Source organism: Cervus elaphus, chromosome X (assembly GCF_910594005.1).
Source record: "Cervus elaphus chromosome X, mCerEla1.1, whole genome shotgun sequence".
Taxonomy (NCBI): Eukaryota; Metazoa; Chordata; class Mammalia; order Artiodactyla; family Cervidae; genus Cervus; species Cervus elaphus.
In genome coordinates this window covers 124744836-124889014 of record NC_057848.1, presented here as the reverse complement: position 1 = coordinate 124889014, position 144179 = coordinate 124744836, and the positions used below count along the sequence as shown (strand labels likewise).

Sequence of the window (144179 nt, the reverse complement as noted above, 5' to 3'; positions counted from 1 at the left end):
TTGTCTTCCCCATCTTTCCCTGAGATAAGGAAAGGGCCATGCCAGATCCCAAGGGAGAAACTGAGTTCACATGAACTTACCTGTTCAGAAGTCCCTTCCGGGTACCCAAGAAGTTGATGATTTTTGTTTTCCTGGAACACAGCAGCTCTGGTTATATCATTGAAAACAGATCTTCCCAGCTTAGTATGATCCTTATTTTCTCATTGAGAGACTGTTGTGGTGACCGGTTTGGCTCTTGTCAGAAGGCTCTACAGGGAAAACAGATCAAGTCCTTTCTTTACATGTCATGAAAGGCAAGACACACATCTAAACCTTGACACCATTTCAAAGTAGCACTGGGATGCTCTTACAGGCATGGGAGCACTGTTCATTTTTGTCAAGAGTGGGTCCTGGAGGCCAAAGAATGGAACGTGGAACACCTAAGCAAAAGACACCAGTGCTAACGTGAAGGTACTCGCATCTGTAAGCAGGGACCTCTGCATCCAACTGCTTCCCCAGATGGGGAGTGGGGCCACACTGCCTGGCTGTCCCTAATGCTGTTCTTACTTCAGTACCCAGACTTCTGACCTGAATTTGAACCCAGCTCATGTTTAGAACTCCTACTTGAGCTACTCCACACTTTTGCAGCTGTCCTCTTCGATGCCTGTTTTGCCTTTGCTTAGGATTTTCTCTGTCAATCTAATTCTTTCTGCCCACTGCATTGCAGTGGATTTCCTATTATTTCTCAAGCATAGGCCAGGTCCTTCTTTCTCACTTTTCAGTATAATTTTGAACCGATGATAAATCTCTATTCTGGCATGATCTAGCAAAAGGCTAGAGCCTCTTCTTAGGCCACCATGTAGAAGGGAGACAGGAAATATCTGAAAACTTTTGCTTGAGTGGAGATGTTGCACTTTCATATCGCTGGTATGACTGATGAGTGTCAGAGGGAGGACCCAATCAACACACTGGATGGTAAGAACTATAGAGAGTACTGAAATACCTGACTACATATATACCCAAGGGCAAGGAGAAGGGACTCAGTGAAAACAGACTGAGAGGGAGTGACCAAAGAAGCAGGAGAAAACCAAAGAGCTTGGCCTTGCTGTGGAAGTGAAAAAGGTCATCTGTGGACTTCCCAGGTCCACAGATCATTTGGTTCAATTTCTTGAAGCTGCTGAGATAAGCCTATATGCCACCTAGGCCTCCCGTCTATAAAGTAAAATAAGCTACTTTTCTTTTAGATGATTTTTAGGGTTGCATTATTTCAATAAATATTTATTGAAATATTTGCTACACTTAGCTACATCAGCCTGCTGTAGGTAGGAAAGCTTCAGGGCATTCATCAATTGCAGGCCCAACCTGCATTGTCCAAGATATATTATGAAGGGGGAAATGTGGGTGTTACTCTGGTGCAGTAAGGTTCTGGACAATGTGGGGATAAAAGACACAACAAACCTCTGGACCTACAGAAAACTGAGCCGAGAGCTTTGCTCTAGCCACTCGTTTCTGACACATTGTTTGCAACAAACAAATTGATGACATAGCAACAGCTACACTGCTCCGTGTGTGTACCTCATGTTATCATCACTCACAAGACAGTAAACATGTTCTGAGCACCTGCTGGGTACCAGGCTCCAGGACCTGTGCTTTGGCAGACTTTTTGCACACAGGAAAGTTTGATGCAGGAAAACGGTTCTCAAAGAGCTGACAGTGTGGTGGGCAGGGAGCCAGACTGAAGACAATGGTGAAACAAGCGTGAGAAGAGCTGTGGCCCGTGAGAGCCAGCAGGTGCTGGGAACACAGACGAGACAACCCCAGAACCCAGGTGGTGAGGAATGGCTTCTCCTGGGGGTGGGATAATAGATAATATTATTATTCCCATTTGCACATGAGGTGATGGAGGATCAGAGAGGATTAACAAGCAACTGAAGAGGTGGAACCCTTTTTCAACCTACATCTGTTAAAATGCAAAGTCCCTTACACTGTGAATTTTATCAGTCTCCCCAGGATGATATAGTCATCTGTTTTTCTTGACATTCACTGCCTGTACTTCTTTCTTATCCCACTTTACCTCTTACATTCTTAAAACCTGGTAAGTATAATGAAGACAACCTTTGGTTGTGATACTGAGCAGGATTCTGCAGGGCCTCTCCAGGGCCAGACCCCAGTCGTCCCCGCCCCCCACCCACACCCCGTTTGTCCACTGCTTCTGGTTTGTAGAAAAGCTTTAGCCTCCTAGGCCTTCCCTAGGTTCCAAAGAGCCAGTTTAATCAGAGAAGTGAAAAAAATGCAGAAGCAAAGGAAACCAGTCAAGGAAGACTAAATAATAATGGTTTAGCCATGAAATAAAGTCGAAGATCATTAGTTCCTCTTTTAGAACTATAGAGCATACCCTGAACTATATTCTTGGGTTGTTTTGCAGAAACTAAAATCCCCACCAGGTGGAGGAAGCTGACTGCATGCTGACCACCAGCATGTAGACCCCAGGCCAGTTGGAGCCACAAAACTGATAACTGAGATTCCTGAAATACCACCCTGTTACCTCACCACCAACCAATCAGAAGAATGTCTATGAGCTGACCTCATGCACCTTACAGTCTTCACTGCTACTGTCACCTTTAAAAACCCTTCCCTGAAAGCCAGCAGGGAGTTAGGATCTTTGGAGCATTAGTTGCTCATTCTCCTTGCTTGACATCCTGCTAATAAACACTATATTTTCCTTCACCACAACCTGGTGTCAGAGCAGACTGGAGTTCAGCCCCATAACAGTTCTACAAGGCCTTTATTCTTTTCTAGAGTGAGTTGTCACATCTTGGCACAATCTAAAACTGAATACTAAACTTAAATTTGTATTCTATCCACAGAAAGGGTTAATGACAAATGGATCACTGTTGGCAAAGGGTTAGCCGGCCTGTTACGCTGAATATCAAACACAGCTTTAAAACTCTATCTGCATGTGCAATTATCACCTGGGAAACCACTGCTCCTCTTTGAAGCTATTCACAACATCGCACAATAGTGGATTTTATCAAATGCTGGGAGTCCCCATGCAAGAGATTATATGTCTTTGATTTTTCCACATTCAAGTGCACCAGTCATTGAGCATTGCTCAATGTGCTGCTCATTACCATATAGCAATTCTTTCTTTAAAAAATTTTTATTTATCTATTTTATTATTTTTGGCTGTATCGGTTCTTAGCCGTGGCACGTGGGCTCTCTTGTTGAGGTGCACAGGCTCAGTAATTGTGGCATGTAGGCTTAGTTGCCCCGGGGCATGTGGATCTTAGTTCCCTGACCAGGGATCAAACCCGAGTCCCCTGCATTGGAAGGTGAATTTTTAGCCAGCGGACCACCAGAGAAGTCCTGAGCAATCCTTTCTTATTTTTTCTTTCTCTGTCACTGATTAACTGTGGGCGACTGATCCAAGCAAAGCCATGAAGACTTATTTCAACATAGTAGCCCTATGATCACATATCTAATAATGGTGTAACTCTAATGCCCACGATCTGCTCCACTCCAGCAAACTGGTTATCCAAGGAGTCATTTGCTCTAGATATTCTTGACAAACTCATTTAAATAAGTATAAATGAATGCAATAAACATTATAAAAAATAATATCTAATGATTTTTGCATATTCCAGAGAGGTTTATCAATTACTTCAAAATGGGAGGTGTAAGTTTCTGTGAGCTGATCTCAATCTTTCCATCACTGCCCAACCAATGTACCACAAACTTCATGGACTCAAATGACACTAAGTCCAGGTGGGGTTGGCTGGTCTTTTGCTTGAGTCTTTTGGTCTTGCAAGACCAAAATCAAGATGTCTGCTGGGCTGTGCTCCTTACTGGAGGCTCTGAGGAAGGTTCATTCAGACTGTTGGCAGATATCAGTTCCTTGCAGCTACAGGAGTGAGGTCCCTGTTTCCCTGCTGGCTGTGAGCTGAGGGCTGAGCTTTGCTCCTAGAGCCTGCCCACATTTCTTCTCATGCTTTCCAATTGGATTTCTCCAGCAATAACCAGTCTAGTTCCTCTCTCACACTTTGAATCTATCCGCCTTCCCTTTCTGCCACATCTCTCTGACCAACTCTTCTGGCTTTCCTCTTTGGCTTTTAAGGGATCATGTGATTGCATTGGGCCCACTCAGATAACCCAGAATAACCTCCTTATTTTAAGGCCAACTGAATTGTAGCTGCAAAGTCCCTTCACGGCAGTACCTAGCTATGTGCTCAACTGAATAACCAAGGGACAGAAGTCTTGGGAACGCATCTTTAGAATTCTGCCTACCACACATATATTATCTACTCACTTAAATTATTTTTATCTTTTGTGAAGGAAGGTGGTGAACTGTGTGGGTACCTCAGCTGGTAAAGAATCTTACTGCAATGCAGGAGACCCCAGTTCGATTCCTGGGTCAGGAAGATCCCCTGGAGAAGGGCATGGCAACCCACTCCAGTATTCTTGCCTGGAGAATCCCCATGGACAGAGGAGTCAGGCAGGCTGCAGTCCATGGAGTTGCAAAGTGTTGGACATGACTGAGTGACTAAGCATGCCAAGGAATGGGTCTCTGACACTGATTCAAAACCCAATTAGCTCCTGAGTGCCGTAAAAAGTCTGAAGATCCTATTTCTCCAACCAGTAAAAGACAGACTATTCCACACACTGTGTTTTAAATGAAAAGTCTTAGATTGGAGACAGGGAATCTGAGGAATACAATTGTTCACTTAGAAAACCCATGGTTAATGATAAAGATTACATTCATACATGGTGTTGCAGAAACACTGGCTCTCACCAGACCTATTTTTAGGAGATCCTCTCTCTCTCTCTCTCTCTCTCTCTCTCTCTCTCTGGATCACCTTCACGGCGTCTCAGTGCCAAGCAGTGCCTCAGATCTTCTGGTCACGAAATGAAGTGCTGCCCTTGGAGAAGATAGGGGTTAGATCACCCAGAGCAGAAGTCCTCCTGAGATTTTAGAGACAGCATCCACCAGGAGCCATCCCTCAGGTAGTGGTGATTAGATGTGGCAAGTGAGTCTCAGGACAAAAAGCAGGGCTCTCTCAAAGAGTCAAACTTTCTATATAGAGGTGAGAGAAATTAGATAAACAGGGTCCTAAATTCCCTCCCTTCAGTCTGGGGTGACTGGAGGAGGAAGGGCTAAGGGCTTAATGGTGATCAGCTTCTCCATGTGGCAAGCCGGTTAAGTCTTTCTTTCTTCCTTTCTCCCCCCTCCCTCCCACACCCCTTTTCATGTGAAATAAACCACTAATCCCTGTTTGAGACCCCCTGAAACCAACACCCCCCCCCAACCCCCACCCCTCACTGGACAGCGGTAGCACTGGTGGGGCCCTCCCCCAGGTTTTGATTGTTTACTGGGACAAGTGACCCCTGGTGACAAAATAAAGGTTTCCAAGGCACTGGAGGTGATGTTAGCAGTGAAGTAATAGAGAAACAGGTCATAAACTCCATCCCTCTGGTGGCAGGGGTGGAACTGGAGGGGAGAGTAGGGTGGGTCCTGGCAGGTGACGGGTAGAGAGACTGAAGGGAGGGCATTATTTCTTTTAGTGTACACATCAAAGAATAAATTTTGTATTCATTTATATCTCTTTCTGATAGGAACACATTCGCATGTTAAAATCCTGTCAGTGGGATAACTAACAGTTGAACAGCCATTTAAAGTTTACAAAATGGAGCATTATGTTATACTCACTGGTCACAGCAGACCTAAGTGATTACTGAAAATTAGTATGTTATCCTCAGATTGTGAAACTGAGGCACAGAGGGCTTGAGTACACTACACAAAGTAACAGAGGTACTAAGTGTTGGAGCCTAGATTCAGGATCATTCTATATCTTAACCACTATGCTGTGCTGCCATTCACTGATGACTCCCATGTCCATATCTTCAGCTCAGTCTCTCCTTGGTGACAGTCCTGAGTATCTATCCAGTGGCCTCATATGCATCTTTATCTGACACCTGACACTCACCTGAATTTATCGTCTCCCACCACTGGCAAATGTGTGTCTTCTCTGATGTGTGAAAGATGTGTCTCTGTGAAAGACACCGCCATCTATACAGCTGCTCAAGCCATCTCAGTCTTCTCTACTGTTCTCACACCCTAACACATCCAATCAATCACAGGTCCTGCGGATACAACTTTACCCCACTCTACTCCTTCTCTTCACCTGCCTAACGTGTACTGACCTTAGGTGAGTTTTCCTGGCTAAACTCTCTCAGAGCCCTCTCAGTGGCCCTGTGATAAACCTCTTCTCAGGTTGTGTCATTGCTTGTTTCCTTTTCTTTTTAAAAAATTAATTATGAAAAAAATTGAAGTGGCATTGGTTTATAATATTCTACAGTTTAACGTGTATAACAGTATATTTCTACTTTTGTGTATATACACTAGAGTGTGCTCACCCGAAATGTAGTTTCCATCCATCGCCATACAGTTGAACCTTTCTGCCCTCCTCCCACCCCACCCCTTCCCCTCTGGTAACCACTACTCTGCTCTTGGCATCTATATGTTTGTCTTTGCTTAGTTTGGTTTGGCTACTTATTCTGTTTTCTTGTCAGGGATTTGTTTTTGTGTGTTACACATGTGAGTGTAATCATACAGTATTTGTCTTTCTCTGTCTGACTTATTTCATTATGCATAGTACCCTCAAGGTCCATCTGCATCGTTGCAAATGATGGATCTACCTATCTGGTATCTATATTCTTTACCCACTCACCTATCAATGGGCACTTGGGTTGTTTCTGTATTGTGGCTATTGTAAATAATGCTGTGATGTACCTAAGGTTGCATGTATCAGTTCCAACTCATGTTTTTGTATTTTGTATAAATACACAGAGGTAGAATAGCTGGATCATATGGTAGTTCTAGTCTTAAATTTTTGAGGAATCTCCATACTGTTTTCCATAGTGGCTGCACCAATTTACACTCCCACCAACATTGTGGGAAGGTTTCCTTTTCTCCACATCCCCACCAACACCTTCTATTTCTTGCCTTTTTGATAGTGAGTGCTTGTTTCCTTGACATAGTCTCCAACAGTCTATGAGCTCCATGAGGGCAGGATCTCTGAATCCCAAGAGACCAGTATAGGATCTGGCACCCTGTTTGGAATAAATTGAATCACAGGTGAAGATCAAGATGTTGGGATGGGGATAGTGGGCAGATATGAAAACAAATATCAGTTTCCTAATCCTCCAATGAAGGCTATATCTGCATGAAGAGGCAATGGGGAAGGTTATGAAACTTACACTGAATGGAATGTGATGGAAGCTCTTTATACATTTCCCAACTGGACTGGTGTATTATTTAGTTTCAGAATAAGCTCAGTGGAAGCACACTCTGAAAGAGCAGGTTGTTTCTGGGAGAGGAGTCTCAGCTCTTAATAGGAAATACGTGGGAAGAATCTGCTCTGTATTTTTTACTGTAAGTTGTTATTTTTGAAACTGTATCCTGGAATTGCACAATGAAGATAAAAGAGCAGCAATATGGAAATAGCTTGGTCCCTTTACAATGTCAGAGGGATGGTGACTTAAATAGTCTTTTAAAAATTATATTCTCAGGATTTATTTACTTTATAACTGGATGTTTGTACCTTTTGACCACCTTCACCCATTTCACCACTACCCCGGAGGAACACCCACCTCCCTGCCTCCCGGTGACTAACGACCTGTTCTCTGTGTCTAATGAGCTTACTTTTGTTTTGTTTTACATCCTATATATCAGTGAGATCACAGGGCATTGGTCTTTCTCTGTCTGACTTATTTCACTTTCCCATAATGCCCTCAAGGAGGTCTATCCATGTCATTGAAAACGGCAGGGTTTCCATTTTGTATGACTGAATAATGTTCCATTGCTCATGTACATGCACTCGCATCTGTGTGTGTGTGTGTGTGTGTGTGTGTATAAATAGAACTCTTTCTTTATCCATTCACCCATGGATGGACACTTAGATTGATTCCATGACTTGGCTATTGTTAGTAAGACTACAATGAACATGAGAGTGCAGATAACTTTTTGAGTTAGTGTCTTCATTTCCTTCAGCTAAATACCCAGTGTAGAATTGCTTGATCATATGGTAGTTCTATTATTAGTTTTTTTTTTCTTTTTTCCCAGCAATCTCTATCTGTCTTCGCAGTGGCTGCAGAAATTTACATTCCCAGCAACAGTGCATGAGGGATTCCTATTCCCCACATCCTCGTCAACACTTTTTATTTCTTATCTTTGTTTGAGGTGATCTCTCATCATGGCTTTGATTTGCATTTCCCTGATGATTATGAGAGGGTAACAGGTGGGAAGGTCAGGGGTCTCCAAACGGAGGAAATAGGCTGCAAGTGTCAGACATTTTTTCTCTCTCTCTTAAGCAGCAGGAGGAAACAAATTACAAGTGCTAGATTTTCCCCCCCTCTCTATACAAATGTAAAAAGAGGTGTTTTTTTTTTTTTTTTTTTTAATTCTGTGTTGCTATGATGACCCCTGGCTCCACCTGAACTTAACTTTTCTCAAGCCTTGAGCTAACCAATGAGTTTTTCTTATGGAAATGTTTGTCTTAAGCTATGTTAATGAACTATGTATTTACCCTAGACCCTTGTCTTCAAGTCAAAGCATTATGTTTTGCTCATGCAAATGTTCTCTTAAGCTATGCTAATGAGACTGTATTTGCTTGGAAACCCGCCTTTCTTCAAAATCCATCTCAATCATTTTATGGCCCGGGACAACTCACCTTGTGCCAATGTTATCTCAAAATGCATGTTGTGGGTGAGGGGCCTGGTGCCAGTCTCTTGAGTTTTGAGACATTTCCTTTCTCTAATTAGCAGCCCACTAGTAGCTATATAACATCTGGCTAAAGACTAGCAGGAGGGCACTGTTTCTGCTCCCCTTCTGATGTCTATGTCAGAAGCCTGCTCTATCTCGTTTATACTTTAGTAACACTTTATTAAACAAAAGCTCTGGGTGATCAAGCCTTGTCACTGGCCTCTCTTCCAGAGGCCAAGAATCCTCGCATCTTTCATGGCTTAGCAACAATCTTCCATCTTGGGGGGGTCACCCTGGATTCTTCAGGACCAGATAAGGATGCTTGGAGCTCTAGTACTTTGTTCCCCTAGCAAACACCTTTTCTGCTGTACTTTACTAACTCTACATTGTGCTTGTGTGTGTGATTGATTGAAAGACACACACATGTGCGAAGCAAGAGCTATGTCCTTATTTGTGGTTCCAAAGTGGCCTCATATGACTTAGGGCAGAAAACCCTGTCACGGGATTATACCAACCTGCCTATGCCAAGAGACACCCACCTCCCTGCGAGGGTAGTGGCCAGAAATGGGCAAAGCATGTGGACCAAACTCTCCTTTCACAGTCAAACTTTCTGGTCTCTTTGACCATTCCATGACTCCCTGGGAATTAGAACTACTAACCTAATCTGTCGGATCATAGACTTTCAAGGGACTTGTTATCTATACTGTTACTGTGTACTGTTACTTAGGTCCCAAACTTAGATTGGTAGTCAGGAAGCACCTAGCCTCGCTAGGAGTTGAAAGTTCGGAAGCTAGATGGAGCTCTAGCTCCAAGAGCATCTCTCAGGTTAAAGGTTACTCAGATAGGAAGTATGGCAGGCTTCTTCCTGTGGTAACACTAGCTCTTAGTGGACCAGAGGAGGCTCTCCAGTGGCCTTTGTCCCAACTCTTTAGATAGTCTTTCTGTGGAATCTGTGGGAATGAACTGGAAGGACTGGCCCTAATAACTCGAGGACAAAACCACTTTTTTCCTCGCTGGCCAGCCCTTCACCATATCTCTTGCTGTCGCTTATACTGGTGTGGTGATGCTTGGAAGGAGCATCTTGGTTTTATGTTCATACCTGTCTTATTGTGGTCAGGAATATACTCGGGCTTGTGCACAGGCACTCAGGAGACGAATGTTTCCCCAGCAGTCTTAGCTTGGGAGGTTTTCTGGAAGGTTAGTCTGACTGCACCCCAGGTGGCATCAGAGGCAGGCAAGGTTTTAACGGTGAGGAACTGGACATTAGTCTGGGATGCCATCAGGTCTACCCCTGGTGCACCTCCACCCAGCCTCAGTGGTAGAGCCGGGAGGGATGAGTACGGTGCCTGTGTTGGCAAGCAACAGACTAATTCCAACCAGAGAAGGAAAGCTTTGGTGCAAAGTCTGTCTACACCCCCATCTAGAGCAGGGAGGGATGCCTCCAGTAGAAAGATGGTGCCAGTCGCTTTGTTTCTCTCTTACAGATGGGAGCTGACAATTCCAGCCTCACTCCTTTGAACTCTATCCTGAAAAACTGAGATTGATTTGATCCCCAGAGCTTAAAGGAGACACACCTGATCTTCCTATGTGATACTGCATGGCCACGGTGTCCATTGGAGGGCGGTGAATGGTGGCTGGTTGGAGGGTCTCTTAATTATAATACTGTTTTACAATTAGACCGGTTCTGCAGTAAACAAGGGAAATGGGTAGAAGTAGTATATGTGTTGCCCTTTTGCTCTCTGCGAGACGTGCCAGAATTCTGTCCTAAGGGTACAGATTTGGGTATGAAACCTTCAGCTCCCTCCTGTCCTCCTACTTTGCCCCCGTACCCGGGGCTCCAAACTGAGCAAGCTGAAAGTCAGGGACCCCACCCCCCAGGAAGAGTTAGCTTGGTCTCAGTAAAAACCCAAACTGAGATTCAAACTTCCCAAGTAGAGGCCCAAACAACCCCTGTCTCAGTACAACCTCAGACTACTCTAGTTTCAATACAAACTCAGACCGTCAAAATAAGAGAAGCTCAGACAGCAAAAACTAAGGGTGAAATACAGGATGAGATGGAGTACAGGAGACAAAGAGATAAAGAAAAGCAGGTTTTTCCAATCCATCCCTGGGATCATATGTGCCGAGCAGTCAGAGAGGAACAGCTGCACAACCTGTTGCCTCTTCATGAAGCACCCACTGGGAGAAATAATCAATCTATGAGAGTTAATAAGCCCTTTTCTTATCAGGAAATGTAAAGAATCAAGGAGGATCTGGGAGACTATTTAGAGGACCCAGAAAAAATATATTAGAACTTTTAAGGGTGTTACTCTGCTTTATGACCTTACTTGGAAGGATGTGATGTATATCCTGGGACAAACGCTAACTCCTGACTCAAAAACTCGAGTTTTGGGGAAAGCGGTTGCCTATGAAGATGAATCGCTTGCTATTGAATCAGTAGGGAGAGGGAGGACGAGATAGCTGCCCTCCCCACTGTGAATCAGGCAGTCCCAACTATGGAACCAGATTGGAACACGGCTAAAGGAAGATGGGATCAGAGTCATTTTGTCAGATGTGTTCTTGAAGGACTCAGGCAAGCGTGTGCTAAGACTTTAAACTATGTCAAATTGGCAAACATAGAACAGGAAGAGACGGAAGGTCCTGGTAAATTCTTAGATAGAATGAAAGAAGCCCTTTGCAGATTCACCGAGATTGATCCCAAAAGTGAAGAGGGAAGAGTGATCTTAAAAGATAGATTTCTCGCTCGTTTGGCTCCAGATAGCCACCGTAAGCTATTCAAACAGGTGTATGGACCAAATCAGTCTTTCAATAATCTGTTGCGACTGGCTCAGACAGTCTATTATAGTAGGGAATATGAGGAAAAGAAAGAAAGGCAGAGAAAGACAAAGGAACTGGCCGAAGCCCTTGTAATGGCTGTCAGAACTGTTCTTAAACAGCCTGAGAAAAATACCCAGAGGGACCCAGGTGAAAAGGGATGGGCTTGCTATTACTGTGGAAAGGAGGGACACCTCAAGCGGGATTGCCCGCAGGCATCTAAGCCGCCCCCAGCTCCATGCCCGGTCTGCAAGGGACCACACTGGACGAAAGACTGCCCCCAGAGGCATAGGTTTCAGGGGTCGGACTCTCAAGACAATCAGGACCGAAGGTGCCTGGGGGTCCCCACACAAGCTCCCGTCCTAATTCCACCTGAGGCACCCTGGGTATTAATAATTGTGGGGGGCCAACCCATCGATTTCCTTTTAAACACTGGGGCAACTTGCTCTGTGCTTACTGAAGCCCCTGGCCCACTTTCTCCCTGATCTGCTTCCGTAAAGGGACTCTCTGGATGAGCCAAACGGTATTATTTCAGTCGTCCTCTAAGCTGCAACTGGGACTCTGTGCTATTTTCACACGAGTTTCTGATTGTGCCAAAGTCTCCCTCACCCCTTTTGGGGAGGGGTATACTGAACAAGGTCCATGCCTCCGTTTTCATGAATATGGAGCCCTCCTTTTCTCTGCCTTTATTTGAACAAAATGTAAATCCTAGAGTGTGGGCTGATGGAAAATCTGTGGGTCGAGCACAAAATGCTATTCCTATAGTTGTCAATCTCAAAGACCCACATTTATTTCCACATGAAAAGCAGTATCCATTGAAACCTGAGGTTAAGGAAGGGTTAAAACCCATCACTGAGAATTTAAGGGAGCAGGGGCTATTAATTCCCTGTAACAGTCCATGAAACACACCTATTTTCAGTATAAAGAAATCAAATGATAAATAGAGGCTAGTTCAAGATGTATGAATAATAAATGAGGCTGTAGCTGCTTTACACCCTGTGGTGCCTAATCCTTATACTCTATTGTCTGAAATTCCTGAACGAGACAAATATTTCTCAGTAATTGAGTTAAAAGATGCCTTCTATTCTGTGCCTTTGGCAGAGGAAAGTCAATTTCTACTTGCCTTTGAAGACCCTACTCATCCAGCTTCTCAGTTAACCTGGACAGTTTTGCCCCAGGGATTTTGTGACAGCCCCCACCTGTTTGGGCAAAGTTTGTCACAGGATCTACAAAACTTTAATAGCTCCAAGGCAGTGGTGCTACAATACGTAGATGATATTCTGTTCTGTGCTGAGACAGAGGAAGCTTGCTCACAAGCCTCAGAAGATTTCTCAAACCTTCTGGCAGGCCGCAGTTATAAGGCATCAAGGGGAAAGGCTCACCTTTGTCAACAATCTGTTAGATATCTGGGCCTAATCATATCAGAAGGGACTAGGGCCATAGGCCCCGAGAGAATTAAACCTATACTAAATTATCCCCTATCTATGACTTTAAGACAATTGAGAGGATTTTTAGGAATCACAGGCTACTGCTGCATTTGGATTCTGGGTTATGTGGAACTTGCCTGGCCTTTATATAAACTTATAACTGAAACTCAACAAACCCAAACCGACAAACCGGTTTGGTCTCCAGATACTCAAAAGTCTTTTAAGGCTCTTCAGACTGCTCTCCTACACATTCCCGCTTTGAGCTTGCCCACAGGATCAGAATTTAATTTGTTTGTCACTGAAACAAAAGGTATGGCCTTGGGAGTTTTGACACAACCCCGAGGGCCTCACCAGCAACCTATAGCTTATCTGAGCAGAGAATTAGATGTAGTCTCACGTGGGCGGCCACACTGTCTAAGAGTAATTGCGGCAACTGCTTTATTAACACCTGAAGCCCTCAAAATAATCAATGGGAGAAACCTTACTGTACTGACTTCTCATGATGTGAGTGGAATCTTAAACTCTAAGGTCAATGCTTGGGTGACAGACAGTAGGTGTTTTAAATGCCAGTCATTGTTTTTAGAAGGACCAATAACTAAGCTTGAAGTTTGTGGAAATTTAAATCCTGCCACTTCCCTTCCTGAGAAGGAAAATGAAACACCTGATCACGATTGTTCCCAGTTTCTAACTCTAAACTATGGAGCTCTGGAAGATCTGATGGATGCCCCATTAGACAATCCTGACATGGAAATATTTACAGATGGCAGTTCTTTTGTTCGGGATGGGAAGCGTAAAGCAGGTAATGCCGTGGTGACGGCTGAACAGGTTTTAGAAGTGAAATCTCTCCCCCAGGGAATTAGTGCTCAGCTAGTGGAGCTTGTGGCTCTGACCTGAGCTCTAAAGTTTAGCAAAGGGCAGCGAGTAAATATCTACACTGATTCTAAGTATGCTTCTTTGAGTTTACATGCTCATGCTGCAATATGGAAATAAAGACAGTTTAAAATGGCAACAGGAGAACCTATTAAGCATTTCAGAGAGATCGAGAGACTTTTAACTGCTATATATTGTCCTAAAGAAGTAGCTGTTATGCATTGCAAAGGGCACAGTGGGGATGGGAGTAAAGCAGCCGGAGGTAATCAGCTGGCTGACTGTCAAGCCAGAGAGGTGGCACTTTTCGAAACCCCTTCACTGCAGACGCCTTTGATCTGGACAGGTCCTGTGGAACAGGGAAAACCACAATATACTGAGGAAAAATTAGAAAGATATGAGAAAAGAGGAGCAAAGGTTACCGATAAAGGATGGTTACAGTCCGAGGATGGACAATTAATAATTCCTGAAAATGCTCAATGGAAAATTCTTAAAGGTTTACACCAGTGTTTCCATTTAGGTGTTGAGAGTACTTACCAGATGGCTTCTCGTTTCTTTGAAGGTAAAAATGTAATGAAAACTTTAAAGAACATTATCAAAAGATGTGAGGTTTATCAGAAAACTGACCCGAAGATTGAAAAGCTAGCAAAATCTGGGTTACAATGAAGTGGAAAATATCCTGGAGAGGACTGGGAAATTGATTTTACTCATATGCCAAAAACTAATGGATATTATTGCTTACATGTTTGGGTGGATTCTTTTACTGGATGAATTGAGGCTTTTACCTGTCATAGTGAACAGGCTAAGGAGGTTATAAGAATTTTAATCCATGAAGTTATTCCCAGGTTTGGGCTGCCATGGAGCCTTCAGAGTGACAATGGCTCCACCTTTAAAGCTGCTGTAGGGAGGGAGGAGCCAAGATGGCGGAGGAATAGGACGGGGAGACCACTTTCTCCCCTACAAATTCATCGAAAGAACATCTGAACGCTGAGCAAACTTCACAAAGCAACTTCTGACCGCTAGCAGAAGACATCAGGTGCCCAGAAAAGCAGTCCATCATCTTCAAAAGGAGGAAGGACAAAATATAAAAGATAAAAAGAGAGACAAAAGAGCTAGGGACAGAGACCCGTCCCAGGAAGGGAGTCATAATAGAGGAAGTTTCCAAACACCAGGAAACCCTCTCACGGGCAGGTCTGGGGGAAGTTTTCGAATCTCAGAGGGCAACCTAACTGGGAGGAAAAATAAATAAAACCCACAGATTACATGCCTAAAAGCAACTCCCAGCAGAAAAGTACCCCAGACGCCCGCATCCGCCACCAGCAAGTGGGGGCAGAACGGAGAGGAGCGGGCAGCATTGCTTAGGGTAAGGACCGGGCCCGAATGCCCTGAGGGCAATCAGAGGGAGCTAACGTGAGATAGCAACTTAAACTGTGTGATAGCAAGAGAGAGAGAGAAAATTAACCGGCCTGAACACACTGCTGGCCGTTCGCAGAACAAAGGGACAGAGCAATTCCAGAAAAGAGCTAGCTGGCTGCGGACTGGCCCATCCCCGCCGGAGGCAGGAGGCAGGGGGGAGGGGAAAGGGGCAAACTCGGCCCCAGAGATGGCACCCCCTACCAAACTGCAAACAGGCCTCCAGTTTCTAACCAAAGACTTCCTGAGATTCTGGATGGTTGACATCCGCCGGGAGGGTCGCGGCTAGAGGCCAGCTCCCAAGAATAGACACAAGGCGCACGCACCCGACTGGCGCCGCATGGAAACTGAGGCCAGGACCGCGGAGGGGAGAAGGTGCACCACACCCGGGAAGAGTGCGCCCATCAAGCTCCTGGCTGCCTGAGTTGCTCGGGCCAGGGAAGGCACAAAACGCAGGCCCAACCGAGTCCGCGCTCTTGTGGAATACCCGAAAACTGGAATCACACGCAACACAGGGCCCACTCCATATAGAGCAGCCGGGAGCCTGAGCAGTGTAGATGGGGAGAGCACACACCCGTGAGTGGGGGCAAACCCAGTGTGGCCAGAACACTGTGAGTGCTACCCACACAGGCCAGCGATATCTGTTTGCAGCACCCCTCCCTCCCCGCAGCGCGACTGAACAAGTGAACCTAAACAAGAGACTACCTCCGCCCGCCTGTGTCAGGGAGGAAATTAGACACTGAAGAGACCAGCAAACAAAAGCCAAATAAACAAAGGGAACCGATTCAGAAGGGACCGGTGCAACAGATGAAAATCCCTGTAGATAACACCGACTACACCGGAAGGGGCCTATAGACATCGAGAAGTGTAAGCTGGAACGAGGAGCTATCTGAAATTGAACTGAACCCACACTGACCGCAACAGCTCCAGAGAAATTCCTAGATATATATTTTTTAAATTCTTTTCTTTTTTCATTTTTTCTCTTTTATTTTCTTTTAAAATTCCCTATTACTCCCCCATTACTCAACTTTCATTTTCATTTTCATATATTTTTACTATTTTTTTTTAACTAGGAAAAAAAAAATTTTTTCTTGTTTTATTTTTTTCTCTTATTTTCTTTTAAAGTCCTCTATTACTCCTTAATTTTCATTTTCATTTCACTACAACCTTGCAAAAAAAAGGAGAAGCCATATTTTTAAGCCAAACTTCATATATATTTCTAAAATTTTTTGTGTTTTTGTTTTTGTTTTTAATATTGTATTTTTAAGAGTCTAACCTCTACTCTAGATTTTTAATCTTTGTTTTTCAGTATTTGATATCAATTTTGGACATTTAAGAATCCAATATTCAGTATCCATTTTCACTCAGGAGTGTGTTGATTACTCTCTCCCACTTTTGACTCTCCGTTTTCTACATCAGAACACATCTATTTCCTCCCTTCCCCTTCTCTTCCCAATCCAATTCTGTGAATCTCTGTGGGTGTCTGGGCTCCGGAGAACACTTTGGGAACAGAGAACTGTGTAGATCTGTCTCTCTCCTCTTGAGTCCCCCTATTTCTCCTCTTGCTCATCTCGATCTCCCTCCTCCCTCTCCTCTTCTTCATGTAACTCTGTGAACTTCTCTGGGTGTCCCTCACGGTGGAGAATCTTTTCACCATTAACCTAGAAGTTTTATTATCAGTGCTGTATTGTTGGAGAGGTCTTGAGACTCCTGGAAGAATAAAACTGAAATCCAGAGGCAGGAGACTTAAGCCCAAAACCCGAGAACACCAGAAAACTCCTGACTACATGGAACATTAAGTAATAAGAGACCATCCAAAAGCCTCCATACCTACACTGAAACAAACCACCACCCAAGAGCCAATAAGTTCCAGAGCAAGACATATCACGCAAATTCTCCAGCAACGCAGGAACATAGCCCTGAGCATAAACATACAGGCTGCCCAAAGTCACACCTGACACATAGACCCATCTCAAAACTCATTACTGGGCACTCCATTGAACTCCAGAGAGATGAAATCCAGTTCCACGTACCAGAACACCAATGCAAGCTTCCCTTGTCAGGAAACCTTGACAAGCCAATCGTCCAACCCCACCCACTGGGAGAAACCTCCACATTAAAAAGGAACCACAGACCGCCAGAATACAGAAAGCCCACTCCAGACACAGCAATCTGAGCAAGATGACAAGGCAGAGAAATACCCAACAGGTAAAGGAACACGAAAAATGCCCACCAAATCAAACAAAAGAGGAGGAGATAGGGAATCTACCTGGAAAAGAATTTAGAATAATGATAATAAAAATGATCCAAAATCTTGAAAACAAAATGGAGTTACAGATAAATAGCCTGGAGGCAAAGATTGAGAAGATGCAAGAAATGTTTAACAAGGACCTAGAAGAAACAAAAAAGAGTCAATTAAAAAGGAATAATGCAATAAATGAGATCAAAAACACTCTGGAGGGAACCCACAGTAGAATAACAGAGACAGAAGATAGGATAAGTGAGGTAGAAGATAAAATGTTGGAAATAAATGAAGCAGAGAGGAAAAAAGAAAAAAGAATCAAAAGAAATGAGGCAAACGCTAATGAGTATGAAAGAGGTAATTAACAGTAACACAATAATAGTGGGAGATTTTAATACCCCACTCACAGCTATGGATAGATCAACTAAACAGAAAATTAACAAAGAAACACAAACATTGAATAACACAATGGACCATCTAGACCTAACTGATATCTATAGGACATTTTACCCCAAAACAATCAACTTCACCTTTTTCTCAAGTGCACACGGAACCTTCTCCAGAATAGATCACATCCTGGGCCATAAATCTAGCCTTGGCAAATTCAAAAAAATTGAAATCATTCCAGTCATCTTTTCTGACCACAGTGCAGTAAGATTAGATCTCAATTGCAGGAAAAAAATTATTAAAAATTCCAACTTATGGAGGCTAAATAACATGCTTCTGAATAACCAACAAATCATAGAAGAAATGAAAAAAGAAGACAAAATATGCATAGAAATGAATGAAAATGAAAACACAACAACCCAAAACCTATGGGACACTGTAAAAGCAGTGCTAAGGGGAAGGTTCATGGCATTAGAGGCTTACCTCAAGAAACAAGAAAAAAGTCAAATAAATAACCTAACTCTACACCTAAAGCAACTAGAGAAGGAAGAAATGAAGAACCCCAGGGTTAGTAGAAGGAAAGAAATCTTAAAAATTAGGGCAGAAATAAATGCAAAGAGACTAAAGAGACCATAGCAAAAATCAACAAAGCTAAAAGCTGGTTTTTTGAAAAAATAAACAAAATTGACAAACCATTAGCAAGACTCATTAAGAAACAAAGGGAGAAGAACCAAATTAATAAAATTAGAAATGAAAATGGAGAGATCATGACAGACAACACTGAAATACAAAGGACCATAAGAGACTACTACCAGCAGCTCTATGCCAATAAAATGGACAACTTGGAAGAAATGGACAAGTTCTTAGAAAAGTATAACTTTCCAAAACTGAACCAGGAAGAAATAGAAGATCTTAACAGACCCATCACAAGCAAGGAAATCGAAACTGTAATAAAAAATCTTCCAGCAAACAAAAGCCCAGGACCAGATGGCTTCACAGCTGAATTCTACCAAAAATGTAGAGAAGAGCTAACACCTATCTTACTCAAACCCTTCCAGAAAATTGCAGAAGAAGGTAAACTTCCAAACTCATTCTATGAGGCCACCATCACCCTAATTCCAAAACCAGACAAAGATGCCACAAAAAAAGAAAACTACAGGCCAATATCACTGATGAACATAGATGCAAAAATCCTTAACAAAATTCTAGCAAACAGAATCCAACAACATATTAAAAAGATCATACATCATGACCAAGTGGGCTTTATCCCAGGAATGCAAGGATTCTTTAATATCCACAAATCAATCAATGTAATACACCACATTAACAAATTGAAAGATAAAAACTATATGATTATCTCAATAGATGCAGATAAAGCCTTTGACAAAATTCAATATCCTTTTATGATTAAAACTCTCCAGAAAGCAAGAATAGAAGGAACAGACCTCAACATAATAAAAGCTATATATGACAAACCCACAGCAAGCATTACCCTCAATGGTGAAAAATTGAAAGCATTTCCCCTGAAATCAGGAAGAAGACAAGGGTGCCCACTCTCACCACTACTATTCAACATAGTTTTGGAAGTGTTGGCCACAGCAATCAGAGCAGAAAAAGAAGTAAAAGGAATCCAGATAGGAAAAGAAGAAGTGAAACTCTGTTTGCAGGTGACATGATCCTCTACATAGAAAACCCTAAAGACTCTACCAGAAAATTACTAGAGCTAATCAATGAATATAGTAAAGTTGCAGGATATAAAATTAACACACAGAAATCCCCTGCATTCCTATACACTCACAGTGAGAAAACAGAAAGAGAAATTAAGGAAACAATACCATTCACCATTGCAACAAAAGGAATAAAATACTTGGGAGTATATCTACCTAAAGAAACAAAAGACCTATACGTAGAAAACTATAAAACACTGGTGAAAGAAATCAAAGAGGACACAAACAGATGGAGAAACATACCGTGTTCATGGATTGGAAGAATCAATATTGTTAAAATGGCTATACTACCCAAAGCAATCTATAGAGTCAATGCAATCCCTATCAAGCTACCAACGGTATTTTTCACAGAACTAGAGCAAATAATTTCACAATTTGTATGGAAATACAAAAAACCTCGAATAGCCAAAGTAATCTTGAGAAAGAAGAATGGAACTGGAGGAATCAACCTGCCTGACTTCAGGCTCTACTACAAAGCCACAGTCTTCAAGACAGTATGGTGCTGGCACAAAGACAGAAATATAGATCAGTGGAACAGAATAGAAAGCTCAGAGATAAATCCACGAACCTATGGACACCTTATCTTCGACAAAGGAGGCAAGAATATACAATGGAAAAAAGACAACCTCTTTAACAAGTGGTGCTGGGAAAACTGGTCAACCACTTGTAAAAGAATGAAACTAGAACACTTTCTAACACCATACACAAAAATAAGCTCAAAATGGATTAAAGATCTAAATGTAAGACCAGAAACTATAAAACTCCTAGAGGAGAACATAGGCAAAACACTCTCTGACGTAAATCACAGCAGGATCCTCTATGACCCACCTCCCAGAATATTGGAAATACAAGCAAAAATAAACAAATGGGACCTAATGAAACTTAAAAGCTTTTGCACTACAAAGGAAAGTATAAGCAAGGTGAAAAGACAGCCCTCAGATTGGGAGAAAATAATAGCAAGTGAAGCAACAAAGGATTAATCTCAAAAATATACAAGCAACTCCTCCAGCTCAATTCCAGAAAAATTAACGACCCAATCAAAAAATGGGCCAAAGATCTAAACAGACATTTCTCCAAAGAAGAGGTACAGATGGCTAGCAAACACATGAAAAGGTGCTCAACATCACTCATTATCAGAGAAATGCAAATCAAAACCACAATGAGGTACCATTACACGCCAGTCAGGATGGCTGCTATCCAAAAGTCTACAAGCAATAAATGCTGGAGAGGCTGTGGAGAAAAGGGAACCCTCTTACACTGTTGGTGGGAATGCAAACTAGTACAGCCGCTATGGAGAACAGTGTGAAGATTCCTTTAAAAACTGGAAATAGAACTGCCATATGACCCAGTAATCCCATTTCTGGGCATACACAGTGAGGAAACCAGATCTGAAAGAGACACGTGCACCCCAGTATTCATTGCAGCACTGTTTACAATTTGCAGGACATGGAAGCAACCTAGATGCCCATCAGCAGACGAATGGATAAGGACATTGTGGTACATATACACCATGGAATATTACTCAGCCATTAAAAAGATTTCATTTGAATCAGTTCTAATGAGATGGATGAACCTGGAGCCCATTATACAGAGTGAAGTAAGCCAGAAAGATAAAGAACATTACAGCATACTAACACACATATATGGGATTTAGAAAGATGGTAATGATAACCCTATATGCAAAACAGAAAAAGAGACACAGATGTACAGAACAGACTTTTGGACTCTGTGGGAGAAGGCGAGGGTGGGATGTTTCGAGAGAACAGCATCGAAACATGTATATTATCAAGGGTGAAACAGATCACCAGCCCAGGTTGGATGCATGAGATAAGTGCTGGGGCCTGGTGCACTGGGAAGACCCAGAGGGAGCGGGTAGTGAGGGAAGTGGGAGGGGGGATCGGGATGGGGAATACATGTAAAACCATGGCTGATTCATGTCAATGTATGACAAAACCCTCTACAATATTGTAAAGTAATTAACCTCCAACTAATAAAAATAAATGAAAAAAAAAAAAAGGAAGCTGTGGTACATATACACCATGGAATATTACTCAGCCATTAAAAAGAATTCATTTGAATCAGTTCTAATGAGATGGATGAAACCGGAGCCCATTATACAGAGTGAAGTAAGCCAGAAAGATAAAGACCAATACAGTATACTAACGCATATGTATGGAATTTAGAAAGATGGTAACGATAACCCTATACGCAAAACAGAAAAAAAAGACACAGATGTACAGAACAGAATTTTGAACTCTGTGGGAGAAGTCGAGGGTGAGATGTTTCGAGAGAACAGCATCGAAACCTGTATATTATCAAGGGTGAAACAGATCACCAGCCCAGGCTGGATGCATGATACAAGTGCTCGGGCCTGGTGCACTGGGAAGACCCAGAGGGATCGGGTGGAGAGGGAGGTGGGAGGGGGGATCGGCCTGGGGAATACATGTAAGTCCATGGCTGATTCATGTTAATGTATGACCAAAACCACTGCAATATTGTAAAGTAATTAGCCTCCAACTAATAAAAATAAATGGAAAAAATAAAAAAATAATAAAGCTGCTGTAACTCAGGGAGTGTCAAAATCTCTAGGAATAAAATATCACTTACACTGTTCCTGGAGACCGCAATCCTCAGGAAACGTTGAAAAAGCTAATGATGTTATTAAGAGACATCTACGCAAATTAACTCAAGAGGCGCAAGACAATTGGGTTGAAGTTCTCCCCATAGCTTTAATGAGGGCTCGAACTGCTCCTGAAAAGGAGGACCTGTCCCCCTTTGAATATATTTATGGAAGGCCTTTCTTACACACAGACATTGTTATAGACACTGAAGCCTTGGAATTAACTAGTTACACAACTCAGCTCTTGGCTTTTCAATAGGCATTAACAGAGCTCTGGCAGGTGACTCCTGACCCAGCCTCTGAGTCAAGCAAGCCTCTATTTGAGCCAGGAACTGAGGTCCTGAGAAAAACATTTGGATCTGGGGGCCAATCCCTCGAACCCCTCTGGAAGGTCCTTACCAGGTTATTCTCTCTTCTCCCACAGCTGTCAAAGTGCCAGGAACTGATTTCTGGGTGCATCACGCTCAAGTTAACAGGTAGCACCCTGACCAGAACTAAGTGATGTCATTTTATGTCTTTACTTTCTTTGCTCTGACTTTGTACTTTTTAGATGGGCCTGATAATCTATATGAACCTGCTTCTGTTGACTCCAAAAATCTTGATCCTCAAGACAATGCCTTCCTCTCCTGGGCTCACTCCTACGCTGCATTCCATGATCAGTCTAACCGCTGGGTCTGTGGTGCCCTCCTCTCTTCATCGGTGGAAGGCTTCCCGTGGTGGGCATCCCCACTTCAAAGAAAGGAGTTTCTCCAAGTCTGTGAATACCTTCGACAACAACAATCATATGCACTGCCTCTTCTTAATCTGATGACATCTAACAATCCTAAAATGGACTGGTGCAACACTTTGTACTTTAACTAAGGACATAACATTACTTTTAATTTTGATTATACATTGTCTTGGCTTAATGACTATTTTGCTATACATAAGTAGGTAAATGGGTCTAGATCTGGTGGCTTTTTACCTGACGTTTATCAAATATGGGATGAAGTTATATGGCTAACTCCTGAAAAGGAACACCTAATATCTAGCACCCCCACATGCTGAGAACAAATAGAGCCATCCCCAGAAGTTAGCCAACAACGTAATTATAATGACTGGAAACAATTGGGATTTTTGCCTCAGGAAATATGCAATGTAATCATTCCCATGTTTGCCAATCCCGGTTCAGGTCCTCCCTTTGCCTGGCCGTGCACTGATTGGGACTGGATATCTCAGTCACACTGGCTTGCTCCAAACGGGACCTAGTGTATATGCGGCTCTTACCTATGGGCATGGCTTCCCCCTGGCTGGGTAGGGAGATGCACCCTAGGTCTAGCTTTTGCTCACAGCTTCATATTTTCAGAGCTTCCAGAGAAGCCTGCTAATTTACCACACCTTAGAACTCGCTGGGCAAGGTCTGTATTTCACTGGTATGATTATTTGGCTGCAGTATTTGTTCCCTCTCTGGGAACTACAGATGTTATGCTACGAGTGGATTCTCTGACTAACTTTACTAAACTTTACAAGATTCTCAAAAAGCTATTTCAGCCCTTAACACTGAACAAATCCAAATTATAAAGGTGGTTTTACAAAGCAGATTGGCTTTAGATATTCCGACAGCTGCACAAGGAGGGTCAAGTGCTGTACATATATCCCTGATATGAGCACTAATGTTGCTCACTTTACTAAACATGTGAACAAGATGATTCAGGCTATGGATACTCCTGAAGCCTCAATTGCCTCACTTTGGGAGATGTTAACTAGTTCCCCATGGTGGAAAACTATCCTAATTGCAATAATTCTGATTGTTCTGTTTCTGCTGTTTGTTCCCTGCATCTGTAACTGTGTAGCTGGATTTGTTTCCAGTTGCATGAGGCTTTTAAGTTACAAATGGTTGCTCATACTCCTGAAACTGCAGCAGCTTCCTCCAACTACTACTTGGGGCCCCTGGATCAGAGACCCTCAATATGAGGGTTAGGAAAATATGTTGCCTCACCAGTTTAGGAATGACGTACTTTATCAGCTCGAAGCAGTTACAGAACGAGAACAACGCCCCTTTCCCTAGGCAACATAATTGCCCTAAAAGAAAAGGGGTGGGGGAGATGAGAGGGTAACAGACTGGAAGCCCATGAGTATCCAAACTAAGGAAATAGGCTGCAAGTGTCAGACATTTTTTATCTCTCTCTTAAGTGGCAGGAGGAAACAAACTACAAGTGTTAGATATTTTTTTCCCCTTCTCTATACGAATTTAAAAAAGAAGTTTCTTTTAAAATTCTGCATTGCCACAATGACACCTGGTTCTACCTGAACTTAACTTTTCTCAAACCTTGAGCTAACCAATGCGTTTTTCTTATGGAAATGTTTGTCTTAAGCTATGCTAATGAACTATGTATTTACCCTAGACTCTGTCTTCAAGATGGTTCGCCTAAGACTCAGAAGGAGCCTGAGACTCAGAACCGACTTGACAAACGAGTATGCTTTACTCATGCAAATGTTCTCTTAAGCTATGTTCATGAGACTGCATTTGCTTGGAAACCTACCTTTCTTCAAGATCCATGTCAGTCATTTTATGGCCCGGGACAACTCACCTTGTGCCAATGTTATCTCAAAATGCATGTTGTGGGTGAGGGGCCTGGTGCCAGTCTCTGAGTTTTGAGATATTTCCTTTCTCTAACTAGCAGTCTGCTAGTAGCTATACAACATCCAGCTAAAGACTAGCAGGGGGGCACTCTTTCTTCCCCCTCATGGTGTCTATGCCAGAAGCTTGCTCTATCTCTTTTATACTTTAATAAAACTGTATTACACAAAAGCTCTGAGTGATCAAGCCTCGTCATTGGCCCCAGAATGAATTCTTCTCCTCTGTAGGCCAAGAATCCCGACGTCCTTCAGGGCTGAGCAACAACCTTACAATTAGTGATGGCGAGTACCTTTTAATATACCTGTTGGCCATATGTATGTCTTCTGTGGAAAAATATCTATTCATATCCTCTGTTGAATTTTAAGTCAAATTTTCTGCTTTGCTCTGGAGTTTTATGTGTTCTTTATTTATTTTGACTATCGACTCCTTATCAGACACAGGATTTGTAAACATTTTCTCCCATTCTGTAGGCTGCCTTTTCATTTTGTTGATGGTTTCCTTTGCTGAGCATTAAGAAGTCTTAGAGTCACCCTTGTTTTCCTTGTTCAATCTCTAAGTTGTGTCTGATTCTTTGTGACCCCACGGACTGTATCCCGCCAGACTCCTCTGTCCATGGGATTTCCCAAGCAAGAATACTGGACTGGGTTGCCATTCCTTCTCCAGGGGATCTTTCTGACCCAGGGACCGAACCTGTGTCTCCTAAATTGCAGGCAGATTCTTTACCACTGAGCCACCAAGGAAGCCCAGGATGACCCTACCCACGTACTTTTTGTTGTATGAGATAATAGTTTGCCATCATGAGTTAAGGGAAGCCTGGTGTGCTGCAGACCATGGGGTCACAAAGACTCAGACACGACTGAGTGACTGAACTGAAATGATCATGAGTTAAACCAGTTTAGTCACAATGTTCTGTCATGACAAAGGAAAGTGGCCCAAATGAGAATTCTTCCTATGCCAGTGGGCTTGTTTCCTGTTCATTCTGAGCTACCAAGAAGGCAGGAATCAGCTACCTACTGGTTTCTGCAGTCCTTCTGAGAGACTAGGAAGAGGCCTCACTCATCCCATTGGCACCCTCAGAAAGTTCCACGAACCCATTGAGGGAATGAGTTTCTCCAATATCTACCAACTGGTGGAATGCCATTGTTAGCACAATCTGCCGTAGATGGACCTGTGAGGGCAGCTGTCATTCACAGACAGTCTACCATTTAAAGTTCTCTTGGCAGAGCACGCCTAAGAATGATAGGATATGTAGAAACAAAAAAGAAAGAAAATTATGTAAACAGCACCAATCCTGCTCCTACACCTAATGCCCTCACCCCGAGCCAAAGCTAAAACAGTGGTTCTGGCATCTTTCCCTTCCACCTTGATGTGTGGCTTACCCAGGCACAATGTGAATGCCTCCTCATTAGCCATGACTGGGCTATGTGGGTCTCTGTGTTTCCCACCCCATGGGGCACAGGAGGAGTAGATTAAGTCTCAGGGCCTCACCCACACAAGATTGATGGACCACCAGCTGCAACAGTTCTGGGCTACAACGAGGACTGGCCTCCCACGACTCATCTTTCATATAAAACCCATGTCTTCTCCAGTCAAGGAAAAATGGAGGAGGGGTGATATGGATCTATAATTGATATCATGCCCCAGGCAGATGAGGTGAAGTTAAAATTGCTTTTGAATAAAAAACTGTTGTGTAATGATAACAATACCTAGAATACATCGGGCACTTAAATAAATCATGCTACTTCTTACCACTAATACTACAACTACTATGGCTTCTGATGTTTGCCGCTGCTGCTGCTGTTGCTATTGGTACTACTATTGCTACTACTATTACAAATATTGTTGAAACGTTATAACAGTAATAACAATAATAATAATAGTTCTCATTTATTGGCTACTACTTAAGTACCAGATGGAGTGTCAGAGGTTGTGCCTCCACTTACCTCATATAATGCAAAACAACTCATCCCATCATTCACAGTCAACAGATCAGGAAACAGAGGCACACAGAGTTACAGTAACTTGGTGGCTCAGATGGTAAAGAATCCGCCTGCAACGCAGGAGACCTGGGATCTATCCCTGGGTTGGGAAGATCCCCTGGAGGAGGGCATGGCAACCCACTCCAGTATTCTTGCTTGGAGAGTCCCCATGGAGAGAGCAGCCTGGCAGGCCGCCGTCCATGGGGTCGCAAAAAGGTGAACACGACTGGGCAAATAAGCATGCACACACGCCCAAGTTCACACAACTAGTAAGTGCTAGAGGTCAGATTCTAATTCAGATCTGCTTCATTCCCAAGCCAGTGTTCTTAACTTTTGTGCCCTAAGGTCTTACTTCCTAGAATGTTAAACTGTGTTAGAAGATTCTAGTGCTTGATCCTGGGGACCTGAACAACGAACGGCGCTTTCTGACTCATTATTATATGCACGGCCTAAAACCTAAACAGTGGGATTGCCTGGGTTTCATTTCTCTTGTAGACAATGCAGAAGAGACATTGTATACACATGTTAAAATCTGATCCTCCTTTTTAAAAATTTCTAATCGGAAATAATTGCTTTACAATGTTGTGTTGGTTTCTGCCATCCATTGTGAATCAGCCGTACATGTACATATGTCCCCTTCCGAGAGTACCTCGCTCCCACTCCCTTCCCCACCTCCCCCCACCACATCCTCTCACCCCTCTAGGTTGTCACAGAGCACTGGGTTGAGCTCCCTGTGTTATACAGCAGCTTCCCACTAGCTCTGTGCTTTAAGCATGGTAATGTATATGTTTCAATACTACTCTCTCAATTCGTCCCACCCTCTCCTTCCCGTGTTGCATCTACAAGTTTTTTCTCTATGTCTGCGTCGGAAAATAGGTTCATCAGTACCATTTTTCTAGACTCCACATATATGCATTAATAATAATAATAATAATAATAATATTTGTTTTTCTCTTTCTGACTCACCACACTGCTCACTATAGCCCCTGTTTAACAGGATCTAGGTTCATCCACCTCACTAGAACTGACTCAGATTCATTCCTTTTAATAGCTGAATAATATTCCAATGTATATATGTACCACAACTTCCACATCCTAGCTATTGTAAATAGTGCTGTAATGAGCACTGGGGTATATGTGCCTTTTTGAATTACGGTTTTTTCAAGGTACATGCCCAGTAGTGGGATTGCTGGGTGATATGTTAGTTTTATTCCTAGATTTTTAGGCAATCTCCATTCTGTTCTCCAGAGTGACTGTATCAATTTACATTCCCACCAACTGTGCAAGAGGGTTCCCTTTTTTCCACATCCTCTCCAGCATTTATTGTTTGCCCATTTTTAATGATGGCCAGTCTGACCAGTGTGAGGTAAGACCTCATGGTATTGATAGTTTTGATTTGCATTTCTCTAATAATGAGTGCTATTAAGCTTTTTTATTTTTTATTTTTATTTTTTTGGCTTCCATGTGTTTATTGGCCTTCTGTAGGTCTTCATTGGAGAAATGTCTGTTTATGTCCTCTGCCCATTTTTTCATTGGATTATTTGTTTTTCTGATACTGAGCTGCATGAGTCGCTTGTATATTCTTGAGATTAATCCTTTGTCAGTTGCTTCATTTGCAATTATTTTCTCCCATTCTGTAGGTTGTCTTTTCATCTTTTTATGGTTTCTTTTGCTGTGCAAAAGCTTTTAAGTTTAATTAGGTCCTATTTGTATATTTTTGGTTTTATTTCCATTAGTCTAGGAGGTGGGTCATAGAGGATCTTGCTGTGATTTATATCAAAGGGTTTGACACAACTGCCTGTTTTCCTCTAAGAGTTGTGTACTTTCTGGCCTTACATTTGGGTCTTTAATCCAGTTTGAGTTTATTTTTGTGTATGGTGTTAGGGAGTGTTCTAATTTCATTCTTTCACACATAGCTGTCCAGGTTTCTCAGCACCAGTTATTGAAGTGACTGTCTTTTCTTCATTGTATATTCTTGCCTCCTTTGTCAAAGATAAGGTGTCCAAAGGTGTGTGGATTTATCTCTGGGCTTTCCATCTTGTTCCATTAGACTATATTTATGTCTTTGTGTCACTACCCTACTGTATTGATGACTGTAGCTTTCTAGTATAGTCTGAAGTCAGGAAGGTTGATTCCTCCAGCTCCACTTTTCTTTCTGAAGATTGCTTTTGCACTTCACAGTCTTTTGTGTTTCCATACAAATTGTGAAATTTTTTGTTCCAGTTCTGTGAAAAATAATGTCACCGGTAATTTGATAGGGATCACATTGAATCTGTAGACTGTTTTGGGTAGTATAGTCATTTTCACAATATTGATTCTTCCAGTCCAAAAACATGATATGTCTCTTCATCTGTTTGTGTTGTCTTTGATTTCTTTCATGAGTGTCTTAGAGTTTTCTGTATACTGACCTTTTGTCTCCTTGGGTAGGTTTATTCCTAGGTATGTATTTTTGTTGCAATGGTGAATGGGATTGATTCCTTAATTTCCCTTTCTGATTTTTCCTTACTATTAATAGGAATGCAAGGGATTTCTGAGTATTGATTTTGTATCTATCCTAGGACGTTACTAAACACACCCATTAGCTCTAGTAGTTTTCTGCTGGCATCTTTAGGGTTTTCTAAGTAGAGTATCATGTCATCTTCAGCGAGATGTTTTGCATCTTCTTTTCCAATCTGGATTCTTTTTATTTCTTTTTCTTCTCTGACTGCCATGACTAGGACTTGCAAAACTATGTTGAATGATAGTGGTGAGAGTGGGCACCCTTGTCTTGTTCCTGATCTTAGAAAAAAATGCTTTAAATTTTTTACCATTGAGAATCATGTTTGTTGTGACTTTCACATATATGGCCTTTATTATGTTGAGGTAGGTTTCCTACACCTATTTTTGGAAGAGTTTTTTTTTTTTTTAATCATAAATGGGTGCTGAATATTGTCAAAAGCTTTTTCTGCATTTATCGAGATCATTATATGATTTTTATCTTTCAGTTTCTTACTACGGTGTATCACAGTAATCAGTTTGCATACATTGAAGAATGCTTGGAACCCTGGGATGAACTCAACTTGATCATGGCATATAATCTTTTTAATGTCTTGTTGGATTCTACTTGCTAGAATTATGTTGAGGAGCTTTGCATCCATGTTCTTTGGTGATATTAGCCTATAATTTTCTCTTTTGTGATGTTTTTGTCTGGTTTTGGTAGCATGGTGATGATGGTCGCACAGGATGAGTTTGAAAGTGTTCCTTTCTCTGCAATTTTTGGAAGAGTTTGATGAGGATATGCATTAGCTCGTCTCTAAATGTTTGATAGAATTCACCTATGGAGCCATGTGCCCCTGGGATTTTGTCTTTGGGGAGATTTTTGATCACAGTTCCAATTTCAGTGCTTGTGATTGGTCCGTTCATAATTTCTATTTCTTTCTGGTTCGATTGCTGTGTTTTTGTTTTCATTTGTTTCCAGGTTTTTTTTTTTTTAATTGCTTCTTTGAGTTCCTCAGTTATTCAATGATTATATAGTAGCATATTGTTTAGCCTCCAAGTATTTGTGACTTCTTCAGTTTTCTTTTTAATGTAATTGATTTCTATTTTTATAGTGTTGTGATTGGAAAAAATGCTTCATATAATTTCAACTTCCTTAAATTTAATGAGACATGTTTTGTGGCCTAGCATGTGATCTATCTTGGAGCACGACACATGAATGCTTGAAAGGAAAGTGTATTCTGCTGATTTTGCATGAAGGGCTCTCTATCATGTATCTATCTATATCTATTGATGTACCATTCATATGGTTTAATGTGCCAAGTAGAATGATATTTCCTCATTGATTTTCTGTCAGCATGATCATTGATATAAATGGGATGCTTAAGTTTTTGACTGTTACTATGTGTCATTGTGAATTTTTCTGTTTATGTTTGTTAGTATTTATTTCATGATTTTTTTTCATAAATTTGCTCCTATATTGGGTGTATATATATTTACAATTGCTTCATTTCTTAGATTGATCCCTTAATCATTATGAAACGTCTTTCTGTGTCTTTTACTACAGTCTTTGTTTTAAACTCTCTTCTGGATTTGTCCACTTCATTTGAACTGACTCAAATGCATTCCTTTCTATGGATGAGGAATATTCTCTTGTGTCTGATATGACTCTTTATGATGCCATGGGCCACAGCCCACCAGGCTCCTCTGTCCATGACATTCTCCGTGCAATAATACTTGGGGCTTCATTTGTGGCTTTACCACTTCCCTGGTGGCTGAGATGGTAAAGAATCTGCCTGTTATGTGGGAGACCAACGTTCAGTCTCTGATTTGAGAAGATCCCCTGGAGAATGGAATAGGTACCCACTCCATTATTCTTACCTGGAAAATTTGCGGGCCAGAGGAGCCTGGACTGCTACAGTGCATGGGGTCACAAAGAGACAGACACGACTGAGCCACTAACACTGACACAGTATTCCGTTTTGTATATGCACTACACCTTCTTTATCCATCTGCCAAAGGACCTCCAGACATAGATTAACAGACATATGGGCACAGTGGAGGATGGTGAGGGAGGGACATTTGAAAGAGTAACATTGAAACATATGCATTACCATATGTAAAATAGATAGTCGGTGGAAATTTTCTGTATGACACAGCGTGCTCAAACCAGGTGCTCCCTGACAACTTAGAAGGGTGGGATGGGGTGGGAGGTGGAAGGAAGACTCAAGAGGGAGGGAACACATGTATACCCTCCAACATGAAGCTGATTCGTGTTGATGTATGGCAGAAGCTAATGCAATATTGTATAGCAATTAACCTCCAACTGAAAATTGATAAAAGTCTCCTCTGACTGATATATGTGTTGTAATCTCAGCTTTCTTTTGATTTTCATTCGCATGGAATACTTTTTTCTCATCCTCTCACTTTCAGTCTGTGTATGTTTTTAAGTCTGAAGTGAATCTCTTGTAGGCTGCATATATGTGGTGCTTGCATTTGTATCCAATCATCTGCTCTATGTTTTCTGATTGGAACATTTAGTCAATTTATAATTAAAGTAATTATTCCATGTATGTAATTATTGCCATATGTATCATTTCAGAGCTGACAGAGGCCTCAGACACAGTGGACAAAATGCTCCCATCCCCTTCATAGAAATCACATACTAGTACAATAGAATCATGAAGACTATGGAAGTAAGACGAGGCCACCTAAGATCTTAAGAGATCTTAGAAACCTTCTCTGAGGAGGTGACACTCAAACCAGGTCCTGAATGATGAGTAGGAGTTAAGTTAAGGCTGGGGATTGAAGATGTTCTGACAAGGATGTGCAAAGGCATACAGGCATAAATTTAGTGCATTTGTATTCAAGTTCAGAAGTGAGGCACATAGGGTGGTGGCAGAAGAAGCTGAAGAGGGAGGCAAGGGCTGGAAGGAGCTAGAACATCAAGCCAGCTTGAGTTTACCCTGTGGGGCTGTTTCTCAAGTGCAGTCCTAAGACTATCATTCAGAATGCTTGTTTAGTACACAGATTCCAAAGTCCTGTTCACAACCTGCCAAGGTGAGAAGCCATGGGATGTGTACATAGGTTAGTCCTGAGAAACCACAGCTGTGGGAGTAGAATGAGGGCCATTGGTGATGACTGGATCATGCTGGGGCTTCCCCTGCCCCAGCCCCTAAATGCTAGATTTCCTCAAGTCCGGTTCTTTGCTTTCAGTCTCCTTCTACCTAGGAGTTCTTGCCCCACTCCTTGGACTCAGATACTATTCAAACACTAATGAGAGCCTTTTGCTCCTAAGGTCAGCCCAGATGCCTCACCATTGGACTCCTTTAATATTTGGATGTTTCAAAAGATTCTGAGCACATAGTCTCCCTTGATGAGCCCTCAGGCATGTCCTTCCTCCTAATGGGTTGAGTGACTTCAGCATCATATTCACCACTATGCAGCCTAGAAAGTCACAGATAAGCCTGGACAAATATCCACTTGAGCCTGGACAACTCTCAATTCGTCTTCCACCCCCATGTCATGGATTCTACCTTATTGGCTCAGTCTCCTTCTTACATTCCTTCTTATGTGGCCAATTCCCCAGTTCAAGCCTTGCCTTATCATACTTGTACAGCTAATTCCACTAGTCTCCTCATAGGCATTCTTAGGTCCAGCTTCTCAGCCTCCAAGCCAGCCTCTGCAGCTGTGGCATGAGGAAATGTTCTAAAACAAAATTTCAGGTACAGCATAAAACTAACATTGTTTGCAAACCACAAAAACTACTTCTGGATAATCAAAGCAAAAAATAAATGTATTGAAAGGCTATGGGAATGAGAGACTCACAGAATTAAAGTCTAGGTCATTGGCACACATCAGTTCCAACCATTTTCAGTTATCAAGTTACTTAAATCAAGACTCAAATGTCAAGGAAGAGTATGTACTCATCCTTGCATAGGTCATTGGCACACACATTGGCCAGAGGACAGCAAGCATTTCAAATGACTTCCCCACTAAGATTGCTGTATTCAAAAAGGGAGGGTATCGATATTAGGCAAATGAAACCCATGGATGCCCACTATAGTATAGGCATACCTCATTTTATTGTGCTTCACAGATAATGCATTTTTTTACAAAGTGAAAGTTTGTGGCAACCCTGTATCAAGCAAGTCTATCAAAACCATTTTTCTCAACAGCATTTGCTCACTTCATGTCTCTGTGTCACATTTTGGCAATTCTGCCAATATTTCAAGACCTCTACTAGCAAAATAATCCCCCCCAAACAAACAAACAAACAAAAACTACAGTTCACTAAAGCCTCTAATGATGGTTAGCATTTTTTTAAATAAAGTGTTTTAAAATTAAGGTACATACATTTTTAGACATAATGCTTTCGCCCATTTAGTAGTCCACTGTATACTATAAACATAACTTTTATATTCACTGAGAAAATTAAAAAAAAATGTGATTCACTTTAGCAATATTCACTTTACTGAGGTAAGCCAATACCAAACCTGAAATATCTTCCAGATATGCCTTGAAGATACTGACTTGACTGCCTGATATCTATGTACACTCATCTTCCTACATAATCATTTTAAAATATATACTTTTTTGATGCGTGAAACAGTGCACTCAAAGCTTGTGCACTGGGACAACCCAGAGGGATGAAATAGGGAGGGAGGTGTGAGGGGGGTTCAGGACAGGGGGACCCATGTACACTCATGGCTGATTCATGTCAATGTATGGCAAGGCCACCACAATATTGTAAAGTAATTAGCCTGCAATTATAATAAATTAATTAATTTTAAAAAGATAGATTTATATATATATATATATATATATATATATATATATATATATATATATATATATACATTTTCAGTAATACCTTAAATTATCATGACACAATTGCCAAATAGCCAAACCAAACTGAAACCAGAAAAGCACTTTTATTATCCTTAAAAGGAATACACCCCCAAGTATCATCTGTTATGTACTCTATTAATCCAGTGCATCCAGATGATGCTTTTTCCTCTTCTAGTGCTATGCCAGGCCACTTTATTATTCTACAACCTATACACTTAAGCAACAAAATTAGTCACCATTAACACAGCCCATGTTACACTAGGGTGTGAAAGGGCTTGAGAGTAGAAATAAATGGAGTGAATTAATAAAATTTACAGTAAAGAACATAAATACAAGTAATAGTTTCTGTTACAGTTAATATTTCTGTGTAACAAACCATCCCAATATATAATGAGTTAAAAAATAACATTTATTTAACTACCAAATATGATATGTGAGCAGGGCACTTTAGGTATACCTCACTTCTGCTCCTCTTGGATTCAACAAGGGTTACTGAAAACCTGGAGGCTGGAATCATCTGAGGTCTCAATCACTCAAATGTCTGCCAGCAGTTGCTGGCTGCCAGATGAGATCTGTGGGAGGGCCGTTAGTTGGCACACCCGTATGTCCTTTCTGTGTGGCTTGGGCTTCCTCATAACATGGTACCTTGTTCAGAAAATGAGGATTCCATGAGAAAGCGAGAACTAGGAAGAAACTACCTGTTTTATGACATAGTCACATAGCATCAGCCTGTTGGTATTCTCTTTGTTGGAGCAGTCACAAGATAACTCAAGTTCAAAAGAAGAGGAAATAAATTCCATCTGTTGATAAAGGAGTAGCAAAGTGACCACTTTTAAGAACTGCAATGTGCCACAATTACCCTTTTATTCAACATCAACTTCGTGGAAGTTCTTTCATTGGTACAATGACCCACACCCTCATTCCTGATGGTCTCAGACATTGGTGGCCCCATCTGGATGATGGTTCTTCCACTGTGAATCATTGTAACACAACAGCCTCTGGGCTCTGTACACAGTCTTCCTCGCCCCAATGTCAGGCAGCAATTCTTTTGCCTCTGGTAAGCAGGGTCAAATAGCTGGCCACTGTCTTCATACTCTCTTTGCCTATTTCCTCAGTGGTAATGGAGATACACTCTCCATCCTAAAGGAGATAAGTCCTGGGTGTTCACTGGAAGGACTGATGTTGAAGCTGAAACTCCAATACTTTGGCCACCTGATGCAAAGAGCTGACTCATTTGAAAAGACCCTGATGCTGGGAAAGATTGAGGGCATGAGAAGAGGACGACAGAGGATGAGATGGTTGGATGGCATCACCGACCCAATGGACATGGGTTTGGGTGGCCTATGGGAGTTGGTGATGGACAGGGAGGCCTGGCATGCTTCAGTTCATGGAATCACAAACAGTCGGACATGAACTGAGTGACTGAACTGAACTGAACTGAATGGATAGGTGGTGATCTCAGCCTGCACTGCAGCACAACCATTACTGTGACCACTGGTGGAAACATTAATCCTTAGGGATTTGCTTTCTACTTCCAATTCCTGGGATGGACATGCTGTTAATTGGTATAGGATACAACTGTGAGAGGTACCACCCATTTTTTCCACACCTTGGTTCCCATGCCCACATGTTCTAGCTGTGAGAGGAGCTCCATATTGAAGTTCCTTGGTCCAGGCACACACCTCATCTTATAAGACAGCATCACTACCTTACAGAGTGTTTCTCTTGGCTGGGTTCTTAGGTGGCCTCTCCATGGGATCTGAGTCCAACTGTTTCAGAATGATAGCAAGTCAAGGGAATCTTGTGACCATTGGTTATTGCTTGCTACTTTGGCTGAAAAGAAAATTTTCTTTTTGCCAGGAGTGTGGGAGATAAGAAGGTTAAAAAGGGTCTACAGTCTCATGTTTAAAAGTTACTAAATTTTTGGCTCAAGATGGCACAGTAGAAGGGTGTGTGCTCATCTCCTCCTGTGAGAGCACCAAAATCGCAACTAACTGTTGATCAACCATTGACAGGAGAACACTGGAACCCACCAAAAGAAGATACCCCACTTCCAAAGACAAAGAAACCACAGTGAGATGGTAGGAGGAAAAATCACAATGAAATCAAAGCCCATGAGACCCACAAACTGGAGAACCGTAATACAAAAGAAGTCCTCCCACTGTTGTGAAGGTTCTGAACCCCATGCCAGGCTTCCCAGCCTGGGGATCTGACAAAGGGACTGGGAATCCCCAGGTAATCTGACCTTGAAGGGCAGCTGGATTTGACTATAGGCCTTCCATATGACTGGGGGAAAGAGAGACTCCAGTATTGGAGGGCACAAACAAAATCTTGCATGCACCAAGACCAAGAGGAAAGAAGCAGTGACCCCACAGGAAACTGAACCAAAACTACCTGCTAGTGTTGGAGAGTCTCTTGTGGAGGTCTGGGTTGGGAAGGGCTCACCACGAGGACAGGGGCACTGGCAGCAGCAGTTGGTATAAGCCATCTTGGAAGTCACCATTAACCCTATCATAGAGCCCAGTTGACCCCAGGGCTGGGTTGCCTCAGGGCAAACAACTAACAGAGACTGGAGTGCAACCTCACCCATCAGCAGATTATTGGACTAACACTTTACTGAGCACTTCCCTGCCCACCAGAGCAAGATGCAGTTTTTCCCTTTCAGTACTTTAAATATAACCTGCCATTCCCTTCTGGACTGCAGAGTTTCTGCTGAAAGATCAGCTGTTAAGTGTATGGGGTTTCCCTTGTATGTTACTTGTTGCTTGTCCCTTTCTGCTTTTAATATTCCTTCTTTCTGTTTAGTCTTTGTTACTTTCATTAGTATGTGTCTTAGGGTGTTTCTCCTTCATTTTATCCTGTATGGGACTCTTTCTGCCTCTTGGACTTGATTGACCATTTCCTTTTCCATGTTGGGTAAATTTTCAACTATAATATCTTCAAAAATTTTCTCATACCCCTTCTTTATTTTTTTTTCTTCTGGGACCCCGACAATTCAAATGTTGGGGCATTCGATATTGTCCCAGAAGTTTCTCAGACTATCCTCAGTTCTTTTCATTCTTTTTTCTTTATTCTGCTCTTCAGAAGTTATTTCCACCATTTTATCTTCCACATCACTGATTCACTCTTCTGCTTCAGATATTCTGCTATTGATTCCTTCTAGACTACTTTTAATTTTGGTATTTGTGTTGTTTGTATCTGCATGTTTATTCTTTAATTCTTCTAGCCTCTTCTTAATTGATTCTTGTATTTTCTGCATTTTGTTTTCAAGGTTTTTGATCATCTTTACTCTCATTATTCTAAATTCTTTTTCAAGGAGTTTACCTATTTCCTCTTCATTTGGACTTCTGTGTTTCTATTTGGTTCCCTCATTTGTGTAATATGTATCTGCTTTTTCATTTTTTTAACTTATTTTGTTTGAATTCTCCTTTTTCCAGGCTTCAAGTTTGAATTCTTTCTTCCTTTTGGTTTCTGCTCTCCTAAGGTTGGCCCAGTGGTTTGTGTAAGCTTCTTTTAGGGTGAGATTTGTGCTGATTTTGTTTGCTTATTTTTCCTCTGATGGGCAAGGCTGAGTGAGGTGGTAATCTTGTCTTCTGATGATTGTGTTTGTATTTTTGTTTTGTTTGTTGTGTAGATGAGGCTTTCTACACAGGGTGCTACTGGTGGTTGGGCGATGCAGGGACTTGTATTCAAGTGGTTTCCTTTGTGTGAGTTCTCACTATTTGATACTCTGTAGAGAAACACTGGGCTGGAAGAAGCACAAGCTGGAATCAAGATTGCCAGGAGAAATATCAATAACCCCAGATATGCAGATGACACCACCCTTATGGCAGAAAGTGAAGAGGAACTAAAAAGCCTCTTCATGAAAGTGAAAGAGGAGAGTGAAAAAGTTGGCTTAAAGCTCAACATTCAGAAAACTAAGATCATGGCATCTGGTCCCATCACTTCATGGCAAATAGATGGGGAAACAGTGTCAGACTTTATTTTGGGGGGCTCCAAAATCACTGCAGATCGTGATTGCAGCCATGAAATTGGAAGACGCTTACTCCTCGGAAGGAAAGTTATGACCAACCTAGATAGCATATTAAAAAGCAGAGACATTACTTTGCCAACAAAGGTCCGTCTCAAGTCTATGGTTTTTCCAGTGGTCATATATGGATGTGAGAGTTAGACTGTGAAGAAAGCCGAGCACTGAAAAATTGGTGCTTTTGAACTGTGGTGTTGGAGAAGAATCTTGAGAGTCCCTTGTACTGCAAGGAGATCCAACCAGTCCATCCTAAAGGAGATCAGTCCTGGGTGTTTATTGGAAGGACTGATGCTGAAGTTGAAACTCCAATACTTTGGCCACCTCATGTGAAGAGTTGACTCATTGGAAAAGACCCTGATGCTGGGAGGGATTGGAGGCAGGAGGAGAAGGGGACGACAGAGGACGAGATGGGTGGATGGCATCACCAACTCGATGGACATGAGTTTGGGTAAACTCTGGGAGTTGGTGTTGGACTGGGAGGCCTGGCATGCTGCAATTCATGGGGTCGCAAAAAGTCGGACACAACTGAACGACTGAGCAAAACTGAACTCAGGGTTAGTTCTGTGGTAGTCTAGGGTCTTGGAGTCAGTGCAGCCACTCCAAAGGCTCAGGATTTTATCTCTTTTTTGTTTCGGTCTCCACTGATTGATAATAAAGGAACTTCAACAACAAAAAAGTAGAAACCGGCCTATCTTAGGAAAGGTTAAATGAGCCTACACTTGCAAAATAAAGAGTTGCAAGTATTATTAAAATTCTGAATATACCTAGTGCATCTGTCCTTCATTGTTCCACAGATGAAAAACGTGAGTGTAGAGGAAGGTGGGAAGCAAAGGCAAAGCAAGGCTAGGAGGTAACTCACTGCAGAAGAAATGTCTTCTCCAATTTTGGTATTATTTTTTATTTCCATGAACTTGAATTTCCTTGGCCCTCATGGCTGAAAGAGTAATATAAAATGAAATATTTCTTTATTAAAAATAACTCAACTTCCAAAAAACTAAGATCATGGCATCTGGTCCTATCACTTCATGGCAAAAGATGGGGGGGAGGTGGAATGGAAACAGTGACAGATTTTAATTTCTTGGACTTCAAGATCACTGTGGATGGCAACAGCAGCCATGACATTAAAAGACCCTTTCTCCTTGGAAGAAAAGCTAGGACAAATCTAGATGGCATATTAAAAAGCAGAGACATGACTTTGCCAACAAAAGTCCTGATAGTCAAAGCTATTGCCTTTCTGTTAGTCATGCATGGATATGAGAGTTGGACCATAAAGAAGGCTGAGCATCAAAGGATTGATGCTTTCGAGCTGTGGTGCTGTAAAAGACTCTTGAGAGTCTCTTGGACAGCAAGGAGATCAAAGTAGTCTCAATCCTAAAGGAAATGAATCTTGACCATCCATTGGAAGGACTGATGCTGAAGTCGAAGCTCCAATACTTTGGCCACCTGATGTGAAGAGCTGACTCACTGGAAAAGACTCTGATGCTGGGAAAGATTGAGGGCAGGAGGAAAAGGAGGTGACAGACGATAAGATATTTGGATGACATCACTGACTCAATGGACATGAGTTTGAGCAAACTCTAGGTGACAGTGAAAGACAGGGAAGCCTGGCGTGCTGCAGTCTTTGGGGTGGCAAAGAGTCAGACACGACTTAACCACTTACCACCAACAACAGAAAACTCTAAGACAATGACATAAGAAACAGAACACCACCAAACAGACGATATACCATGTTTTTGGGTTGGAAGAATCAATATTTTGAGAATGACCATACTACCCAAAGCAATCTACAGATTCAATGCAATCCCTATCAAATTACCAATGGCGGGGGGAACTAAGATGGTGGAGGAATAGGATGGGGAGGCCACTTTCTCCCACACAAATTCATCAAAAGATCATTTGAACGCTGAGAAACTCCACAAAACAATTTCTGATCACTAGCAGAGGACATCAGACACCCAGAAAAGCAGCCCATTGTCTTCAAAAGGAGGTAGGACAAAATATAAAAGATAAAAAGAGAGACAATAGAGTTAGGGATGGAGACTGGTCCCGGGAAGGGAGTCTTAATAGAAGAAGTTTCCAAACACCAGGAAACCCTCTCACTGGTGAGTCTGGGGGAAGTTTTCGAATCTCGGAGGGCAACCTAAGAGGGAGGGAAAATAAATAAAACCCACAGATTATATACCTGAAAACAACTCCCAGCAGAAAAGTACCCCAGATGCTCGCATTTGCCACCAGCAAGTGGGAGCTAAACGGAGAGGAGCGGGCAGCATTGCTTAGGGTAAGGACTGGGCCTGAATGCCCTGAGGGCAATTGGAGGGAGCTAACGCGAGATAGCAACTTAAACTGTGGGATAGCAAGAGAGAGGGAATTAACCTGGGAAAAGCCCTAAATTTCAGCACTACCCACCCGTTCCCAGAACAAAGGACTGAGCTAATACCAGAGAAGAGCTAGCCGGCTGTGGACTGGCCCATCACCCGCCGGAGGCAGGAGGCAGTGGGGAGGGGAAAGGGGCAAACTCGACCCCAGAGGTGGCATCCCCTACCAAACGGCAAACAGGCTTCCAGCTTCTAATCAAAGACTTCCTGAGATTCTGGATGGTTGACATCCACCGGGAGGGTTGCAGCCAGAAACCAGCTTCCCAGAAGGGACACAAGGCACACCCGACCGGCGCACTCAGAAACTGAGGCTGGGACCGAGGAGGGGATAAGGAGCACTGCACCCGGGGAGAGTGCGCTTGTCAAGCTCCTGGCTGCCTAGCTGCTCCAGCCGGGGAAGGCACAAAACGCAGGCCCAACAGAGTGTGCATCTTTGTGGAGTACCCAAAAACCTGAATCTGATCGGCTTAGGCCTGGGAAGTGCACGCAACTCAGGGCCCGCTCCCTGTAGAGCAGCCTGGAGCCTGAGCAGTGTAGACGGGGAAAGCACACATGCCGTGAGCGGGGACAAACCCAGTGTGGCCGGAACACTGCGAGTGCTGCCCACACACACCAGTGATATTTGTCTGCAATGCCCCTCCCTCGCCACAGCACGAGTGAACAAGCGACCCTAAACAAGAGACCACTTCTGCCCACTTGTCTCAGGGCAGAAATTAGACTCTGAAGAGACCTGCAAAAAGAAGCCAAATAAACAAACCGCTTTAGAAATGACAGGTACAACAGATTAAAATCCCTGTAGTTAACACCGACTATACTGGAAAGGGCCTATAGACATCGAGAAGTGTAAGCTGGAACAAGGAGCTATCTGAAACTGAACCAAACCCACACTCCCCACAACAGCTCGAGAGAAATTCCTAGATATATTTTTACTATTATTACTTTTTTAATTAAAAATTTTTTCTCTTTCTTTTTTTTAAGTCCTCTATTACTCCTTAATTTTCACTTTTATAACCCACTATAACCTGGCAAAAAAAAAAAAAAGACCCTATTTTTAAAGCGAACTTCATATATATTTCTTAATTTTTTGTGTGCTTTTGTGGTTTTTTAATATTGTATTTTTAAGAGTCTAACCTCTACTCTAGATTTTTAATCTTTGTTTTTCAGTATTTGATATCAATTTTGAACATTGAAGAATCCAACCTTCAGTACCCATTTTTACTCAGGAGTGTGATTACTGGCTTGATCACTCTCTCCCCCTGTTGACTCTCTTTTTTTCTACCCCAGATCACCTCTATTTCCTCCCTCCCCCTTCTCTTCTCAATCCAATTCTGTGAATCTCTGTGGGTGTTCTGGGCTATGGAGAACACTTAGGGAACAGAGTACCGCCTAGATCTGTCTCTCCTCTCTTAAATCCCCCTTTTTCTCCTCCTGCTCACCTCTATCTCCTTCCTCCCTCTCCTCTTCTTCATGTAATTCTGTGAACCTCTCTGGGTGTCCCTCACTGTGGAGAACCCTTTCACCATTAACCTAGAAGTTTTATTATCAGTGCTGTATGGATGGAGAAGTCTTGAGGCTACTGGAAGAATAAGACTGAAATCCAGAGGGAAGAGGCTTATGCCCAAAATCTGAGAAAACCAGAGAACTCCTGACTACAGGGAACATTAATTAATAAGAGATCATCCAAAAGCCTCCATACCTACACTGAAACCAACCACCACCCAAGAGCCAATAAGTTCCAGAGCAAGACATACCACACAAATTCTCCAGCAATGCATGAACATATCCCTGAGCCTCAAAGTACAGGCGGCCCAAAGTCACACCAAACCCATAGACCCATCTCAAATCTGACCAATGGACATTCCATTGCACTTCAGAGAGAAGAAATCCAGCTCCACCCACCAGAACACCGACACAAGCTTCCCTAACCAGCAAACCTCAACAAGCAAAACATCCAACCCCACCCACGGGGAGAAATCTCCACAATAAAAAGGAAACACAGACTACCAGAATACAGAAAGGCCACCCCAAACACAGCAATCTAAATAAGATGAAAAGGCAGAGAAATATGCAGCAGGTAAGGGAACATGAAAAATGCCCACCAAGCCAAACAAAAGAGGAGGAGATAGGGAATCTACCTGAAAAAGAATTTAGAATAATGATAATAAAAATGATCCAGAATCTTGAAAACAAAATAGAGTTACAGATAAATAGCCTGGAGACAAGGATTGAGAAGATGCAAGAGATGTTTAACAAGGACCTAGAAGAAATAAAAAAGAGCCAATTAAAAATGAATAATGCAATAAATGAGATCAAAAACACTCTGGAGGGAACCAACAGTAGAATAAAGGAGGCAGAAGATAGGATAAGTGAGGTAGAAGATAAAATGGTGGGAATAAATGAAGCAGAGAGGAAAAAAGAAAAAAGAATTAAAAGAAATGAGGACAACCTCAGGGACCTCTGGGACAATGTGAAACGCCCCAACATTTGAATCATAAGAGTCCCAGAAGAAGATGACAAAAGGAAAGGCCATGAGAAGATACTCAAGGAGATAATAGCTGAAAACTTCCCCCAAATGGGGAAAGAAATAGTGACACAAGTCCAAGAAACCCAAAGAGTCCCAAACAGGATAAACCCAAGGCGAAACACCCCCAAGACAGATATTAGTCAAATTAACAAAGATCAAACACAAAGAACAAATATTAAAAGCAGCAAGGGAGAAACGACAAATTACACACAAGGCGATTCCCATAAGGATAACAGCTGATCTTTCAATAGAATCTCTTCAGGCCAGAAGGGAATGGTAGGACATACTTAAAGTAATGAAAGCCTAAAACCCAGATTTCTGTACCCAGCAAGGATCCCATTCAGATATGAAGGAGAATTCAAAACCTTTACAGACAAGCAAAAGCTGAGAGAATTCAGCACCACCAAACCAGCTCTTCAACAAATGCTAAAGGATCTTTTCTAGACAGGAAACACAGAAAGGTTGTATGAACGTGAATCCAAAGAAACAAAGCGAATGGCAACAGGACCACTTTTATCAATAATTACCTTAAGTGTAAATGGGTTGAATGCCCCAACCAAAAGACAAAGACTGGTTGAATGGAAACAAAAGCAAGACCCCTATATATGCTATCTACAAGAGACCCACCTCAAAACAAGGGACACATACAGACTGAAAGTGAAGGGCTGGAAAAAAATATTTAATGCAAACAGCGACCAAAAGAGAGCAGAAGTCGCAATACTTATATCAGATAAAATAGACTTTAAAATAAAGGCTGTGAAAAGAGACAAAGAAGGACACTACATAATGATCAAATGATCAATCCAAGAAGAAGATATAATGATTATAAATATATATGCACCAAATATAGGAGCACCACAATGTGCAAGGCAAATGCTAACAAGAATGGAGGGAGAAATAACAATAACACAATAATAGTGGGAGACTTTACTACCCCACTCACACCTATTGACAGATCAACTAAACAGAAAATTAACAAGGAAACACAAACTTTAAATGACACAATGGTCCAGCTGGACCTAATCGATATCTATAGGACATTTCACCCCAAAACAGTCAACTTCACCTTTTTCTCAAGTGCACACGGAACCTTCTCCAGAATAGATCACATCCTGGGCCATAAATCTAGCCTTAGTAAATTCAAAAAAATTGAAATCATTCCAGACATCTTTTCTGACCACAGTGCAGTAAGATTAGATCTCAATTGCAGGAAAAAAATTATTAAAAATTCCAACTTATGGAGGCTAAATAACATGCTTCTGAATAACCAACAAATCATAGAAGAAATCAAAAAAGAAATCAAAATATGCATAGAAATGAATGAAAATGAAAACACAACAACCAAAAACCTATGGGACACTGTAAAAGTAGTGCTAGGGGGAGGGTTCATAGCAATGCAGGCTTACCTCAAAAACAAGAAAAAAGTCAAATAAATAACCTAACTCTACACCTAAAGCAACTAGAGAAGGAAGAAATGAAGAAACCCAGGGTTAAGCAGAAGGAAAGAAATCTTAAAAATTAGGGCAGAAATAAATACAAAAGAAACAAAAGAGGCCATAGCAAAAATCAACAAAGCCAAAAGTTGGTTTTTTGAAAAAGTAAATAAAATTGACAAACCGTTAGCCAGACTCATCAAGAAACAAAGGGAGAACAACCAAATCAAGAAAATTAGAAATTAAAATGGAGAGATCACAACAGACAAATCTGTAACACAAAGGATCATAAGAGACTATTACGAGCAGCTCTATGCCAATAAAATGGACAACTTGGAAGAACGGGACAAATTCCTAGAAAAGTATGACTTTCCAAAACTGAACCAGAATGAAATAGAAGATCTTAACAGACCCATCACAAGCACGGAAATCGAAACTGTAATCAGAAATCTTCCAGCAAACAAAAGCCCAGGACTAGATGGCTTCACAGCTGAACTCTACCAAAAATTTAGAGAAGAGCTAACATCTATCTTACTCAAGCTCTTCCAGAAAACTGCAGAAGAAGGCAAACTTCCAAAGTCATTCTATTAGGCCACCATCACCTTAATACTAAAACCAGACAAAGATGCCACACAAAAAAAGAAAACTATAGGCCAATATCACTGATGAACATACATGCAAAAATCCTTAACAAAATTCTAGCAAATAGAATTAAAAAGATCATACATCATGACCAAGTGGGCTTTATCTCAGGAATGCAAGGATTCTTTAATATTCTCAAATCAATCAATGTAATACAGGACATTAACAAATTGAATGATAAAAAAACCATATGATTATCTCAATAGATGCAGAAAAAGCCTTTGACAAAATTCAACATCCATTTATGATAAAAACTCTCCAGAAAGCAAGAATAGAAGGAACATACCTCAACATAATAAAAGCTATATATGACAAACCCACAGCAAACATTACCATCAATGGTGAAAAATTGAAAGCATTTCCCCTGAAATCAGGAACAAGACAACGGTGCCCACTCTCACCATTACTATTCAAAATAGTTTTGGAAGTGTTGGCCACAGCAGTCAGAACAGAAAAGGAAATAAAAGGAATCCAGATAAGAAAAGAAGAAGTAAAACTCGCACTATTCGCAGATGGCATGATCCTCTACATAGAAAACCCTAAAGACTCTACCAGAAAATTACTACAGCTAATCAATGAATACAGCAATGTTGCAGGATATAAAATCAACACACAGAAATCCCTTGCATTCCTATACACTAACAATTAGAAAACAGAAAGAGAAATTAAGGAAACAATACCATTCACCATTGCAACAAAAAGAATAAAATACTTAGGAGTATATCTACCTAAAAAAAAAAAAAAAAAAAAAGACCTATACATAGAAAACTATAAAACACTGGTGAAAGAAGTCAAAGAGGACACAAACACATGGAGAAATATACCATGTTCATGGATTGGAAGAATAAATATTGTGAAAATTACTATACTACCCGAAGCAATCTATGGATTCAATGCAATCCCTATCAAGCTACCAATGGTATTTTTCACAGAACTAGAACAAATAATTTCACAATTTGTATGGAAATACAAAAAACCTCGAATAGCCAAAGCAATCTTGAGAAAGAAGAATGGAACTGGAGCAATCAACCTGCCTGATTTCAGGCTCTACTACAAAGCCACAGTCTTCAAGACAGTATGGTAATGGCACAAAGACAGAAATATAGATCAGTGGAACAGAATAGAAAGCCCAGAGATAAATCCACGAACCTATGGACACCTTATCTTCGACAAAGGAGGCAAGGATATACAATGGAAAAGAGACAACCTCTTTAACAAGTGGTGCTGGGAAAACTGGTCAACCACTTGTAAAAGAATGAAACTAGAACACTTTCTAACACCATACACAAAAATAAGCTCAAAATGGATTAAAGATCTAAATGTAAGACCAGAAACTATAAAACTCCTAGAGGAGAACATAGGCAAAACACTCTCCGACATAAATCACAGCAGGATCCTCTATGACCCACCTCCCAGAATGTTGGAAATACAAGCAAAAATAAACAGATGGGACCTAATGAAACTTAAAAGCTTTTGCACTACAAAGGAAAGTATAAGCAAGGTGAAAAGACAGCCCTCAGATTGGGAGAAAATAATAACAAATGAAGAAACAGACAAAGGATTAATCTCAAAAATATACAAGCAACTCCTCCAGCTCAATTCCAGAAAAATAAATGACCCAATCAAAAAATGGGCCAAAGAACCAAGCAGACATTTATCCAAAGAAGACATACAGGTGGCTAGCAAACATATGAAAAGATGCTCAACATCACTCATTATCAGAGAAATACAAATCAAAACCACAATGAGGTACCATTACACTCCAGTCAGGATGGCTGCTATCCAAAAGTCTACAAGCAATAAATGCTGGAGAGGGTGTGGAGAAAAGGGAACCCTCTTACACTGCTGGTGGGAATGCAAATTAGTACAGCCACTATGGAGAACAGTGTGGAGATTCCTTAAAAAACTGGAAATAGAACTGCCATATGACCCAGTAATCCCATTTCTGGGCATACACACCGAGGAAACCAGATCTGAAAGAGACACATGCACCCCAATATTCATCACAGCACTGTTTACAATTTGCAGGACATGGAAGCAACCTAGATGCCCATCAGCAGACGAATGGATAAGGACATTGTGGTACATATACACCATGGAATATTACTCAGCCATTAAAAAGAATTCATTTGAATCAGTTCTAATGAGATGGATGAAACTGGATCCCACTATACAGAGTGAAGTAAGCCAGAAAGATAAACACCAATACAGTATACTAACACATATATATGGAATTTTAAAAGATGGTAATGATAACCCTATATGCAAAACAGAAAATGTGACACAGATGTACAGAACAGACTTTGGAACTCTGTGGGAGAAGGCAAGGGTGGGATGTTCTGAGAGAATCGCATTGAAACAAGTATACTATCAAGGGTGAAACAGATCACCAGCCCAGGTTGGATGCATGAGACAAGTGCTCAGGGCTGGTGCACTGGGAAGACCCAGAGGAATTGGGTAGAGAGGGAGGTGGGAGCGAAGATTGAGATGGGGAACACATGTAAATCCATGGCTGATTCATGTCAATGCATGGCAAAAACCCTACAATATTGTAAAGTAATTTGCCTCCAACTAATAAAAATAAATGAAAAAAATCACCAATGGCATTTTCACAGAATTAGAACAAAAATATTGTAATTTTTATGGAATCACAAATGACCCTAAATAGCCAAACCAATCTTAAGAAAGAAAAACAGAGCTGGAGGAATCAAGTGCCCTAATTCAGACTATGCTACATAGCTGTAGTAATGTAGAACTGATGTAGTAATGTAGAACTAAAACAGAAATATAGGTCAATGGAACAGGATAGAAAGTCCAGCAAAAATCTCACACACATTGTTGAGGTCCTTTAATGGACCGAAACCTGGTGGTATGGAGTCGATGATAAGAAAGTAAAGAGAGAAAGAGAGAGAGAGAAAAAAAAGACCCGGGGACCTAAGCTCTGATGGAACAAAGGTGCTTTAATGATTTTCCTATGAGTATATATAGGCTGTGGTACAAGAAACTTCTTTCAGGAATGATAGAGATCAGAAAACCAAATGTACAGCAACTGTTACCAAGGGAACAAGGGGTAATGTTAGTCACAAGGTCGGTAGGCAATCCATATCTCAAGAAAGGGGAACGAGACTAAGCAGTTTTGTCCTAAAGAGAATGTTTACTAAAGGAGACCCAAGCCTGCCTCACACAATGACCTCAGTCCCTGGGAGCAGCGTGCTGTTCCGCTTGAAGAGGGACAAAGGACTCATGAGAGACAGCACGTAAAAATCCTCCAGTCAAACATTCCCTGACAACACATATGATCATCCAGTCTATGACAAATGAGGCAAGAATATACAATGGAGAAAGGACAACCTCTTCAATAAATGGTGCTGGGGAAACTGGACTGTTGCATGTAAAAGAATGGCATGAAGTACACTTCCTAACACCATAAATAAAACTAAATTCAAAATGGGTTAAAGCCCTAAATATAAAGCTAGACACTATAAAATTATTAGAAAAAAACCTATGCAGAACACTCTGACATAAATCGCAGCAAGATCCGTTTTGACCCTTGTTCTTGTTTTTCAGTCGCTAAGTTGTCTCCAACTCTTTGCGACCCCATGAACTGCAGCACGCTGTTTTCAAAGAATCCGACATGCCTGAGTTACTGAGCATGCATGGATGCACCCCAGTGTTCATTATAGCACTATTTGCAATAGCCAGGTCATGGGAGTAGCCTAAATATCAGTCAACCGTGACATAGATATGTAAGATACGGTACGTGTATACAATGGAACATTGAGTGTTCTGTGTGCTCAGTTGCTTTCTGTCTTTGCGACCCTATGGGCTGTAGCCCACCAGGCTTCTCTCTTCATAGGATTTCCGAGGCAATAATACTGGAGTGGGTTCCCCTGCCCTCCTCCAGGGGATCTTCCCAACCCAAATATCAAACCTGGGTCACTTACATCTCTTTAATTGGCAGTAGGTTCTTTATCATTTGTACAAACCAGGAAGCCCACAGTGAGATATTACTGAGCCATAAAAGAGAATGAATTAATGCCATTTGCAGCAACATGGATGTACCTAGAAACTGTCATACTGAGTGAAGTAAGTCAGACACAGGAAGGCAAATATCACATGATATCACTAATGTGTGAGAACTTGAAAGAGGATACAAATGAACTTATTGCAAAGCAGAAGTTGAGTCACAGATGTTGAAAATAAACTTATGGCTACCAGGGTTATGGGGTAGGAAATTGGGGTTGACATATATACACTCAGTTCAGTCCAGTTCAGTCTCTCAGTAGTGTCCGACTCTTTGCGACCCCATGAATCGCAGCACGCCAGGCCTCCCTGTCCATCACAAACTCCTGGAGTTTACTCAAACTCATGCCCATACAGTCGGTGATGCCATCCACCCATCTCATCCTCTGTCGTCCCCTTCTCCTCCCGCCCCCAATCCCTCCCAGCATCAGGGTCTTTTCCAATGAGTCAACTCTTCGCATGAGGTGGCCAAAGTACTGGAGTTTCAGCTTCAGCATCAGTCCTTCCAGTGAACACCCAGGACTTATCTCCTTCAGGATGGACTGGTTGGATCTCCTTGCAGTCCAAGGGACTCTCAAGAGTCTTCTCCAACACCATAGTTCACAAGCATCAATTTTTCAGCGCTCAGCTTTCTTCACAGTCCAACTCTCACATCCATACACGACCACTGGAAAAACCATAGCCTTGACCAGATGGACCTTTGTTGGCAAAGTAATGTCTCTGCTTTTTAATATGCTATCTAGGTTGGTCATAACTTTCCTTCCAAGGAGTAAGTGTCTTTTAATTTCATGGTTGCAGTCACCACCTGCAGTGATTTTGGAGCCCAAAAAAATAAAGTCTGACACAGTTTCCACTGTCTCCCCATCTATTTCCCATGAGGTGATGGGACCAGATGCCATGGTCTTAGTTTTCTGAATGATAAGCTTTAAGCCAACTTTTTCACTCTCCTCTTTCACTTTCATCAAGAGGCTTTTTAGTTCCTCTTCACTTTCTGCCATAAGGGTGGTGTCATCTGCATATCTGAGGTTATTGATGTTTCTCCCGGCAATCTTGATTCCAGCTTGTGCTTCTTCCAGCCCAGCGTTTCTCATGATGTACTCTGCATATAAGTTAAATAAGCAGGGTAATAATATACAACCTTGACATACTCCTTTTCCTATTTGGAAGCAGCCTGTTGTCCCATGTCCAGTTCTAACTGTTGCTTCCTGACCTGCATATAGGTTTCTCAAGAGGCAGGTCAAGTGGTCTGGTATTCCCATCTCCTTCAGAATTTTCCACAGTTTATTGTGATCCACACAGTCGAAGACTTTGGCGTAGTCGATAATGCAGAAATAGATGTTTTTCTGGAACTCTCTTGCTTTTTTGATGATCCAGTGGATATTGGCAATTTGATCTCTGGTTCCTCTGCCTTTTCTAAAACTAGCTTGAATATCTGGAAGTTCTCGGTTCACATATTGCTGAAGCGAGCCAGCAGAATGTGGTCCACTGGAGAAGGGAATGGCAAACCGCTTCAGTATTATTGCCTTGAGAACTCCATGAACAGTATGAGAAGGCAAAATGATAGGATACTGAAAGAGGAACTCTCCAGGTCGGTAGGTGCCCAATATGCTACTGGAGATCAGTGGAGAAATAACTCCAGAAATAATGAAGGGATGGAGCCAAAACAAAACAATACCCAGTTGTGGATGGGACTGATGATAGAAGCAAGGTCTGATGCTGTAAAGAGCAATGTTGCATAGGAACCTGGAGTGTTAGGTCCATGAATCAAGGCAAATTGGAAGTGGTCAAACAGGAGATGGCAAGAGCGAATGTCGACATTCTAGGAATCAGCGAACTACAGTGGACTGGAGTGGGTGAATTTAACTCAGATGACCATTATATATATACACTGTTGCTGCTGCTAAGTCAGTTCAGTTGTGTCCGACTCTGTGCGACCCCATAGATGGCAGCCCACCAGGCTCCCGTCCCTGGGATTCTCCAGGCAAGAATACTGGAGTGGGCTGCCATTTCCTTCTCCAGTGCATGAAAGTGAAAAGTGAAAGAGAAGTCGCTCAGTCGTGTCTGACTCTTCGCGACCCCATGGACTGTAGCCTACTAGGCTCCTCGGTTCATGGGATTTTCCAGGCAAGAGTACTGGAGTGGGGTGCCATTGCCTTCTCTGATATATATACACTACTATATATTAAATAAATATTAAGAACCTTCTATGTAGCATAGGGAACTCTACTCAATATATTTTGATGGTCAATATGGGGAAGTTATTTTTAAAAAAGGGTATATATATGTACACATATAATTGATTCACTTTGCTGTACAGCAGAAACTAACACAACATTGTAAATCAGCTATACTCCAATAAAAAATTTAAAAGAAGTATTTAAAATATATATTCAAAAATGAAAAAAAGAAGAATTAATGGAAATCTTTTTAAAGTCTTCCAAAAAATCAGATAGGGGAATACTCCCAAAGTCTTTTTAAGGGACCAGGATTACCTTTATACCAAAGCAAGAAAATGGACATGAACTGAAGACTATAGACCAATATCCTCGATGAATATAGATGCAAAAACTGCAATAAATACTAGCAATTTTTATTCAGCAACACATTAAAAAGACAATTTACCTTGATCAAGTGGGTTTTATACCTGGGATGCAAGAATGATTTAATATATGACAACTGATCAATGTGATGTATTGAATTAATAGAGAAAAAGCAAAAACCATATGAGCATCTCAGTAGAAGCAGAAATACCATTTGACAAAAAATAAACATGTTTTTCGTGATAAAAATTCTTTACAAATTAAGTATAGGAGGAATGTCAAGCAACATAATAAAGACCATATATGTTAAGCCCAGAGGCAATATACTCAATGTTAAAAGGTTGAAAGATTTTTCTCTAAGTTCAGGAACAAGCAAAACTCTGAAAGCTACTCAACCTAGTACTGGAAGATCTTGCCAGAGGGATTGGGTAAGATGAAAAATAAAAGTCATTGGAATTGGAAAGTAAGAAGAAAAATAATCTTTATTTGCTCATGACATGAATTTTATATGTAGAGAAACCTAAAGACTCTACTCCCCAAAAACCTTAGATCTAATTATCAAATTTAGTAAAGTGACCAAATACAAGATTAACATATTAAATTAATAGTGTTTCTAAACACTGACAACAGATAATCTGAAAAAGAAAATTAAAAATGATCCTGTTTACAATAGCATCAAATACAATAACATATTTAGGAATACACTTTACCAAGGAGGTAGAAGGTATCTTCTACTCTGATAACTATAGCCAATGATGAAAGAAATCAAAGAAGATACAAATAATGGAAAAATATTTCATAGTCACAGATTTGAGAAAGTAATATTGTTAAAATGTACATACTGGGGGATTGGTTTAAGAGGGAAGAATAGAAGGATGTGCACTTGTCTCCTCCTGTGAGAGCACAAAAATTGGAATTAGCTGTTGAACAATCATTGGCAAGAATGCTCTGGAACCGATCAAAAAAAGATACCCCACACCCCAAAACAAAGAAGAAGCTGCAGTGCTATGCTAAGAGGGGCATAATCATAATAAAATCAAATCCAATATCCCTTAGTGGGTGACCCACAACCTGGAGAATAATAATACCAAAGAAATTCTCCCACTGTTATGAAGGTTCTGAGCCCCACATCAGGCTTCCCAGTCTGGGGACCCAATAAACAGACTAGAAACACCCAGGGAATCTGACTGAAGACCAGTGGGATTTGATTATGAGACTTGCACAGGACTGGGAGAAACAGATACTTCACTCTTTGAGGGCACAAACAATCTTTGTGTGAACCAAGACCCAGGGGAAAGGAGCAGTGACAGCACAGGTGTGATTTAGTCACTCAGTCATGTCTGACTCTTTGCAAACCTATGGACTACAGCCTGCCAGGGTCTTCTGTCCATGGGATTTTCCAGGCAAGAATATTGGAATGGATTGTCATTTCCTTCTCCAAGGGAACTTCCCAAAACAGGGATCGTAACTCAGATCTCCTGTACTGCAGGCAGTCTCCTACATTCCAGGTGGATTCTTTACCACTGAGACACTGAACCAAAACTACGCATTAGTGTTGGCGGGTCTCCTGTGGAGGCATGGGTTGGCAGGTTCTCACCACAGAGACAAGGGCACTGGCAGCAGCAGTCCTGGAAGGTGCTCCTTGGCGTAAGTCCTCTTGGGAGTCACCATGAACCCTACCATAGAGCCCAGTAGACCCCAGGGCTAGGTCATCTCAGGCCAAACAACTAACGGGGATGGAGCACAATCCCACCCATCAGCAGATAATTGGATTAAAGCTTTACTGAGCACTGCGCTGCCCACCAGAACAAGACCTGATTTTTCCCACCTCCAGTACCCATCATTAGGAAGCTTACACAAGTCTCTTAGCTTCCCCCATTAGAAGGCAGACAGAAGAAGCAAAAAGAACCATAATCCCACAGCAGCCAGAACAAAAACCACATCACATAAAGTTGATTAAGATGAAAAAGCAGAAATTTATATCCCAGATGAAGGGACAAGATAATACCCCAGAAAAACAAATGAATGAAGTGGAGACAGGCAAACTTCCAGAAAAAGGATTCAGAACAGTGATAGTGAAGATGATCCAGGATCTCAAGAAAATGATGGAGAAGATACAAGAAATGTTTACCAAAGACCTAGAAGAACTAAAGAACAAACAAACAGAGGTGAACTAGAAGGAATTAATAGCTGAATAACTAAGGCAGAAGAATGGGTATATGACCTGGAGGACAGAATGGTGGAAATTACTGCCACAGAACAGAATATTGAAAAAGAATGAAAAAAAAAATTGAAGACAGCCTAAGAGACCTCTGGGACAACATTAAATACACCAACATTCGCATTATAAGGGTTTTCAGAAGAAGAAAGAAAGGACCTGAGAAGATATTTGAAGAGACAATAGTTGAAAACTTCCCTAACATGGGAAAGGAAATAGTCAACCAAGTCCAGGAAGCACAGAGTCCCAGGCAGGATAAACCCAAGGAGGAACACACCAAGATACATAGTAATCAAGCTGACAAAAACTAAAGACAAAGATAAAATATCAAAAGCAACAAGGGGAAAACAACAAATAACATACAAGGGAAGTCCCATCACGTTTTCAGCTGATTTCTCAACAGAAACTCTACAACCCAGAAGGGAATGGTATGATGCATTTGGAGTGAAATGCATGAAAGGAAAGAAGTTACAATCAAGAATATTCTACCCAGCAAGACTCTGGTTCAGTTTTGATGGAGAAATCAAAAGATTTCCAGATAAGCAAAAGTTAGGAGAATTCAGCACCATCAAGACCATCCCCATGGAAAAGAAATGCAAAAAGGCAAAATGGTTGTCTGAGGAGGCCTTACAAATAGCTATGAAAAGAAGAGAAGTGAAGAGCAAAAGAGAAAAGAAAAGCTATTCCCATTTGAATGCAGAGCTCCAAAGAATAGCAAGGAGAGATAAGAAAGCCTTCCTCAGTGGTCAATGCAAAGAAATAGAGGAAAACAATAGAATGGGAAAGACTAGAGATCTCTTCAAGAAAATTAGAGGTACCAAGGGAACATGTCATGCAAAGATGGGTTCGATAAAGGACAGAAATGGTATGGACCTAACAGAAGCAGAAGATATTAAGAAGAGGAGGCAAGAATACACAGAAGAACTGTACAAAAAAGATCTTCACGACCCAGATAATCACGACGGTGTGATCACTCACCTGGAGCCAGACATCCTGGAATGTGAAGTCAGGTAGGACTTAGAAAGCATCACTACGAATAAAGCTAGTGGATGTGATGGAATTCCAGCTGAGCTATTTCAAATCCTGAAAGATGATGCTGTGAAAGTGCTGCACTCAATATGCCGGCAAATTTAAAAAACTCAGCAGTGGCCACAGGACTGGAAAAGGTCAGTTTTCATTCCAATACCAAAGAAGGGCAATGCCAAAGAATGTTCAAAAAGCTGTACAATTGCTCTCATTTCACATGCTAGCAAGGTAATGCTCCAAATCCTTCAAGCTAAGCTTCAACAGTATGTGAACCGAGAATGTCCAGATGTTCAAGCTGGATTTAGAAAAGGCAGAGGAGCCAGAGATCAAACTGGATCATCGAGAACTAATATAAATAAATGAAAAAAAAAAAGAGGAAAGCAAGAGAGTTCCAGAACATCTACTTTTGCTTCAATAACTACACTAAAGCCTCTGACTGTGTGGACCATTACAAACTGTTGAAAATTCTTCAAGAGATAGGAATACCAGACCACCTTACCTGCCTCCTGAGAAACCTGTATTCAGGTCAAAAAGCAACAGTTAGAACCAGATACGGAACAATGGATTGGTTCAAAATTGGAAAAATAGTGCATCAAGGCTGTATATTGTCACCCTGCTAACTTGTATGCAGAGTACATCATATGAAATGCCAGGCTGGATGGCTCACAACTCGAATCAAGATTGCTGGGAGAAATATCAACAGCCTCAAATAGGCAGATGATACCACTCTAATGGCAGAAAGTGAAGAGGAACCAATGAGCCTCTTGAAGAGGATGAAAGAGGAGAGTAAAAAAGCTGGCTTAAAACTTAACATTCAAAAAACGAGTATCATGGCATCTGGTCTCATCACTTCAAAATAAATAGATGGGCAAAAAGTGAAAACAGTGACCGATTTTATTTTCTTGGGCTCCAAAATCACTGTGGATGGTGACTGCATCCTGATGTGAAGAGCTGACTAGTTGGAAAAGACCCTAATGCTGGGAAAATTGAAGGCAAAAGGTGAAGGGGGCGGCAGAGGACAAGATGGTTAGATAGCATCACCGACTCAATGAACAAGAGCTTGAGCAAACTCCAGGAGATAGTGAAGGACAGGGAAGCCTGGAGTGCTGCAGTCCATAGGGTCACAAAGAGTCAGACACGACTTAGCAACTGAACAACAAACCATGTACAAGCAGGTACTTTGCCAGGGATTCTTAGAGACTCAACCAGCAGGTATTTCCTGAGCCAAATCAAGAGCCTATTGTCTTTGAGGATGATAGCATCAAGCTATTGCAATGACATAAAAGTAGCAATGAATGCTGACAAGGGAAATAGAAGAGACTCCTTAAAATGAATGGCATCTGAACTGGGCTTTGGAGGATGGGGAGAATATTAATAGGATGGGTGTAACAAAAAGAGGGAACAACAAGAGGACAAGCAGGATGAAGAGGAATTTTCTAGGAGACAAAGCTAATAATGTGGTGTGGCTGGGGCCTCTCAGAGAGGAGTTCGCGGGAGACGAAATATCCATGGGAAGATAGGGCTAGGTTATCAAAGACTTTGGATGCCGTGCTGAGAAATTTGTTGGAATAAGTACTTGAGCCTAAGAGACATGCTTGGATCTACATTTAAGAAAAAGATTCTAGTGGATGAATGGTGTAGGAGGAGAATGAGCACATAGACCATGTAGGAAATTTTTACAATACATCTAACAAAGGGCAATGCAGGCCTGAATTAGGATGATGGAAATGTAAAGGGAGGCACATATATGATACACATCAGCCGTAGGATAGGAGAGTCAGTGAGGAAATGACAGGGACATCTTGATTCTCCCCACACACCCAGGACAATGCTTGGCCAGTAGTAGGTGCTAGGTAAATGTTTGCTGAAAAAAATTACCAAGATTTTAGGTGACCTCTGATATGTTATAGAAGAACAGTAGGTGGGGTTTGAGAAGCCAAGTTTTAATGAGTAGTTGCATGAAGGGGATGAGACATGACAGGCAGTGAAAGCAGAATACAGCTGGGAGGTAAAGGGGGGGGAGAAACAATCCATTAACTTGAGAGAAAAATGAGGTAGACAAAATATTAGGAGCAAGAAAGAACACCTTAGTAGGCTAATGAAAGAACCAGTGGATAAATAAAATCTAAAGATATGAGGAGGAATATTAATTACAGAGCATCTTCATCAAAACAGAATGGGAATGCATGTATATATTTACAACAGAGAATTATGTAATTCTCCTTAACTGTAAAGGCAGATTAAGCTGGTATTTTATTTTCTCCTAAGCCCTAGCTTCCCTCTCAACTACATCCCTCCATGCCTCAGAGCTTCTCATTCATGTCAACCTCAGAAACAACAAAATTTTTCACCCCATTACATATTCTATACCTGGAATCATAATATGATGTTTATTCTAAGGGAGCTGCAGAAACCAAGCTAGTCCATCCAAGCACTTAAAGTATATGCTCCCAAACTTTCAACACATTTGATATGAAAGGCTCATTCCTATTCGCTAATACCAATGAAACAGTTAGGAACCATAGGATACCAAGTCACTCTAGCTTCTGAATTACAATCAATTTTCAAATTTATCAAAGCGATGGTATTGATGTGTTAACTTCATTTTCTGTCAAGTTAATCATCGAACTTACTGTAGCTCAGTTTCCCTCATAAAATGAAATTGGACTAGACATTGAGTTGTTATTTCCAAGTTCAAAAATTATATTTATTGTTGTTATTCAGTCACTAAGTCATGTCCAACTCTTTGTGATCCCATGAACTGCAGCACACAAAACTTCCCTGTCCTGTCTCCCAGAGTTTGCCCAAACTCATTCCCATTGAATCAGTGATGCCATCCAACCACCTCATCCTCTGTCGTCTGCTTCTCCTGTTGTTTTCAATCTTTTCCAGCATCAGAGACTTTTCTAATGAGTCAGTCCTTCTCATCAGGTGGCCAAAGTACTGGAGCTTTAGTTTCAGCATCAGTCCTTCCAATGAATACTCAGGGTTGATTTTCTTCAGGATTGACTCTCCTTGCAGTCCAAGGGACTCTCAAGAGTCTTCCAGCACCACAGTTTGAAGGCAATAATTCTTCAGCACACAGTCTTCTTTAGTCCAAGTCTCACACCTTACATGACTACTGGAAAAACCACAGCTTTGACTACTCAAACCTTTGTTGGAAAAATGATGTCTCTGCTTTTTAATACACTGTCTAGGTTTGTCATAACTTTTCTTCCAAGGAGTTAGCATCTTTTAATTTCATGGCAGCTGTCACTGTCAGCAGCAATTTTGGAGCCCAAGAAAATTAAGTCTTTCATGGTTTCCATTGTTACCCATCTACATGCCATGAAGTGAAGGGACCAGATGCCATGATCTTAGTTTTTTGAATGTTGAGTTTGAAGCCAGTTTTTTCACTCTCCTCTTTCACCTTCATCAAGAGACTCTTTAGTTCCTCTTAGCTTTCTGCCATAAGGGTGGTGTCATCTGCATATCTGAGGTTATTGATATTTCTCCCAGCAATCTTGATTCCAACTTGTGATTCATCCAGCCCACCATTTCACATGATGTGCTCTACATATAAGTTAAATAAACACAGTGACAATATACAGACTTGAGGCACGCCTTTCACAATTTTTAACCAGTCTATTATTCCATATTTGGTTCTAACTATTGCTTCTTGACCTGCATACTGTTTCTAAGGAGACAGGTAAGGAGTTCTGGTATTCCCATCTCTTGAAGAATTTTTCACAGTTCGTTGTGATCCACACAGTCAAAGGTTTTAGCATAGTCCATGAAGCAGAAGTACATGTTTTTCTGGAATTTCCTTGCTTTTTCTATGATCCAATGGATGTTGGTAATTTGATCTCTGGTTCCTCTACCTTCTCTAAATCCAGGTTGTACATCTGGAAATTCTCGGTTCATGTACTATTAAAGGCTAGCTTGGAGGATTTTGAGCATTACTTTGCCAGCACATGAAATGAGTGCAATTACGCGGTAATTTGAACATTCTTTGGCATTGCCCTTCTTTGGTATTGGAATGAAAACTGATCTTTTTCAGTCCTTTGACCACTGCTTAGTTTTCCAAATTTGTTGGCCTATTGAGTGCCACATGCTAACAGCATCATCTTTCGGGATTTTAGATAGCTCAGCTGAAATTCCATGGCCTCCAACCAGCTTTGTTTGTAGTGATGCTTCCTAAGACCCTTTTGACTTCATACCCCAGGATGTCTGGCTTTAGGTGAGTGATCACACCATCATGGTTATCTGGGTCATTAAGATCTTTTTTGCATACTTCTGTGTATTCTTACCACCTCCTCTTAATGTCTTCTGCTTCTGTTAGGTCCGTGCTGTTTCTGTACTTTATTGTGCCTAACTTTGCATGAAATGTTCCTTTGGTAACTCTAATTTTCTTGAAGAGATCTCTAGTGATAGAAATCTAGAGATTTCTATTCAATTGTCTTCCTCTATTTCTTTGCATTCTTCACTCAGGAAGGCTTTCTTACCTCTCATTGCTATTCTTTGGAATTCTGCATTCAGATGTGTATATCTTTCCTTTTCTCCTTTGTCTTTCCCCTCTCTTCTTTTCTCAGCTATTGGTAAGGCCTCCTCATTTGGCCTTTTTCCATTTCTTTTTCTTGGGGATGGTTTTGATCACTGCATCCTGTGCAATGTTACAAACCTCTATCCATAGTTCTTCAGTCACTCTATCAAATTTAATCCCTTGAATCTATTTGCCACACCCACTATATAATCATCAGGGATTTTATTTAGGTCATACCTGAATGACCTAGTGGTTTTCCCTACTTTCTTCAATTTAAGTCTGAATTTTGCAATAAAGAATTCATGATCTGAGCGACGGTCAGCTCCAGCTCTTGTTTTCACTGACTCTGTAGAATTTCTCCACTTTTTACTGCAAAGAATATAATCAATCTGATTTCAGTATTGACCATCTGGTGATGTCCATGTGTAGAGTCATCTCTTATGTTGTTGAAAGAAGGTGTTTGCTATGAACTCTGCATATCTAAGATTGTTAGTTTTCCCAGCAATCTTGATTCCAGCTTGTGAATCATCCAGCCTGGGATTTTGCATGATGTACTCTGAATAAAATTTAAATAAGCAGGTTGACAATATACAGTCTTGACATACTCCTTTATCAATTTTGAACCAGTCCATTGTTCCATGTCCAGTTCTAACCATTGTTTCTTGTCCTGCATACAGGCTTCTCAGGAGACAATTATATTTATGATGGAATCTATATAAGTATAAAGCAATTTAAATAACTTCCCTTTGTTTCAACTCAGTAAATGGAATTTGAACAAACAAAAGTTTGATAGGTAATCATTATGTGTAGAAAAACATGTGCACATGTGTACCTTCAATTCTTTAAAACAACTTAGATTTTATCATCTATCTGGAATATAAAATTGCTTGGGATTGCTTGGTATATACACAACATAAGCAAAGTTTTGTAAAATGCAGACAACACATTAGGCCTGCAGCTTTGAATGTATCTTTTTGGAAGTTAACATTTTGCCATGGGTTATAAAAATAGGACTAACAACCATTGTTTTGTTCAATGACAGTTTCATCCAAAATAAGGTCTCCCAAAGCAGTTCTATGTCTTAGAAAGTACAATTAAAGGTGATGTAAATGACTGAAATCTACAATCAACCTAAGGAAAACATTTTTTAAAAATTATGCCTTATGTTCTAGTTCTCACATGAATTGACACTACTTTACACAATAATTTGACAGTTTCTACCACAATAAAAAAGGGGGGGACTGGAGTGGATTTTATAGAATTCTAATTTTTAAATGTAGGCTGGACTCCTCATTCTGTTTTCTCTCATTTGTTTTGCTTTTGATGTTCCCTTGGAATTCTAACATTAGGCTATCAAATGTTTTCCAATGAAGGTACAAAAGAGAAAAGGGCAAAGATATGTTCCAGATAGGCCAATTCTGTTTATATCTACACATTTTTTTCCACTCCATTTCCTGCTACTACTTGGCAATCTGAAATATATAATGAATAGTCTTGGTAAGTAAGACAGATTCATACATAAAAAACTTTTTGTGTTTGTGTTTTTGTGCTTGTGTCTTTGTGTTTGCACTTTCTTGGAGGCTTGTACTTATGTACAAGGGCACAGATTTACAGGAAAAGTGGTGATGTAATTTGTAAGGATATAAGGCTGAACAAAAAAGAGCAATACTCCTGTACATGTACATTCAACAAAAAGGCCATTGTCTAAGAGAGCAAGTTACATGAGCTATACCTAACTACAATTTACCCACCCAAGTAACTGCCCAGGATCTGGGACTATCACCTCTTGTGTACAGGTTCCAGGAGGATGACAGGAATCAATAATCATTTCATCCTTTGCTCAGAAAAGGAAAGGGATGAAAAAATATCACACAACAATTGGACACTTAAACTGTGAACCAGTGTCACAAACATATTTGAAATCTTGTCAGAGAAAAGACAAGTCATCATCTGCTACTCCAGTCATTTTAAGTTGGAAGCATACATCACCAGGCACAAAAAACGAAAATATGAGACGCGAACTCTAGGAGAAGTAAAGCTGTAAATTCCACTTCTGAACATTAGCTTCATAATTTTAAATGACTCTTGGGAATAAAATAAGGACAGGAAGAATTTAATAGCTACATTTCCAAAATCTACCTAATTAGCTTCACTGTTGTCATTCCCTGAAGTTATAATTCCAGGTTGAGTGATTTTTAACTCCTTCCACATCATAACAGGCTTTCCTGGTGGCTCAATTTGTAAAGTATCCACCTGCACTGCAGGAGACATGGGTTTGATCCCTGAGTTGGTAAGATACCCTGGAGAGGGAAATGGCAACCCACTCTGGTACTTTTGCCTGGGAAATCCCACAGACAGAGGATGGCTGAGTTTATTCATTTTTATAATTTAATTTAATTTCTCTTCAATCTTCCTCCCATCTCTGGGAGACTGAGTACTGATCCTATAAACCAGTGACTTTTCTTAACCAAAAAAGAAAAAAAAATCAATAAATCAGAGAAAAAAGAGAAGTCACTGTACTGAGAACACAGGCACTTTAGCAGCACCTTTCTCTGGATCTCTCTCCCTGTGCCACCCATTAGCTCAGGCTTGATCTTGGGTGGCCTTGGCCTGCAATAGCTTGGAGTATGGCTTGGGTTCCCAGTCAGAGATTGGGCTGGGTCGCAGTGGTTAAAGCACCAGATCCTAGCCAGTAGACCAGTGGTCACTGACAAGGGCCCTGGCCCTATAGCTTTGAGGAAAAGAATTTCAACAAAGATGGGAAGTAGTGAAGGTAGTAAATTATTTATTAAGAGGGAAAAAATATAGTACATGTTTATAGGCAAACAGGCAACTCAGGGAGAGAGAGAGGTGGTGAGTTGAGCCCTTATGGCAGTTTGAATTACTTTTAAAGGGCATTCCTGAGTCTCCTTTGGCCAATCATTTTGACTTGCCTGTTTCACAGTCCATATTTGGTATATATTAGGAACCTACCATGTGTGCACACATAACTTAGCCAAGATGGGTATTACCAAAAAGATGTCTGGGTAAGGAACATCCCTTGATGCAACTCCCCTTTGGCCTCCAAGAAGTCTTTTCTGCACACATGTGGCCAGGGAGGTCTCCTGACTTCAAGAATAAGAAATATGTGGTCTGGGCAGGGGCCAGCCTTCTCCCTTAATTGTCCTGCCATTCTCATCGTAGAGTTTCAGTCAACTGGGAATGAATCTCCAATTGCTTTACCCTATGAGGAGTCATGCTGAAGATGTTCAAGCTGGTTTTAGAAAAGGCAGAGGAACCAGAGATCAAATTGCCAATATCCACTGGATCGTCAAAAAAGCAAGAGAGTTCCAAAAAAACATCTATTTCTGCTTTATTGACTATGCCAAAGCCTTCAATTGTGCGGATCACAATAAACTGTGGAAAATCCTGAAGGAGATGGGAATACCAGACCACTTGACCTGCCTCTTGAGAAACCTGTATGCAGGTCAGGAAAGAACAGTTAGAACAGGACATGGAACAACAGACTGGTTCCAAATAGGAAAAGCAGTATGTCAAGGCTGTATATTGTCACCCTGCTTATTTAATTTATATGCGGAGTACATCATGAGAAACGCTGGGCTGGAAGAAGCAGAAGCTGGAATCAAGATTGCCAGGAGAAATATCAATCACCTCAGATATGCAGATGACACCACCCTTATGGCAGAAAGTGGATAGGAACTAAAAAGCCTCTTCATGAAAGTGAAAGAGGAGAGTGAAAAAGTTGTCTTAAAGCTTACCATTCAGAAAACTAAGACCATGGCATCTGGTCCCATCACCTCATGGGAAATAGATGGGGAGACAGTGGAAACTGTGTCAGACTTTATTTTTGGGGGCTCCAAAATCACTGCAGATGGTGACTGCAACCATGAAATTAAAAGACACTTACTCCTTGGAAGGAAAGTTATGACCAACCTAGATAGCATATTAAAAAGCAGAGACATTACTTTGCCAACAAAGGTCCATCTGGTTAAGGCTATGGTTTTTCCAGTGGTCATGTATGGATGTGAGAGTTGGACTGTGAAGAAAGCTGAGTGCTGAAAAATTGATGCTTTTGAACTATGGTGTTGGAGAAGACTCTTGAGAGTCCCTTGGACTGCAAGGAGATCCAACCAGTCCATCCTGAAGGAGATCAGTCCTGGGTGTTCATTGGAAGGACTACTGCTGAAGCTGAAACTCCAATACTTTGGCCACCTCATGTGAAGAGTTGACTCATTGGAAAAGACCCTGATGCTGGGAGGGATTGGGGGCAGGAGGAGAAGGGGACGACAGAGGATGAGATGGGTGGATGGCATCACCGACTGTATGGGCATGAGTTTGAGTAAACTCCAGGAGTTTGTGATGGACAGGGAGGCCTGGCGTGCTGCGATTCATGGGGTCACAAAGAGTTGGACATGACTGAGCGACTGAATTGAACTGAACTGATGAGGAGTCATCTGCCTCTTGCCTCAGTCTGATTTTTTTTAAAACTGAGCAAAGAGCAGGCTTAAAAAAAAAAAAAAAAAAAGTGATTCCGAGTAAGATAAGTAAGGCTGGTAGAGCTGGAACTGGAAGGGAAGTTCTCTTGAGCCCTAGCCAAAAGCCCTTCACAAAGTCCTACAAGAGGAAAGCTTCAGTGAAGAACTGCACGTCCAATCAAATCATGTCTTTATGATACAATGCCTTGATGAAATAAGTTATCAGTATAAATTAATTCAGATAATTTGTGTGCAGTGCTGTTAAAAGAAAAATTTTTGGTAGAAAATACATGGTATGTTTTCAGATGTGTGAGTATGCCAAGGAAACTTCAAAAATGTTAGCTGGACTTGGGAACAGAAAGACCATTGCAATCCATTCAGACTTCATTCCTACATACCACTTATCCTCCAGTGACTGTGTTCCTAATTCCAGTAAAATATCTTCATATTCAGTTCAGTTCAGTTCAGTCGCTCAGTCGTGTCCGATTCTTTGAGACCCCATGAATCACAGTATGCCAGGCCTCCCTGTCCATCACAAACTCCTGGAGTTTACTCAAACTCATATCCATCGAGTCAGTGATGCCATCCAGCCATCTCACCCTGTGTCGCCCCTTCTCCTCCTACCCCCAATCCCTCCCAGCATCAGGGTCTTTTCCAATGAGTCAACTCTTCACATGAGGTGGCCAAAGTATTGGAGTTTCAGCCTCAGCAGTAGTCCTTCCAATGAACACCCAGGACTGATCTCCTTCAGGATGGACTGGTTAGATCTCCTTGCAGTCCAAGGGACTCTCAAGAGTCTTCTCCAACACCATAGTTCAAAAGCATCAATTTTTCAGCACTCAGCTTTCTTCACAGTCCAACTCTCACATCCATACATGACCACTGGAAAAACCATAGCCTTAACCAGATGGACCTTTGTTGGCAAAGTAATGTCTCTGCTTTTTAATATGCTATCTAGGTTGGTCATAACTTTCCTTCCAAGGAGTAAGTGTCTTTTAATTTCATGGTTGCAGTCACCATCTGCAGTGATTTTGGAGCCCCAAAAAATAAAGTCTGACACAGTTTCCACTGTCTCCCCATCTATTTCCCATGAGGTGATGGGACCAGATGCCATGGTCTTAGTTTTCTGAATGTTGAGCTTTAAGCCAACTTTTTCACTCTCCTCTTTCACTTTCATGAAGAGGCTTTTTAGTTCCTATCCACTTTCTGCCATAAGGGTGGTGTCATCTGCATATCTGAGGTGATTGATATTTCTCCTGGCAATCTTGATTCCAGCTTCTGCTTCTTCCAGCCCAGCATTTCTCATGATGTACTCCGCATATAAATTAAATAAGCAGGATGACAATACACAGCCTTGATGTACTCCTTTTCCTATTTGGAACCAGTCTGTTGTTCCATGTCCTGTTCTAACTGTTCCTTCCTGACCTGCATATAGGTTTCTCAAGAGGCAGGTCAGATGGTCTGGTATTCCCATCTCCTTCAGAATTTTCCACAGTTTATTGTGATCCACACAGTCAGACTTTGACATAGTCAGTAAAGCAGAAATAGATGTTTTTCTGGAACTCTCTTGCTTTTTTGATGATCCAGTGGATATTGGCAATTTGATCTCTGGTTCCTCTGCCTTTTCTAAAGCCAGCTTGAACATTCTTCATATTAGGACCAGAGAATACACTAGTACCATCCGAAGTGGCCCTGGACATATTGGGAGAAGAAATCAAGCAGGATAACAGTGAGGACCAGAGGATGGACGGGTACAGGCCAAAGTAACCTTGACAGACCATCCCCGCATGGTAGGCTTCCCTAGCCCTGCCCCTGTAACCATAGCAACAGGGGCCGGAAATCCTGGTTGGGGGAGTGGGAGTGGGGGTGAGGCAGGAGGGGTCCCTCCATCCTCAGAGATGTTCTCTTCCTCCCTATCCGAGCATCTCCCTGCCCATGGTCCCACTCCGGACATCAGCAAAGACCATGCCCCTCATGGTGTCCGTTTCTAGCTTTCCTCCCTCTCATCACCCTCAATGTGATGTCCTGTCCTCCAGCTCCCTAGCTCTAGTGCCAGTGCATTGATAGTCTCAACCTCCTGGAGACCTCCAGCTCACCAACCACACATCCATTTACACCATCTACCAGGCCCCTCCTCACTCCACTGAGCCGGGGCTGGAAGCTGTCCCCAATAAACACACCTCTTGTGCTCCTTGCACCTTCCTGCTTACTCACTCCCTGCCTGTATCTGAGCTCCTGAGCATTGAGGAGAAAACTTTTCAACCTTACAGAAGTGTTTTATCTTAAATTCAAGACCAGAGGAGAATTGCTGTTCATTTTCACTCTTACCTACCTACATTACTGCACTACACACTAGCAACCTTCCTCCATCTGGATACAATTTCAGTTTTCTTAAACCTACCAAGTCTTGACTTGTGACCCAAAATATGGTCTATTCTGGAAAATATTCCTAGTGAACATGAGAAAAAAGCGTATGCTGCTGGTGTTGGATGGAATGTCCTGTAGATACCAGTTAGGTCCATCTGATCTAATGTATAATTTAAGGCTTTCATATCCTTATTAATTTTCTGCCTGAATGACCTGTCTGTTGGTGTAAGTGAGGTATAAATTCCCCCACTATCATTGTGTTGGGCTCCTGTTTGCCCTGTGGTAGAGAATTCACCTGCCAATTCAGAAGACGCAAGTTCAGTCCTTGGGTTGGGAAGATCCCCTGGAGAAGGAAATGGTAACCCACTGCAGTGTTCTTGCCTGGTAAATCCCATGGACATAGGAGCCAAGTGGGCTACAATCCATAGAGTCGCAAAAGAGTCAGACACAAGTTAGCAACTAATCAATGGCATCATTGTGTTATAGTTGATTTCCCCTTTTATGTTTGTTAGCATTTGCCTTATGTATTGATATGTTCCTATGCTGGGTATGTGAATTTTCCCAGTTGTTAGGTCTTTGTCTTGCATTAATCCTGTGATCATTATATAGTGTCTTTCCTTGTCTCTTGTAATTTCCTTAAACTCTACTTTGAGTGATATGAGAAATGCTGCTCCAGCTTTTTAAAAAATTTTCCCTTTAAAAGGAATATCTTTTTCCATCCCCTCACATTCAGTCTGAATATGTTCCTAGGTCTGAAGTGGGTCTATTCTAAACAGCACATACAGGACTTGTTTTTGTATCCATTAGCCAGTCTGTGTTTTTTAGTTGGAGCATTTAATCCACTTGCATTTAAAGAAATTGTTAGGATATGTATTCCTACTGGCATTTTCTCAATTGTTACAGGTTTATTTCAGTAGCTCTTATCTTTTTATTTTGTTTCTTGCCTAGATAAGGCCCTTTAGCATTTGTTGTAAAGCTTGTTTGGTAGTGCTGAATTCTCTAAATTTTTGCTTATCTGTAAAGTTTTTTATTTCTCCTTGATTTCAGAGAGATCCTTGCTGGGTAGAGTAATCTTGGTTGTCAGTCAGTCAGTTTAGTCGCTCAGTCGTGTCTGACTCTTTGCGACCCCATGAATCGCAGCATGCCAGGCCTCCCTGTCCATCACAAACTCCTGGAGTTTACTCAAACTCATGCCCATCGAGTCAGTGATGCCATCCAGCCATCTCATCCTCCGTCATCCCCTTCTCCTCCTGCCCCCAATCCCTCCCAGCATCAGGGCCTTTTCCAATGAGTCAACTCTTTGCATGAGGTGGCCAAAGTATTGGAGTTTCAGCTTCAGCATCAGTCCTTCCAATGAACACCCAGGACTGATCTCCTTCAGGATGGACTGGTTGGATCTCCTTGCAGTCCAAGGGACTCTCAAGAGTCTTCTCCAACACCATAGTTCAAAAGCATCAATTTTTCAGCACTCAGCTTTCTTCACAGTCCAACTCTCACATCCATACACGACCACTGGAAAAACCATAGCCTTGACCAGATGGGCCTTTGTTGACAAAGTAATGTCTCTGCTTTTTAATATGCTATCTAGGTTGGTCATAACTTTCCCTCCAAGGAGTAAGTGTCTTTTAATTTCATGGTTGCAGTCACCATCTGCAGTGATTTTGGAGCCCCAAAAAATAAAGTCTGACACAGTTTCCACTGTCTCCCCATCTATTTCCCATGAGGTGATGGGACCAGATGCCATGGTCTTAGTTTTCTGAATGTTGAGCTTTAAGCCAACTTTTTCACTCTCCTCTTTCACTTTCATGAAGAGGTTTTTTAGTTCCTATCCACTTTCTGCCATAAGGGTGGTGTCATCTGCATATCTGAGGTGATTGATATTTCTCCTGGCAATCTTGATTCCAGCTTCTGCTTCTTCCAGCCCAGCATTTCTCATGATGTACTCTGCATATAAGTTAAATAAGCAGGATGACAATACACAGCCTTGACATACTGCTTTTCCTATTTGGAACCAGTCTGTTGTTCCATGTCCTGTTCTAACTGTTCCTTCCTGACCTGCATATAGGTTTCTCAAGAGGCAGGTCAGATGGTCTGGTATTCCCATCTCCTTCAGAATTTTCCACAGTTTATTGAGATCCACACAGTCGAAGACTTTGGCATAGTCAATAAAGCAGAAATAGATGTTTTTTTGGAACTCTCTTGCTTTTTTGATGATCCAGTGGATATTGGCAATTTGATCTCTGGTTCCTCTGCCTTTTCTAAAACCAGCTTGAACATCTGGAAGTTCTCCGTTCACGTATTGCTGAAGCCTGGCTTGGAGAATTTTGAGCATTACTTTACTAGCGTGGGAGATGATTGCAATTATGCGGTAGTTTGAGCATTCTTTGGCACTGCCTTTCTTAGGGATTGGAATGAAAACTGACCTTTTCCAGTCCTGTGGCCACTGCTGAGTTTTCCAAATTTGCTGGCATATTGAGTGCAGCACCTTCACAGCATCATCTTTCAGGATTTGAAATAGCTCAACTGGAATTCCATCACATCCACTAGCTTTGTTTGTAGTGATGCTTTCTAAGGCCCACTTGACTTCACATTCCAGGATGTCTGGGTCTAGGTGAGTGATCACACCATTGTGATTATCTGGGTCATGAAGATCTTTTTTGTACAGTTCTTCTGTATATTCTTGCCTCCTCTTCTTAATATCTTCTGCTTCTGTTAGGTCCATACCATTTCTGTCCTTTATTGAACCCATTGTTGCATGAAATGTTCCCTTGGTATCTCTAATTTTCTTGAAGAGATCTCTAGTCTTTCCCATTCTATTGTTTTCCTCTATTTCTTTGCATTGATCGCTGAGGAAGGCTTTCTTATCTCTCCTGGCTATTCTTTGGAACTCTGCATTCAAATGGGAATATTTTTCCTTTTCTTGGTTGTAGGTTTTTCTTATATTACTTTAATTGTATCCTGACACTCTCTTCTGGTCTGCAGAGTTGCTCTTGAAAGATCAGCTGTTAGCCTTGTGTGGATTCACTTGTATGTTATTTGTTGCATTTCTTTTGCTTTTATTTATTACTTTTAATATTTTTCATGTTTATTTTTTGGTCATTTGATTAGTATATGTCTTGGCATGTTTCTCCTTGGGTTATCGTATATGGGACTCTCTGCACCTCTTGGGATTGACTATTTCCTTGCCTATGTCAGGAAAGTTTTTGTCTATTATCTCTTCAAGGATTTTCATAGACCCTTTCTCTCTCTCCCTCTTCTTCTGGGATTGTTATAATTCAAATTTGGTGCACTTAATATTGTCCCAGAGGTGTCTGAGGTTGTCTTTGATTCTTTTCATTCTTTTTTTCTTTTCTCTCTCCCAGTTATTTTCACCATTCTATCTAACATCTCACTTAACCATTCTTCTGCTTCAGTTATTCAGCTATACATTCCTTCTAGAGTATCTTTGGTTTCACTAATTGTGTTGTTCACTACTGTTTATTCTTTATCTCTTATAGGTCTTTGTTAAATGTGTCAAATGATTCTTGCATTTTAATTTCAAGATTTTGGATCATCTTTAATATCTTTACATTGATTTTTTTTCAGACGGTTTGCCTATTTCCTCTTCATTTTTTTGATCTTGTAAGTTTTTAACTTGCTCCTTCATATGCAAAATAATTTTCTGTTATTTTGTCTAATTACTATATTTGAAGTCTCCTTTTCTTAGGCTACAGAGTCATAGTTCTTGCTTCTAGTCTATGCCCCCGGTGCTTGAGGTTGGTCCAGTGGTTTGTGTGGGCTTCATTTTGGGAAGGACTTGTCTCTACATTCTAGTGGATGGAGGTGAGTTTTGTTCCCCTCTGATGGGCAGTACTATGTGAGGTGGTGTGCTTTGGGGTGTCTGTGGGCAGACAGTGTGCTCATATATGGGTTTGTTTTTCTTTCTTGCTTTTTTGATTGAAGTATCCAGCACTGGGTGCTGCAGGCAGTTGAGTGGTACTGGGTATTGGATGTAGATGGAGGACATTGTGAGAGTTCTCACAATTAATACTCCCTAGGATCATAAGTTCTCTTGTATTCTAGCATCCTATACTCGGTACTCTCACCCCAGAGGCGCAAGCCCAACTTTTGCTCAGGGAACTGAGACCCCATGAGCCATTTGGCTTGGTAACAGAAAAAGGCTTAAAAAAGAAACAAAAGAAACCCAGAAAACAAAAAACAAAATCCAAGCAAATGATAAAATAAATCAGACAAACAGAAACCACCCCCCCAAAAAAAGGAACACACATACACAAGAAACCAAATCAGACCAATGAACACAAAGAAAGGGAGAATGACCCACCAGACAAAACCAAACAAAACCCAACAAAACCAAAAATGAAATCAACCAATTAAAAACAAAACCAACTAAAACACAAAAAAGAAAACAAAACCAAAGCTGTGTGCCAAATGAGGCACTAAGCAAAGAAAACAGAACAGAGAAACATGGGAAAAAAGAAAAGCAAAGTTTAAAAAGAAGTATATAAAAAAATCAACAAAAGAGTCAAAAACCACAGAACAGCAGAAAGCTGAAATAGCAGAAACATATAAAAGAAATAAAGAGTGTGCTTTTAAAAAAATCCCCAAAGCCTAAGTATAAATAATAACAACCAAAAAAAAAAAAAAAAAACGGAGAAAAAACAGGGAGAAAAAAACAGAACCAGCAACAGAATGAATCAAAACATAAAAATAATAATGAATGTTTTCCTGGGGTCTCAGTTTCCAGCATCTTTGACCTTTCTGTGAGACACAGCCCACCTCCACCTTCCCAGGAGGCCCTCCAATTCTATGGAGGATTGGTCTCTTGACCTGTTGTAAGGATAGCTCAGATTCTAATCCAGCCCTACTCTCACATGTGCTTGTCTCCATATCCACAGCTACCAGGGGTAGAACATTTTCTTTTGTGGGAAAACTCATTGTCCTTTTTTATATTCCCCAGACAGAGTCTACCTAGTTGATTGTGTGGGTTTAATTTGCAGCTTATACAGCTGATGAAAACGTTTTTGGTTTTTAATCCTATTCCTTAGTTGCCCTGTCCCTGGAACTCAATTGTGGTCTTATCCTCAGCTCTGCATGTGGGCTACTTGAAGGAGTCTGCTCTTGAGGCTGCCCTGGAGGACTTGGGTCTGCCTAAGTGAGGACAGGGCCTGGAAATGGTGCAACTCCTTGTATAATGGGGACCCAGGCAGCACCAGGTGCTCAGAGAAGCCAGCAACCACGAGTGGAAGAGATATGGCTCTATTAGGAGCCTTTTCTATCTCCAGCAGCAGACACTCAAAGGGCCACTCTGGCCTGCCCTTCTCTATTGCTCATTGCACCAGGTGCTCAAATGGCAGTCCTCACTAGTCCTTCTCTATAGCTCAGCTACTGGGACCAGTATGCGGGAGAGAGATGCTACAGTGTTGGCTCCATCCCCTGTGTGTGTCTCAGCAATAGCACCCTGCTTCTATGGCTGCCTGGTTTACCTCCAAAGGCAATACATATTGCAGATTTCCTCCCTCCCATTCCCTCAGGACATCTCTCACAGTCAACAGCAGTCCTCACCCCCAGGCTTGCTCTCCACTCCCCATGTTCCAGCTCCTAGGTCCCATGTGCAGCTGGACATGCATCTCTGTCTGGGGTATATAAAGCTGTAGCACAGGCTGTCTGTGTGTCTCTCACTCTATCCAGACTGTCATAGATCATTTACTTCACCCTCCTGTGACACCTTCAAATGTTTCCCTTCCACCTCAACCAATTTCCTCAGATGTGGAAGTCTCTCCTCTGCTTCAGCTCCCCCACCCCTGGGTGCAGGTCTGGTCCTTCTTGCTTGCCTCCTCCTTCTCCCTCCTTTCTTTCGTCCTACCCAGTCATGTGTAGATTTGTATAATCTTTTCCAGTTGTCAACAACTCCTGCCAGTATTCAGCTGGTGTTCTGTGAGAACTGTTGCAACTGTAGATCTATTCTTGTTGCATCTGCGGAGACAGATGCATTCCATGCCACCTATTCCTCTGCCATCTTGACTGGACCCCTGCTACTTTACTCTTAATCAAGATTGTTTCAACTGTCCTTGGGCCTCTGAATGTCCATATAAATTTTAGAATATGTTCATCTATATCTACAAAACAACCTTCCTGGGATTTTGATAGGAATCATATTAAATCTGTAAAACTGTTTGGAGAGCATTGGCCTCATTTTTGTGGAATCTTCCAACTTGTGAACATGATAGGTCTCTCGATTTGTTGGGGTATTCTTTAGGATCACGCATCAGTATCCTATTATTGTCTTCTTGTGAATCCTATATATGTTTTATCAATGTATAGATGTTTCATTTTGGAGGGTGACTTTTAAGTGATAAAGTGGGTTTAACTTTGGTTTTCACTATCATTTTTAGTGTACAGAAATGCAAATATCTTTAAATCTTGATAAAAATGTTTAAGTCATATATTAAAGTTGGCAGTGTATTTCAGATGTACAGAACAGTTTGCATCAAGCAGTGTTTTGTGTATCAGAAACATCAATATGACCAAAATGTTGTCTTTTGTCTTGATATTAATAACAAATTGATATTTATAATATACAGTGTTACTGAGAAGGTACAACACTGGAATTATTTTGTTTTAAAATCACCATTTAATAAATAATAGCACAGCCCCAAAAGAAACATTCAGGAAAGTTATGAAAATTAGGGGATAAGAAGCTTCGGTAGCATTTTTTCACATGTTATAGTCATCATTCCTTCTTGTTTGTAAAACTATGATTCTTGTAGTTGTAAGTTTTGCTTAGTTCCGACATGACAACAAATTAACAAATTACTTTTCCCCAGCTTTATTGAAATATTAATGACATATGACAAATTATTTTCAGTGTAGGCTTTTCAGTTTGCTCAAGATTATGAATCAAAGGTGGGGTGAAGCAGCATTTCCAGCTCATAAGTGCATCTACAGGTAACGTTGTGTCTCCCAAATTAAGTTTGTGGCATTTAAACCAATAAATTGCAGCAATGAGAAAACTATTGGGAAAATAAAACCAGGGAATGTTCATCTCAATATAGACTGGAATGTGTACTTTAAATAAAAGGATGGTTGCTTGAAGTAGTACAGATGGCAACCAGGTATCAAGAAAACAGATGCTATCTTGGTCAGGAATACATTTTTTAGAATTCGTAGTGTAACTATCAGAATGAAAGACAAAATACAGGGTAGTCTCATTCATATTAGAAGTTTTCCTAAGAGCCAGTACCAAAGTAATGACTTCTGACCAAGAGATAAAATCATCACCATCACCATGGAAAATGACAGAGAGTAACTATGAACACTTAAGTAGAAGGCACATGGAAAAAATAAACATTTTGAGCCTTCAGGCTTTGGTAGATAGCTGGACTCCTAGTGGCTCAGATGGTATGGTAAAGAATCTGCCTGCATTGCAGGAGACCCGGGTTCTATGCCTGGGTTGGGAAGATCCCCTGGAAAAGGAAATGGCAACCCACTCCAATATTCTTGCCTGGGAAATCTGATGGACAGAGGAGCCTGGGGGTTACAGTCCACAGAGTCACAAAAAAAGCATCAGACACGTCTTAGCAGCTAAAACAACAATCAGGAAAACTGTATAGCCATAAGTTAAGCCATAAGTAAAGGAAATAATTTGAGTAAACAGTCAGATGTGATATTTAGTAAACCTAGTGCCTAAAGGTACAAGAGTCTGTGAAGTAGGATATAATGGAAATGTTTACCAAAAATAAAAGACAAATGTTAGTGAAATGCAAAAAAAAAAAAAAAAAAAACCTATAAAAGTCTGATAGGTGCTTTTGTCTTCTCATTCCTAGCTGGAGGATATTTAATCTTATGTTCCCTAGTATAATCAAGAATATAAAACAGCTGATATCTAGGGACTTGTTGGTTTGATGAAACTGCAAAGAGCAGTCCTCTAAAGGAAAAGTAGTCATGTTTTTAAATTTCAAAAAGCTTGCTGAAATTCATATGATAAAACACTGTTTCATTTTATTTCCCATCCTTTGTTGTCTCCAGTGGGTCTTTCTGACAATGTTTATGTTTTATTTCACTTTTACTGCCTTAAATTATCTTACTTTTGATTTCTTGTATTTCATTTTGCTATACCACAATGCCTAGTAAATAAGTTCTGAGTCACTTGCACAAGTATTGGGGAAGGTAGTGCATTTCCTCTTAGCTATATTTTTCCTAGCAGGCCAGCTCCACCTGGTGGCATCCACCTGAATGCAGAGGAATGGCCCTGCAACCACTTCTGGACACCACCCCAGACACGGCTGCTCTGGCTGGTGTTGGACTTCCCAGGCACTAGGGGCCTGACCAGATATGCCATAAGGGCATATAGACCTGGGCACAGGCAACTGCACCAGGGAGGGGCAGGTACTCCTCATATCCTCTTGGCTCTGCCCTGCCCACTCTGTGCACTCCCCCTGAGCGGAGAGAAAAGTAGGGGCAGGGAGCAGGACAACTGGAAATAGCTGCAGTCCTGTCCATGTTCTGAGGGCTCTTGACCAGGAAGTTCAGGCCTAGGCTCCAAGCCACAATTGACTTTTGAGTGCTGATTTAGTATCCACAGACTTGATTTAACTCAATTTTGGCTTTTTGCTTTGGGAGTTTATGGGTGCTAAGGGGTGCTAAGGGGCTTGTTTAGGGGTTTTTTTGTGTAGATTTCTTAGTATTTTCTATGTAGAGTGTCATCTGCAGATATGGGCATTTCGTTTCTTCATTTCTCATCTACATGCTTTTCATTTATTCTTATTTTAGGGGCTAAAACTTCCTGTTTTTAAATAAGAGAGTAGAGGTTGGACATCCTTTCCTTGTTCCCAATCTTAGTGGTAACCATTCAGTCTCTCACTATTAAGTATGAAGTTAGCTGTAGGATTTATGTAGATGTTCTTTACAGGTAATTCATCCCTATTCCTAACTTTATGAAAAGTTGTTATCATGAATTGGTGTTAGAGTTTGTAAATAATCTTCTGTGTTCCTAGATGTAATCATATTACTTTTGTTCTTTAGCCTTTGTGGATTACATTAATTGATTTTTTTTAATTTTGAAACAACACTTCATAGCTGGAAAAACTCTCACTTGATCACGATGTATAATTTGTTTTCATACAGTCATAGATTTCTCTTTCTAACATTTTGTTAATGATAATTGTGTTCATGTTCATAAGAGATGTGATATGTAATGGCTTTTTTTTCAGCATTGTCTTTGTCTGGTTTTGCTGTCAGGCTAATATTGGCCTTATCAAGTGAATTGGGAAGGTTTTCTTTCATTTAATTTTTGAAAAAGATTGTCTGGATTGGTGAGACTTCTTTAATTTTTTTCCCATTTATTTTTACTAGTTGGAGGCTAATTACTTTACAAAATTGTAGTGGGTTTTGCCATACATTGACATGAATCAGCCATGGATTTACATGTGTTCCCTATCCTGAACCCCCTCCCACCTCCCTCCCCATCCCATCCCTCTGGGTCATCCCAGTGCACCAGCCCTGAGCACTTGTCTCATGCATCCAACCTGGACTGGCAATCTGTTTCACACTTGATAATATACATGTTTTGATGCTGTCCTCTCAGATCATCCCACCCTCGCCTTCTCCCATAGAATCCAGAAGTCTGTTCTGTACATCTGTGTCTCTTTTTCTGTCTTGCACATAGGGTTACCGTTACCATCTTTCTAAATTCCATATATATGCATTAGTATACTGGATTGGTCTTTATCTTTCTGGCTTATTTCACTCTGTATAATGGGCTCCAGTTTCATCCATCTCATTAGAACTGATTCAAATGTATTCTTTTTAATGGCTGAGTAATATTCCATTGCGTATATGTACCACAGCTTCCTTATCCATTCGTCTGCTGATGGGCATCTAGGTTGCTTCCATGTCCTGCAAATTGTAAACAGTGCTGTGATGAACACTGGGGTACACGTGTCTCTTTCAGATCTGGTTTCCTTGATGTGTATGCCCAGGAGTGGGATTGCTGGGTCATATGGCAATTCTATTTCAAGTTTTTTAAGAAATCTCCACACTGTTCTCCATAGCGGCTGTACTAGTTTGCATTCCCACCAACAGTGTAAGAGGGTTCCCTTTACTCCACACCCTCTCCAGCATTTATTGCTTGTAGACTTTTGGATAGCAGCCATCCTGACTGGCGTGTAATGGTACCTCATTGTGGTTTTTTGTTTTTTGCTTTTTTTTTCCATTTATTTCTATTAGTTGGAGGCTAATTACTTTACAATATTGTAGTGGTTTTGATTTGCATTTCTCTGATAATGAGTGATGTTGAGCATCTTTTTGTGTGTTTGTGAGCCACCTGTACGTCTTCTTTGGAGAAATGTCTGTTTAGATCTTTGGCCCATTTTTTGATTGGGTCATTTATTTTTCTGGAATTGAGCTGGAGGAGTTGCTTGTATATTTTTGAGATTAATCCTTTGTCTGTTTCTTCATTTGCTATTATTTTCTCCCATTCTGAGGGCTGTCTTTTCACCTTGCTTATACTTTCCTTCGTTGTGCAAAAGCTTTTAAGTTTCATTAGGTCCCATTTGTTAATTTTTGCTTTTATTTCCAATATTCTGGGAGGTGGGTCATAGAGGATCCTGCTGTGAGTTATGTCAGAGAGTGTTTTGCCTATGTTCTCCTCTAGGAGTTTTATAGTTTCTGGTCTTACATTTAGATCTTTAATCCATTTTGAGTTTATTTTTGTGTATGGTGTTAGAAGGTGTTCTAGTTTCATTCTTTTACAAGTGGTTGATCAGTTTTCCCAGCACCACTTGTTAAAGAGGTTGTCTTTTTTCCATTGTATATCCTTGCCTCCTTTGTCAAAGATAAGGTGTCCATAGGTTCGTGGATTTATCTCTGGGCTTTCAATTCTGTTCCATTGATCTATATTTCTGTCTTTGTGCCAGTACCATACTGTCTTGATGACTGTGGCTTTATAGTAGAGCCTGAAGTCAGGCAGGTTGATTCCTCCAGTTCCATTCTTCTTTCTCAAGATTGCTTTGACTATTCGAGGTTTTCTTGTATTTCCATACAAACTGTGAAATTATTATAATTTTCTATTTAAATCATCTGAGCTTAGAAATTTCTTTTTGGAAGACTTTTTTAAATTAAAAATTCAAGTTCTTTAATAGTGATATTCAAATGTCTATTTATTTAATGTTATTTGAGTTTTGATAGTTTTTTATTTTTCGGGAATTAGTCCTTATCTTCTAAATTGTTGAGTTTATAATCATATAACTATTAATGCATGCATGCATGCTAAGTAACTTCAGTCATGTCTGACACTTTGCAATCCTATGGATTGTAGCCAGCCAGTCTCCTCTGTCCATGAGAGTCTCCAGGGAAAAATACTGAAGTGTGAAGAAGATTCCCTTCTCCAGGGGATCTTTGCAACCCAGGGATCCAACCTGTGTCTCTTGTATCTCCTCCAAGGCAGGCTACTTCTTTACCACTAGCGCCACCTGGGAAGCCCATAGTTGTTAATAGTATTTCCATATTATACATTGTAATAACTGCAGACTGCTGGAGGAGGGCATGGCAGCCCACTCCAGTATTTTTGCCTGGAGAATCCCCATGGACAGAGGAGCCTGGCTACATGTCCATGGGGTCGCAAAGAGTCAGACACGACTGATTGACTAAGCACACACTAGCACTGGAACCATGACTCTGCAGCTGGATAGCATTGCTGACTCAATGAACATGAGTTTGAGCAAGCTCCAGGAGAAGGTGAAGGGTAGGGAAGTCTGGCGTGCTGCAGTCCATGGGGTCGCAAAGTGTCGGACATAACTGAGTGACTGAAAAATAACAACTGGAACCGTATCCTCTGTTTAACTCCTAATACTGGTGATTTGTATTATTCATCTCTCATATTTTTGTCAGTCTTGCTAGAGGGTTTTTAATTTCAGTGATAGTTCTGAAAAAATAAGAGTTTATTTGCTTATCTCTGTTGCTTTCTTATTTTCAATTTGATTTACATTCTGGTGTTTATAATCTCTTTCTTGTGATTCCTTTTGGTTTATTTTTCTCTTTTTTTCCTAGTTTCTTAGGATAGAAACATTTACCTGAGAACTTTTTTTTCTTCTAGTGTAGGCAATTCAATGCTATAAATTTCTATGTCAGCACTGCTTCAGAGGCTTCATTTTTATTCTATTTATGTGCATTTTATTTCCTTTGTGATCAACTTGACCCATGGATTATTCATAAATATGTTGTTTCATTTCAATGTGCTCAGAGAAGTTAATGTTGTCTTTCCATTATTTATTTTCCATTTTGTTCCATTATGGTCAGAGGACACACTCTGTATGAAATCACTTCTCTTCAACTTCTTGAGATTTGTGTCATGGCCCTGGATAAAGGCCTATGTTGGTGAATGTTCCATGGGAACTTGAGGAGAATGTTGGATCCCACCAAAAAAAGATACCCCACATTCAAGGGCAAAGGAGAAGCCCCAGCAAGATGGTAGGAGGGGCGAAATCAAGTTTAGAATCAAACCCCATATCAGCCAGAGGTACTTGGAGGGCTCAGACAAAACCTCGTGCACAGCAGGAGACCCCACAGAGACTGAGCCAGTCTTGCCTTTGAGTGTTTGAGTGTCTCCTGCGGAGATACAGATCAATAGTGGCCTGCCACAGGGGCAGGGGCTCTGGGTGCAGCAGATCTGGTTATGGCATAATCCCTCTTGGAGGAGGTTGCCCTCAACCCACCATAGAGCCACCAGAATTTACACAGGACTGGGAAAACAGACTCTTGGAGGCTACAAACAAAATCTTTTGTGCACCAGGACCCAGGAGAAAGGAGCAGTGACCCCACAAGAGCCTGACCCAGACTTGCTCATGAGTGTTCAGGAGTCTCTGGTGGAGCATGGGTCAGTGGTGGCCTGCTGCATGGTCAGGAGCACTGAGTGCAGTGAGTGCACTGGACCTTTTGAAGGAGGTCACCACTATCTTCATTACCTCCACATTAGTTTGGCCTCAGGTCAAATAACAGGGAGGAAACACAGCCCCACCCATCAACAGAAAAATGGATTAAAGATGGCCCTGCCCATCAGACAAGATCCAGTTTCCCTCTGGTCTCTGCCATCAGGAAGCTTCCATGAGCCTCTTATCCTTATCCATCAGAGGGCAGAAAGAATGAAAACCACAATCAAGGAAAACTGATTACATGGACCACAGCCTTGTCTAACTCAGTGAAATTATGAGCCATGCCATGTGGGGCCACCCAAGACAGATGGGTCATGGTAGAGAGTTCTGATAAAACATGGTCCACTGGAGAAGGGAATGACAAACCACTTCAGTATTCTTGCCTTGAAAACCCCATGAATAGTATGAAAAGGCAAAAAGATAGGACACTGAAAGATGAACTCCCCATGTTGGTAGGTGCCCAATATGCTACTGGAGAAGAGTGGAGAAACAACTCCAGAAAGAACAAAGAGATGGAGCCAAAGCAAAAACACTCGCTTGTGGATATGACTGGTGAAGGAAGTAAAGTCCAGTGCTGTAAGAACAATATTACATAGGAACCTGGAATGTTTGGTTCATGAATCAAGGTAAATTGGAAGTGTTCAAACAGGAGATGACAAGAGTAAGCATCAACATACTAGGAATCAGTGAGCTAAAATGGACTGGAATGGGTGAATTTAACTCAGGTGACCATTATATCTACTACTGTGGACAAGAATCTTTTTGAAGAAATGGAGTAGCCCTCATAGTCAACAAAAGAGTCTGAAATGCAGTACTTGAATGCAATCTCAAAAACAACAAAATGATCTCTGTTCGTTTCCAAGGCAAACCATTCAATATCACAGTAATCCAAGTCTAGGCCCCAACCAGAAATGCTGAAGAATCTGAAGTTGAATAGGTCTATGAAGACCTTCTAGAACAAACACCCACAAACGATGTCTTTTTCATTATTGGGAACCTGAATGCAAAAGTAGGAAGTCAAGAGATACCTGGAGTAACAGGCAAATTTAGCCTTCAAGGACAGAATGAAGCAGGGCAAAGGCTAACAGAGTTTTGCCAAAAAAAATTGATGCTTTTGAACTGTGTTGTTGGAGAAGACTCTTGAGAGTCCCTTGGACTGCAAGGAGATCCACCCAGACAATCCTAAAGGAAATCAGTCCTGAATAATCATTGGAAGGACTGATGCTGAAGCTGAAGCTTGAATACTTTGGCCACCTGATGCGAAAAGACCCTTTGGCCACATGGTGGAAAAAAACCCTGATGCTGGGAAAGATTGACAGTTGGAGGAAAATGGAAAAACGGAGGATGAGATGGTTGGATGGCATTACCAGCTCGATGGGCATGAGTTTGAGCAAGCTCTGGGAGTTGATGATGGACAGGAAAGCCTGGCATGCTTGTTCCTTGGAGTTGCAAGGAATTGGACACAACTGAGCAACTGAACCGAACTGAACTGGACTCACCAATGAGAGGGTCACAGTTCTTGAGGAGCTAGCCTACTGTGTTCCCTCTTTGCCTGGCAAAGTAATAAAGTTACTCTTTCCTTCTCATTATAACTCTGTCTCCAAATTTCTGTTTGGCATTGGTGAACAGAAAACCAAAATTGTGGCAAAACTGCTTTCCTATTGCTCCCTCTCACCTAGGCAGGTTAGAGCACAGGTAGAGCACACAGAGTTCAGTTCAGTTCAGTCGCTCAGTCGGGTCCAACTCTTTGTGACTCCATGAATCACAGCATGCCAGGCCTCCCTGTCCATCACAAACTCCTGGAGTTTACTCAAACTCATGTCCATCGAGTTGGTGATGCCATCCAGTCATCTTATCCTCTGTTGTCCCCTTCTCCTCCTGCCCTCAATCCCTCCCAGCATCAGGGTCTTTTCCAATGAGTCAACTCTTCACATGAGGTGGCCAAAGTATTGGAGTTTCAGCCTCAGCATCAGTCCTTCCAACGAACACCCAGGACAAATCTCCTTTAGGAGGGACTGGTTGGATCTCCTTGCAGTCCAAGGGACTCTCAAGAGTCTTCTCCAACACCACAGTTCAAAAGCGTCAATGTTTCGGCGCTCAGCTTTCTTCACAGTCCAACTCTCACATCCACACGTGACCATTGGAAAAATCATAGCCATGACTAGACGGACCTTTGTTAGCAATGTAACGTCTCTGCTTTTTAATATGCTATCTAGGTTTGTCATAACTTTCCTTCCAAGGAGTAAGTGTCTTTTAATTTCATGGCTGCAATCACCATCTGCAGTGATTTTGGAGCCCCCCAAAAATAAAATCTGACACTGAGGTAGGGTCAAACCCAAACCTGAGCCTCAGGTAGTACAACTATGGAAAAGGGATAGAAATTTCCTATGCATTTGCACAAGATGCAGATTAAAGCCTTTAGATCTACCTGGTAAATCCTGAATCTGTGAGATACCTGAATAGACAATAAATGTTGCCACAATTGAGACCAGTCTAACGTTTGCACCAGTGGACTTACCAGACAAATACATGCAGGAATTGGGCCAGGTCAGCGTCTGAGCTGGCCCCACAGTGCCCACAACAGGCCTAGAGACCTTCCTAGAGTTATTGGAAGGCCTCCTTGAGAGGCAGGGTTTGGCTCTGGCTCACTGTGGGAACAAGCACACTGAAAGCCAATGCCCCAGAAAAATATTCTTATTACTATTATTTTGTTTTGTTTCCATGTTTCATTTTCTTCAGTTGTTGGTATTGTTGCTTTTAATTTTTTTCATCTTCTATTTTTATTTATTTTTTGTTTTTCTATTTTTATCTTTTGTTGTTTTGGAGATTTTTTTCTTGCTTTCATTCTTTATTTTTTAAATTGATTTTTATGTGTGTATTTTGTTTTCTTCACTTTTTTGTTATCTGTTTGCTTTTTGTTTGTACTCTAGTTTTCTTTTTTTGTTTGTTTGTTTTACTAAGTTTATTTCTTAATGACTATTCTTATTTTGAATTCTTTGTTGGTTCTCTTTTTTCCCTATTTCTTTGTGTGGTGAAAAACTGAAAGCATTTCCTCCAAGATCAGAAACAAGATATGGATATACACTCTTGCCACTTTTATTCAACATGATTTTAGAAGTCCTAGCCATGGCAAGCAGAGAAGAAAAACTAAAAGGGACCAAAATTGAAAAAGAAGTAAAATTGTCACTGTTTGCAAATGACATGATACTATGCATAGAAAATCCTAAAGATGCTACCAGAAAACTACTAGAACTCATCAATGAATTTGGTGAAGTTAGAGGATACAAATTAATACACAGAAATCTCTTACATTCCTATACACTGTTATGAAAGTCAGAAAGATAAATTTGGAAAACAATCTCATTTACCATCACATCAAAAAGAATAAAATACTGATGAATAAACCTACCTAAGGAGAAAAAAGACCTGTAACAGAAAACTTGACAACACTGATGAAAGAAATCAAAGACTACATTAGCAGATGGAGAGATATACCATGTTCTTGCACAAATTTACATTACTATTTATAGTGTAAGAGTTTTTATTCTCCAAAACCTCTCCAGCATTTATTGTTTGTAGACTTTTTGATGACGGCCATTCTAACCAGTGTGAGGTCATACCTCATTGAAGTTTTCATTTGCATTTTTCTAATAATTAGTGAGACTTGCCTGGTGGCTCAGAAGGTAAAGAATCCACCTGAAGCCCTGGAGACCAAGGTTCGATCCCTGGATTGGGAAGATCCCCTAGAGGAGAGCATGACAACCCACATCAGTGTTCTAACCTGGAGAATTCCCATGGACAGAGGAGCCTGGTGGGCTTCAGTCCATGGGGTCACAAAGAGTTGGACACGACAGAGTGACTAAGCACAACGAAGCAATAATTAGTGATGTTGAGCACCTTTTCATGTGTTTGTTGATCTATATTTTATTGAAATATAGTTGACTTACAATGTTGTGTTAGCTTAAGGTATACAGCAAAGTGATTCAGTTGTATATGTGTGTGTGTGTCTGTGTCTGTGTGTGTATATCCATTGATCTATATTTCCGGGGGGGTGGGTGGGGCGGGGGTGGTGCCAGTACCAAAGAAAACCATAATTCAAAATGATACATGTACCCCAATGTTTATAACAACACTATTTACAATAGCCAGAACATGGAACCAACCTAGATGTCCATCAACAGAGGAATGGATAAAGATGTGGTGTGCATATATACATATAATGGAATATTATTCAGTCATAAAAAGGAATGAAATTGGGTCATTTGTAAAGAGATGGTAGGATCTAGAGAGTGTCACATAAAGTGAAGTAAGTCAGAAAGAGAAAAACAAATATCACATATTAGTATATATATGCGGAATCTAGAAAAATGGTAGATGATCTTATTTGCAAAGCAGAAATAAAGACATGGAGGTAGAGAATAAAAAAATGAGAATACCAAAGGGAAAATCAGGGTGGGAAAAATTTGGATATTGGAATTGATACATTTACACTATTGATACTATGTATAAAACAGATAACTGATGAGAGTATACTGTATAGCACAGGGAATTCTATTTAATGTACAGTGGTAACCAGGATGGGAAGGAAGTCCAAAAGGGACCACATATATCACATGTATGGCTGATTAATTTTGCTGTACAATAGAAACTAACACAATATTGTAAAGCAATTATACTCCAATAAAAATTAATTTAAAAAATAATCCAAATCAGAAATGAAAATGTAAAATATTCTATTTGCTGATGTCAAGATCTTATTTAGGGAAAAGCCTTAGGACACCAGTAAATACTTTAAACACTGATGAAAGAAATTAAAACAAACACAGTAAATGGAAAGACATTTTGTTTTCATGGATTGGAAGAATTAATATTGTTCGCATGCCTGGACTACTGACAGTGCAATTGTGCAGTAGTTTGAGCATTCTTTGGGATTGCCTTTCTTTGGGATTGCAACGAAAACTGACCTTTTACAACCTCTTTAACAAGTGGTGCTGGGAAAACTCGTCAACCACTTGTAAAAGAATGAAACTAGAACACTTTCTAACACCATACACAAAAATAAACTCAAAATGGATTAAAGATCTAAATGGGAGAACTGAAACCATAAAAGTCCTAGAGGAGAACATAGGCAAAACACTCTCTGACATAAATCACAGCAAGATTCTCTATGACCGACCTCCCAGAATATTGGAAATAAAAGCAAAAATAAACAAATGGGACCTAAATAAACGTAAAAATTTCTGCACAACAAAGGAAACTATAAGCAAGGTGAAAAGACAGCCCTCAGATTGTGAGAAAATAATAGCAAATGAAGCAACAGACAAAGGATTAATCTCAAAAATATACAAGCAACTCCTGAAGCTCAATTCCAGAAAAATAAATGACCCAATCAAAAAATGGGCCAAAGATCTAAACAGACATTTCTCCAAAGAAGACGTACAGGTGGCTCACAAACACACAAAAAGATGCTCAACATCACTCATTATCAGAGAAATGCAAATCAAAACCTCAATGAGGTACCATTACACGCCAGTCAGGATGGCTGCTATCCAAAAGTCTACAAGCAATAAATGCTGGAGAGGGTGTGGAGATAAAGGAACCCTCTTACACTGTTGGTGGGAATGCAAACTAGTACAGCCACTATGGAGAACAGTGTGGAGATTCCTTTAAAAACTTGAAATAGAATTGCCATATGACCCAGCAATCCCACTCCTGGGCATACACACCGAGGAAACTAGATCTGAAAGAGACACATGCACCCCAATGTTCATCCTAGCACTGTTTATAACAGCCAGGACATGGAAGCAACCTAGATGCCCATCAGCAGACGAATGGATAAGGAAGCTGTGGTACATATACACAATGGAATATTACTCAGCCATTAAAAAGAATTCATTTGAATCATTTCTAATGAGATGGATGAAACTGGAGCCCATTATACAGAGTGAAGTAAGCCAGAAAGATAAACACCAATACACTATACTAATGCATATATATGGAATTTAGAAAGATGGTAACAATAACCCTATATGCAAAACAGAAAAGAGACACAGATGTATAGAACAGACTTTGGAACTCTGTGGGAGAAGGCGAGGGTGGGATGTTCTGAGAGAATAGCATTGAAACAAGTATACTATCAAGGGTGAAACAATTCTCCAGCCCAGGTTGGATGCATGAGACAAGTGCTCAGGGCTGGTGCACTGGGAAGACCCAGAGGGATGGGATGGGGAGGGAGGTGGGAGGGAAGATTCGGATGGGGAACACATGTAAATCCATGGCTAATTCATATCAATGTACGACAAAAGCCACTACAATATTGTAAAGTAATTAGCCTCCAAATAATATAAATAAATGAAAATGAAATAAAATAAGTGCTGGGAAATGGGGGGGGGGGGGGAAAATTGACCTTTTCCAGTTCTGTGGCCACTGCTGAGTTTTCCAAATTTGCTGGCATATTGAGTGTAGCACTTTCACAGCATCATTTTTCAGAATTTGAAATAGCTCAACTGGAATTCCATCACCTCCACTAGCTTTGTTTGTAGTGATGCTTTCTAAGGCCCACTTGACTTCACATTCCAGGATGTCTGGCTCTAGGTGAGTGATCACATCATCATGATTATCTAGGTCGTGAAGATCTTTTTTGTACAGCTCTCCTGTGTATTCTTGCCACCTCTTCTTAATATCTTCTACTTCTGTTAGGTCCATACAATTTCTGTCCTTTATTGATCCCATCTTTGCATGAAATGTTCCCTTGGTATCTCTAATTTTCTTGAAGAGATCTCTAGTCTTTTCCATTCTATTGTTTTCCTCTATTTCTTTGCATTGATCGCTGAGGAAGGCTTTCTTATCTCTCCTGGCTATTCTTTGGAACTCTGCATTCAAATGGGAATATCTTTCCTTTTCTCCTTTGCTTTTCGCTTCTTTTCTTTTCACAGCTATTTGTAAGGCCTCCTCAGACAACCATTTTGCCTTTTTGGGAAATATATGGGGAAACAGTAGAAACAGTGTCAGACTTTATTTTTTGGGGGGCTCCAAAATCACTGCAGATGGTGATTGCAGCCATGAAATTAAAAGACACTTACTCCTTGGAAGGAAAGTTATGACAAACCTAGATAGCATATTAAAAAGCAGAGACGTTACTTTGCCAACAAAGGTCCATCTAGTCAAGGCTATGATTTTTCCAGTGGTCATGTATGGATGTGAGAGTTGGACTGTGAAGAAAGCTGAGCGCTGAAAAATTAATGCTTTTGAACTGTGGTGTTGGAGAAGACTCTTGAGAGTCCCTTGGACTGCAAGGAGATCCAACCGGTCCCTCCTAAAGGAGATTTGTCCTGGGTGTTCGTTGGAAGGACTGATGCTGAGGCTGAAACTCCAATACTTTGGCCACCTCATGTGAAGAGTTGACTCATTGGAAAAGACTCTGATGCTCAGAGGGATTGGGGGCAGGAGAAGGGGACGGCAGAGTTTGAGATGGCTGGATGGCATCACCAATCAATGGATATGAGTTTGAGTAAACTCCAGGAGTTGGTGATGGACAGGGAGGCCTGGCATGCTGCAATTCATGGGGTCGCAAAGAGTCAGACACAACTGAGTGAGTGAACTGAACTGAACTGAACTACTGAGAGAGTCAATTCCTAGGCAAGTTGATAAGAAGTCCAGGGTCCCTGGCAGGGAGAAAGGGGTCTGGGTCTCTCAAGGAGGAGATGGGGGTCTGGAGTTCTCAAGGATGAGAAAAAGACAGACTTTTTTTCTATATTTCTTTGTCTTAGTCTACATAACAATGTATCTTGCTTGAGGACATGTTTCTCCTCAACAAAAACCTTCTGACTAATCTTGAGATCTTAAGATATTTTGTATATTGTGGGAGTGGGTCTGGTGAGACCTTTCTATTGTTAGTTCTAATCTTGTTAATTTAAGAAGTATGTTGTGGGAATGGGTCTGGTAAAAGTATATAAGCTCTTGATAAGACTAGCCCGTGGGGGAATTCTTCATCCCCCTTCTAATGTCTATGTCAGAAGCTTTCTCTGTCCCTTTTCATACTTTAATAAAACTCTGCTACACAAACGCTCTTGAGTGATCAAGGCTGGTTCCTTGTCCCAAAGCTAAATCTTCTTTAGAGATCACGAATCCAACATTGTTCTCCATAAGGCATCACTACCCAAATCCACCTACACATTCAATGCAATCCTTATTAATATTTCTAAGTCACTAGACCATTCAGGTATAACCTAAATCAAATCCCTTATGATTATACAGTGGAAGTGACAAATAGATTCAAGGGATTAGATCTGGTAAACAGAGGGCCTGAATAACTATGGACAGAGGTTCATGACACGGTACAGGAGGCAGTGATCAAGGCCATACCCAAGAAAAAAGAAATTCAAAAAGGCAAAATGATTGTCTGAGGAGGCCTTACAAATAGCTGAGAAAAGAAGACAAGCTAAAGGTGAAGGAGAAAAGGAAAAGGTGGCAAGAATACACAGACGAATTATACAAAAAAAGATCTTCATGATTCAGATAACCATGATGGTGTGATCACTCACCTAGAACCAGACATCCTAGATTGTGAAGTCAAGTGGGCCTTAGGAGGCATCATTATGAACAAAGTTAGTGGAGGTGATGGAATTCCAGTTGAGCTATTTCAAATCCCAAAAGATGATGCTGTTAATGTGCTGCATTCAGTATGCCTTCCAAATTCAGCAAATTTGGAAAACTCAGCAGTGGCCACGGAACTGGAAAAGGTCAATTTTCATTCCAATCCCAAAGAAAGGCAATGCCAAAGAATTTTCAGACTACCACACAATTGCCTCATCTCACAGGCTAGCAAGCTAATTCTCAAAATTCTCCAAGCCAGGCTTCAACAGTACATGAACTGTGAACTTCCAGATGTTCAAGCTGGATTTAGAAAAAGCAGAGGAACCAGAGGTCAAACTGCCAACATCCGTTGGATCATCAAAAAGCCAAGAGAGTTCCAGAAAAACATCTACTTCTGCTTTATTGACTATGCCAAAGCTTTTGACTGTGTGGATGACAACAAACTGTGGAAAATTCTTCAAGAGATGGCAGTACCAGACCACCTTACCTGCCTCCTGAGAAATCTGTATGCAGGTCAAGAAGCAATAGTTAGAACCAGACATGGAACAATAGACTGGCTCCAAATCGGGAAAGGAGTATGTCAAGGCTGTATGTTGTCACCCTGCTTATTTAACTTCTATGCAGAGTGCATCATGCGAAATGCCAGGCTGGATGAAGCAGAAGCTGGAATCAAGATTGCCGGGAGAAATATCAATAACCTCAGATATGCAGATGACACCACCCTTATGGCAGAAAGTGAAGAGGAACTAAAAAGCCTCTTGATGAAAGTGAAAGAGGAGAGTGAAAAAAATTGGCTTAAAACTCAACATTCAAGAAACGAAGGTAATGGCATCGGCCCAATCACTTCATGGCAAATAGATGGGGAAACAATGGAAACAATAACAGACTTTATTTTCTTGGGCTCCAAAATCACTGCAGATGGTGACTGCAGCCATGAAATTAAAAGACACTTGTTCCTCAAAAGAACAGCTATGACCAACCTAGACAGCATATTAAAAAGCAGAGACAATACTTTGCTCACAAATGTCCATCTAGTCAAAGGTATGGTTTTAAACTGTGGTGTTGGAGGACACTCTTGAGAGTCCCTAGGATTTCAAGGAGCTCAAACTAGTCAATCCTAAAGGAAATCAGTCAATCCTAAAGGAAATCAAACCTGTCAATCATAATATCAAATCATTCAATCCTAAAGGAAACTAGTCAATCCTAAAGGAAATCCTTTCTCTAATTAGCAGCTTGCTAATAGGTATAAAACTCCTTGCTATAAACTAGCAAGGGGGCACTCTTTCTTTCCCCTTCTGATGCCTATTTCAGAAGCTTTCTCTATCTCTTTTATACCTTAATAAAGCTTTATTACACAAAAACTCTGAGCAATCAAGCCTCATCACTGGCCCTAGCTCGAATACCTCTCCTCCCGAGGCCAAGAATCCCAGTCGGCTTATAGCAGCAACCTTTCTGTATTATTGTAGAACTGTCTGTTTCTCTCTTCTCTTCTGTCTGTTTTTTGCTTCACATATATTGTGACAGTCTTGTTAGTTGTGTGTATGTTTATAATTATAGCTTCTTGTTGAATTGACCCTTTAATCAATGTGAAATAGCCTTCTTTGTGCCTTAAAACACATTTTGACTTAAAGTCTGTTTTATATGATATTTATATAACCACCCAAGTTCTCTTTTGGTTGCTCTTTGTATGGAGTATTCCCTATATAGTTTCACTTTCAACCTACCAGTTTCTTTTAATTAAAATGAGTATTTTGTAGGCAGCATATAGTTTGATCATATTTTTTCACCCCTTCTGCCAATCTATGCCTTTTGATTAGAGAGTTTACTCTATTTACATTTAAACTTATTACTAATAATGAAGAATTTGCTCAAACATTTCACTTTTTTTTTTCTTGTGTCTTATAGCTTCTCCTTCCCCGTTACCTCCACTACTGCCTTCATTTGTGTTTAATTGATCTTTTATCATTGTGTACTGTTTTTATACCCTTCTTATTTTCCTTTTTGTATGTTTTTTATTTATTTTCTTAGTGTTTATCCTGGGAATTACAAGAACCATATTGAATTTGTAACATTTTAGTTTTAATTAATAATAACAGCTTCAATAGCATGCAGAACTCTGCTCTTATACTCCTATATACCTTTGTTCTTTCCCCTTTATGATATTATTGTCATAACTTACATCTTTAGTCAATGTGCCTCCACTAGCACTGACTTACAATTATTGTTTTATGAATTTGTCTTTCAACTCATACAATAGACAAGTTACAAACAATGATAAAATAATACTGAATTTTATATTTACCAGTTTAAAAAGTTTTACCAGTGTTCTTTATTTCTTTGTTTGGCTATCTAGCTTCCTTTCCTTTTAGCCTGATTCCCTTTTGCATTTCTTGTAGGACAAGTCTACTGGTGACAAATTCTACTTTTGTTTGTTTGAGACTATCTTGAGTTCTCCTTCAATTTTGGTGAATACTTCTGCAGATATAGAATTCTTAGTTGATTTTTTTTCTTTTCATGTTTTAAATATGTCTTCTGGCCTCCATGGTTTTTGATGAGAAATCAGCTGTTAGTTTTGGGGAAAAATTAAAATACAAGTGAAATCTGCTTCCCCAACACCCCCCAAAAAAGTTCAATGATTGAACAGCTATCCATGAGTAAAGACAGCTCTTTACAGGAAAACCTCTTGCTTATGTGCTGTTGCTAAGTCAAGTCTGATTCTTTTGACTGAGAGTGTAAGCCTCCGTAGGCAGGCCAGAGGTCCCCAAGTGGCAGGAAGAAATAAAAGTGCAAGTGGCAGATTTTTTTTGTTGTTGCTGTTGTTTCCAGTAACAAACTAAACTCTCATTCTGTGGGCAAGGTCAAAGCAGGAGCCTGCTGGAGAGAAGTTTGAAGAGGTTACAAGCTTTGAGTATCTGGAGACAAAACCAGCTTGTGGTTTGGGCTTGTCAAGTTTCAGTTATATATGTTTATATAAAGGTCAGGCAAATTCCCTATAACCCATAATCCAAATGCAGCAATAGCCTGCAATCCAAAATCCTCTCAGTTGTCTTAAAATCATAGGTAGGGGATGACTTAGACAATAGAGTATAAGGATCAGGCACCACAGAGTGTAAAGGAACCACAGCTTCATTTATTATTTGTAAATCTTGAACTAATCTCCACTTATCATTTAGTTTTTTACATGGAAAATAGGAGTGTTGCATGGACTGTTACAGGGAATTAATAGTCCCTGCTCCTATAAGTTCTCAGTGGTGGGTTTCAACCCTTTCTTAACCTCAGGTTTCAGTGGATACTGCTTTTGATGTGGCAATAGGTGAGGGTCTTTGAGACTGACAATGACATGGATAGCATTTTGTGCTCTACCGACAGCTTTTCCATCAGCCCACGCTCTAAGATTTACATTTTGTTCAATTAGTAGGAGAGAAAGAGCAGGCTCCATATTCATAAAGAGGCCTGGACATTGATCAGGATATCCCTCCCCAAAGAGGTGAAGGAGACTCTGGCAGTAGAGTCTGACCCCTGAGACCTACAGCTCATAGGGCAGTCTCCTCTCTAATGTGGTCCTTTGCAGACTGAACATGGAGCCAGAGCAATCCTACTTGAGGTGCCCCTCTTTTTTTTTTTTTTTAAGTTTGTCATTTTGCTATTTGCTTTTCTTAATTTTTTATTTATTTTTTATTTTTTTCTCCCTCTCTTTTTTTTAATTTATTTTTATTAGTTGGATGCTAATTACTTCACAACATTGCAGTGGGTTTTGTCATACATTGACATGAATCAGCCATGGAGTTACATGTATTCCCCATCCCGATCCCCCCTCCCACCTCCCTCTCCACCAGATTCCTCTGGGTCTTCCCAGTGCACCAGGCCCGAGCACTTGGCTCATGCATCCCACCTGGGCTGGTGATCTGTTTCACTTTAGATAATATACATGCTGTTCTCTCGAAACATCCCACCCTCGCCTTCTCCCACAGAGTCTAAAAGTCTGTTCTGTACATCTGTGTCTCTTTTTATGTTTTACATATGGGGTTATCGTTACCATCTTTCTAAATTCTATATATATGTGTTAGTATGCTGTAATGTTCTTTATCTTTCTGGCTTACTTCACTCTGTATAATGGGCTCCAGTTTCATCCATCTCATTAGAACTGATTCAAATGAATTCTTTTTAAAGACTGAGTAATATTCCATGGTGTATATGTACCACAGCTTCCTTATCCATTCGTCTGCTGATGGGCATCTAGGTTGCTTCCATGTCCTGGCTATTATAAGCAGTGCTGCGATGAACATTGGGGTACACGTGTCTCTTTCAGATCTGGTTTCCTCGGTGTGTATGCCCAGGAGTGGCATTGCTGGGTCATATGGCAATTCTATTTCAAGTTTTTAAAGGAATCTCCACACTGTTCTCCATAGTGGCTGTACTAGTTTGCACTCCCACCAACAGTGTAAGAGGTTTCCTTTATCTCCACACCCTCTCCAGCATTTATTGCTTGTAGACTTTTGGATAGCAGCCATCCTGACTGGCGTGTAGTGGTACCTCATTGAGGTTCTGATTTGCATTTCTCTGATAATGAGTGATGTTGAGCATCTCTTCATGTGTTTGTTAGCCATCTGTACGTCTTCTTTGGAGAAATGTCTGTTTAGATCTTTGGCCCATTTTTTGATTGGGTCATTTATTTTTCTGGAATTGAGCTGGAGGAGTTGCTTGTATATTTTTGAGATTAATCCTTTGTCTGTTGCTTCGTTTGCTATTATTTTCTCCCAATCTGAGGGCTGTCTTTTCACCTTGCATATACTTTCCTTCGTTGTGCAAAAGCTTTTAAGTTTCATTAGGTCCCATTTGTTTAGTTTTGCTTGTATTTCCAATATTCTGGGAGGTGGGTCATAGAGGATCCTGCTGTGAGTTATGTCGGAGAGTGTTTTGCCTATGTTCTCCTCTAGGAGTTTTATAGTTTCTGGTCTTACATTTAGATCTTTAATCCATTTTGAGTTTATTTTTGTGTATGGTGTTAGAAGATGTTCTAGTTTCATTCTTTTACAAGTGGTTGATCAGTTTTCCCAGCACCACTTGTTAAAGAGGTTGTCTTTTTTCCACTGTATATCCTTGCCTCCTTTGTCAAAGATAAGGTGTCCATAGGTTCGTGGATTTATCTCTGGGCTTTCAATTCTGTTCCATTGATCTATATTTCTGTCTTTGTGCCAGTACCACACTGTCTTGATGACTGTGGCTTTGTAGTATAGTCTGAAGTCAGGTAGGTTGATTCCTCCAGTTACATTCTTCTTTCTCAAGATTACTTTGGCTATTCGAGGTTTTTTGTATTTCCATACAAATTGTGAAATTATTTGTTCTAGTTCTGTGAAAAATACCGTTGGTAGCTTGATAGGGATTGCATTGACTCTATAGATTGCTTTGGGTAGTATAGCCATTTTGACAATATTGATTCTTCCAATCCATGAACACGGTATGTTTCTCCATCTGTTTGTGTCCTCTTTGATTTCTTTCTTTATAGTTTTCTATGTATAGGTCTTTTTTTTCTTTAGGTAGATATACTCCTAAGTATCTTATTCTTTTTTTGCAATGGTGAATGGTATTGTTTCCTTAATTTCTCTTTCTGTTTTCTCACTGTGAGTGTATAGGAATGCAAGGGATTTCTGTGTGTTAATTTTATATCCTGCAACTTTACTATATTCGTTGATTAGCTCTAGTAATTTTCTGGTAGAGTCTTTAGGGTTTTCTATGTAGAGGATCATGCCATCTGCAAACAGCGAGAGTTTCACTTCTTCTTTTCCTATCTGGATTCCTTTTACTTCTTTTTCTGCTCTGATTGCTGTGGCCAAAACTTCCAAGACTATGTTGAATAGTAGTTGTGAGAGTGGGCATTGAGGTGCCCCTCTTTTCCACAGTAACAGCATGTCCATCCCTTTTCACCTGGGCCTCTCTGGGCATCTTTCTCCAGCTGTTTCAGAGCTAATCTGAAAGGCGTTGTTAGGGCCTCAGTCTTTCCCTGGTCTTTTTCTGTCTCTTCTCTTCTTTCTACCTGTCATAATAAACTGAGTCACTTGCAACAGGTTATCTAAGGATGATTTGGTCCATACACCTGTTTTTGTAGCTTACAGTGGATATCTAGAGCCAACTGAGTGAGAAATCTATCTTTTAAGATCATTTCTCCCTCTGTACTTTTGGGATCAATTTCAGTGAATCTGTGAAAGGGCTTCCTGTAGTCTATCTAGGAATTTACCAGAAGCTTCCCTCTCTCTCTGTTCTATGCTTGTCAGTTTGGCATAGTTTAAAGTCTTGGTGTGTGCTCACTTGAGTCCTGACAAGAACACATCTGAAAAAGTAACTCTGGTCCCCATGTTCCTTTAGTTGTGTTATAGTCCCAGTCTAACTGTTGTGGAGACTTCCTGATTCCGAGTAAGGAAGGCAGGTATCTCACCCTCCGCACTTTCTGCTGATTCATTACCAAGCCATTCATATCCATAGGTAACTGCTTTTCCCCAAAATTCAAGCCTTTTTTTTTTTTTTTTTAGTTCATCACTTTTGGTTGGAAGTGTTTTTGTTTTGTTTTTTTTTTTTCTTTTTTTTTCCTTCATTTATTTTTATTACTTGGAGGTTAATTACTTTACAATATTGTAGTGGTTTTTACCATACATGGCTGAGTCATGTCAATGTATGGCAAAATTCGAGCTTTTGAGTCAGGAGTTAGCGTCTGTCCCAAGACATACATTACATCTTTCCAAGTAAGGTCATAAAGTAAAGTTAGTCCCTTAAAGACTTACATATATATATATATATATATATATATATATATATATATAGTCTCAACTGCAATTGGGACTGTTTGAATTTCTACTGAAACTAAGGCAACCCCTCCTGGAAGGGTGTCCTGACTCTCAGCCTGCTTAGTTGGGAGCCCTGGATACAGGGGCAAAATAAGAGGACAGGAGGGAACTGAAGCTTTCATACCCAAATCTGTACCCTTAGGACATAAGGCTGGCATGTCTTGCAGAGAGAAAAAGCACAACACATATAGCACTTCTTTCCATTTCCCTTGCTTTCTACAGAAACAGTCTAATTGTAAAACAGTATTATAATTAGGAGACCCTTCAACTGGCCAGCGTTCCCCATCTTCCAAAGGATACTGTGGCCATTCAGTATCACAGAAGAAGATCAGGTGTGCCTTTTTTCAACTCTGGGGATCAAAATTGTCACAGTATTTTATTAAAAAAATTAATTCCCACTTTAAAGGGGTTGGTTCTGGAACTGCTAGCTCCCATCTGTAAGAGACGGGAAAAGTGACATTTACAGCTGTAGCTTTTTCCTACTGGAGGCATCCCTCCCTGCTCTAGATGGGGGTGGAGATAGACTTTCCACCGAAGCTTTCCTTCCCTGGTCAGACTTAGTCTGTCCCTTACCTACGCAGGTGCCTTACCCATCCCTCCCAGTTCTACCAACAAAGCAAGGTGGAGTTGCACCAGGGGTAGACCCAATGGCATCCCAGATTGATGTCCAGCTCCTCCCCATCAAGACATTTGTCTGATTTCTGTTCCCCCTCTGATGCCACTCGGAGTACAACAGAGTAGCCTTCCAGAATGACTCCCAAACTAGGACTATTAAGGGAAGTATCCATCTTCTGTGTGCCTGTGCACATTCCTGAGTACAGTCTTGACCACAGTAGAAGCATTGAGTCATAAAGGGATGAACATAAAACACAAGATGCCCGTTCTGAGTGTCACCACACCAGTATGTGTGATAGCAAAAGAGGTGGTGAAGGGCCAGCCAGTAAGGAAAAAGTGATTTTTGTCCTTGAGCTATTAGGGCCAATCCCTCCAGCTCATTCCCACAGATTCCACAGAAAGAATGTCTAAGGAGTTGAGATAAAAGCCACCAGATAGCCTCCTCTGGTCCATTAAGAACTACTGTAGCCAAAGGAAGAAGCCCATAGCACTTCCAATCTGACCAGATACTGGAATTCCCAATCTGTGTCCTTAAGACCTCATGGTCACCAGCAATGCTTCTATCCACATAGATTGGAGGTAGAGGCATGACAAAGACTTACTTTCAGGTTGCTGGCCCCTGAGACAGGCAGCCAAGAGAGTGACCTCTAGCCTGAGAGAAGTTCCTGGAGCTAGAGCTCCACCTTGCTCCTGAACGTGCTCTTGTAACTTTAGGCTCCTAGCAAGGCTAGGCGCTTCCAAACTTGGGGTCTAAGTAAAAGTACATAGTAACAGCATGAACCACAAGTTCCTTGAAAGTCTAAATCTGACATATTAGGTTAGTAGTTCTAATTCCCAGGCAGTTATGAAAAGGGCAAAGAGACTGGAAAGTTTGACTGAGAAAGGAGAGTGGTCCACACACATTGTCCAACTCTGGCCACTCCCTTGGAGGAGACATTGGATGCCTCTTGACATTAGCCAGTCGATATAATCCCCTGACAGGGTTTCTGCCATAAGCAGTATGAGGTCACCATAGAACCACAGATTAGGACAGAACTCTTGTTTTGCATGTGTTTGTGCATCTCTTTCAATCAATCACTCACACAGGCACACTGTAGTAAAGTAAAGCAGAAAACATGTGTATTGGAGAACAAAGAACTAGAGCTCTGAGTGTCCCCATCTTGTCCTGAAGGATTCTGGATGAGCCCCCAAGATGAAAGGTTGCTGCTACCATGAACAATGCCAGGATTCTTGGCCTCTGGAGGAGAGGAATTTGATCCATGGCCAGTGATTAGGCTTGATCGCTCAGAGCTTTTTAGTTTCATTAAAGTATAAAAATGATAGAGGAAGCTTCTAACATAGACATCAGAAGGGTGGACAGAAAGAGTGCCCCCTTGCTAGTTCTTAGCAAGGGATAATATACCTATGGGCTTCCCTGATAGCTCAGTTGGTAAATAATCCACTTGCAATTCAGGAGACCCCAGTTCAACTCCTGGGTCAGGAAGATCTGCTGGAGAAGGGAAAGGCTACCCACTCCAGTATTCTTGGGCTTCTCTTGTGGCTCAGCTGGTAAAGAATCTGCCCGCATTGCGGGAGACCTGGGATCGATCCCTGGGTTGGGATTCCCTGGAGAAGGGAATGGCTACCAACTCCAGTATTCTGGCCTGGAGAATTCCATGGACGCAAAGAGTCAGACACGACTGAGTGACTTTCACTTTCACTATATACCTATTAACAAGCTGCTAATTAGAGAAATATTGTTCATGGGGTTCTCACGGCAAGAATACTGAAGTGGCTTGCCATTCCCTTCTCCAGTGGACCACACTCTGTCAGACCTCTCCACCATGACCCGTCTATCTTGGGTGGCCCCACACGGCATGGCTTAGTTTCATTGAGTTAGACAAGGCTGTGGTTCGTGTGATCAGATTGGCTAGTTTTCTGTGATTATGGTTTCAGTGTGTCTGCCCTCTGATTCCCTCCCAACACCTCGCAATACCGTCTTACTTGGGTTTCTCTTACCTTGGACGTGGGGTATCTCTTCACGGCTGCTCCAGCAAAGCACAGCCACTGCTCCTTACCTTGGACGAGGGGTATCTCCTCACGGCCACACCTCCTGACTTTGAACGTGGAGTAGCTCCTCTCGGCCCTCCTGCACCCATGCAGCTGCCGCTCCTTGGACGTGGGGTTGCAAGGTCTGATGCTGTAAAGAGCAATATTGCATAAGAACCTGGAATGTTAGATCCCTGAATCAAGGCAAAATGGAAGTGGTCAAACGGGAGATGGCAAGAGTGAGCGTCGACATTCTAGGAATCAGTGAAATAAAATGGACTGGAAATGGGTAAATTTAACTCAGACGACCATTATATCTACTGTGGGCAGGAATACATTAGAAGAAATGGAGTAGCCATCATGGTCAACAAAAGAGTCTGAAATGCAATACTTGGATGCAATCTCAAAAATGACAGACTGATCTCTGTTCGTTTCCAAGGCAAACCATTCAATATCACAGTAATCCAAGCCTATGCCCCAACCAGTAATGCTGAAGATGCTGAAGTTGAACGGTTCTGTGAAGACCTACAAGACCTTTTAAAACTAACACCCAAAAAAAGATGTCCTTTTCATTATAGGGGACTGGAATACAAAAGTAGGAAGTCAAGAAACACCTGGAGTAACAGGCAAATTTGACCTTGGAGTATGGAATGAAGCAGGGCAAAGGCTAATAGAGTTTTGCCAAGAGAATGCACTGGTCATAGCAAACACCCTCTTCCAACAACACAAGAGAAGACTCTACACATGGACATCACCAGATGGTCAACACCAATATCAGATTGATTATATTCTTTGCAGCCAAAGATGGAGAAGCTCTATACAGTAAGCAAAAACAAGACCAGGAGCTGACTGTGGCTCAGATCATGAATTCCTTATTGCCAAATTCAGACTTAAATGGAAGAAAGTAGGGAAAACCACTAGACCATTCAGGTATGACCAAAATCAAATCCCTTATGATTGTACAGTGGATGTGAGAAATAGATTTAAGGGACTAGATCTGATAGAGTTCCTGATAAACTATGGATGGAGGTTCGTGACATTGTACAGGAGACAGGGATCAAGACCATCCTCATGGAAAAGAAATGCAAAAAAGAAAAATGGCTGTCTGAGGAGGCCTTACAAATAGCTGTGAAAAGAAAAGAAGCAAAAAGCAAAGGAGAAAAGGAAAGATATTCCCATTTGAATGCAGAGTTCCAAAGAATAGCAAGGAGAGATTTTAAAAAGCCTTCCTCAGTGATCAATGCAAAGAAATAGAGGAAAACAACAGAAGGGAAAAGACTAGAGATCTCTTCAAGAAAATTAGAGATACCAAGGGAACATTTCATGAAAGAAGGGCACAATAAAGGACAGAAATGGTACGGACCTAACAGAAGCAGAAGATATTAAGAAGAGGTGGCAAGAATACACAGAAGAACTGTACAAAAAAGACCTTCACGACCCAGATAATCACGATGGTGTGATCACTCACCTAGAGCCAGACATCCTGGAATGTGAAGGCAAGTGGGCCTTAGAAAGCATCACTATGAACAAAGCTAGTGGAGGTGATGGAATTCCAGTTGAGCTATTTCAAATTCTGAAAGATGATGCTGTGAAAGTGCTACACTCAGTATGGCAGCAAATTTGGAAAACTCAGCAGTGGCCACAGGACTAGAAAAAGGTCAGTTTTCATTCCAATCCCTAAGAAAGGCAATGCCAAAGAGTGTTCAAACTACCGCAAAATTACACTCATCTCCCACGCTAGTAAAGTAATGCTCAAAATTCTCCAAGCCAGGCTTCAGCAATATGTGAACCGTGAACTTCCAGATATTCAAGCTGAATTTAGAAAAGGCAGAGGAACCAGAGATCAAATTGCCAACATCTGCTGGATCATCAAAAACTCAAGAGAGTTCCTGAAAAACATCTATTTCTGCTTTACTGACTATGCCAAAGCCTTTGACTGTGTGGATCACGATAAACTGTAGAAAATTCTGAAAGAGATGGGAGTAACAGACCACCTGACCTGCCTCTTGAGAAACCTATATGCAGGTCAAGAAGGAACAGTTAGAACTGGACATGGAACAACAGACTGGTTCCAAATAGGAAAAGGAGTACATCAAGGCTGTACATTGTCATCCTGCTTATTTAACTTCTATGCAGAGTACATCATGAGAAATGCTGGGCTGGATGAAGCACAAGCTGGAATCAAGACTGCCGGGAGAAATATCAATAACCTCAGATATGCAGATGACACCACTCTTATGGCAGAAAGTGAAGAGGAACTAAAAAGCCTCTTGATGAAAGTGAAAGAGGAGAGTGAAAAAGCTGGCCTAAAGATCAACATTCACAAAACTAAGATCTGGTCCCATCACTTCATGGGAAATAGATGGGGAAACAGTGGAAACCGTGGGAGACTTTATTTTGGGGGGCTCCAAATCACTGCAGATGGTGGATTGCAGCCATGAAATTAAAAGATGCTTACTCTTTGGAAGGAAAGTTATGACCAACCTAGATAGCATATTAAAAAGCAGATACATTACTTTGCCAACAAAGGTCTTTCTAGTCAATGCTATGGTTTTTCCAGTAGTCATGTATGGATGTGAGAGTTGAACTGTGAAGAAACCTGAGCGCCAAAGAATTGATGCTTTTGAACACTGGTGTTGGAGAAGACTCTTGAGAGTCCCTTGGATTGTGAGGAGATCCAACCAGTCCCTTCTAAAGGAGATCAGTCCTGGGTGTTCATTAGAAGGACTGATGCTGAGGCTGAAACTCCAATACTTTGGCCACCACATGCGTAGAGTTGACTCATTGGAAAAGACCCTGGTGCTTGGAGGGATTGGGGGCAGGAGGAGAAGGGGACGACAGAGGATGAGATTGCTGGATGTCATCACGGACTTGATGGATGTGAGTTTGAGTAAATTCTGGGAGTTTGTGATGGACAGGGAGGCCTGGCGTGCTGAGATTCATGGGGTCACAAAGAGTTGGACACAACTGAGCAACTGAATTGAACTGAATTAGAGAAAGGTAAAGCCTCAAAACTGAGAGAGTTGCACCAGGCCCCTCACTCACAGCATGCATTTTGAGATAGCACTGACACAAGGTGAGTCATCCTGGGCCATAAAACAATTGACATGAATCTTGATGAAAGGCAGATTTACAAGCAAGTACATGCTTCATTAACACAGCTTAAGAAAGGCATTTTCATGAGAAAAATGCATTGGTTAGCTCAAGGTTTAAGATAAAGTTAAGTTCAGGTGGAACCAGGAATCACCATGCAACACAGGATTCAGTTCAATTCAGTCAGTTCACTCAGTCATGTCCAACGCTTTGTGACCCCATGGACTGCAGCAGGCCAGGCCTCCCTGTCCATCACCAACTCCTGGAGCTTGCTCAAACTCATGTCCATCAAGTCGTTGGTGCCATCCAACAATCTTTTCCTCTGTCATCCCCTTCTGTGCCTATCTTCATTCTTTTGCAGCATCAGGCTTTTTTGCAATGAGTCAGTTCTTCACATCAGGTGGCCAAATATTGGAGTTTCAGCTTCAGCATCAGTCCTTCCAATGAATATTCGGGACTGATTTCCTTTAGGATTGTTTGGTTGGCTCTCCTCACAATCCAAGGGAATCTCAAGAGTCTTCGCCAACACCACAATTCAAAAGTATCAATTCTTCAGCGCTCAGCTTTCTTTATAGTTCAACTCTCACATCCATCCATGACTACTGGAAAAACCATAGCTTTGACTAGACGGACCTTTGTTGGCAAAGTAATGTCTCTGCTTCTTAATATGCTGTCTAGGTTGGTCATAGCTGTTCTTTCAAGGAGCAAGTGTCTTTTAATTCCACGGTTGCAGTCACCATCTGCAGTGATTTTGGAGCCCAAGAAAATAAAGTCTGCCACTGTTTCCACTGTTTCCCCATCTATTTCCCATGAAGTGATGGGACAAGATGCCATGATCTTAGTTTTTTGAATGTTGAGTTTTAAGCCAGCTTTTTCACTCTCCTCTTTCACTTTCATCAAGAGGCTCTTTAGTTCTTCAATTTCTGCCATAAGGGTGGTGTCATCTGCATATCTGAGGTTATTGATATTTCTCCCGGCATCTTGATTCCAGCTTCTGCTTCATCCAGCCTGGCATTTAGCATGATGTACTCTGCATAGAAGTTAAATAAGCAGGGTGACAACATACAGCCTTGATATACTCCTTTCCTGACTTGGAGCCAGTCTATTGTTCCATGTCTGGTTCTAACTATTGCTTCTTGACCTGCATACAGATTTCTCAGGAGGCAGGTTAGGTGGTCTGGTATTCCCTTCTCTTGAAGAATTATCCACAGTTTGCTGTGATCCACACAGTGAAATATTTTGACATAGTCAATAAAGCAGAAGTAGATGTTTTTCTGGAATTATCTTGTTTTCTCGATGATCCAGTGGATGTTGGCAATTTGATCTCTGGTTCCTCTGCCTTTTCTAAATCAAGCTTGAACATCTGGAAATTCACAGTTCACATATTGCTGAAGCCTGGCTTGGAGAATTTTGAGCATTACTCTACTAGCATGTGAGATGAGTGCAATTGTGTGGTAGTTTGAACATTCTTTGGCATTGCCTTTCTTTGGGATTGGATGACAGCACAGGATTAGAAGAGAAAAGAAAAAAAAATACATCAGCCACTTGCAGTTTTATTTCCTCCTGCCACTTCAGGACCTCTGGCCTTCCTACCGAGGCTATTAACATTCTCAATAGTTCTATATTTTAATACTCCACTGTCAGTAATGCCTAAGAGAAAAAGAAGATCAATAATAGAGAACCTGCAAAACACTAAAAACCAATTAGAACTAATGGAATGTACAGGATGCTCTGCTGGCAATAGCAGTATTACATATTTTTCTCAAATGTGCACGGAGTATTCTCCAGGATACACCATAAATTGCACCCCAAGTCTTAACTAATTTAAAAATTAAAAAATCATACAAAATATCTTCTATGGTGACAGTGGAATGAAACTGAAAGTCAATAACAAGTGAAACTGGAGTTTTCACATGTGGAAATGGAACAACATAGTATTAATCAATCAGTAGGTCAAAGAATACATCACAAGGAACATTATAAAATACTTAGAAATGTATTAAAATAAAAATACAACCTATCAAAAAAAAATTAAAAAAAAAAATACAACCTATCAAAATATATGGGCTGCAACAAGGCAGTGCTAAAAAAGAAATTTATAGTTATAAAAACATACTTTAAAAGGAAATCTTAAACCAATAATACAACTTTACACCTTAAAGAAATAAGATATTAAAATAGCAAACTAAACCCAGAGATAGCAGAAGGAAGGAAATAATAAAATTTAGTTATAATATTGTAAATCAAGTATACTTCAGTTAAATAATTAATTAAATTTTAAAAATTGCATTGGCAAGTTGAAAGGATAAGCATGCACACACTCACCATTATTGGGGATGTATAGAAAATGTATAGGGCATATTGGCAGTATCAATAATTTAAATATCTGTATATCCTTTGGCCCAGGAATTTTTTTAAGATGCTACCATATAAAAAATATTCTCACATAGGCCTAAAGACAGCTATTGCAAGATTATTCTTAATGAAATGGGAAATCCCTGTGACCTAAATTTCCATTAATAAGTGAGTGTTTAAATAATTTATGGTAACATTCAGATTCTGGAATAGTGTAAATCCATTAAAAAGGAAGCATTCATATGGAAAGACCTACATGACATATTGGTATGTGGTCAAATGGGAAAAAAAAGGAAATTGCAGGCCAGTGTATTGAGTATGGGGGCTTCCCTGGTGGCTCAAATGGTAAAGCATCTGCCTGCAGTGTGGGAGACCTGAGTTCGATCCCTGGGTTGGGAAGATCCCCTGGAGAAGGAAATGGCAACCCACTCCAGTACTCTTGCCTGGAAAATTCCATGGACTGAGGAGCCTGGTGGGCTACAGTCCATGGGGTCACAAAGAGTTGGACACGACTGAGTGACTTCACTTTCACTTTCATATTGAGTATGATCCAATGTGTGTAAATATTATATTAATGATGATAATCTGCCCCACAGATAAAATTGCCTGGTTATGACAAAGTCTTGCTGCCCTAGGATTGAGAAGAAAGTGAGACGATAGTGAAGAGAAGAAAATTACAAAGTGATAAGGAAAGTGTAATAAAAAGAGGAAATAGAGAACTTCACATTTTTAACGGTATATCCTAAAAGGGAGAATAGTGCTTAAAGAGTATGGGTTATGGAACTAGACTGCCTGAGTTCATAGTTGGGCCCTGAACTTAGTAGCTCGGCAATTGTCTGTTATCTCACCTCTCTGAGCCCTGGTTTCTTCATCTGTAACATGGGGATAATAGTACCTATCTCATAAGGCCCTTACATGTCTGTGTGTGCATGCATGCTCAGTCGTGTCTGACTTTTTGTGACCCCATGGGCTGTAGGCCACGAGTCTCCTCTGTCCATGGAATTATTCAGGCAAGAATGCTGAAGCAGGTTGCTATTTCTTCCTCCAGAAGATCTTCTCAATCCAGGTATTGAACCCTCATCTCTTGCATCTTCTGCACTGACAGGCAAGTTCTTTACCAGCTGAGCCATCAAGGAAGCCCCAAGGTCCTTATGAGGATGGGCTAAATTAACCATGTAAAACAAAAAACAACAACAAAACACTTAACAAAGGCTTGGTGCATAGTAAGCATTCAATCAACACTAGCTGTTATTTCTTGGGACCAGGCAGTGTGTTGTGTTTTCTGTACAGGATGTTATTGAATTGTTCCAATGACCTAGATATCACCTATGGAAGCTGACTGTTACAGAGCCCCTCTTTCTTGTACTACAGTTGCTTTGGAATTTTATTGCCCTCCTTTAATAGTTGAGGAAATCAAGGGTCAGAGAGATGGTTTTGTTCAAGGTGCCCTAGCCATATAGGGATAGTTTAATTCCAAAGCCAACAAACTCATTTTACTACTCCAGAGGGAGAAGAGAAAGAAAATAAAGAGGGAAGAGCTGGTACTGGGTGAGGGGGGAGGCAAGAGGGAACTACATTGAGTTTTATCTCTAGCAAGGGCCTGAGATACCTTTGAGGCCAATGCAGGGCCAGGCCAGCAGAAGGCGGGGTGGGTGGAGCTGAGCCAAGGGAGAAGGGATAAAAACCAGGTCCTGACTCACAGCACTCAACCTGTCGTTCGTTCGTCCTCAGTGCAGGGCAACAGGTAAGTGTTGCTTTCAGCGTGGTGCCTTCTTTCATGGTTTGCTTGCCCACCTCATGGCTGTATAAGCTGACTTTCTGACCTGATTAGATCTGGCTTTGTTTCTTAGAATCTATCCCTCTGTCATACTCTTTCCCGCCCCCTATGTCTCTTCCTGTCTTTCCCTGTTTTTAGCTTCCTTTTGTCTTTTTTCCCACTTGTTTCCTCTTCTTTGTTAGTTTACAAGATCACTCACTTTACTTCATCACTCTCTGACACTCTAGTTTTCTCTTATTTTTCCTTTGTCTGAGGTCTATAGGTATCTTCTCCTCTAAATCTCTCTCTCCCTTTCCATCTCTTTCTTCTACTCTGCATCTCTCAGTCTCTCTCTTTCTGTCTCTCTCTTCCATTCTTTCTCTTGTCTCCCAGGAAGATGTCTTGATATTTTTTTCTCACACTTCCCCTTTCCTCCCTCACTCTGACTCCTTCTTGCTTGGCAGACAGCAGAGTCCAATGGATCAAAGTTTAGAAGGCAAGGGGTAGGGAGAGAAAACAGACTTAATGTGGGGTGATGGGAATAATAATTGAAGGGAGAGATTTGAAGGAATTGAGAGATGAATAATTACCAGAAATAAGGGGAGATGGTGAGAGAAGAATTCTGTGTCACTAAAAGGGCCCTATGCTGAAAGTCAATAGATTTGTTTTCTCACCCTAATTCACTGTGAGGCAAATCATTCACCCTTTGTAAAAGAGAGCTTGCCCTATAATTTCCACAACCTCACCTAAGTTTGATTTTGTGGTCTTCTAAATTTATCTGTTTCTAAGAATTTCTATTCTGATTCCAGGAATCTAAAATTCTCAATGCTTCTTCTGTGATGGGGAGAGGGTGCTAGGAAGGAAATTAAAGCCTGATGCTTCCAATTCTTGAAGAAAAGTGACCATATCCCTTCCAGACTTAACTGATTTTTTCAAAGCAGGCTGCAAAGGGGACAGAAGGGTTAAGGAAAACAGCAATGAATGGTTTCTGGCTCTCTTCTGGGGTAGAGTTATGGTTGGCCCCTCTGATCTCTGTTACTGTGGATTGGCTGCTGACACAAGAGAGGATTTTAAAGTGTAGAGAAAATCTAGTAATGCTGTATAACTTAGCCCCAAATTTCACCATTATCACTTTGAGTGAAACCATTGTTCTAAGAAGACCCCAGCAAAGATTGGTGCTTAAGTTGTTAAATGATGGAATGAATGAATGAATGTTCATCAGTGTCTGTAATTCCACTTCAGTTAGAAATCTGTTCCTGTGATAATGCCATTGGTTACAGCTCAAAATCAAATGTCCTAGAAAGGGACCTGGATTAATAAGAGAGTGGATTAATGTGTGGAGTCAGGCTCTCAGTCAGGAAAATATGTGGTAATATTTGAATCATAGATCCATAGTGGTTAAGTTGGTAGGCTCTGGAACCAGACTCTGTGTGTGTGTGTGTGTGTGTGTGTGTGTGTGTGTGTGTGCATGCCCGTGCATGTGCACATGCAGGCTAATGCTCAGTCCTGTCCAACTTTTTGTGATCACATAGACTAGCCCACCAGGCTCCTCTGTCCATGGAATTTTCCAGGCAAGAAAAACTGGAATTGGTTTCCATTTCCTTCTCCAGGGGTTTTCCCAACCCAGGGATCAAACCCACATCTTTTGCATCTCCTGCATTGGCAGGCAGATTCTTTACCACTGAGCCACCTGGGAAGCCCCCTGGAACCAGATTGACTAGATTCAACTCCTGGTTCTACTACTTAGTAGCTCTGTGACATGGACAGGTTACTTAATCTTTTGGGTCCTCAGTTTCCTCATCTTTGAAATAAAGTTGATATTAGTTTATACCTCACAGGGTTGTCATGAGGATTAAATAAGTCAATGTATGTGAAGCATTTACAAAGGGGTCTAACACAGTAAGAACTCTGAGAGTGTTTGACTGTTAGAATCAGATGGAATCTATGGAGTTGTCTAGTCCAATGTCTGTGGAGAAACTGAGACCCAGATAAGAAAAGTGCAGGGTTCAATTTCATATAGTAAATTATAACAGAATAAGGACAAGAATCAGGGTTGAGACAAGAGCCAGCTTTCCAGACCTGGTCTGGTATACTCATGATGTTAATTCCCTTGGCTATACCTTCCCTTTCCTTATACAGAAAATGTGGAATCTAGGATCTAGGATCTCTAATCTAGGATCTCTAAACTCTACAGCATCCTATTCTTTTTCAGTGAAATCACCCCCTGATGTTATCATTTCTGCTCTAAAGCCAACCAGACCATCCTTCCTTTTCATGTTGTTGTTGTTGTTTTATTTTCCTGATGTGAGTAGCCTGGCCAGACCCCTGGCTTGGAGAGCTCAGGCCTGAGCCCCCAGCACTGCCCTGAAGACCAGGACTAGCCTGGTGTGCTGGTATGCAGGCCTTGCTCTCCCAGCATGGGCCCTGCCCAGCCATGCTGATCACCAATAAAGCCTTAACCATACCTGCAAAAAAATAGATAACACTTTTTCAGTATTTACTGTTGGATAGGTACTCTTCTATATAATTTATATAGATTATTTTACCGCATCTTCACAACATCCCTGTGAATTCGAGTATTCTTGTTATTATCTACATTTTAAAGATATAGAGCTTAAGCATGACTTTTCTAATACCCCAGGGCTAGTGAGTAGTAGAGCAAGGATTCAAATGCAAGTAGTCTAGCAGGCTGTGCTCTTAATACCCTTAATTGCCTAAAATACTTCTTTGATTAGATTTTACTCACTCCAATCTCAGGATAGGTAGTAAAATAGAATGGAAACAGAGCTCAAGGTAACTACACTACAGGATTATAGATCATAAATATGGGCAGGCAGAGTAAGAGAGCAAATTCCAGGAAAGGAGTATCAGAACAGAGAAACTGGAACTGAAGCTTGAAAGAGCTTGATAATTCAACAGATTCCAAAAAGTAGCCTATATTTCCCAGGTCTTGAGTATATATCATGGCTAAAAGCCTATTAGAGGTGATGTGTGTACTGAACTTCTGCTTTTATTCTGTGGGTGGGATTCACCATCATCCCAAGGCAAGACTGGACTTTGCTTCCAATATTGGGGTATTTTCTTCACATTGCATACCCCAATGTGGTCATTATTGTCATTAATGTTGGGGAAAGGAATTTGCAGGAGCCTGGGACCTGACCATCTCTTTTGCCTCTCTCTCCCTTGGCCATTCAACCCCCCTCACCACCAGTAGCCAGGGCAGCCCCAGCCAGATGCACAGACATGATTCTAGAAAAGAACTCCTTTTCTCTCCCACACCCTAGTCTCAGCTTGGGGAGTGGTCAGACCCAAAATGTGATAAACTCCAAGAGCCTTATCTGTGGTCTGCAGGCTCAGCCCCAAGCACTTTAGCCTTTGCAGGCAGGCAGGAGAAGGGAAACTCATATATCCAGATATGAGGGAGGCATCAAATTTAATTAATTACCTACCATATGAGGTAGACATAAGGAGTTAGAGACCTGGAACCAAAATAAGAAAAGCTAACATTTTTCTTTAGGCATTTTCCCAAAATCTTAACATGAGTTTCATTTAGTCTTTTCAATACAACTTGGCCTTTCCCAATTTCAAGATCCATATACCCTACTCCATACACCAATCTATGCTCTTATGACAGCCTGTGAGAGTTGGAGGGAGGATACTCTGCGATGGAACAAGGAAGGGAAAGAGGTTGCTTTGTGAGTTAGGAGGAGGGTGTTTGCTCTGTGAGATCTAGAAGAGAGGAGTATTGCTCAGAAAGAGATGAAGGATATTGCCATATAACAACATGGCATGAGCTCCTCCTGTTCACTTGTCCCTCAAAATATAAGGCCTTAAATAGTAGAGGTGTTGTTGGGTTCTACTCAGTAGCTCTCCTGGTGGTGGCAGGCCCTTAGTCTTCAAACATTCTTCCATCTTTCCCCTATTATCCTGTCCCATATTTTGGCTCACTCTCTGATGCTGGATGCTGTCCTTTTTCTTTTAATCTACTTCTCCCTCTTGCTATCTGTAGCTCTCTTTCTTTTTACATCTCTCATTCCTCCCTCATCCCAACCCCCAACCCCACTTAGCCACCTCTCTGTCTCTACCCTTTGATCTTGTCTCTACTCCCTTCCCCCTGTCACTCAGTCTCACTTTCATCTCTCTCAGTAGGGAGGGCCAATTCCTCTTCACCTAACTCTTCTTTGTTGTTCTTCTCCATCTCCACAGACTCTGATAGAATTTCTCCTTTACCTTTGTGCTGACTGACTCTCTATCCCTGCTGGATTCTCTCCTCTCCTGCTCCTAGTTTTCTGAGTCTTTGTATATTTCTGCATGCTCCTTGATTTTTGCCTCATATCCCTTTTTTGTCCTTCTGTCTATCTGTTTCTAACTCTACTTCTTCTCTGTTACTCAATTCCTCTCCTCCATCCTTTTCCTCTCCTCTCTACTCTTTTGTCTTCTTTTTCATTCTCTTTGTCTCATCTCAGTCTCTTTCCCTGCCTCCTGTATTTTCCATCATCCTCTTGTCCTCTGTGTTATGGATCAGTCATCTTCTTCCTGTTCTTATCTCTACCTGTCCCCTTTCCTTCTGACTTTGATCTTTCTCTCTCCTGCAATTTCTATTGTTCTAACTCCATCACTACCATTGCACCTTTGTTTTCTATTACTTTCTGCCTTTTATCTTTCTTAACTTTTCATTTCTTATGACTCTTTCCATATTCTTTTCCCTTTGAGTTCCTGCTCATTCATTAATTTACTCCCCAATTCAATAAACATTTATTTAATAAATATTTAATAAATTCAATAAATACTTATTTAAATTCAATAAATATTTATTGAATACATTTGGATAAAATATTCAATGAATATCCATTTTAGCCTCTGCCTCTTTCATTCACCAATAGATGTTTCCCAGATCCCTTGGGGCTTGGCTTGTTATCACCTACATCTCTATTTGTGCTTTTCCAAAATCCAGGAGCAAATCCAAAGATAGTAACATACCAGTCTGGTGGGACATGTACCCTTTAATTCTATTTCCTGAATCTACTTAAATTGGTACCTGTGGCCTCAAGCTTGTCTCTCTGGCTGGGCCTGCTCAGGAAAGACTCTTAGCCAAGCCTCAGGAGCCCTGGTCAACAGCATCTGTCTGCATTAGCAGGTTGAATTTTCATTTGGCTGAGGCCAATATTCTTAGAAAGAGTCTTAGCCTTAAGTGTTGATCAAAGGGTTGGTGGGTTGTCAACTCTTATCCTACCACACACAATCATACTTCAGTGATACATACCATCACAGAGTGGGTCAGTAGACAAGTCTAAAACAATCAGAATTCAGGCTTTCTCACCTCCAGTGGGAACTCATTTCTTTACCTCTTTGGTCTAATGATCAGTTTCCTGTTTCTTCCTCTCAGATGCCCCATTGGTACATTTTAAGATTGGGAAATTTCTTAGCCTGAAATAACAGTAAAGGCATTTCTGGGGAGGGGAGTAAGCATCAGGTGAGAAGCTAAAGGCAAAGTATCAAATATAAGAATGACCCTTGGATTTTGGCCAGGCCTTCATAGTGGAATCTCATCTCTTCCACATCTTATGCAGAACTTCAGGCTCAAGATGGTGACAGCAGCCATGTTGCTACAGCGTTGCCCAGTGCTTATCCGGAGCCCCACAGGCCTCCTGGGCAAGATGATTAAGACTCACCAGTTCCTGTTTGGTATTGGACGTTGTCCCATTCTGGCCACGCAAGGACCAAGTTGTTCTCAAATCCACCTTAAGGCAACCAAGGCTGGAGGGGGTAAGAAGTCACTGCTGACAAATGGGGGAAAATGTCTGGGTCCTAGAGATAAGACTCCAACTCATACTGGTCATCGTTACCTAATAACTGGGAGGGTTCATGTGAAAAGTGTCAAAGAAGAATAAGCTGACCTAAAAATACACCTCACTTCTGACTTACATCAGTATCTCTAGAAAGAGTCTCATTCTCATGCCCCTCACATTCTATATACTCCAGTCATGCTAAAACTACTTAAAATTGTCTGGATTAACTATCATTTTAAGTTCCTATGTCTTTGCTCCTGCCAAATAACTCTGTCCCATTATCTTTTCCAGAGCATCTCAAACTTCTCATGTAACACTTAACTTGGACACCATCTCCTCTCTGAAGCCTGCCTAGACTTCCAGCCTGTCTAATTCCAATTCTGGGTCATGTCCCTTCCCTCTTCTAGCCCATGTCTTCCCTCCTATCCCAGCACTGTTCATAATGTGTCTTCAGTATGTGTCATTCCCAACAACTTAGGAACTCCCTTAGCACAGGGACCAGATACATCTGTCTCTGTGTCTCTACCATAGCCTGAGATAGAGCTTTTAGATATAGTACATCTCAGTGACCATTGTTAAATTTACAGCTAGAAACTTATAGCTAGAAATTCACTACCACTTACTCTCTTTGTATAGATTCTCCATCTTGGGCCAAGAGCCACTGTCCCTTCATGCTGTTGGAACTCCAGGATGGGAAGAGTAAAATTGTGCAGAAAGCAGCCCCAGAAGTCCAGGAAGACGTGAAGATTTTCAAGACAGGTTGGAGTTAAGTTCCACTTCATCTAACATCTACATCTAATGCTTGATTTCATTTTATCATGGTCCTGAGCTAGGCTAATCCAAAGGCAACTGGTACACATTCCATGATGGAAGTCTAGTCTTTTCTAGGAGAACCATGGTAGGCAATAGCTTAAACTGTGCACTGAAATTCACCCTCCCCAACACATATGCATGCTTCTATAACTTTTAGCTATTAGTCTAAAATGAGCCTGTTAGAGTTCTGCCTCCTCTCTCCCAGGTGACTAAATGGATTCCAACAGGCTGGGCTCCCACATATAAGCAACACTACTCTATGACAATCTGGATTTGCATAAAAGAGTAAGTTTTGGAAGTAGGTACATTCTCTAGATGAGTATTGAGGTTAGGTCAATTCAATTGGTGCAAACCATTCAAGATAATCACACTTGAGAGTTGGCCATACTGTCAACATCTTTCACAGAACTTTATGGGATATAATTAAGAGTAAAATTTTCAATTTTTCCTTTTTTATTTATTTTTTTCCATTTATTTTTATTAGTTGGAGGCTAATTACTTTACAATATTGTAGTGGGATGGGGAACACATGTAAATCCATGACTGATTCGTGTCAATGTATGGCAAAAATTTTCAAAATTGAATTCTAATGACTTAAAGAAAAGAAGAGTAAGGGACACTATCCTGCATATATCTTCCAAGTGCAAGACTCAGCATTGCTGCTCCAGTTATCTCACCCAAGGAAAGTCCTAGTGAAGAAAAGTGTAATTCACCTTATGAATGGTTTCATGACATATAAGTCTCCACTTGGGGAGATGAGAAAAAGCTTACTTTTCAGAATATTTCTTCTCTCTGTTCAAGGCTTCTCTACTTCCTAACCTTGAATTTATATACGTTGTATTGAATTTAAAGAAGACAGCACATTCTTTCTTTCTCTCCCCTCCCTCTCTTCATGGCCACTGGATCCCTTACTCCCTCTCAGACTTGCCCATCTCTCTGGCCTCAACCAGCCTGAGGAAGCCATTCTCCAGTCCCCAAGAGCCAGAGAAAAATTCAGAGAAGGTCACACACCTGATTCAGAACAACATGGCTGGTGAGTTTGCTGAGGTGGAAGTAAAAGGGGGTAGGAATATGGAAGGAATGCTGAAATGCTGTTCACTGACACAGCAGAGGAAATGGCAAAGAATTACTTTAGAGCCCAGGGGAGTCTGAGTTTAAATTTTAATGCTGGAACTTGCTGGATCTGCATGCTTTGGAAAGTAAGTCATATACTTGCAGTGAGATTTTAATACCTCAACAAGTTATTACAAGAAGGAAATAAAATTACACTTACAGAAGTGCCTCTAACTTGTTATGAAGTTTCATTAAATATTAGATGTATTGCTATCATTTCTTCTCCATGCTTCCCTCAGAAACACTCATCCTTCACAGAGAACTTTTCCCCCTGTCTTATGTGTGTTTATAATAATTTTCCATAACAGAATTTGTTTTATCTTCCCCATACAAAATGAATATAAAGAGGGAAATTTAAATCAGAGCTCCACCATCCACCATTAATTTTTTCCTATATTTTTTCCAGATATTTTCCTATGACTGAACACACACATACAAAACTACACTTCCCTCTACATACATGTTTTTATTAGAAATGTGATCTCATTCCAGCTCCAGTTTGTTGTTGTTCTTTGTTCATTTAACAATATGTCATGGGCATTATTCCATGTCCCTAAACATAGAGCTGCATAATAATTATAAATGATTGAATTGTGTTCTGTAGCATGAATGCAACATCATTTAATCAACCAAGCATCTTCATGTAATTATACCAATTTTTGTGTGTGTGTTCTTCCACTTTATATTGTATGTTGGTTTTACATACATATAAATGTACCCAAAGATAATATATAGTATTCTTAGACTATATATGGCTATACTAGAAACTAGTTAGCTATTCCTCAATTGGGTTGCTTCCAGTTTTTTCTCTTACAAACAGTGGTGCAACAAACATCCTTGAACGTACCTCTTCATGTAGATAGGTAAATGTTTCTCTACAACAGACACTAAGAGGTGGAAATCTCAGGATGTGAAGGTGTACACATTTTCAATATTAATAAATATTGCCAACTGGTCCTCCAAAGGGGTGTACTAATTATCAAAGAGAATTCATATTCTCACACACTCTCCAGCACTTGATAGTATCAAACTTTTAAATCTTTGTCAATTTGATGAGTGAAAACTTGTTTTTGCAGTTGATTTTCCCTGATTAAGCATCTTTTTACTACATTTATTGAATGGTCTGGTTATATTCTTTGCCCACTTTTCTATTGGGTTAAAATTTTACATAGTAATTTTCAGAGTTTCTAAAACATAAATTCTGGATATCAAGTTTTGTGCTAAACATGCTGCAAATATTTCCCTAGGTATGTCAGCATGTGCATTTTGAAAACTCTTGGTACATAGTTCCAAACACCCCTGCAGCAAAGATGTTACTAATGTACACTCCTACCATATAAGTTGCCATCTACAGCAATCATGATTTCTGTCTCATGGATAGAGTTCTGGAGCTTAACAAGCCTGGTGGCATACATTATATTTCAGTCTTAAAAATAAGGTTGCTCCATTTTGTAGTGGTTAAAGAAGTAGACTATTCCTCATTTGTAAAATGGAGATGCTAATAGAAATTTCCACATAGCATTATTATAAAGAATAAATGAAATGATATCTATAAAGTTACTAAGAGAGGGTATTACATGTAATAGGCACTTATTAAATGTTGGCTATAATAATATTATTTAAAATTATTATTCTCACTACTACTACTACTATTACTATACTACTGTATTACAATAGCCACAATAATAGTACTATATGCCAGATATTAGATTGGATGTATTACATTCTGTTTGTCATCAGATGGTCATAATTCTGCAATGAAGATATTATTAGCCCCATTTTATAGGTGAGGAAATTAAGACTAAGAGGATTCATGACTTGCTAATATTACACAACTAGGAAAGCAGAACTATGACTAGAACTAGACCCATCAACACTCTTCCCACTGAAACTTGAGGTGGTACTTCTGGAAGGAGGGTGCCATACTAACCTTGGAAAAAGGAATGAGGCCATGAAAGGGGTAGGAGGCCTGAGTTAATGTATAATAAGTGAATGAGTCAGTGAGTAAGCAAAGGGATGGTTGAATTAAATAGAGCATTAATGTGACCCAGTAAGTTAATAACTGATCAAATAAATGAATAAATGGAAGGGGAACTGGAGAACTCCAAATCAATTGCATTAAATAAAATATGGACTAGCCAGGAAGTAATTTAAAATGAATTCTTTTCATCCCCATCTCTACTCCCACAGGAGACCATGTCTTTGGTTATGACCAGTTTTTTAAGGACAAAATCATGGAGAAGAAACAGGACCACACCTATCGTGTTTTCAAGACTGTGAATCGCTGGGCTGATGCATACCCCTTTGCTGAACACTTCTTTGAGGCATCTGTGGCCTCAAAGGATGTGTCTGTCTGGTGCAGTAATGACTACCTGGGCATGAGCCGGCACCCTCGGGTCTTGCAAGCCACACAGTGAGTACTAGGGTCTGAGCCATGATGAGCCCACAGGGAGATAACCAGAGAAGAGCCAAAGTCACACATAGAAGGAAAAGGCAGAGCTGACAGTGGAAACCTGGGTTCCACCCAACACCCCTTTTGTCTTGAGGTCTTTCAACAAATCTAACCCTTGGACAGGAACTAAGTCAACAAGCCTAGTTTTCCAAACTCTTTGGTGTCCAGTGCTACAAAGAAGAGGATGAGAAATTGAACAAGTTGCACTCTCCATGAGTTCTGACTCTGGCTACAGAATGAGTATTACCAGAGATGGTGTGCAACCTCCTCTAAAATATCTTCCAAGCTAATCAAGACCAATCTAGCTTCTCCTTCTCTCCCTGAGTGCTTTCAGCCTAAGAAGGAATGCCCATTTCTCCCCATTGGCTCCATACTGACCTCTACTTTGTCATATAGGACACAACTCATAGAGAATCACTAAGTTAATATTGACCCCTATCAAGGAAGAGAAATCTACACAGTTTATCAGTATCTGACAAGAGTTTCTTCTCCTTGCCTCCCCTGTTTTCTCCTGGCCAGAGAGACCCTGCAGCGCCATGGAGCTGGAGCTGGTGGCACCCGCAACATCTCGGGTACCAGTAAGTTCCATGTAGAGCTGGAGCAAGAGCTGGCTGAGCTGCACCAGAAGGACTCAGCCCTGCTCTTCTCTTCCTGCTTTGTGGCCAATGACTCCACTCTCTTCACCTTGGCCAAGATCTTGCCAGGTAAGCCCAGAGCCAAAACTTTGTTCAGGGCTAGTATTCTGCATCCAGGCTTACTGTCTCCATCAGCCTTCCCTGTCTTCTGAGTTCATTTGCTCCCATTGCCCTTTGTTCTTACCCACCCTGCATACCCTCAACACTGGATGACTATATCCTAATCTTACTGAAGGGTAACATCATAAATTTGTCATTTCCTAACTCAGTTGAACTCAACACTTATAAATAGTCCTTTTATATTCCTATATCAGCTTTTTCAAACTTTCTTTCCCCTTCTAAAACCTGTGGCTACCTTCTCCTTCACTCTTAGCAAATAATCTCACATCTTACAAAACAAATAAAACAGAAGCCACCAAACAGGAGGTCCCTTAACTTATAGCCACTAAACCCACAAATTTATCTCACTGTTCATCTACCCTTTTTCATTCTTTCCTTTTACAAATTGAAGACACATGTCTCCTTCTGCCTAAAGCTAATTCCTTCACTTGTACACCAGATCTCATCCGAATCCCATCTTCCCAATCTCCCATCCTTTAACCAGTAATGTCCTCAACTCATATGCCTATCATTCTTCCATCATAGCCCAATCCCAGATAAATGCAACTCTCCACCTTCTCTGTGTCAATACTGATATTATATAATTACTTAGATGGGAGCCACTAATAATTCATGGTCCCCAACCTCTACTGTCCTCTATGCTTTCTGGCAATTCTGTTTCCATAGTCAGCCCTCCAAGTCACCAAGGAAACTTTGACAAACCCCATTCTCTTCAGCTTTCTTACACCTCCACCTCACCTCCACCCACAGCAGATTACTTCATCTCCTACCACACAGAAAACAGAATACCCTAGGCAGCAATGTCCTCAACTTCTTGCCTCAAACTACCTATAAACTCATGAGCATTCTCACATGGCCTCTTTTCATTCTTTATCTCCTGCCACTGTAGAAGAGGTGCCATTTTTCATGTTGACTAATTCTTACATGAGTACTCTGTGCATCCTCTACCTCATCAGGAATCTTGATCTATGAGTTCCCTCTCTCCTTCCTGTATCTTTAGCCTCTCCTGCTCTTTAAACATGTTGAAGTCTCTTGCATCTCAAAAAAATTTTTTTTCCTCTTCACTCTCTAGTTACTGCCATTCTGTCTCCTCCTTATAACAGGCAAACTGAGAAAAGTCTCCACACTTGCTACCCATTTCCTCACTTCTTGAAAAAATTTCAGCACACTATAAACATCTCTACTGCTTCTTAGAAACTTTTTTCAAGACCACACATAACCCCAACTCAAGCCAATATCTTTGGAAATGTCTTCAGTGAACTCCTTCAGCCATTAGAATTCAACTTCTTTTCATTTCCTCTGCCACCATCCTAAGACCAACGTCATTTTCCTGATTTCACCTTTGCCTTCCTACAACATATTCTTCACAAGAACCAGATGATATTTTAAAAATAAAAGCCCATCTTTGTTATTCCTCTGCCCAAAACCCTTTAATAGATTCCCACTGCCCTTCTCTTTATCATGCCTTCTAAAGCCTTCAATAATCTGGCCTCTACCTACCTCTTCAGGCTCATCTTTTGACACCTCTCCTCACATTCTTTCATTCAGTAATATACTAATTCACATATTCATTCACTCACTTAAAATTCAGTAATTCTGTTTTTTTAATCCATTCATTCAAAAAAGGTTTGCTTAACATCTACTGTACACTTAGCCTTAATCTGGGTACCAGAAACAGAAAGATAAAAAGTTGTGGTCCCTGCTCCCAAGAAACTTCCAGCCTACTTATCTTTCACAGCAGGTTCTCCAGGAAGCCATGCCTGATTTCCACAGGTAGAAGTGATCCCTTACTCTAATATAAGGCCACAATTCCTTGATGTCAGTGCAGGTTCAGGGGCCCAGGAATCAATTCCATCTGCCAATTTCCCACCTCTACTTGTTCTCCCACCATTGTCCAGTAAAAAGCCCTGGATTCCTCAGGTCCTAGACAAAAAGTCTCCCCTTCTTTAGACTTAGCTTCCTCACTTGTACATTAAAGTGACTAGATTCCATGGTCATCAATTGCCCTTCTAGCTCTGACTTGTAATGAGGTTATGATTCAAACTGTGAAAGTCTAAGTATCTACCCTGTAACTATGAGCAGAAGTATGCTATCTGGAAAAGGTGGGATTTCATCTAAATCAGGAAGAATATATCATCAGTCCAAGTTAACAAACATTCCCTGGGATAAACTCCTTTCTAAGGCTTAATCTTGGTGTCTGGGAATAGGAAGGTAAGCCCTGTTCTCAGGAAACTCTAGATCATTCTTGGGAAATTTAAATTTCCTCCACCCCAAGAGAACCAAAGTCCAAGCCAGGGTTAAAATGCCTGGAGAGAAGAGTGTAGGGGTCAGAATTTCAGGGCAGAGGAGTTCTTTCAAGAGAGGAAGAGGTGTTACAAAGGCTTCCGGAGAAGGGAGAAGCTGAGCAGAGGCTTCAAATGGAGGAAAGGATTAGCTCTTTGCTCCTGCCAAGTCAATCTTGAAGTTGAAATGTGAATACTGGGATAGAAGCTTAAGCATTATGCATCTGGTTCTTCAGGGTGCGAGATTTACTCGGATGCAGGCAACCATGCTTCCATGATCCAAGGTATCCGCAATAGTGGAGCAGCCAAGTTTGTCTTCAGGCACAATGACCCTGACCACCTGAAGAAACTTCTAAAGAAGTCCAATCCTGAGACACCCAAAATTGTGGCCTTCGAGACTGTTCACTCCATGGATGGTAAGCATATGTGTGAGTGCATGTTTACTAACATAGGTCTCACAAAAACTAAGATGATAATGATAATAACTAACATTTATAGAATGTTTATTATGTACCAAGCAAAATTATTAGTATTTCAAATGTATTAATTCACTTAATCTTCACAAAAATTCTGAGGTAAGTGCTATTATTATTTCTATTTCTATGAGGAAACTGAAACACAAAGAAGTGAAGTGACTTGCCCAAGGTCACATAACCAGTAAATGCCAAAGGATAGAGACAGCTATTACACTGATTTCAAAGTTTAAGAAAATGAAGCGCAGAGAGAGTACCCAAGTTACCTTGGCTGGCTCAGTAAACTGGTGCCAAAGTGTGTATCCGAACCCTAGGATGTATGAGTCCAATTCCTTCATACGATGCTCCTTCCATTAGAAATGATGTGCAGATCAATCATCCCAGTGTCTGGTTCCTGCAGCAAAAATTTTCACAAACCAGTACCTGGGAGATTTTTTAGGGTCCAATATGTAGCACTGGAATCAAAACAGGTTTTCAAGTCAGACAGATCTTGGTTCAAGTCCTATCTCTAGCACTTACCAGCTCAGTGACCTTGGGTAACTCTTTAACTCTCTGAACTTCAGCTTTCCTCAAGGTAAAATATCTGCTTGAAAGAGATGATGGAAGACATTCTATTTATCATGATCTAAGTAGAAATAAATCACCTTTATCATCCTACCTCTTTCCTTTCCCCAACTGAAACAATGCTCAAATCATTGTATTGTTGTCCCTCTTAGGCAGAAATCGCCTATTTTAGGCATAATCTTCTGGGTTTCTTAAAGTGAAGAGATCCTCAATTCATTTCAATTTGTCACTTTTCCAAGTGAAACAAAGGAGAGTCCACTGTACTCTCTGATTTAGCCAGTGTAAGTGCCATCACATCAAGTAATGGTGATGCACAAGCTGTTGAACCAAACTATCCATGTTCAAATCCCAGCATGACAACTTACTAGCTTGGACAAGTTTCTTAATTGCTGTGTCTCAGTTGCCTTATCTTTAAAAATTGAGATGATAATTAATAGAGTGACCGAGAGTATTTAACTGAGTGAATATATATAAAAACTTACTGTCATGCCCTCGTCCACATTTCTACAACCGGCAATGATCATATTTCTACCACTGAGACTACTCTAAATCATTATTTCTGTAGTGAAAACCAGAAACAATGAATGTTGGGACCATTCTACTTCCTTACATTTGCAAATGAATGGTTCTTTATTTAGTGAATGGTGGAAACCCTGCCGAAACTGTCAACTTAGGGCTGAATTCCTCCCATTGAAATGATGCTTGAACCATTACACTGTCCTCTTAGTCTTGGACTCCAACTCTTGTGGTTTTCTCCCCTCCTGTTGTCCCACCAGCTGCTCATAAACTTTAATCCTAGCCTGGAGTCCCTGTTCCCACATGAAGAAGTTCCTGTTGTATTCCACTTCCCTGCACCATTAGTTTCCAGGAATGGGGAATGACAGATGTATGGGTTCTTGTATATGTAGAGTGGTCACAAAATCTGTGCATGAAATTCACAGACATTTGAAGACCTTATAAACAATTATCAGCACAGAATAACAGGGGAAAATGGTAAATCTGCATGGAAAATGTACAGGAACATACAGATTACTTCTAATTCACTTTCATTCAATACATCGAGACCGAGTCTATGGGAGGGTACCCTCAGGTAACAACACTGACAGAGATGAGAAACAAATATATTCCTACAGAAACAGAAAAGACAGAAACAGAGGCACAAAGAAACTCAGAAAGAGACAGAGATACAGAGAAAAAAGTCTAAAGTCAGAAAGGTAGACATGAAGGGATACAAACAATAAGAAAGAGAGAACAGAAGTGAGGAGGAAGGTGAGTGAGGGAAGGAGGGATAGAGACACTGACAAAGAGACAGAGGAAGGGGGGGAGAGGAGGGAGAAAAACAAAGACAGAGATAGAAAATAGAGACACAGAAACAAAGTTGGAAATAGCCATAAAAAGAGAGAGTGGCAAAAAGTCAGAAAGATAGAAATATGGAAGACCAGTGAAAAAATGATATTGACACATCTGACCATAGCACTTGGCAGAGAGGGTGAGTGAGATCTGAAAACATTAACCTGGAGCAAAAGGAGAATTTTTTTTTTAATTTATTTAAACAAAGGCATCATGTAGGCTAGTGCCAATCCTTGATGCAAATACACAGACTTGTGAGGGGTGGAAAGGCAGAGAGAGGCTGGAAAATAGCATAAGCAGGAGGACAGATATTATCAGAATGAAGTAAAAATAGAAAGACAGAAAAGTAAACCTTGATCACAGGCTGAGGAAAATGCACACACACACAACTTGGGTGATAGTAGGGTGAACTCAATCAACACATATGAAGAAGTCTGGCATAGCCCCAACTAAGGGTGCACACCCTCCCCCTTTCCCAACCTATAGTTGTTATGCGCCACAAATTCCATGCTGGAGATGGAACTGGAGAAGGGTTATGATCTACCTCTATTCATGACTTTGCTCAGGTGCCATCTGTCCCCTGGAGGAATTGTGTGATGTGGCCCACCAGTATGGAGCTCTGACCTTCGTGGATGAAGTTCATGCTGTAGGGCTGTATGGGTCCCGGGGTGCTGGGATTGGGGAGCGTGATGGAATTATGCACAAGATTGACATCATCTCTGGAACTCTTGGTGAGTGAGTCCCTTGGGTTACCCTTATATACAATCCAGAAAAGAAGTCCCTAGAAGAACGTTTTCTTCCTCCTCCACAAAGTCGCAAAAGCTATTTGCATAGAATTTATGGCCCAGGCTATAGAACACTTGGATTCTCTCCTCCCACTCCCATCCCACTGAAAAATTGTTGACAAAGTCTGGAAGATTTTTTGAGAAGACCATTGAGCTGGGCCAAATTACCAAGTTCAACTCAGTGAGTGGAGTTGTGGATCAAAACTCCTTCCCCACCCCAGTTCCAAGCTCCATTTAGCTCTACTTTTGGATCTAACCAGTTGAAGGTCCCCACCCAGTTCCGGCATATCTAGTCATTACACATGGCAGGGCTTGCAAGTCTTATCGCAAAGCGGCACAACTATCAGCTCTGTCTGCTTGTCACAGACAAGAAAGATGATAAGGGAGTCTGGAGCTCCAGCTTCTAGTGTACTGCCTTGAGTTACCCTGTTCCTCAGGGGGCTGGTAATGGGATCTGTTCATAACCTCCTCATTCTCTTCCTTGTCTCCAGGCAAAGCCTTTGGCTGTGTGGGTGGCTACATTGCCAGCACCCGTGACTTGGTTGACACGGTACGTTCCTATGCTGCTGGCTTCATCTTCACCACTTCACTGCCTCCCATGGTGCTCTCCGGGGCTCTGGAATCCGTGCGACTACTCAAGGGAGAGGAGGGCCAAGCCCTGAGAAGGGCCCACCAACGCAATGTCAAGCACATGCGTCAGCTACTAATGGACAGGGGCCTTCCTGTCATCCCATGCCCCAGCCACATCATCCCCATTCGGGTAAGAGTCCTACATTGCCCATTGCTGTCTCCACCATCTCTCCTGGGAGCCTTCCTGCACTCAGCAAACTGAAACCTGTTCCTGCTAACTGTTTTCTTGTTAACCATCCTCCTTATCATCAGTTTTCTTTCCCTTTTGGAAAATTATCAGTCATTCTGGATTAACTAGTCTTTTTTTTTTTTTTTTTTTTTACATTAGCTATTATCTCATGGTTAGTAGACTGTCCTGTTCCTTGGGCTAGTTCAGTGTTCCTTTGAAACACTACTTTTGCAAATATATTTAATTAGTCCAGTGACAACACCCCAGAAGTTGCTTGGGGTTTTATCTTCTTACTCAGAACTACCCCAAATTAACATACTAGCTAAGTATGCTTCCTCTGCAAACAGCTTCAAGACAAGGTCCCTAGAAGCACTTCTACCCCATTTAATTTTTAAATTGAAGTATAGTTGACTTGGGGCTTTCTTGGTAGCTCAGCTGGTAAAGAATCTGCCTCTACTGCAGGAGGCCCCAGTTCGATTGCTGGGTCTGGAAGTTCTCCTGGAGAAGGGATAGGCTACCTACTCCAGCATTCCTGGGCTTTCCTGATGGCTTAGATAGTAAAGGATCTGGGTGCAATGAGGGAGACCTAGGTTCAGTCCCTGAATTGGGAAAATCCCCTGGAGGAGGGCATGGCAACCCACTCCAGTATTGTTGCCTGGAGAATCCCAACAGACAGAGGAGCCTGGCAGGCTACAGCCCATGGGGTCACAAAGTATTGGACAAAACTGAGCTAATAAGCATAGCACAGCATATAGTTGACTTACAATATTGTGTTAGTTCCAAGTGTACAGCAAAGTGATTCAGTTACATTTTTTTCCAGATTATTTTCCATTAGTTCACTGTGTTATATAGTAAATCCTTGTTGCTTATCTATTTTATGGGTAGTAACTTTTATCTGTTAATCCCATCAGTTCAGTTCAGTTTAGCCATTCAGTAGTGTCTGACTCTTTGTGACCCCCATGGACTGCAGCATGCCAGGCTTCCCTATCCATCACCAACTCCTGGAGCTTACTCAAACTCATATCCATTGAGTGGTGATGCCATCCAACCATCTCATCCTCTGTCATCCCCCTTCTCCTCCAGCCTTCAATCTTTCCCAGCATCATGGTCTTTGCAAATGACTCAGTTCTTCGCATCAGGTGGCTAAAGTTTTGGAGTTTCAGGTTCAGCATCAGTTCTTGCAATGAATATTCAGAACTGATTTCTTCTAGGATGGACTGGTCGGATCTCCTTACTGTCCAAAGGACTCTCAAGAGTCTTCCCCAACACCACAATTTGAAAGCATCAATTCCTTGGCGCTAAGCTTTCTTTATAGTCCAACTCTCACATTCATTCATGACTACTGGAAAAAACAAAGTTTTGACTAGACAGACATTTATTGGCAAAGTGATGTCTCTGCTTTTTAATATGCTGTCAGGTTGGTCACAGCTTTTCTTCCAAGGAGCAAGCATCTTTTAATTTCATGGCTGCAGTCACCATCTGCAGCGATTTTGGAGCCCCAATAAATAAAGTCTGTCACTATTTCCATTGTTTCCCCATCTCTTTGCCATGAAGTCATGGGGCCAGATGCCAAGATCTTAGTTTTCTGAAAGTTTAGTTTTAAGCCAAATTTTTACTCTCCTCTTTCACTATCATCAAGAGGCTCTTTAGTTCTTCTTTGTTTTTTTGTTGTTGTTGTTGTTGTTTGTTTGTGTGTTTTTGTTTCATTTTGTTTTGTTTTTGCCGTAAGGGTGGTGCTATCTGCATATCTGAGGTGATTGATATTTCTCCTGGAAATCTTGATTCCAGCTTGTTCTTCATCCAGCCAAGCGTTTAGACAGCCTTGACTTACTCCTTTCCCAATTTGCAGCCAGTCTGTTGTTCCATGTCCAGTTCTAACTATTGCTTCTTAACCTGCATACAGATTTCTCATGAGGCAAGTCAGGTAATCTTGTTTTCCCATCTCTTGAAGAATTTTCCACAGTTTGTTGTGATCCACACAGTCAAAGGCTTTGGTGTAATTAATATAGCAGAAGAAGATGTTTTTCTGGAACTGTCTCACTTTTTCGATGATCCAACAGATGTTGGCAATTTGATCTCTGGTTCCTCTGCCTTTTCTAAATTCAGTTTGAACATCTAGAATTTTATGGTCCACATACTGTTGAAGCCTAGCTTGAAGAATTTTGAGCATTATTTTTTAGTGTGTGAGATGAGTGCAATTGTGTAGTAGTTTGAGCATTCTTTGGCAATGTTTTTTTTGGGGGGATTGGAATGAAAACTGACCTTTTCCAGTCCTGTGGCCACTGCTGAGTTTTCCAAATTTGCTGACAGATTGAGTGCAGCACTTTTACAGCATCATCTTTTAGGATTTGAAATAGCTTAACTGTAATTCCATCACCTCCACTAGCTTTGTTCATAGTGATGCTTCCTAAGGCCCACTTGACTTCACATTCCAGGATGTCTGGCTCCAGGTGAGTGATCACACCATCATGATTATCTGGGTTGTGAAGACCTTTTTTGTATAGTTCTTCTGTGTATTCTTCTTAATATCTTCTGCTTCTGTTAGGTCCATACCATTTCTGTCCTTTATTGTGCCCATCTTTGCATGAAATGTTCCCTTGGTATCTCTAATTTTCTTGAAGAGATCTCTAGTCTTTCCCATTCTGTTGTTTTCCTCTATTTCTTTGCGTTGATCACTGAGGAAGGTTTTTTGTTTTTGTTTTTTTTTTTTAATCTCTCCTTGCTCTTCTTTGGAACTCTGCATTCAAATGGGTATATCTTTCCTTTTCTCCTTTGCTTTTCACTTCTCTTCTTATCACAGCTATTTGTAAGGCCTCCTCAGACAAGCATTTTGTCTGCTTGAATTTCTTTCTCTTGGGGATGGTCTTGATCCCTGTCTGCTGTACCATGTCATGAATCTCTGTCCATAGTTCTTCAGGCACTCTGTCTATCAGATCTAATCCCTTGAATCTATTTCTCACTTCCAATGTATAACTATTAGGGATTTGATTTAGGTCATACCTGAATGGTATAGTGGTTTTCCCTACTTTCTTCAATTTAAGTCTGAATTTGGCAATAAGGAGTTCATGATCTGAGCCACAGTCAGCTCCCAGTCTTGTTTTTGCTGCCTGTATAGAGCTTCTCCATTTTTGGCTGCAGAGAATATAATCAATCTGATATTGGTGTTGACCATCTGGTGATGTCCATGTGTAGAGTCTTCTCTTGTGTTGTTGGAAGAGGGAGTTTGCTATGACCAGTGCATTCTCTTGGCAAAACTCTATTAGCCTTTGCCCTGCTTCATTCCATACTCCAAGGCCAAATTTGCCTGTTATTCCAGGTGTTTCTTGACTTCCTCATTTTGCATTCCAGTCCCCTATAATGAAAAGAACATATTTTTGGGGTGTTCATTCTAGAAGGTCTTGTGGTCTTCATAGAACCATTCAACTTCAGATTATTCAGCATTACTGGTTGGGGCATAGACTAGGATTACTGTGATATTGAATGTTTTGCATTGGAAATGAACAGAGATCATTCTGTCATTTTTGAGATTGCATCAAAGTACTGCATTTTGGGCTCTTTTGTTGACTATGAGGGCTACTCCAATTCTTCTAAGGGATTCTGGCCCACAGTAGGAGATATAATGATCATCTGAGTTAAATTCACCCATTCAAGTCCATTTTAGTTCTCTGATTCCTAAAATGTTGATGTTCACTCTTGCCATCTCCTGTTTGACCACTTCCAATTTACCTTGATTCATGACCTACTATTCCAGGTTCCTATGCAGTATTGTTGTTACAGCATTGGACTTTACTTCCATCACCAGTCACATCCACAACTAGGTGTTGTTTTCGCTTTGGCTCCATCTCTTCATTCTTTCTGGAGTTGTTTCTCCACTCTTCTCCAGTAGCATACTGGGCACCTACCAACATGGGGAGTTCATCTTTCAGTGTCCTATCTTTTTGCCTTTTCATACTGTTCATGGGGTTTTCAAGGCAAGAATACTGAAGTGGTTTGCCGTTCCCTTCTCCAGTGGACCACGTTTTGTCAGAACTCTCCACAATGATCCGTCCATCTTGGGTGGCCCTACATGGCATGGCTCATGTTTTCATTGAGTTAGACAAGGCTATGATCAATGCGATCAGATTGGTTAATTTTCTGTGATTGTGGTTTTCATTCTGTCTGCCCTCTGATGGAGAAATATAAGAGGCTTATGGAAGCTTCCTGATGGGAGAGACTGACTGAGGGGGAAACTGAGTCTTGTTCTGATGGGTGGAGCCATGCTCAGTAAATCTTTAATCCAATTTTCTGTTGATGGGCAGGGCTGTGTTCCTTCCCTATCATTCCCATACTCCTAATTTATCCCTCCCTTATACCTCATTGTTGTTGTTTAGTCACTAAGTCATGTCCAACCAACTGTTTTGCGACACCATGGACCATAGACTGCCATAGGTCTCTCTATCCATGGGATTTCTCAGGCAAGAATACTGGAGTGGGTTGCCATTTCCTTCTCCAGCGAATCTTCCCAACCCAGTGATCAAACCCATGTCTCCTGTATTAGCAGGCAGATTCTTTACCACTGAGCCACCTGGGAAGCCCCTCTTTCCCCTTAGGCATCCATAAGTTTGTTTTTTATGAGTATGTTTCTGTTTTGGTTATGGATTCATTTGTATTATTTTTTAAGATTCCACATATAAGTGATATATTTGTCTTTCTCTGTCTGACTCACTTCAATTAGTATAATATTCTCTAGGTACATCCATGTTTCCACAAATGAAAATATTTCACTTCTTTGTGGCTGAGTAATATTCAATTTTATGCATGTATGCACATATGCATGTGTGTGTGTGTATATACACACATACACACCCCACACGTTCTTAAGCCAATTATGTGTTGATGGGAACTTGAATTGTTTCCATGTCTTGGCTATTGTTAAGTAGCGCTGTTGTGAACATTGGGATGCATGTATCTTAAGTCAGATTGCTGCCACTGAGCAACTCCTTGATAAGAGATTTTAGACCTGCCACTGACTAAGACTCTTTTGAAAATATATGCCCCCAAGTTCAGTGGAGTTCCTTGATCTGATTCCCTCCACCTGCTTAATAGAGCTAGCAATAGTGGGGCCAGGGGAGCAGATACTGACAAGCTTTTCTCCTGGGTCCAGGTGGGTGATGCAGTGCTGAACAGCAGGATCTGTGATCTCCTGCTCTCCAAGCATGGCATCTATGTGCAGGCCATCAACTACCCAACTGTCCCCCGGGGTGAGGAGCTGCTGCGCTTGGCACCCTCCCCCCACCACAGCCCTCAGATGATGGAAGACTTTGTGGGTAAGTCCTCAACATTGGTGTCTACAGCACTCTTCTTTCCTTCAGCCCCATTACCGTAAGAAGTTGACAGTGGATGCCATTCAGTTTAAAAATATATTTCTGAAACATCTATTATGTGCTAGACCCTATACCCTATACTAGAGTCATAAATGAATAAGAAACAGTTCCTATACTCATAGGGCTTCAGTTTGGTTGAGGAGACCACAGCAGACTCAAACAATGACTTCAAGGAGTGATTGAAGTTCAACAAAAAGAATGCATGGGGGAGGTGTATGAACAGAAAAGGGGCATGATGCAACCTGTGGGATTCAGTATAGGCTTCTTAGTGGAGGTGACAACCTGAGCTGAGTCTTGCGAAGGGGTGTGGTATTGGACCAAGAGAAGAAAGAGGATGCAGAAGAGATATTCCCAGTAGAAGCAAGAGCATTGGGAAAGGCAAGGAAGAGGATGAGAAGTAGCCTTGGACATATCAAGAATAAGCAGATATTACTGGAATGTAGGAAAGTAAGAATGGAATAAGGTAGGGGAGTGTTTACCTATGAATCTGCAAAGACAACACACAGTTTGGAGGCTTGTAGAGCTGAATAGCTTGGGTTTTATCCTTAAGGTGCCCAATTCACCTAAAGTTTACTGGATTCCTTCTGGGTACAGGGCCAGCATAGAGCAGGTTCTTATTCTAGGTCTGTTGGGTGAAAGACACATAGGCAGTTGATGGCATAGCAAAGGAGACAGACATAAACATGTGGTACTGGTCCAGTGTGGTGAGCTCCAGTACTCTGGGAGCTAAAAGGAGAGTGTTAATTTATGGCCAGAGAGGGTAAGAAGGGTGAAATTAAGTAGGCTTCATAGGTAAGGAAGTCTTTCTGCTGTACCTTGAAGTACCCACGGTATGGTGTAAGGATATTTCAGAACAAGGGAATTCAATAAGCACAGACCTAGAGATAGGAAAATGGAGGGCATACATTAGCTACAGCATTTTGTTTGTGTGGAGCATACGCAGAATGAGAGTACTGGGAAAACAAGACAGGTAGATGCCATTCATTCATTCATTTAAAAGCATCAAATAATGCTAGCCAACACTTATTAAGTACTTACCATGTGTCAAGAACTGTTCTAAATACTTTACACGTATTAACTCATCTAATCCTCATGGAGTAGAGATGGTATTATTAGCATTTCCATTTTATATATGTAGAAACTGAGGTATCAAAATACATAGTAACTGGTCGAAAGTCACATAGCTACTAGGTTTGAACTGGAGAGTCTGTTTCTACCTCCATGCTCATACCAATAGATCTATCACCTCTCTGAGCTAATGATTTAGACTTCTGGACCTCTTGCTCAGCCTTCTTTGTGCTAGGCTTCAATTATAGAGCTTTCAGTATTCTCAGTTTTCTAAGTGTCCACTTATGCTGGGCTTTTGCAGGAAAGAAATATGAGAGGCATTCACCATGACTCCGCCAGTCAGTCCTTCAATGTCATAGCCAACCCATCATGAAATCTTGCAAATGTTCTCTACAATCTCTCTCAAATCTCATTTCTCCATTGCTACTTCTTTAATCCATGTCAATGTGATTTCTTCCTAACTAATTCTCCTGCTTTTCTCTAATCCCTTATCCATACTTACCATCAGAGGGATTTTTCTAAATATCTGACCACATAGCTCCCTAGTTTAAACCTTTTCATATTTCCCTACTGTCTAGACTAGAGCAGTGGTCTCCAAGGTGAGGTATGCAAGATAATCCATAGGGTAAGGGGATTTATTAGAATTGTATATTTACTTTTTGTCTTAAAAAATAGGAAATTAAGCATTACTGATACTGATCTCTAATATACAGACTGACAATGATATATGTATGTAGTATATAAAAAATACATACATTGGAAGTAGGTATTAGAACTTTTGTACTAATAGGATGTATAGCCCCCAAACTGGAGACACTGGCCTGGAGAATAGTCAAACCTCCTTGGCATAGCATTCAATGCCTTCAACATGGCATTCTATGCTTTCTCTTCTTCCCCACATTCATTTTATTTCTCCAGCTACTCTGAATGACTTACATTTCCCTCACTTAGCTCTAGCCTCTTACCTCTGGGATTTTGTTAATGATGCTTCCTTCTGAGTAGAATGCCTTCCCTCATCCCTTACTCTGACTTACCTGTTTTCATCTTCTAGATGTAATCAGGCATCTTTCACTCATTCTTTCAACACATAATTATAGAGTACCTACTGTGTGCTAGATACTGTTCCAGGTGCTGGGGATTCAGTACTACACAAAACAGACACAAAATCTTCTGGAGCTTACATACTAGTAGAAGGAGATAATTAAAAAAGGAACACTTAAAAATAAGTGCAAATTAAATAGCATGGTAATTTTAAGCATTTATGGGGGGAAATATAGCGGGAAAAGGGGGATAGAAAGTGATGGGGGCAGGTACAGGGGCTAGCTTGGAGAGGAAGCTTGCAGCCTTAAATAGAGTGCTACGGATAGAGACCACCAAAGTGACACTTGAGCAAAGATATAAAGGAAGTGAAGGAGTCAGCTGGAAAGAAATATAAGAGAAGAGCATCCCAGGCAGAGAGAACAGCCTAAAACAGGAAAGACCCTAACACAGCAGTATTCCTCTTGTATTTGAAGAACAATAAGTAGATGAGTATGGATGGAATGGTGTGAATAAGAGGGAAAGAGATAGAAAACTGAGGAGGAGCAATATGGATCAGACAGTGTAGGGTACTGCAGGCCACTGGAAGGGTTATGGCTTTAACCCTGAAAGTGAAAGAAAAGTGAAATCACTCAGTCGTGTCCAACTCTTTGTGACCCCGTGGACTGTAGCCTACCACACTCCTCCGTCCATGAGATTTTCCAGGCAAGAGTACTGGGGTAGTTTGCCATTTCCTCCTCCAGAGGATCTTCCTGACCCAGGGATCGAACCCGGGTCTCCCACCCTGTAGGCAGACACTTTACTGTCTGAGCCACCAGGGAACCCTGAAATAGAAAGCCTTCTGAAGGATTTAAGCAGATGAGTAACATATCTGAATCTGATTCAGGTTTCAAGAGTTTCTCTGACTTCTATGTTGAGAACAGACTGAAAGAGTGGGAGCAGGGAGATCCATTAGGGGGCTACTGTGATATTCCAGGTTAAGAAATGATGGTGACAAAAGAAGGGATTAAAATTCCCAAGTCATTGGATGTCACATAGCAAAGAATTTGCTTTTTAATAAAACATCTTCAGAATTAAAAAATGAAAAAATGATGGTGGCTCAGACCTGAGGATAGCATTGTTGGTAAGAAGTGGTCAGATTTTGAAGGTAGAGCCAATGGTTTTTGCTAATAAACTGGATGTGTCATAGGAGAGAAAGAGAAAATTAAGGATAGCTCAAATATTTTTGTACTGAGCAACTGGCATTGCCATCAACTGAGATGGTTATCGCTGAAAGTAGGGTAGACTTGGTGGAGGGTAGGGAGATCAGTAGCTCAGTTGTGCTCATGTTAAGTTACAGATGCCTATTAGATATCCAGGTGAAGATATAGAAAGGCAGTTGGATATATAAGTCTAGAATTCAGGAAAGAGCTTTGGGCTAGATATGAAAATTTCAGAATCACCAGCATATACATGGTGTTTAAAGCCATGAAACTAGATGAGATCACACAGAGAGTAAGCATGAAAAAAGAGCCAGGGACAGAGCCCCAGGACACAACTGAGGTACTTCTGACAGAGAGGTCAGGTTCTGTCCTCTGGGCTCCCCACTCCTTCTAGGAAAAACCCCTGCCCCAGGCTCCCAGGTCACAATACTGATGACACTGTGTATTTACTGTCAATGTCATCTTCCTCACCAGGCTGAGTTTCCAAGTAGATGGATTCGCTTCTTGAGTTGCACCATGTCATGTACTTAGGAAGTGGTTCAGGCCAGGCCAGTACAGCTTCAAATTATGTCACATGAGTGCTTCTCAAACTTTTATACATCACAGCACCCATACACAAATGGTAGTATTCACATCACACAAAGGAGCAAACTAATGTGGCTATTTCTAGTTCTGAGATATCTCAAAGGGTTGAGGGGATCAATATCTTGGCACATCTGTAATGTGGCACAGGGATTAAGACATACTCTAACCAATTATTTCCCTCCCTTCCCCTCATCACCTTCAGAGAAGCTGCTAGATGCCTGGACTGAGGTGGGACTCCCCCTCCAGGATATATCTATAGCTGCCTGCAATTTCTGCCGCCGTCCTGTACACTTCGAGCTCATGAGTGAGTGGGAACGTTCCTACTTTGGGAACATGGGACCCCAGTATGTCACCACTTATGCCTAAGAAACCAGCTGCTTTGGATCCCCACTCCATCTGCACTTCACTTGAAGCTGGGCCGCCTCCTGTCCTCTGCTTTGTGTGTCTTTAGCTGACTTGAGTCTGAAAATAAAGAGCAAAGTGTAGCATTTGTAGCTGTTTGTTTGACAGAGAACAGGTAACTGCATTATACCTGTATCCCTCAGACAAGTGGCAGAGCCATGAGGAAACCACCGATCACCTGTTGATCTGACCATCCCATTTTACTGAGAGGGAAACAGATTCAGACAGAGGAAGAGGCCAAAAACTACACACTGAGTTGCACAAAGAGCCAGGACACTTGGAAGATTTATATTAAATGGCTCTTTCCCCATGGTTTCACCAAAAATCTAAGGATTGACTCTTCATTCTGTAGACCTGAAAACTTTGGCCCCAGGTAGCCCCTGAAGCAAGGAGATGGAATCAGCCCAAACGAATCTGCCTGGAGGAAAGGAGTGGTTCCCCAAAAGCTTGAAGGTATTTTCCAACAAAGAGAATGGATATTCTCCTCAATCCATTATTCTCTTTGCTTCCCACAGCACCTTATAGAACAGGACTTATCAGTTCTATTTCCCAAGGTGGGAAAGAGGCTTGGCTATAGCAAGCAACTTGTTCAAGGCAAGGCTCCCAACCTCTCTAGGTCATAACACACTGAAAACATGTGCATGGCACACTTGGGTGAATTAATATTACCTGCCTAGGAGGCAATCTTTCCTAATACTTGTGCAATTAATTCCTGGTCCTGTCTGGCAACTCTAGGTTTGAGGGATCCATTTCTTTCCACCCTTTAACGTATTTGTGGCAGCTGTGAGTGAGACACATCAGTTGGGAAACATTGGTTTAAAGCTACACAGCCCGGGGCTTCCCTGATGACTCAAGACTGTAAAGAATCCACCTGCCAATGCAGCAGACCCAGGTTCAATCATTGGGTCGGGAAGATCCCCTGGAGAAGGGAACAGCAACCCACTACAGTATTCTTGCTTGGAGAATCCCATGGACAGAAAAGCCTGGCAGGCTACTGTCCACGGGGTCACAAAGGGTTGGACATGACTGAGTGATTAACACTTTCACACAGTCCACCTGAGCTTTCTGTCCCACCATACCCACCTCCCTTGATGATCCAACCTCAGCAGTACAGGAAACCCCAACTAAACAGAGCACCTTTATGGTGCTCACCACTCCTCCTTCATCCCTTCTCCTTAGGAGTTCAAACCCGGGACTGAGATAACATCTAACTCAACTTTATGTGGCACATCCAAAATGTCCATATGACACAGTGCACTACAACAAAGACACGGACTTTATTTAGGCACAGATACATTTTCCAACAAGGTAGGAAGGGGTTTAAAATTACAACTTCCTGGGGCAACTGCTTCCAGTATACTTCTGAGAGGAAGGTGGGAAGTGGGGTGGGGGACTGGGTCACAAGCATTAAGGCACAAGTTCACCAATGAGGAACTAAGCAGGAAGAAAAGAGAAAAAAGGAGGCCTTGGAGGAAGAAGAAAAAGAGGAAAGGGGAAGGGTCCTTGAGGAAGGTGAATGAGGAGGAGGAGAAAGAAGAGGAAGGAAGGAGGAGGCAGCTTAGGAGGAAGTTGGCATCAGATCATATACAAGGTTGACTATGTCAGACATCTCTAAGCCTGGGTTGGTTCAGCTGGGCCTGCTCCAGAGGAAGAAATTGCAGCGGGAAGAGGGGTCAGTGGGAGGACCCTGGGGCCTGGCACACATGTAGAAGTGGCGGCCCAAGTTGGGTCCTGGCTTCTTTACAGTTCGCAATACACATGGCTCCCTGTGTCCCCCACAGAGGGGCATGGGCGAGGGCCCCCCAAGCAGAGACTTCCAAAATGAGGTCCGTATCTCCTTTTCATCCTTGGCCTCTGAAGCCTTGGCCTGCCCCTCCACCACATTGGCCACCACGTCTTCTTCTGAGGTCTTTGGGGTCACAAGGGTGCCCAGGCTAGGAAGATCCAAGTTAGAAGTTTGGGGGCGACTGGAGGATGGCTGGAAGTAGCTCATCAGGTTTTTTTGGCCTCTACTGGAGCCAGTTTTACTTGGCCGGGACCTAGTTGAGCGCACACGGGCTTTGTTTTGACGCACGTGTACCTGTGTTTGATTGCTGGGTTGTAGTGCTGACTGCTTGAACACAGGATCTTGTTTGAGGTGAACCAGGAATCGTAGGATCTTGAGTTGGGTACCTGCAAACTCGGGGAGGAAGCAGGTGCACAGAGGTGGGCACTGTTTTGCTGGCACAGAGGATACATTTAAGACTGCACCCACAGGGCAGTGGTCAGAGCCCATCACCTCAGGCAGCAAGAAGGAGGCCTGAAAGGTGTCTATGACCAGGGTCCTATCCCCCAACACGTAGTCAAGCCGTGAGCCATAGTTCAAATGGCGGGCACCACTGACTGTTGACCAACAGGTGAAGGCCCCCTTCTGCTTTGGCTGGAAGCAGCGGTAGCTATCGATGAAGGGTCCCATGTGGGAGCCACTCTCGCACCCCAGGTTACTGAGCAAACCATCCATCCACTTGCGCCCTGGGTCCTCTTCAAAACATTCCTAGGGAAAAGGAAGGAGGACAAAGAAAGAGGCAGAACTAGATGCCTAGAACTGTAAGGGACTAATTGCTTCATTTTACATACAAGAAAATGTGGCTGTTCCAAAGAAGAATGCTCAAGGTCATACAGTCCGGAACTGGCAGAGCTGGGATTCACTTTGCATCCTTAGTGATTTAAAAGCTCATGCTTCTTTTTACTTCTGCATCAAGCTACATCTACCTTGCACTGGGCCATAAATCCCAGGCCTGAAAGCTTCCTGTTGGTTAATCAAAGCAATTCTCAGAATTGCTCACCAAGAGAATGGAAAATAAGATGTTTAGAATGGTTACCTCCACGAAGTTGGGCTACAGTTAGGAGTTAAGACTGTTGCCTTTTCATGTAAACCCTTTAGTACTATTTTGGTATTTGAGGGGCTCAAGGGATTCACATCTGAATACTTCCTTTGGCTCTGATTCTTAATTCATCATCCACCCAATCCACTCACTCACCCATTCAATGCAACAAATGTTCAAAGAACACTGATTATGTGCCAGATGTGATATGAGTGACAAAGTGGGACCCTGATCTAGTCTTGGGGACCAACAAGGCTTTCTTTCAGCAAGTAATCTGGAGCTGAGAAGCGAAGATTGAGCAAGAATAACCCAGGCAGAAGGTGTTACAAATTGAGAGAACAACTTATGCAATGGGCCTGTGGAGGGAGGGAACAGCGTACCCAGAAGACTGGAGGGGCAATGAGACTGTGGGCCAGAGTACCAACAGGAGATGACTATCATAGTCCACATAAGCAAGATATGATGGTCAGTTAGACTAGGGTGGTGCCAGAGGAGACAAAATGAAATTAAGAGATGATTTGGAGCTAGAATCAACAGTACTCACTGGCCAATTGAATGGGAAAAGGGAGGGTAGAGAAGGACAATACTAACACAATTCCCTGGCTTCTGGTTGGAGCAACCAAGAGGATGGACGGTACCATTTAGGGAGGATGAGACTAGAATAACTGGTCTTGTGGGAAGTGGACATATTCTGCTATTTTGGAAAGATTGTGTTTGTCATGTCATCTGGTACTATTCTTTTTTGGGGGGGAAAAACACATGAAGTGCACTCAAGAGATCTAGGATATTTCTGAACTAAGAAGAGAACACATAAAGGTGTATGACACTATCACAGGAAGCAGGAAGAACAGATTATAAGTAAATACCCAATGAGGAATAATGTAGGGAGGACTGACGGCTTTCAGTTTGTAATGTACACTTCCTTCCCCACCATGACCATCACCAGTCTCTAATTATCTCATTTCTGCTCATTTTCCCCATTGGGAGACACATCTATGTCCTGTGGCTCTTCTGCAAACTAATCAAGGAATCTTCCTACAGCCTCTTCTTTGAGGCAAGCGACTTGAAGATTCTAGCACAGTGGTTCTCAACACTAAATATACAATAAAATCAGCCTGGGAGTTTTTAAAACATACTGCTATCCTGGCCTCACACCCAATAGATTCTGACTTAATTGGTCTAGGGTTGCATCAAGGTATTGATATTTTTATAAAGCTACTTAATCTAATGTGCTTTCAGGGGTTGAGAATCATTGGCCTAGAGGGACTCAGAGATGAGGGGTTCATACAAGAAAAGAAGACAGAAGGGAGGGGATGCCCACCAATTCAGAGGACAGTGAGAAAAGCCAAAATGAGTAGAACTTTTGCAATGGGCAGAGAGGAGAAAACCTGGGTGGAGTGGATGGAGTGTGAAGGGGTGCTGAGGATGGGAATAAAGGACTGAGCAGAGACAAGGAAGAGCCTTGAATGCCAGGCCTGGGTGTTTTCTCGGCATGTCTGCAAGGTAACTGGGAGGTATTGAAGATTCGTGAGCAGGAAACTTAGTCTATTAGGGAAATGATTCAGATAATGTGAAGTTTGAGGCCCTCAAAATCTGACTGGAACTCTCTAGCCCCATCCTCTGCTACTCAACTTCCTTCCCTGTCATCCCCTAATAAGAAGGGGACTTGTAGTTCCTAATGCACACCAGCCAAATTCTCACCTTGCAGCCTTTGCTCATCATGCCAGAATGATTTGCTCTCCACTCCACCCCCAAGTTCTTTTCTACTCATCTTTTAAGACTCAGCCATTTTTGTAATTAGCCTCCAACTAATAAAAATAAATGGAAAAAAAAGACTCAGTCATTTTAAGATACCTCCCCTGAAGTCCAGACACCATTCTATAGTTGACTCGTCATGTGTCCATAGCCAACCACCATGCTGAGAGCTCTGGGGGGCCAACAGTCAGAACTGACTGATAAATGAGTCCACAGCATAATCCTCAGTGCTTTGAGAACAGAATTTCAAACTAAGCTCTGCTTTTCCATGAAGGAAGCTTGCCACTGGGCCAAAAAACAGCACTGATTGGCTGAACAGAATCACAGGAGTGAGGTCAAAGGCCTAAAGGGAACCTTACCAGGTTGACTGCATCCCAGTGGTCAATGGGGCGGTGGGCTGTATTCAGATCACCCAGAATGATAACATGGCTGAAAAACATAAAATGAATGTCAAGAAAGGGAAGCAGCAGTCCTGGCCCATCTACTGTCTCCTGGGCCCAAGATCTGCCACCTGCCACATAGATGCGCAGGTGGGATCCAACAGCAACGCATAGTAGTCTACCTCTCCAATTTCACTATAGCCTTGATGCCTTTTACAAATGTCCAACCCAATTCTGATCTCCAAAGGTAACACTGTTTCTTGTTTGACATGATTGTCTCACTGATCTCTACCCAATGACATCTTTCTGATCCTTCAAAGATGAGCTCAGGTACCATTCCCTCTAGGAAGCATCTCTTGATTATTCCAACCCAACCTCACTTTCCTGTCCTTCTCTGGGACAAGACTTTTCATTTGTTCTAAGTATGTTACCTTCCTCTTATTTCACCCTTAAAACTTCACTGAGGTAGGGGTTCATATAGGGCTTCTCTGGTAGCTCAGCTGGTAAATAACCCGCCTGCAATGCAGGAGACCCCGGTTCGATTCCTGGGTCAAGAAGATCCGCTGGAGAAGGGATAGGCTACCCACTCTAGTATTCTTGGGCTTCCCTGGTGGCTCAGGAGGTAAAGAATCTGCCTGCAATGCGGGAGACCTGGGTTCGATCCCTGGGTTGGGAAGATCCCCTGGAGAAGGGAACAGCCACCCACTCCAGTATTCTGACCTGGAGAATTCCATGGACTGTATAGCCCATGGGGTAGCAAAGAGAACGACATGACTGAGTGACTTTCACTTTCAGGGTTTCACATACTTATTTTACAAAAGAGAAAACAGAGGTGGGACTAGCTTTGGGGCTCTTAGTGAGTAAAAGGAGAAGCCAGGATATGTGACCAGAGGTATTTGAGTACAAAACTCATATCTGTATCACTTTACTTGGTCCTCACAAGCTCTTAAATAGCAGAGCCTATTCCCTTGGGCATGCTGATGTCTACAACTAGGCTGTGAATGAATTCAAAATACAAAGATCCCACATCCCCTCCCAATGGGTCCTGACACAGGACTGGGCACCCAGGACAAGCTCAAGGAAGCCTTGCTGCACAGGCTTGCAGTACCTGCCAGCTGCCAGGAGAGCTTCTGCTCGGATCTGCAGCAAGCGATAGAAGCGCATCTTAAAGGCGAGTCGCTCAGGCTTCCCAGGGTCCGCATGGGGGCAGTACACGTTGATTAGGGTCAAGGTCTTCTCCTTCCCTTCCCATGTGCTGGTAAGAAGAGAACCAGCCCATCAAAAAGGGATCACTTGCAAGCCACCCTTCCCCTTCCCACACCATGTGACTTCCACTCAATGGTTGTCTATGGGATGGAAATAAAGGAAAGGGATAGAGAAATATGAATGAGCTGGCATACACAGGACTTGAGGATTGACTATACCTATGATGACACACAGGTAAACCAGGTAATGGTAATGGTGCTGCCATTCACAAAGATAAGACACAGAAGGAGAGCAACCTAGGGCAGTAAGTACAAGGTTGGCTAACTTGCTTTTGAGGCACCTGTGGTAATAAAAGAGTTAGGCCTCCCAACCAGGATCCCTCCCACCTCAGCCCCAAGTAGAGATAGAGAACTCAAAGCTCAGAGAAGAATATGATTTGTTCAGGGTCACAAACTAGGTAGCTTAGCCAGGACTAAAGTCCAGGAATAGCAAGTTTAGGAAGTTTTCCAATGGTGAATGTAGGTTTATAAGGCAAGCCTTAGAACCACCACATTCACAGAGTTGAACTAGCAATGATGGGTGACAGGGGGATGTGGACTATTACCAGATCTTGTGTTGTGTGAGGAGGGCCCGGCCCTCACTATCCAGAGCTCGAAGCTCCTCTTGGGTGAAGTCATCCATGTTTCCATAGCAACCCACATCCCCATTCTGAGTGGCAAGCAGGCCACTCAGGCCTTCTTCAGCAGCCACTGGGGTAGCACTGTCCTTACAGAAAGTGGCTACACCTGGAGACAGAGAGGGTACTGGTGACTGAGCAGGCCTGGCAGTCAACAGCCTGTTACACAACCTATTGCCCCTGCACAGGTCACATGCTCATCTTCATCAAGCATAGCTCTCTTGATGACTCTCCCAACTCAAGGGCCATGGATACCTGGGGCAAGTCTACTCAAACCCTGGGTCTCAGTTCCTTCATCTTGAAAAGATACAGATTAATTAACAGCTAATATTCTAAGTGCTTTACATGGTAACTGCTCAGAAAATGCTAGCTATTATTATTATCATATGAACTAATAAGTTCAGTTCTTGCAACAGCCCTAAGAAGTACACATTATCCCCCTTTTCCAAGTGAGGAACTTTAAGCATAAAAAAGTTAAATAGCTAGCCAGAGGGTACACAGCTAGAAGTGAGCTAGGATTCAAACTCAGGCAGTCAGGCTCCAGAGCTCATGTAACTAACCACCACTATTGTGCTCTTGCAATCCAATATTATACAAAAAAAAAAAATCCATCATATCATCTGATGTGGCTTTAGCTCTGTAGACAAAAAGCCTACTTTTCTTACTGCCTTCTCATTAAATACTGAAAACCCTTTTCCACCTGCCCTCATCACTTTAAAGTCCCCAGAAAGACCAATTTACCAGAATAGCCACTGCGGTTGCGGCTGAAGCTGAAATAGGAGTTGTAGCCCTCAATGATAGCCAGGGGCTCTGTCAGCACATCCCCTGGGGGAAAAAAGATGTTAAGATTACATCAGAGATAAAACTAGAAAAACCTGGAATTATAGCTGTAGGCTAATGCCTTGCACACATCAGAGCCAGGGTGGGAAGGGAAAATTAAGTATCTATGATTAGAGAAGTTAGAAAAGTGGGGACGATAGAGGAAACTGATACCAGAATTACAAGAAAGGGGAAGACTACCTAATGGGAGGTGAAGAATTAGGTGGGAAAAGGCTAGGTAACGGGAGGAAGTTGGGGGTGAGAAATGGTTATATGGGAGAGAAGACTGGGAATCTGAGCAGAAGGTAGGAGAGAGAGGGAATTGGAAGATCTGAACAGAGGATGCAGGGAAAATAGGTAACCAACCGGTCTTAGAGGTGGTGGGTGGGAGAGGGAAGGAATCAGGGGATTGAGCTGTGGGGCAGGGGGGTGGAGGCGTTGTGTGTGCAGCGAATTACCAGACTCTAAGCTTGGGGGTGGACATGAAGTAGGAATGAGAGGCTCTCTGGAGAAGGAAATGGCAACCTACTCCAGTATTCTTGCCTGGAGAATCCCTTGGACAGAGGAGCCTGGGGCTACAGTCCATGGGGTTACAGAGAGTCAGACAGGACTTAGCAACTGAGCACTCAGCTGGGGAGGAGACAGGGGGTAGAGATAAGGGGTCTGGGGACTTTAGATAGAAGTTTAAAAAGGAGGAAATTAGGGAGTCTAAACTGGGGACAAAGATGGGGTGGGAATTAAAGGATATGGACTGGGGGCAGAAAAGGGAAATTGGGGAAATCTGATTTGGGAGTGGGAGATGGAAAGTGTGTAGGGGGAGCAAATTCTGGGGACTTAGCTGGGGTAGGAGAATGAGTAGGAATCGGGATGTGAAACAAGATGGAAATTGCAAAGGGGAGAGAATTATGATTTCGCTGAGGCCAGGAGATTATGTGGGAATTAGGAGATCTAGCTAGAGCGTGAAACACTGAGGGGAGATCGGGATTCCGAATTGGCTCTAAGGGGAGGATTCTAAGAATAGAGAAATGGAAAAGTGAAGTAAATGAAGCAGGGGGCAAAAGTTAGCAGAAAGGGGAAAGTATGGTAGGGGGTCCTAAATTCTTGAGCGCTCACTGGTTACTTTGGTCTCCTGAAGACATACGATGTCTGCATCCAGCTTTTCCAAAATGCGCCCCATAGCCATGGCGGTGCAGCTGCTGGGCTCCTCGTATCTCGCCCCTTGCAAGGGGCTCCGGATCCCATTGATGTTCCAGCTCACCAAGCGCAACATGTCGACAGCTAATTACAATGCCTTTGAGCTCGCGCCCAACGCAGGCGCTAGGGGAAAAACTGGAAACTCCTAAGTCCGACAGGCCTGGACCTCCCGCGCGCGCGAGCTTTTGCGCAGGCTTTCTAGCGGTCGGGCGTACGTGGGGCGGGGCTTCAAACTCCTCAGTTTTCATTGGTAGGAGGAGCGGAAGCTGATGGGGACGGTGCGGTCGGCCTCCCCTAGGGGAAATGAATAGTGAGAGAAAGGTCACGGGTTGGGCTTCTCCTACCACCCAACACAGGCTCGCGTGCCTGAGTCTAATTGCGTTTCTACTCTGCTCAAAGTCCCTTTGGTGCTTTCGATTGCTTACAAATGAGATTTCACCATTATTCAAGTGGCAGAGCCTTAAGCGGAACCGTGCAGCAAGCGGAACCACGCAGCGACCAAAACCCCGCCCCTAGTGTTCAGACCGCACCCGCTTGGTACCCAGAAGGCTTTGACGTGGGGAGCTGGGAGTGTCTGGTATAACCCTGCGTGTAAACCCGGAAGCCAGACTGAGCAAAGGGAGCTTTGTGGCTGGAGGCCTGAGCAGTAAGAAACGCTCTAGATTTTGGAAATTAAGCACTTGTTGGTAATTGTTTGCAATTACTTTTTCCCAGTCTATAGGTTGTCTTTTCTTTTTGTTTATGGTTTCATTTGTTATACAAAAGCATTTAAGTTGGATTAGGTCCCATTTGTTTATTTGTTTTATTTCTTTTGTCTTTGAAGACTGATCTAAGAATATTATCAGGATTTATGTCAGAGAATGTTTTGCCTGTGTTCTCTTCTAGGAGATTTATTATGTCATGTCTTATATTTAACTCTGTAATCCATTTTGAATTTATTTTTGTGTATGGTATAATAGAGTGTCCTAACTTCATTTATTTACATGAGGTTGTCCAACTTTCCCAGCACCACTTGCTAAAGAGACTGTCTTTTTTCCACTGTATGGTCTTGCCCCCTTTGTCCAAAAGTAATTGAAGTAAACATGTTAAGACAGAAATATAGACCAGTGGAGCAAGGTAGAAAGCCCAGAGATAAACCCATACACCTATGAGCACCTTATCTTTGACGAAGGAGGCAAGAATACACAATGGAGTGAAGACAGTCTCTTCAATAAGTGGTGCTGGAAAAATGGACAGCTAACTGTAAAAGAATGAAGTTAGAACACTTCCTAACACCATCACAAAAATAAACTCAAAATGGATTAAAGACGTAAATGTAAGGCCTGAAACTGTAAAACTCTTAAGGAAAACATAGGCAGAACTCTCTTGGACATAAATCACAGCAAGATCTTCTATGACCCAGCTCCTAGAGTAATGGAAGTAAAAGCAAAAATAATCAAATGGAACCCAATTAAACTTAAAAACTTTTGCAAAGCAAACCATAGACAACATGAAAAGACAACCCTCAGAGTGGGAGAAAATAATAGCAAATGAAACAACTGACAAAGGATTAATCTCCAAAATAAGCAAGTGACTCATGCAGTTCAATATTAGAAAAACAAACAACCCAATCAAAAAATGGGCAGAAAACCTAAACAGACAGTTTTTCAAAGACATACAGATGGCTAATAAACACATGAGAAAATACTCAACATCACTTATTATTAGAGAAATGCAAGTCAAAACTAGAATGAGGTGTCACCTTATACTGGTCAGAATGGCCATCATAAAAAAAATCTACAAACAATAAATACTAGAGAGGGTGTGAGAAAGGGGAGCCCTCCTGTACTGTTGGTGGGAATCTAAGTTGATATAGCTTCTGTGGAGAACACAGGCTTCCCTCATAGATAAGTTTGTAAAGAATCCGCCTGCAATGCAGGAGACCCCGGTTTGATTCCTGGGTCAGGAAGATCTGCCAGAGAAGGGATTGGCTACCCACTCCAGTATTCTTGGGCTTCCCTTGTGGTTCAGATGGTAAAGAATCCATCTGCAATGCAGGGGACCTGGGTTCGATCCCTGGGTTGGGAAGATCCTCTGGAGAAGGGAAAGGCTACCCACTTCAGTATTCTGGCCTGGAGAATGAGGTGTCACCTCATACTGATCGGAATGGCCATCATCAAAAAAATCTATAAACAATAAATGCTAGAGAGGGTGTGGAGAAAGGGGAACCCTCCTGCACTGTTGCTGGGAATGTAAATTGATACAGCCTCTGTGGAGAACACTGGAGATTTCTTTAAAAACTAGGAATAAAGCTGCCATATGACCCAGCAATCCTGATTCTGGGCATATACCCTGAGAAAACCACAATTTTAAAAGACACATGTACCCCAATGTTCATTGCAGCACTATTTACAATAGCTAAGACATGGTAGCAACGTAGATGTCCATCAACAGATAAAGAAATTGTGGTTCATATATACAGTGAAATATATGTGTGTTTGGTGGAGGGTTGGGTGGGTGTGTGAGCAAATGCCTGCTCAGTTGTGTCCAACTCTTTGTGACCCCATGGACTGTGGCCCACCAGGCTCCTGCATCCATGGGATTTTCCAGGCAAGAGTATTGGAATGGATTGCTATTTCCTTTTCCAGAGGATCTTCCCAACCCAGGGATCGAACCTGGGTCTCCCACATTGTAGGCAGACACTTTACCATCTGAGCCACCAGAGAAGTCTATGCTATGTATATTTTACCATAATTAAAAATAACAATAAAAGGAATGAGGAACCTTCACCTCTTCCTAAAACATCACCTAAAGGGAAACACATACCCATTAAGCAATTAGTCCCTATGCCCTTCACCACGAGCACCTGGATGCCATCAATTTGCTTTCTGTCCCTGTGTGTTTATCTATTTTTTATTTTTCACATAAATTAAATCATTGAAAAATGTACTAAATCCCACTGAATCATACACTTTAAAATTGTTAATTTTGTGTTGTGCAAATGTTACCTTGGGCTTCCCCAGTGACTCAGTGACAAAGAATTTACCTGCAGCGCAGGAGACATAGGAGACACGTATTTGATCCCTAGGTTGGGAAGATCTCCTGGAAGAGAGAGTGGCAACCCACTCCACTATTCTTGCTGGGATAATCCCATGGACAGGGGAGGCTGGAAAGCTACAGGTCAAGGGGTCACAAAGAGTCATGACTGAGCACTCAAACTTTATCTCAATTTTTAAAAAAGCATATACACACCATAATATATAAAATAGAGAATCAAGGACCTACTGTACAGCACAAGGAACTCTACTCAATACTCTGTAATAACCTATATGAGAAAAGAATCTGAAAAAGAATAGATGTATGTATATGCTGTAATTTGTTATACACCTGAAGCCAACACAATATTGTAAATCAACTATATTTCAATATAAAATAAATGTTTTTTTAAGAAAAGGAGAGGATAATGAAATGTTCTATGTGCATTTATATGGAAAGATATCAAAATATATTGGGGGCAGGCTGCAAAATAATATTGAAACTTTTGAATAAACCATGGGGAAAATGGGGGAGGGGGAAGCACTCTAATGGAGTAAGACGTAGGAGAGGGCTTCTGGCTTTATTGGGCTCAGGGAGGTAGATAGGGAAGTTGTATCCAGCCCACCCTGTAGCCATTATTTTTCTTTGGCCTTATAGCAGCCCTAGGATGTGACCTGACAAGTACTTTCTCTTCATTTCTCAGATGGTTAAAATCAAGACCCAGAGAATCTAAGAGGATTATCCACGTTCCAGAGCAGCACTGTCTCCCAATATAACCCAAGTCTCTTCCATATGCATTTATCTCACTTCCTTGTCAGAGCAACATTGTAAGGGACATTAAAACTAAATAAGAGAGCTTCAGTGAATTCAAATCAGTATCACAGAAGTAGTAGAGCCAA

The 144179-nt window shown here is 41.4% G+C and overlaps 2 protein-coding genes and 1 pseudogene across 4 annotated transcripts; 1 reads left to right on the top strand and 2 right to left on the bottom strand.

Moving 5' to 3' along the window:
• Window positions 1-73086: 73086 nt before the first annotated feature.
• LOC122690475 lies at window positions 73087-104561 on the bottom strand (annotated as a pseudogene).
• On the top strand, window positions 104491-131462 carry ALAS2 (5'-aminolevulinate synthase 2). Of its 2 annotated transcripts, XM_043895024.1 has the most exons (11): window positions 104491-104526; window positions 110109-110304; window positions 110964-111086; window positions 112063-112173; window positions 114444-114666; window positions 115225-115409; window positions 117979-118158; window positions 120696-120860; window positions 121406-121674; window positions 126857-127019; window positions 131172-131462. In XM_043895024.1, the coding sequence occupies exons 2-11, from the start codon at window positions 110124-110126 to the stop codon at window positions 131333-131335; spliced, it is 1764 nt and encodes a 587-aa protein (XP_043750959.1). In that variant the 5' UTR covers window positions 104491-104526; window positions 110109-110123; the 3' UTR covers window positions 131336-131462. The 2 variants fall into 2 exon arrangements, with proteins under 2 accessions (XP_043750959.1, XP_043750960.1); XM_043895025.1 differs by lacking the exon at window positions 112063-112173.
• Window positions 131463-132629: 1167 nt separating this feature from the next.
• APEX2 (apurinic/apyrimidinic endodeoxyribonuclease 2) lies at window positions 132630-140534 on the bottom strand. Of its 2 annotated transcripts, none has more exons than XM_043895026.1 (6): window positions 140192-140534; window positions 138994-139077; window positions 138181-138361; window positions 137479-137625; window positions 136350-136419; window positions 132630-133904 (listed from the first exon to the last, which is right to left on the bottom strand). In XM_043895026.1, exons 1-6 carry the CDS (start codon window positions 140511-140513, stop codon window positions 132999-133001), a joined length of 1710 nt encoding a protein of 569 aa, XP_043750961.1. In that variant the 5' UTR covers window positions 140514-140534; the 3' UTR covers window positions 132630-132998. The 2 variants fall into 2 exon arrangements, with proteins under 2 accessions (XP_043750961.1, XP_043750962.1); XM_043895027.1 differs by having other exon boundaries at window positions 140185-140477.
• Window positions 140535-144179: the final 3645 nt, after the last annotated feature.

Excerpts from the sequence above, each read along its gene's own strand:
- ALAS2 (XM_043895024.1), top strand. The coding sequence starts at position 110,124 with ATGGTGACAGCAGCCATGTTGCTACAGCGTTGCCCAGTGCTTATCCGG. Across the intron at positions 112,174-114,443 it reads GATTCAGAACAACATGGCTG|GAGACCATGTCTTTGGTTAT; the intron begins GTGAGTTTGCTG and ends CTACTCCCACAG. Across the intron at positions 115,410-117,978 it reads CTTGGCCAAGATCTTGCCAG|GGTGCGAGATTTACTCGGAT; the intron begins GTAAGCCCAGAG and ends CTGGTTCTTCAG.
- APEX2 (XM_043895026.1), bottom strand. The coding sequence starts at position 140,513 with ATGAAAACTGAGGAGTTTGAAGCCCCGCCCCACGTACGCCCGACCGCT. Across the intron at positions 139,078-140,191 it reads TATGTCTTCAGGAGACCAAA|GGGATGTGCTGACAGAGCCC; the intron begins GTAACCAGTGAG and ends TTTTTCCCCCAG. Across the intron at positions 137,626-138,180 it reads CTCACACAACACAAGATCTG|CACATGGGAAGGGAAGGAGA; the intron begins GTAATAGTCCAC and ends TCTTCTTACCAG.